The sequence below is a fragment of the Lipophrys pholis genome, assembly GCF_963383615.2.
Source record: "Lipophrys pholis genome assembly, chromosome: 9".
NCBI classification, from domain to species: domain Eukaryota; kingdom Metazoa; phylum Chordata; class Actinopteri; order Blenniiformes; family Blenniidae; genus Lipophrys; species Lipophrys pholis.
Genome location: NC_137639.1, coordinates 28,531,989 through 28,668,888, shown reverse-complemented (window position 1 = coordinate 28,668,888; position 136,900 = coordinate 28,531,989). Strand labels below are relative to the sequence as shown.

Below are 136,900 nucleotides of genomic sequence, written 5' to 3'. Positions count from 1 at the left end.
TCTTCTGTTCCCTTCCGAACGCTCTCTGCATGGCTTTGAACGCAGCTTCGTCGAACCTTGTCGTGTGCGTGCTCCTTCGCCTCACACAGAACACCTCTAACATTCCAATAACGCCGCACACGCACCTCACTATCAAACTCTTTTTCGTGCAGCCCAACAGAGTCGGAGTTCACCCGTCTTAATGGCTTCGGCAATGTGAAGGTGATTTCAGGTGGTTCGGTCTTTCCTGAGTTTTCTTACTCATTCCATGACCTTGATGGACAGACGGCGGTTGGCTCGGTTGCCGTGGTGATGGATTAGCTTCTCTCCATTGATTAAAATAAGCAAACTACGTCATAACAGCCTCTCAAATGAGATGACTCAATCAAGAAATCACTCGAGGCTCCCAGCAGGTGGTCTATTTATACACATAAACACAACATTTTGAAAACGATGTTTGTTTACATGGAAATCGCAGAAATGCTGAAAACATTGTAGTTTTTCTGTTGGGCCATTTCTGTGGGTGTAGATTTACCACAGCAGCATTGCGCAGTAGCAGCGTACCCGCCGTCTACACAGCGCTTGAGCCCGAGTTTTCGAAAAGTTCCCCCTTGTGAGCCGTTTCCAAAAAGTTGTATTTTCAGTGGCTCTGGGCACCATGGTCGTGTAAACATTCAAAATGCATCAAAGGTTTGCTTTTACATGGAATAATTGCCATGTCAGCAGTGTAGTTAATCGTATTTCTGTGCGATGCGGCTGTAAATCCTGATAAAAGCAGCTCAGGCGGTGTACGCTCCCGTGGACGGCAATCATTTTTTTGGCACAACACCGGAAACAGCATCAGCACGTGTGTGAGGTGAGTCTGACCTTCATGTTGTAAATGAAATAGCGAGCCGTGGCTGCCACACCACACAACCAGGGCCTCATTAAATGCACTCTGAAGCGGTGACAGGAGTGTGATGGATGAGGCACAATGCTCACGACCAACTCAGCTCCAAACCTCACTCCCACCACAAACTTACGATGTCCAAAAGCAGTTTTTTTTTTTTTTTTAATGGCCGCTGGACCAATAAAACAGGATTTATTGTTTGTAATATTAACACTCACATCTGCCGTTCATTAGCAATTCTACCTTATCTGTGACATGTCTGCATGTTTATAGTTTCTCTTGCTACTTTTTTCATTCATAAATCTTTCAAGAAGCGTTAACATCCAGATTATAGAGCATCTTCCTCCACTAACATCCAGATTATTGAGCATTTTCCTCCAACTAACTCATATAATTTAAACAAAAATTGTGATTATAGAACATCATCCACCAACTAACTGATATACTGTAACTTCAACCAACATCCAGATTATAGAGCATTTTCGTCCAACTAACTCATATAATTTAAGATAAAATTGTGATTATAGAACATCATCCACCAACTAACTGATAGACTGTAACTTCAACCAACATCCAGATTATAGAGCATCTTCCTCCAGTAACATCCAGATTATAGAGCATCTTCCTCCAGTAACATCCAGATTATAGAGCATCTTCCTCCACTAACACACAGATTAAAGAGCACATTCCACCACTAACATCCAGATTATAGAGCATCTTCCTCCACCAACATCCAGATTATAGAACATCTTCCTCCACCAACATCCAGATTATAGAGCATCTTCCTCCAGTAACATCCAGATTATAGAGCACCTTCCTCCACTAACATCCAGATTATAGAGCATCTTCCTCCACTAACACACAGATTAAAGAGCACATTCCACCACTAACATCCAGATTATAGAGCATCTTCCTCCACCAACATCCAGATTATAGAGCATCTTCCTCCACTAACATCTAGATTAGAGAGCATCTTCCTCCCACTAAATGATGGAACTCATCTCAAAGGTAACAAAGTGGTCATCTCTAAATATGACAGCTGGACTGTTATACAAACTGTCTTGTCAGCACATACATGGTGGCTGCAGCCACCGGGAAGCAGTCTGCTGCCGCTGCATGTTTACGGCCTCCAGAGACGCTTTCCCATTTCCAGCTGGACGTGCGACCACGTGAAAATAACTGACACTTACAGACACACAAGCAGCATATGAAGGGAAAGCTACAGAAAAGTTTATCCAAAGTGTGTCTGCAACACACCCGAACACAAAAAGCTGAATTATGAACAGTTTATGCTTTAAAATTGCTTTGTAGAGGCGGCGTAAACAATTAAATGTGCTTTTCTTCTTGCTTTCCGGCTCAGACCAGCCTCTACACACCTCCCACACATTTCTAACCTCTACTCTCGTGAGCTTTTTGTTCCATTCAGGATGTTCGACTGGCACAATAGACACACACACACACACACACACACACACACACACACACACACACACACACACACACACACACACACACACACACACACACACACACACACACACACACACACTAACACTTACATTCATGTACGCACAGAGCATCTGTCGGCTTCCCAAGCCCCCTAATAAAGACACGCAAAGGCCTTTGGCCTTCCATGCACGCAAAGATCTTGACACTTTTGTGAGTCTTAGTAATTCAACTATCTACAATTTGATGAGAGTAAAGTCTGAGGGAAGTCGTCGAGGTGTCGGAGGAATGATCACGTTCCGTTAAAGTGGTGAAGATTAGATCACTTCAGAAGTTTTCATGACAAATATTGGTCACAAGTCCGAGTTCTCAAGTGAAAACGCAAAACTTTTTTCACGTTTTTGGCGTCTGTTTACATGAAAATGGGGCTCAGAGACGCTCAAAAGACACATTTTTGAAAACCCATTTACTACGGCTGAGGTGTGCATCCACAGACGTGGAGCTTGAGCGTTTTCAGAAAGCTCCACGTCGGAGCGCTGTTTTCCAACAGTTGTGTTTTCAGTTTTCCACGCCATGAAAGTTTTGCATTTTCACTCATTTTCTTTGTCGCGTAAACGGGATTTGAAGATAACGCAACGGAAAAATTGGAGAAGTTTCAAGACAATAGTGTGCCAGATTGAGGTCAATTCAAGTTTTAGAAGGTTTGCGATATTTTCTTCTGGACAGGTAGAAATTTCAAGTTTCAGACTCAAATTTGACCAACTGGTGGGTCACAAACCATTTCCAGAGCCCTCCCACGGTTAAAAAGGAAATGTTATTATAAGAATCTGTATAACGTCGTCTATTCAGACGCCTTAATGACATGTTTGAAACTTTATCTAAGTAGAGATCAATTATATTTCATGCTTGCGTACTTTTTAAAAATATAGAGTTGGATTTAATCTGGCAAAAAAAAAAATTATTTCCTCTTTAAGTGTGATATCATACCGGACTAACTCAGGTTCAAACCGCAAACCCTCTTTGAATTCAAGTTTTCTTCGTTTGGATCCTGGATCTCACATCCAGGCCAGATAAGAAACATTACTCTGAACTTTCAGAAACGTCTAGACGCCATGACTGCAAAAAAAAAAAAAAAAAAATCAAATAGTTTCCCACACGGATAGAAATACGACAACAATACACAACACCCTCAGCTGATAAACAGCCCGGGACGGAGTCTCAGATGAGGCCCTCAGAGCCGACACCCTTTTGTAACGTCACCCCCCCCCCGCCTTTTTAGACGGCTGAGACGGGTTAAACAGCGGCATTGTGGTGGATCCTTCCCAGGGTGGCGGGTGGGGGAAGGTCTACGTGCTTTCTTTAAATAAATAGACGAGGAGGGGGTAAGAGGGCATTTCAGCCCTCACAAGGTAAAAGAAAAGATTTCTTTTTTGTTTTTAATACAGAAAGGGAAACAGCAGTAGGCAGCCTACAATAAATACAAAAAAACAGCAGCAACAGTGATTATCACTCTCTTGATTCCTATCACACACACACACACACACACACACACACACTGGAAGCTGGCTCATGGATGCACATGCTCACACACACACACATAGTGACACCAATAGAGGCTCCTCTGACTTGAAACGAGTGAAGCCAGAAGCAGCAGCGGACTCCATGGCAACAAGTGGGCATTACGTTACCAACAGGGAGAAGTGGAGCGGGGTGTGTGGGGTGTGTGGGGTGTGTGGGGTGTGTGTGTGTGCTACACACACACTGATTGAGCACCATGCGTGACAAACAGGGTCAGGAAATCAGTTATAAAGTAATGCTTCTGCAGCATTTATGTTCTCGTGATTCTCTTGTATAGGAGGGCGGTAGTAAATCATATTGGAAAGAGACGAGTCATTTTTGAGACTTCGCTATATTGTGCAGCAGCAAACATGGTCAGCAATGGCATATTGTTGAATTTTTAAAACTTACATTTGGTTTGTTTGATTAGGTTTTTTTTCTGGTCCTCCAGTGTTATTCAGCTGCACATCCAGCTTATAGAGCGGTATGCAAACCAGAGTTTTCTAGTGACCTTTTCAGTTCAGTGGCCACAAACGCTCCAACTTCGTCTTGACCGCTGAAAAATAATGTCAAATAACCTTTAGATTTAAAAAGGGAAACTTGAAGGTTTTTCGTCATTGTGGTGCAGATTATAATGATGATGTCTGTGATTACATGAAACTACACAAGCTTTGAGACTACACACACACACACACACACACACACACACACACACACACACACACACACACACACACACACACACACACACACACACACACACACACACACACACACACACACACACACACACACACACATTCAGTAATTGAGAGTCAAACAGTAACATCCACCAAACGAGCCCAGAAACATGCAGTGAAAGGACATATTAACATATTAACCCTGTGTTCGCATCTGGATGTTTTTCATGTCTGATGACCTTTTGAAGATGTGCTCTCTCTCTCTCTCTCTCTCTCTCTCTCTCTCTCTCTCTCTCTCTCTCTCTCTCTCTCTCTCTCTCTCTCTCTCTCTCTCCTCGTGCTCCGTTTCACTCTCACTTATCTGCTGCTGGCAACGATTTTGTGCATCTTCAGACAGAGGGCGTTGTCGCCATGGAAACCCATTCTGAGGCAACAGTTTAAGGCAGACGAGAGCCAAACTCGATGACCTCCTGCTTCCACTGCCTTCACACTCACACGTACACCCACTAACACGCACACACATTCACACACAAACACACACACACAGGAACACAGGAACACAAACACACACACACAGGAACACAGGAACACAAACACACACACACAAACAGGAACACACGTATATATTTATACAGATACAGACATGCCCATTTTCTCTTACACACACACGAGCAACGCAAATGTATGCATTCACACATGCTGATAAGACGCAACACATCCTCGCACACACACAAAGCGAGCAACACGCAGTAGCAGATTCGCAAAAATATCCGCTCACACACTCACAAACACACTGTCGAATGCATGCACACTCGTAACCGAGTTACAAATGCAATCACACATGAATACACACAAATTAACACACGCACGAAGACACGCACGTAAAAAACACACAGTAGCAGATTATTTTCACCCGTGCACACGCTCACGCTCACATACTCACACACAAACACGTGAATGCACAAATATTAACATCTACAAAGACACATTCAAGCAAAACATGGTAGCACATACTCAAAATTACACAATCGTACATGTGTGTATGTACACGCACGCACGCACGCACGCACGCACGCACGCACGCACACACGCACGCACACACACACACACACACACACGATTAAGTGACTCTTATGCAGCTTTACTGTCATCTAGTAATAAACTGTCGACCATCAGAGCATTACTGCTCTCAACTCTACTTTAGCTTCAACTTTGTACCCGGAGATCTCCAGCCACCCTAATCCTCTCCCGCACAGCTGTCCACATGTCGCTTACGTTTCTCTAATCACACACACACACACACACACACACACACACACACACACACACACACACACACACACACACACACACACACACACACACACACACACACACACACACACACACACACACACACACACACACACACACACGCGTGCGTTGTTTTTAATTGAACATCTCGGTATTTGTGTAGATTACAAAGTCCTCTCGTAAAATTTAAGGGTTACTATGAATTTCATATGAGTGTTTGTATCACGACTGAGCTGATCTGCCTGTGGTGAGGAAACCATGTGGAATCTAAATTCTGGGGAGTGTTTCTTTCTTATTCATACTTTTGGTTTATTGCTTTAATTCAGTCCTGATGGACTCATTAGTATTTTTACATTTTTAATGAACGCCATAAAGGAAAAAGTCCAACCAAATAGTTTCTCGGTTTTCCATTGAGCATCTCTTGACCCTTCAGATGAGGACATCATGGCACTTGAAACGTTGTAAAAGGGGCTTAAGATGGAATCTGTTCCATTGCCATCATTAATATTTCAATTGTGAAGTTTGAAACTGCTCAGTATCTTTAATGCCAAACATATAGTGGCGTGAAATGATAATCCAAAAGAGCGACGGTTATATAATGCTGGAATACTCTAGTAGACTACTGTGGGTGGAAATTGACCTGAATTACTTTCTTTTATTTTACAATTTCATGTGAAATGCAAAACACTCTTTCTCTTCAGCTGGACTTCAAAATGGATAAATGCTCACAGGGGTGTGTCGTATGTGAGGAGGGTAACAAATGAGACGGAGCAGGGAGAGGAGAAGGAAACAGAGAACATGGAGACGACGTGTGAAGATTTTATTTGGTGTGTGTGTGTGTGTGTGTGTGTGTGTGTGTGTGTGTGTGTGTGTGTGTGTGTGTGTGTGTGTGTGTGGTGTTCAGAGGCAAACAGAGGGAGTTGGGATTCATCAGCCACTCCTGATTGGTTGCCGATGTGGTGGAATGATGGTGTTGGGATCCTGAAGTGGCTGCTGTGATTGGATAGTCGTGCATGAAGGAGGCATGCACGCTCAAACACACACACACACACACACACACACACACACACACACACACACACACACACACACACACAAACACACACACACACACACACACACACACACACACACACACACACACACACACACACACACACACACACACACACACACACACACACAGTCATGCATGCATGCATGTATGCTCCACATAAACATGTGAAAAATCAGTAATGAGCACAAAATGTACAAAGTTTGATTCACATGCAGATGGAAGGAGCTAGAATGACACATGGAGGAGCGACCAGAAAACTGCACCAGCTCTGTACGTGCTCACATGAGCCATGAGCACACAGTGGGCTTTACAAAGCTGGGATTGAAAGCAAACGAAACGAGGAGGAAAGTGCACGGCTGGGGGGAGGGGGGGCGGTGGGGGGGTGGGGTAAGAGAGCATTTCTTACTCTCCAACCCCCCCCCACCCAAAAGTCTAAATGAATCACTCTGGCACTGTCTAGTTTACTAATGAGGCTCTGAGGAATGCTGCTGATCAGAACAGGACCCTCTGGCTTCTTTTCTAATGGAAATCTGGCGATGCTTTACTGTCGACAGCAGCGTAACTCCTTCCCCTGTTCCCCCTCCGCCCCGCCTGCAGCTCCACCAGCAAGTGAATGAGTGAGTGACATGGCTGGTTTGGCAGCAGGGCATCGAGATGGCAGCCTCTTCAGAGGGGCTCGACGTGACCCAACTGGTCCCTCGGACTGTAGTAACATGATGATGATGATGATGATGATGATGATGTTGTTGTCATCCACGTTAATCACTTTAACTTCTGGTCAAACATGAAGCTCAAGAGAACAAGTCACCCGGCAAGGCAACCTTGAAAAGTGTAAAAATGAGACACATTAACTGCAGTTTTTCAAGAAAAGTAGCCGCAGTTGCCCCCCCCCCCCCCCCCCCCTCCCCAACACACACACACACACACACACACACACACACACACACACACACACACACACACACACACACACACACACACACACACTCACACACTCTCTTACCCTATTCGCTGCACATCCATAAACTCTTGAACACGTACTAAATTACCACGTAACGAATGCCGAGGATGAACAGGTGTTAACCGTATATGTTTGGAGCCATCGTATCACTTCAGCCACTCCAGCGGGGGAAGTCGTCTTTGTGTTTAAGATCATTATATCATCTTAAGTGAAGTTCAAAACCTCTAAGCATCGTTACATGACAAGTGATTTAAAAAGTGAACAGGGTGATGGGAAGAGCAGTATTGTGCTCAGTATGTTTCCCGGGCGCTCTGGGTTGTGCAGCAAACGGAGTCATACCACTGATGACCTGTGAGGGCAGTGTTGAGCAGCATAGCTTGTGAGGCCAACCGAAGGAACAAGAAAGACAACAGAAGTAAGGATCTCTACGAGGAATTCAAACAATTCAACAATTGTCTAGTAGGGCCAAGAAAACAATGCAGAGTACAAAACACGACCCGAAAGAGAATTTCTGAAGTTCAAACCCTGATTCTTATGCTTTGTTGCTGCTTCTCAATAACCCGTCTGCTCCCGCTCTGCAAGGTGACCATTGACCTGGAGCTCCACCTCAACAAGAGGGCCAAGCTGAAGCCTTCCGGAGGATCCGTGGCCCACTACGACGTTTACCTCTACAAGGTCCCCAAAACCAGACCCACGGTCCTGAACGGGCCGAGCGCCAGGACTGCCAACGGCCGCGGCAGAGCCACGGGCCGAGTCCTGCGCTGGAAGGACGACCTGTACCCGCCGTCGCCTCCGTGTTCAGTGTGCAGCCCTGTCTGCGGCCGGGCGCCACCGGCCTCCAGGCCGTGGTCGCTCAAACACTGCGCGCTCTGATGAACTGCTGCTCGTGTCTCTGGACGCGTGCGATGCAGCCAGTTGGACTCATTGAGGGAAACTTTCTTTTCTAGTGGATTCCGCTGCTCTTACAGGCTCATGTTGTTAAATGGGAGCATTTTAGTGTCCGGGACTAATATGAAGTAGATGGCAGATTACGCTTCCGTAAAGGGGAACTGCTGTGTTTCCCTGGCATCTGAAACAAACTTCCAGAAGGTGAATGACTGTGAGTCGCTGATAAGAACTAAATGCTTCTGAAATAGAAGGAAATTGAATTTCAATTATTGTCATTCCTTCATATTCTGTCAAAAAAAGACTCATGAGTCTTACACGTGACTGATCCAATGTGTGTATCATCTTTATGATCCACATGTTTAAATTTATTGCTGCTCTGGAGCTTCCTGTGTGCGACTGGACTGCATATTTTCATAGATTTTTCAAACGTATTTATTGTTTCTTCGATTGAAAATCCCCTAACCACAAATATGTCTTCGGTAGGTTCCATGTAACTTTGTTGTAAGTACAAAGCGATTTTTTTAAAATCTATTTTTATTCATTCATTTCTGAAATGAAATTCTGTGCAAAAAAAAAGTAATTAATAACAAACAAGAGAAACAAACATAATGAACAATAACAAAAAAGAGACACTCCAAATGAGTAATCGAGAGATCATTTGACACACACTCCAATTTGTCAATATGTCAAATTGTCAAAAAAAACAACCAGAAAAGTTATATTTCAAACAAGAAGCAATATTAAATACAAGACAAATGAGTTTTTTTCATGTATGTCAGAAAAATAAACATAAAATGGATTCAACGACGCAAACTCTGATTCAACCTCTTTTATATTCATGTTTATCTATTATTACATTTTTATTGTTCCGTTTCAGACGCCGACCTTTTGCTTGCGGGAAATTCAACACAAAACTTTTCTTTTTGAGGCTGTATGACTGTGAGATAAACCTCTCTCTGCTGCTTCTGCTGCTGCTGCTGCTGCTGCTTCTGCTGCTGCTGCTGCTGCTGCTTCTGCTTCTTACTGGAAAACTTGAAATAAAACACTCGTGAAAAAGTAGAGACGCACCGATAGGACTTTATTTCTTTAAAAGGACGAGTAAAAGACCCAAACGGAAAACCAATTCAAAACACAAGAAGGTTTATGTCAGTTTAAGTTAATTCATTTAACAAATGTCAAATATCTGAAATAACCAGCATAAATTTCATTCGTATTATTATTATTGTTATATTATGTTTACTGTAGCTGTAGATTACTGTTAGGGTCATGTTGTATCAGGCTCAATTAAGAGAGCAGGTGTGAACAAAGGAGTCACCGGCTGCCTTCTACAGGCTTAGAAAAACACTAGTTTCAGACTTTAATTCACAATTGATCTAGTGAAGGCCAGTTATGTTTTTCTGTGGCTGCCAATCCTCCTTCATAAACCACATTTGAAACCAAATTCAAGTGCAATGTTTCTCCAAAGAATATAACAAAATGTATTATATAGTAGAAATGGGGAAACATCTACATTATGAGTAATTAAGCTCAATTTACAGCCAATAAGTCAGCTCCTTCATCAAATTAGCATTAGCAGATATTATATTTTGGTCCACAGTGAAAGAGGGTGACGATCAACATTTCCCATCACTTCTATAATTGTCTGATTTAGAGTTATTCAGTTAATGTTTTTGTATTTGTATGGAGGTTTGTCACCAACATAGCTTTTTGCTTCATTGGGATCAACTGATGCAGCTTTTAATTCTATATTTCAAACGGTACAACCTACAATACGAGTTAAAACTAAAATGCTGATCTTGTGGCCTCATTCAAGTTTGAATATTTACCTGATGCAAGCAACATTGTGTTTCATCTGAGAATTTTACAGCTGCTGTGTGTTTAGAGTTTTTATCAAAATAAGCAACGCTCCCTTAACTATTGAGAGTGACACACTGCCACCTGCTGGACTGTAAAATCAGTCCCCGATTCTCCACCTCCCATTTTACTCCTGTGTGTTTTACTCAGTTGTTCAGTATCAACCATGAGTGTAAGATGGATGACTTGTATGTGCCACACTCCTTTTGATAATGCTCTATAGGCTTTGCTTTTGAACACACACACTTACCTTGTGCAGATGGATTTCAACATGTTTCGGTTGATTGTATTGTCAACATTTCAGGTTATGAATACCAACCATCCATCATCCGTACCGCTTTAAATAACCTCGGGTGATGGAGGGATGGAGCTGATAGACATTCAGGTCAAAGTCTGGGGCAGGTCACCAGATAAATATCATCAATTTACATCAAAAAATGCAGTTTTGGTTGTGGTAAGAAACTGTAATACTGGAAGGAAGACCAGCGTACACACAGGGACAACATGCAGATTCCACAAAGAAAAGCCTGAACTGAGATTTATCAATGTACCACTGTGGAGGTCATGAATTCACAACTGTCCTCCCCAATTATTTTTTTTTACAGCCAATATAAGTAGTTTTATGACATATTTTAGAAAATATTTTAGAATTCCAGCATTTTGATTAAACTTTACATTTCCCCATAGTGTCATTTCTTCAGTGAGTCTTTGTTTTTTCTGTTAAATCCATATTCTTTACACAAAATAATTACAGTGGCAGGTAATGCAAAATATGTACTTTACTAATGTAGATTTTTCTTTTAAGTATTTGTGTATTACCTAAAGTTTTCTTCTCCTTACATTTTTCAAACTGGCTCGTTCCTCGTCTTAACCTCCACGATTCAGAGTTACGGTCAAAGGGTCAAAGCAGTAACAGTTATCCACAGTGAAGCTGCAGTTGTTGACAAAACAAAGAGTGATCCAGTAACACTGATAATGGGGAATGTCAACACTTTTCTTTTTCTGTTAAAAACAATTCCATCCTAAATACAGAAATTAAATGTAATTCAAAGTATTTTATATAGTGTATTCAGGTTTTTTTATTTTTATTAATGACAAAAAAGGTTCTTAATAACCTGGCCTGTGTTAAAATTTACAAGATGAATTATGATATGTGTCGTTGCGAGTGATTTAACCGATGTACGCACACACACATAGTCAAATTACAATAACAAGAGATTCAATCTGTGCGTGTGGCTATGTGCATACATGTATGTGGAGCTCACTTTTATCACTACTACTATCCCCACCAAAAGAAGGCTCAAAATGCCTTGAATATGCATTGTTTATTAATGTTTTTGTTTTTCTTAAAATTACATATATAATTTGAATACCTCATATTGTTCTTGAATGTACTTCAGAGCCAGAACTTCTCTACCCAAACACTTAACTTGGTACTTTTATTTATACCAAATTACTTATTTAATATGTTTGGGTGATGCTGAGCACTTTTGCCAGCCCTGGTTTTTATTAATATAAATATGTTATTCATGTAAACTACAGGTAAGGTCACTTTTTACTGGCAAACAGTTCTTCCATGCGTATATTAGACATTGTTCCCTCTGGGATTAACAAAGTCTATTCTATTCTATTCTATTCTATTCTATTCTATTCTATTCTATTCTATTCTATTCTATTCTATTCTGCCCCTACACTGTAATGGGACCCTAGCTGCTGATTCCGCACCCCACCGCGGGTGGCGCTGCAGGCAAAAAATATACAGAGGGAACGTCGAAGAAGCAGCCATGCGTTTGTAAAGATCGTCTATAAAAATGATGTCACTACAATCACTCTTTTACAACATTGCACACAATCTTGTTGAATAGTAGTTTCCGCTCCGAAAAAAAAAAACCTCAGAGTGAGATGTCTTGTTTTGTTGAAATCCATTTGTAGATCGCTGCATGCTGGTTAGCCGTCCGCAGAGGGAATGGCCTGAAAAAAACACATTATTTTTAGCTTTATATTTAATTTAAGATATCAAAAGTGTCTTCGGTTGAAGTAGCCTGCTTCACAGCGTTCAATTAGCTTCTCATAACGAGCCCAACCCGTGTTATTTAGCAATAATTAGCCATGTTTACAGAGCTGAACAGCATATTAAACTCCTCTCCTGACAGCGTCACACAGGTGAGTGTTTACTGTGTTCAACCCAGGTTATACACTATATGTATGTAATATACGTCCAGCACTTCTCCGAACGTTTTGACCCACAGGGAGAGTTTATCCTGCTGTCAGACAGACAGAGCGATGCTTCTTTCCTCATCCATCACTTCCTCTCTTTCTATCTCCGAGGTCAGTCCTAAAACCTGCCAATCACAACATATTCGATGTCTGTGTATCAGCTGGTGATTATCTGCTTCTTTCTCTCTGTTTCAGCTCGATGTAAAGTGTGTTTCCTGGGTCTGGTGCAGTCCTTCAGTCACTACAGTGCAGTCAGCCAGAGACTGGTGGGTGCTCATACTGAATGTTTTCATGTTTAATGTCAACAGTAAGGGTTCCTAAGAGGAGAAATATATTAGTTATTTCTAACATGTTATGATATGTGTGTTTGCAGGGTGTGAGCCTAACACAGGCCAAGGAGAAAGGCCAGCTGGTATTCTTTGAAGGACTAAAGGAGTCCCTGTCTATTTTCATTCCTCAAGAGGGAAACGCAGAAAGTCAGGCCATGGACTTCCTCAGGTCCGGTCACATCGATTTACTTTGCTTACTTTATACATATATACAATTATATGTTTATGTAGTTTTTTCCAGTTTGAAACGGGTGCTTAAGAACATTTCAGTGCACATTATACAGTGTATAATTGTGTTTGTGACAAATAAAGGTTTTGATTCTTGATAATAAAAGTATTTTTTATCCGTTTTCCCTCAGGGATCCTGCTGTCGGCCTGCGGAGCCTCTACGACTTCATCCTCGCCAGTGTGAAGAGCCCTGACAGTACGCTGGAGGGGGCGGAGGAGTGGGGACCCCCCATGCTGCTGGTGGACGACCTCAGCGTGTTGTTGAGTTTGGGGGTCAGTGCGGGAGCCGCGCTGGACTTCAGCCACTACTGCAAAGCCGCAATCTGCTCCCAGCTGCAGGTCAGACACGGGAAGGACTCTCCGTCCTCGTAATCTCTATATTGCCGTGAACCAACCACGGACGCCTGCTGCCTTGCAGGGGAACCTGGTGATGCTGGTTCGCTGCAGCGGGGAAGAGGAGGAAGAGGAAGGCGACGGCGAAGGCTCCGAGTGGCTCCTGAAAGGTTTGACGCACCAGTGTAGCCTCGCTCTTCATGTTGAGGGTCTGCCAACGGGTTACTGCAGAGATATACATGGACAGGTGAGTGCATGCTCGTGCTGCAGTGTTTTTAATACTCTATTCTTCCAAAATACACAATTCAAAGATCACATAATGACTCTTAATATGATCACTGAATCTGCCAGGTTTATTTTTTTTTTCATTTAAAAAAAATTATGAGGCCCCAGACCTCAATTAATTCTATAGAGTTGATAAGAATAGTACCGTCACTTCATAAAGGACTGAATTCATACAACAAACGCACAATTAAAAGTGTTCAAGCAAAATGGAAGAACGAGCTTCAATTAGAAATTACAGATGAAGATTAATTCAACATGTGAGAGACACACCACTTCACCACCAACTCACCAGTTCTCCAGGAAGAATCTGGTTCTTTATTAACGCAGTTACATTTTCAACACGTCTGCTGCGGTGGATCATTCTGATGTTTTTGGAAATGTCAGAGTGTAAGTTATCACATTTTAATTTAGAAAAAAAAAAACAACACGGTAAGAAAATTTAGAAAATGTCCATTGCTTTTATTGTGGCGTGCATTTAATTCATTCATGACACAAAACTACTACCTTCAAGTATTTACATCCAAAGCGTCATTTATTTAGAAATAAACATTGAAAAAATGCTATTTAGAAGTTTTAAAATAGAGAAGATATGGGCTTGTTGAACGTAAAGAGCCGATCTGCAGTACACACAAAGGTAAGGTCAGCAGAACAACTGGAGGTTCGTCAGGCTAAAGATAAAGATGAATCCATCAAAAAGAAAAAAAGGGTCCAAAGAGAGTCGGATAGTAAATGGCTTTATTAAAACAATGGACAGAATCAGAGCTCAATTCATCTTTTGTGGTGAAAAAACAACTCCTTCAACTTTAAAAAATAAACGTGTTGTGTGTTTTTTTTTTTTTGTTGTTCTGGTTTTACTGTATGATGGTAAAAATTACAGACGAGCGTGACGCAGGTGAATTTCCGTCCTGCAGGTGGAGGTGTGTTGGAGGAGGAGGCGGGGCGATGGGCAGCACACCCAGAGAAAACTCTTTCAGTACAAAGTCCACGACAAAGGAGCTTCTTTCTTCGCTCGTGGGACTTCCAGCGCCGTTCTCTAGCCCCCCCCACCCCCACCCCCCCCCCCCCCCCACACACACACAGGTTTCAGATCTGTGACTCAATGAGCTTTGAATAAAGATTTTTTACTTTTTCTCCATATTAAAGCTCAGTAATCCTGTGCATTGTCCTTATTTCTACCAGTTTTATAAGCAAAATGTTAAGGTTAAGGTTTTTTGTTTTGTTTTTCTAAAGTTTGTAACTATAACAAATACAAATGACAATGACATTTTTTTTTTGTGAGAATAGTATAATAAAATAAAATATTAACTGGACCAGGGAAGCAGAGGCATCAATAGATTACCAGTAAATGCTAAAAGATGTCAATAAAGTACCATTAATAGTAGAACAAACATCAATAACATTTAAAAGTTATAAAGTACCTGTAAGGGTATAAATGAAATTAATTATTAATTATTACTCTTGAAACAGTATAAATAAAGTTCTAGTAATAGTGAAAAAGTATTGACGCAAAGTACCACTTGTTGACATACTGATATTGTGCGCCGGTGTGATTGCACCCAGTGTCCACTGGGTATCGCTGTTTCTCCGCCGGCCGGCCGCAGGGTGAGAGGTCGGAGTGGAGAGGTCTCTTCTGGGATTTGACAACCGGCGGTGTGTTGAGACGCTTCTCCAGCATGTCTGCATCATATGGGAGCCTTGCATAAGCTTTACTTCAGCAGATTCACACGGAATAAAAGGGAATAACGCCGCAGCGTCACGTCGCTTCAATCCCAGGGAACCACAGCGCCAACATTTGGAGGATATCTCGAGTTTGTCCAGGTTAGTGTGCGAAAAAGTTGAGCTCCTTTAGCATTTAGCAGCTCTGCGATATTCAGCTGGTGGAAATTGCACCTGCATTTAATGTCTTTCGTGTCCTCGGTTATACCTACACGGGCTCGTTTGTCACTTTTACCTGATTACACGTCGTATTTAAATCCCAAACTCTCCTTCGCCACATTGTGCCACACAGCGGCGTGCTAATATAGCACGCAGAAGCTAACTGTAGCATCACTTTAGTATTCGGCGTTGCTATTTACAGAAAGCGACTCTGGCAACTTTATTCGCTCGCGTTTGTCGGTTTCAACGTGTGCACGTATGTTTCCCATCCCGGACACTTTTAATAAAACCAATTTCGACGCCTCCTCGATTCATTTGTTTGGGCTAACGAAGCCAGCGGACTTAGCATGTAGCCTGGTGGCGATTTAACTTCTATATTCACAGGAAAACTAAAATGCTTTAAGACGATCTTTTAAGACTATCTTACTACGTGTGTGTGTGTTCGTAGCGGCTGTTGTGTTCTTCATTATTGTGGCTTTTTTTTTCCAAAGAAGCACGTTGATACCCTCCAGTCAACGTTAGCATGCTTACAATGAACATGTTTGTTATTAGTGTTTGTACAGCTTAGAAAATAGGATTTGCTAAAGTTTTAAACTCTGCTCGAGTTGTGGTTTGCGTTGGAAGCTTTTCGGGTATTGAAATGAGCACTTTGTGGTTAAACCTGCTTAATTGGTGGCAGTAACGTGGGCTAGCTGTAGCATGTTGGCAGCTGAGTCTTAAAATGAAATTCAGCTGTTGAAACGATTCACACAAGGCTGAAGAGGGTTGTGTCTTACTTAATGTGGATGTTGGGTTTGATTAACAGTTAAGAAGGATTTTTCTTCATGTAGATGTTCTGTGCTTCTCGCAGATCCCACAAACTGCTTCAGTGGTCAGTGATGTAATCTGTATGAAAGTAATGGATTTCTCCAGTCTTGGATATCTGAACTCCTCTGATCTGCCAGGGTATTTGTTCATTATGTCCTGTTGGTTTTCGTGGTGAGAGCTGCTTTGGGGACACTGTGCAGATCATCCCTGCCTCTGCCTCTGTGCTGGTCTCCTTCCTGGCAGGTGATGCTGTTGCCACATGGTTGCATCAGCTTCATCTCCCCTGCATGTGTCAACAGTCTGGAGAAGCTCTGTGTCACCATTTCACTCGGTTTCTATCAATTCAAGACAGTAAATACAGGTGGAATGCAGAAGTAGAGGCTTCATTCAACTTTAAATGTGTATCATTGGCGTCTCTGTTAATTACTGACTAAAATCAAGCTTCTGTAAGGCCCCATTGTCGTCCTCTATTTCATCAGGATGACAGAAAATCGATTGCAGGGGACCCGCTCCTTGTTACGGTCTGTTATTAAATTTCTGTTACTGATTGACAGGGTGTTTTTCCTGTTTTGTCATCAGCTGTGGTTGTAAAAGCCGCTGCACAGCCACGTTGAGCTTCTACCTGCATTTTAGACTATTGATCTTCAGTGATCGGAGGCTCGAGCTTCAACGGGATGTATCACTGAAGTGTGATGCAGCTATGCTATGAAGACTGGACTCAGCCTAAAGCCCCGTGTTGCGGATACTTTTCTGTTTTTTCATGCAAACTTATTCATGAATATATCACATGATACACAAACCAACTCATTATGCGACAGGAATTTGTAAACCCTGCCGATGCCTTCAAGTTGGGAATTTTATTAAGTGTTGAAAAGAGGTAAGCTTGTGCAAAAATCTACAAATTCCAAGTGCAGTGACTTAGTGTAACAGTATTTGTGAAGCTGATCTGTAAACTTGCAGCTCAGGATCATTGTAAGAATCTGCAGGCTGATTTCTTTTATTTTTATTTTATACTAAAAAAAAACCTTTATTTAGGTCAATGTAAGGCGGCTCCTTGAAATTGAATCATTTGTTTCTCATGGGGTTTATTCCTGCTTTCGTTATTCTTTCTGTACGATGCTGCAAAGACTGATTAAACTGCGTTAAACAATGGTTGCATGCACTGGGCATTCATGCCCTGCCAATTCAGACGTATTAATTTAAATGCAATGGAAAGTGCAAAAACTGACTTTAAAAAAATCAGACAGAGCGTTTCTATTTGGAGGGTCAAATGTCATGTATGCATTTATTGCAAATTCTATCATTATTGCAATGCTAAACAATATTACTGTGGAGCTCTAATTGTCAGGAATTAATTACAGACTAAAATAATCTGGTCATGTCTCTCGTTGTGCAGAGAAATGGTTTTGATATAGGCGAACATAGAATGATGAGGCTTTATTTCAGTATTTTAGTTAATTTGTGAATTTAATGCAATTGGTCCAACTTATTAATATACAGTTCTGTCATTTCTTATTTGCGGGGCATGATTTCACCATGATAACCTAATTTATGGCACAAGTTGATAATGCTGTAATGATAAATGTATGATTTCATTGCATAATTTCCATTTCTTACGGACACAAGTTGTCAAACTGTGATGGAGGATCACTTGTGGAAGTGTTATATATTTCCTGTACTTGACCGTACAGAAGAGGATTGCTGTTCTCCTGCCAGTTTGATACAGACTCACTTGTATATTGTGAAGTTTTGGAAGTTGACGTGTATGTGTGAGAGAAAGCGGTGTGTCTTTGTGTCGGGAGTGGCCACGGGCCCTGAGCCCTGCTGGTTGAGTTTCCGATCAGCTCAATCCGGGATTAGTTCCCTGACGGAGATGCTGCTGAGCCTTTACCAAATCAGGCCTTCCAGTGTCACTCACGTAACCTCCGTGGCGGGCAGCGGACTGGACGCACCGCGGAGGAGACATGGAGAGTGAGAGTTTCCCCTGGCGACCGGGACCTGACGGCAGGATCTCTCTCCTTCTGCAAAAAGACTTCAAAACCCTCTTTTAACCTCCGCACGGCCCATTGTGCAAGCTGGCTGCAGGGCGCCGCGGTGTTTACCGTTCAGAATATTTATACCAGCAGATCAAGAGACTCCTGAGGCGACTACCTCCCCGGGAATGTTTCCGCTGCTCCCGGGGGGACGAGCCGAGCAGTTGCACACGCAGCTTGAGTCGAGGAGGGAGCGCTGCGTTTCCCACAGGGCACAGATTAGACTAAAAAAAACCTGCGCCGCTCGAGTGAGGGAGATAAACCGCTCTCCCATCAGCAGGTACGGGCAATAACACAAGTCTTGTGTGGCTGACGTTTCAAGACGTAGATGGGGAAAACCATCTGTAGACGGAGCTGCAGCGTGTGCAGGAAAAGCCAGTTAAATATTGGGAAAATAAAAAAAGCGGCGCAGATCGAAACACTGGATGATCTGCCCTGAACCTGTGGGCTGAGTAAACAGAGCACAGCTGAGATTGGACCGCAGAGTCAACGGCACGTTACTGACTTTGTTTGAAATGAGGGGAAGAAAGATTTGACGTGATTCTGGATTTAGCCAGATTCTCAGCACAGAACCCGTTTGTGGATCTAGTTTAGTGAAAGTGTTTGTTATGAGATTGATAAATTATGCTTTCGTGAAGCGTGCATTCAAAATGACAGAATGTTAAATTGGAAAGAACAATGCAATTAATCACGATTGATGCTGTGTGATTAATTAAAGTAACAGTCCTAATTATTTCATAAATGGTAGCAACAAAGCAGAAGCAAAATATTTAGAAGAAAATGACTCAAAACAACATAGTCAACAAACTCTGCTGGTGTGAATTAGTAAATAAAGGCCAAGAGAAAGGTCACTGTTATTTAAAAAAAAAAAAACATCTCGAAGCATGAAAATATTAATATAAACACTTGATGTTAATCGTGAGCCACGTCTATCGCAAAATTCAACAAAATTATTGCATATTGGATTTTCAGTGTGAATAGTTTTATCTGTTCTTTTTATTCATGCTCTCCTCACAATCACTGTCTTCATTCATTTCACAATTATTATTCAGTTATGTTTATTTGAGCTTTTAACAGCTTCTCTGTTAAGGATACTCGTACTCAACACTGAGCCACTCGTCTCAAAAATAAAAAAAAAGTTACGACGAAAAGTCAAAATTTATGTGCACAAATTGGAGTTAGAGTTAAACGTCGACCCTGAAAGTATTTCGTTTTAGTAATTGGCTTTTGAAGCCTTTCTTCACAATCTTTCCAGACAATATATTGAGGATTTAATCATTATCGCCAAAACCATTTTGCAAAAAACACTGACTGTACTGCAATAAATCATGCAGTGCTTTTTGACAGAAAAGGGCCATTAATAGATCAATTCATACATTTTGTGGTATTGACCGATAAACTGAATCCATTCATAGCCTTAATTATTTCATGTGTATATGTCACACATCCCATTAAAGCCTCAAAACATTCACCTTGTAGGAAAGTTCAGTAGAAGCAGATCTTGTGAGGTAATTGCACTAATCCTCCCAGACCGGGGCGGCATCACAGCGCCTCTGGCAAACAATGTCAAATTGGCTTGTGCTTACTGCTCGCCACATTTTCATTTACCAACTGAGACTATCATGAAACAACAATTAGAAATCACAATACAAATTGTTTTCTGTCGTTACCAAAGCTACAGTTATAGTGTAGATTGTTGCCTTATAGATGCAAATAAAACTATAAAGAACTGGCATATATATATATAATGTATATATATATGTAAGTATATGTCATATTACTTCCTCCGAAAAATGTTGATTTCATCTTAAAAATTTTGATAGTTTTTGATTTTAATGGCCGTTTTCCTAAGACGAGCAATTTCAGCATCACATCTCTGGCTTTTCTTCAGTCGTGTCTGACAATCTGCAGGATGGATTGATTAATTGATCGCTGGATTAAATGATTGGTGGACGTTCTGGAAATAGTTTCTAACAGTTTGGAATAACAGTGTAAGTGTACTGAAGCTGCTGGTCGAGGCTGATCAAAGTCTGCTGAACATTCAGCTGCGGGCGGCTCATCGGCATCACTAATGAGGAAACAGGACAACATTGTTCAGCTGGTTTTCAGCGCCGGAAGATGAAACGCTTGTGCAGGAAAATAAACAGCCAAAGGCGAGGACTCCTGATAGTTTACTTTTCTTAGAAAATGTCTCCTGGTTAAGAAATATTTAGCCTATGTTATCAGTTAATTGAGCGTGTGTTCCAGAGAATAGTGGACGTAATGAACTACAACTACTCGGATTACTGTGTTATAGCATTTTGAAATAAATTGCATTTTTTTTCAAGTTCATAATTGCACATAATCTTACACTTTTCTGCTACTGTTTATGCCTGCTTTGTGAATATCAAATGTTTTGATCAGCATTTTTTTTTTTTTTTAACCCAAAAAGTTCCGAAGGGCCCGTCTACACGTGGTGAATAGTTCTTCTTCACATGTGCAAGTAGATGGACAAAAACAACAATGGCGGCCTGCAGAGCGTCATGACTCCCAGTTCAGATTCCCAGAATGGGGTTCAATCATAGGTACGTCTCTACAGGAGATTTAAGTATGACATTTGGTATCTTCTCTTGGATATGCAGCTTTCTTTCGGTTGGAACTATTTAATTGTTCTCGTGTCTCTTTTTCTCTTTCGACCTTATTCAAATAAGCTCACTTTTGTTTTAGTGACATGTTTTTTTAGCTTACGAGCTCATCTAGTCGGCTTGAAAAATGTGAGCGTGTGAGGCGTGGTCGTCTCAGGAATATAAATGAAAATAAAATGACTTTAAGTAAGTTATTTTGTTTGTAGCTCAATATAAAATGAGTTACAGCTTGGTTGCATGATAAATACTGAACTAATTAGTAATGTTGGGTGTAATTATGTGATTTCCTAAATGTTAATGTCTTTGACTTGTTGTTTTATTTTTATGCTTTTGACTTCCGTTTCCATGAGATCTGAAATAATTGGGGCTTCCAAGTGTTTTTTTTTTCAATTAATTACTTGAGTGGTTTTTAACAGTACCTTCACTTGTAATTGAGTACAATTTAACCAGTAGTTTCACTTGAGTACAAATTTTCAGTACTTGTTCCACCTCCAGTATTTCCTGAGCGCCAGTAACTCTTGGTGCCAGTAGGTACCCTTACTAATGCTGTGGTTAGACGCTGTTACAAATCCTGTCCTCTGTCCTTTCTTACCCAAATGGAGCCTCACATACTGAGCTATAGGGAAAGAGCTTGTTTTTCCTCTGGTGTGACCAGCTTCTCTTCAGTCACACTCCTCCCCTGGATGTTTTCGTCAGTGGGGAATCTTTCCACACCTTTTTGGCTGCTGAATGAACCGTGTGTTTAAGTGGCGTCTGGCATGTGACCACAGTTTGAGTTGGCCGGGAGAGGAAAACACACCGTGCAGTTAGTCAGCGCCATGTGTGCCAGCACTTAGAGTATGTAGGTAATTAGGCTTCGTTGGTCAAAGTCGAGGTCTTGTGTGTTTGTTTGTTTGTTTGTTTGTTTGAGGACATGTACTGCAGAGGCCTGTACTATGAAGCGGGCTTAACATACCCAAGCTTTCCCTCCATTATCCGGGTCGACAAAGCCACACATACACAGTCCTTGATAAACGGCACCGTAATTTCCGGACTATAAGCCGCTACTTCTCTCACACACTTTGAACCCTGCGGCTTAAACAATAATGCAGATAAATTATGAATTTTTACGGTTAACTGGCTTCATGCCACCAATACATGGGTGATGTGTTTAGGTGCATCACGTAACTCAAACCTTTATTTTTTTATTTGGTTGGTGTGGCTGATGTTCAGGCGCGCTCACTAGTCAGCTGGTTATCAACTCAGTAATTCAACCCAGGCTTTTCCCAACGGGGCCAGTGCAGCGTTCACATAAAAGGGGCGGAGTTTTCAGAGTCTGACCAATCACAAACCCTGCAGCTCACGTGATGAAGACGCAGACGATTATTCTCCAAAAATGTGAAGAATTCAAACGTCATTCAAACCGAAAGCAACACTGTTGCCGCGACGAATGTGAGGAAGGAACGCTGGCACAAAATTCACGACTCTGTTAATGCATAACCTCGTAACATAAAATATTGATTAATCGAACAATAAAAACCTACAGCACCGTGATCACTCAATTTCACTTTGTAACAGCATAGACGTTTCGGGCACGTCTCAGTGCTCGTTCTTTAGTTTATATTTTTCATTGACTTCCTTTGAGCCCCCTTCTTTTTCAAGTATTTGTTGTTGAGAACTGGACCAGCATGGTCCACCAGATTTTGACTTGATTTTATTTTTTTCCCCCATAATAAAAAAGGAATTAAAATAGATCCAAACCATCATTTGTACTGATCATACTCTGTAAAAATAACAGTATTCAGAGCTTCAAGACTTAATTTTGCCATATGAGTGAAAACAGAAAAACGTTCGTTGTGCCTTGGGTGTTTGTTTCCATGACAGTAGTGCTCCATGAACTGAAAACACAACTTTTTCACAACGCTCTGTCTTCGTGTAAATGGAAGAAAACGTAACTTTTTTGAAGCGCACATACAGTATGCACAGTTGTGGTAAATGGTTCTGCTAATGCGTTAGCAGATGGACAAAAATAATGTTTTGGCTCCAGACTGTCATGACTCCCCCTGGGGACAGTTTTGGGTCAACAATTAGACTTGCAGGCATATTTTTTAGATTGTGGGCGTAAATTACAAAGTACACATCCACCTTGTTTCCTGCAGCCCGATCTGAATGTTTCCTCCTCGGCGATGTCGCCTGTTCAACCTAGATTGATAACAGCTCTATCGTAAATTATACCATTTCAAAGTGCATCATGAAACTTGAATTTAAAGTATCGAGTGATGTCGATAAGAACGAGTTGTCAACTTGACACCTCTACAGACTCCTGTAGAAACTACAGTTGGGATGATCTCAAGCAAAACTCAACGTTGTACCACTGTAAAGGCAGTTTTATTGCAGAGCTGTTCTACTGGATGACAGTAGATTGTCCATATACTCCTGTTAAAGTGTCCGCAATACAGTGACCTTGAATTTTTACGGCGACCAAACACATGACATCCTATTGCAGGCTATGAGAAGTTCTGCGTCTTGAAAAATGGTTAAAATGCCAAACCAACGAAGAAGAACAAACTGTTAATTGTCCATTCAACAAAATAAACCATTGTGCATTGACAAAACTCTTGAAGTTGACAAAATCATATGATTGATTCATTCTTTGGCTTCATTTTAAAGCAAACAATTCATAAATGTTAGGATTTTTATTTTCCGTCTGTGGATTACACCATTGTAACCCCTTGGAGGTTGTCAAGTTTCATCAGATGAATCAATTGTAGTTTTCTGACTTTCTATAGTCCTATGATAAATTACAAGTCTGAATGAAGCTTGCTGTGGGCTAAGATGCAGATACAATATGTGATTTCAGCAGTTTCGGACTCTTACCTTTAATATTAGCTTGAAATCGGTGGTCTTATGTAATACAGTGAGAGGGGGTTATTGACTGCTGTTGTCTGAAAGATTGAGATGATCTTCTGAAAGTGTCATAAATTTCAAACACTGTCTCACTGCACCGCACTTCCACTTCGAGCTACAGTGTCTAACAAACGGTAAAGAGTACAGCAGAGATGACAATCATAGCAACAACAAAACAATAGTTGGCAAGTTCCCAGGAAGGCAAAATGCTGGACCATGTCCACGCTCTCTGTGTACTTCTACCCTGGACTTTTTCCCTGAACATAACTGCCTTTAGAAGAACGGCTCAGTTTCAGGTTTGTTTAGTTTATCTTCTGGAGCTTTGTGGCCTTACATAGATGACGTACAAGATAACGTTATGTTTGCATTCTGCATTACGCCAGTTGATGGAAAAACAACAAAAGTGCAGTTTAATTTACTGTTGTTTATGTGGCACAGTGTATCAGGGAATACATTTACAAGATTGTTAAAAAGCTTTCAATAAAGTCATTCCACTTTGGTTTCACCACTGAGTTGTTAGTAGGTGTTTTTGAAGTTTTACACACTGACATTGGTTTTGGGGGATCTTCTTCTCTCCCAGATCCCTGGATGCGCCGCGACGCCCTGTCCTCGGCCGCCCTGTGCTTCCCAATGGCCGGGAGTTGACCACACTCGCCAAGATGACGCTGCGCGAGCAGCTGAGAGAGAAGATCTCGGCGGCGTTCTACCGCCACGGGCTGCTGTGTGCTTCCTACCCAGTGCCCATCATCCTCTTCACCTCCGCCAGCATCCTCACCTGCTGGTAGGTTACCCTGCCATTTGGTTTGTATGTTCACTGTGTGAGGAACGGTTTGAGAACATCTGTAGAAAAGCAGTTTGGTGATAATGGAAAAACATTTATGCAGGAATAAGTGACACTGGTCAACACAATGTGATAAATTTCAAACACATGCAGCCTGATTTCATCTTGGTAAAATAGTGCCATAATAACCTTTTACATTTAAACTAAGCAGGTTCTTAAGTTTCTCTTTTAGAGTATAAAGAGATGAGGGGGAGATGAAAATGTCCATATTTTCACAAGACCAAACAATTGGTACCGAAAATGACTATAAAGTGGACCTTAAGTTAGTAGAAGTTGTGTTAAGCCTGAATACATCGTGGTTGTTTTTAGAGCGTTTTCTGTTTTTAAACGAGGAAACCACTCTTGACTAAAGTTTTTATTTAGCTGACAGATAAAGTCTTTCACTGCAGGTCACGAGCTCAACAATTTCTCTTTCTTAAAACTTTCCAAAAAAAACCTTTTTCCATTATTTGGAGGCAGTAAAGTCGGCAGCCTTTGAACGTCACTTCAAACACCTAATTATAGAAATTATCCTTAAATGTTACCTAATTTCCATACAGTTTGATGCTATGAATGCCTCTCTGTGAATGCCGAACGTGCACCGTTGTCCCATAGTAAAGTTTTCACAAGTATTAGTTTTTTTTAAACCCTGCTTTTGGGAGTGGCTGTCTGGGTAGGCTTCACACACGTTCACCTCCACCGTGGTTTAAAATATGCCGAACAAACTAGTTCTGCTAGTTTTGTCATTGCAAAACTTGATCTTTTCTGTGTGTCTTAACCACCAGAGCAGATGAGTTAAAGTTCTCCTTAACCTCTTTACTTTAAGATTGATTTTATTTTGAATTTTTTTCCATGGTCGAATCATTGTCAAAACATCTCGGTAAATTTCTGGTGAATTTTTTTCTTTTCAGTTGTGCTGAGAAAGTCTCAGTAGTTTATGAAATTCCTATATGAAAAACAATCTAGGAGCTAAGTGAAAGTGCTGAAGGAGCAAGTGAAAAACTGATTTAATGTTCTTTTTAACAACTGCACATCTTAAAACCGGCTCACAGTTCTTTATTTTGAGCATAGCTCACTTTTGAGAAGGCGCCCTTGTGTTCGACTGAATGAACTTTGGCTATAGAGCACAGAGGAGACGAGTAACTGGTTGGACTGGCCATCTGCACACACAGAGGCCCCCCCGCTGACATTCACTTAACACATGCACTTATCTACTCCTACTAAAGAGAGGACGTAGGTCAGAGAGTTGGCCGGGCTTCATCTGAAAACTTGTAAAACAATCTCGACAATGTCCAACACATGCATGCACCTGCTGCGTGCTGTCCTTGTTGCACCTTTCAGCGGGTCGGGGGGGGAGGCGAACTGCTGCCCCAGGGGGGAGCCAGAGAAAAAAAGCCTGACGCCGGCGATGTTAAAGGCAGGATTGGAGCAAAGGGCTGTGAGAAAGTGGCCATGTGAGATGCCTGTCCCTCCATCTGCCTCCCAGGAAGGGGGCCACCGCCAAACAAAAGAGGCCTTTGTGGAGATACAGTGACCTCGGAGAGTGGGGGAGGCAGGGGGGAGGCCTGGAGGGAGGGAAGTGGGGGACCGAGTGAAAAGAGAGGAGCCAGTCTTATTTCCAACAAAACTCTTCTAAATGTAATAATGCTATTTTTCTTACAAGTCATGTGTGAAGGTTGATTACCCGGGTAGTTATTTGCACATCTCCTCTTTATACTCTATGATAATGCTCCAATGCATAACTGGTAAAAACAAAGCAATTGTAAAGGTGGAACTTTTCGAAAATGCTCCGACACTGTCTGTGTCTGTGTAGATGATGGAAGCGTTTCTACTGCACATGCTCCTCACTGCCGTGGTAAATAGTTCTTCTGCACATGTGCGAGTAGATGAACAATAGCAGCAATGTTTGCCTCTGTTGTGTCCTGACTCCCAGTCCAGATTCTCCTGGGACTTGGTAATTTTGTAGTTGACAGTCACCGTGATAACAATTCCAACTTTATTGTCTGTCCATACGAATGTCCGTGTACTCACCAATTTTTAAAGCAGATTGTTCTGTGCGTCTGTTTTCATGGAATCAGGCATCCTTTTTAAAAAGTTGCTGTGTAAACAGGGTCTGAGTCTGGTTCTGCAGAAAGTTTCCTCCTCTGAGTCTGGCTCTACAGATTTCTTCCCGTTAAAAGGGAGTTTTTCCTTTCCGCCATCGCCACCTCTTGCTCATGTGGATTAGTTGGGTTTTTCTGTGTTGTATTTGGTTCTATAAAAATAAAATTGAGTTAAATCTGTGGATACCTTTTTAATGAGTAATGCTTTGGTTTCGAAAGTCTCCTGTAGGTCTTGTTTGTATTTGTCGGCGTTTCGACGCGTTATTTCATGACGAGTAAGCAGAGGGAAAGTGTACCCCTCATCAGGTCAATACAGTAAATCTTTGTGAGCTACATCCTGTCCATGTCTCCGTCCTCCCCTCAAACCTCACTCTGCTATTTATTGAGGGTTGCCCAACCATTCTAAAGCAAACTCACTCCCTCCACAACTCACGAGTGAGCGCTTCGGTGCTTTCAGAGGGAGCTTGTTCCACATGAATCCTCCCATTTCCAGGAGAAACAAGGTGTGGGTCTCTCCAGGTAGTACGAAGGGTTTATTCTGGGAAGAAAAGCCAGAGGAGCTGATTTCACCTCCCCAGAGGAGTTGCAACACAAACCACACAGATAATCCTACAAACTGAGGCTCTTTTCTTGATCTCAACACATATTTCTCTCTGCTTTCTGAGTCATTATAGTAATCTAAAATAACGGTTTAACACACTTTTCCCTGGATTTGTTTACATTTTATATCTTTAGAATCATTGGAACGTGGTGCAGTGAGTGAGAGTTTCTTTATCCAGGTTATCTGTCTTTTCTTCAATGATGCTTATATTTTAATGTTACAAATGTGTGAGGAGCTGAAAAATGCTGACTGTGACCAAGTACCAAGCTCTCTTTCCCTGCTTTCGCTTAAGTTCATTTTAAGAAGTTTTACAAACATCATAAATGGTCTCTTGAGTTGTAGCCACGAGAGCAATCCACATGTCAACTCTTGTCAGCAGCTGTAGTTGAGAGGTGAAAGGGTTAAGTACAGCTTCGATAACGGAAAGGACAAGATATCCTTTGACATGTTTCCAGAAAAGTTCAGATATGTTGATAACCTTGTCCCTTCTCTCTTGTGTCTCTCTGTCCCAGTTATCCGTTATTGAGGCTTCCCCTGCCCGGGACGGGTCCCGTGGAGTTCACCACAGGGGTGCGGGACTACAGCGTCCCTTCCCATGAGCCTCAGGGAGACCTCGGAGAGCGTCCAGACTGGGTAGGAGATGCACGCATTCCCCTAATTTCACAGTGTTGTATATATTCTTTCATGTGCATTGATCCGTCAACATCCAGAGCTGCTATTTAAAGCTAAGTGAGTAATTTTATCGTTGAATCCAACAAAAACAGAGTTTGAGCTGGTCCTCTGACATACAAACATGGTGGCTCATAAATAATGAAACAGAGGGTGAACACAAAGCAGTGACTCTTTTTCCTGTCAGCCGCAGTTTTAATTTACACTGAGCCTTTCAGGCAGAGCAACTAGAGCCTCAACGGGATTTAGGTCACGTTTTCACCGTGTGAGCTCTGATATTAAACGTAGCGAGAGGCAGTAGTGGTAGGACGTCTTCTTTATTACTCCCTTTACCAGTTTATTAAGTGTTTATGTGTTGGCTGTGCTGCAGTACCGGGGTCCTCCGGTCGCCTACATCCAGCAGGTGTTGGTGAAGGCGGCGGTGTCTCCGTGGGACAGCAGCCTGGTGCCGGTGGACGTGTTTCGGTCACCGCTGGGTCGAGTCTTTACCCTGCTGGAGGAGATACGCAACCACGTCCACTCTGACAAGTAAAGACATACAGTGGCCGCTCCTTCCGGTGATAACATGGTCTATCATCTAAAGTCAAACAAGCATCACCACAATGAAACATTAAAATTAATACTATTGTGATGTTAAATCCTACAACGAGCTCCAACACACTGCATCATAAGATGTTAACAGTTTCACAATGTAGGGTGGGATCAGTCCCCGGCTTTAAAAATGATCTTAATCTTAAAATCATTGAAGAGAGGTTAAAATTTCAGATTTTTTTTTTTTTTATTATCAGGGAGAAGCCTAACCGCCACATTCTTCATTATATTAGAAATATCGCTTGTCCGCAAGTCACACGATAATCAAATAGAATTTTGATGATGTCAGTGTTTGGAGTGTTTTTAATTCGAACTGTATAAAACAAAACAAAAAAACCTGCTAAGCTTTGCATGTTACTTTGGTTTGAAGAACATTTGGAAACCTCTCAAAACCCACAAAACCTTCTTTGTCAAATACTTCTTACAAAACATCTTTGTCTTTTTCCTGAAACACATTTTCCGGAAGGTTAATGTGAAAGAAGAGCTAGTTTGACTTGGGAAACAAATATACTCTCCTTGAATAGTGAGGGGAATAAAGTGACCTCCAAACAGCAGCCAGTCGTACTCTACAAGGTTTTCTGCTTGACAGCTGTGATGCACCAAGCACACGGTTTCTTCACTTGGTGCCTCTCTGCGTCTCCGGCCTCTTCTCCTCCTGACCTTTTCTCCTCCCGTCGTGCCTCCGGTCTCGTCAGGTCTGGCGTTCGCAGTCTGGAGACGCTGTGTCTCCAGGTGACGGACCTGTTTCCAGGGCTACGCCGGATGCAGTCGGTGCTGCCGGAGCACGGCTGCCTACTCGTCTCTCCCGGAAACTACTGGCAGAACCAGCGCGAGCTGTTCGACTCGGACTCTGACATCCTGAAGACCATTCAGAAGCATGAACCCAAGGGCCTGCACACCTCGGCCACGCTGCGAGGTATCCAGCAGTAAGATTCCCCGGAGATTAGCAGCCGCTGTGGCGTGCTGTTGCAGAAATGTACTCCTGTCACTTTCAGCTTTAAGAATCAGTCTTCATTTGATCAGGAAACGCAACTCAAATGTGCTTGATAACAGTTTTAATGAATTATATCTGCAAATCTACATAGCCAAACGGATATGCCTTGAGTGTATTTATTTGAGTAGACATGCATGCACACAAAACACATACAACTATCCAGAACAGTGATATTAAACATAGATGCCTTCATCAAATACGTCCGTAAAAAGAGTTAAAATAAGAAGAAAACAACCCAATTCAAGAAGATATAAATCTTTTTTAAAGCATACAGACATATTAAATATCAGCGTATATAAAACAATGTATGTCTAATACTAATGGTAAAAACCATAGAGGGGTAAAAAAATAATACATTGTGATGGAGAAAAAAAGCATAAAAACTACAAGATTTGAATCACAAAGTCAAACTGAAGAGGGGAATTTAAAGTTTATGTTTAAGATTATTAACATCATCCGTGTGTCTCCTCCTGAAGGTTGTTCCAGCTGTTTGGAGCGTCCCAATACAAATGAAGGTTAGACGTGACTGGAGAAATTTAGTTTAGATTTTGGCGTTTTACTTATTGTCAAGTCATCTTTGTGAGTCCAAACAGATTTTGAAAGTCAACCTGCATTTCTTTCAAGAACTTTCTGCATTTATCGACACATTTGTGAACGAATCCTGGCTGGTTTGGTGGTTTATTTCCGAGCATATATATCATATATATATATATATATATACATGATATATAATGTTCTTTGAACTTGGCCAGAAATAAACACATTTCTCAGAGTTTAAGAGCCACAGGCAACATGCTGTAGTTATAGTTGTTTTTTTTAATCCAAGATCTATCCTGCTTACTCATTAGTGTAAGCCAGCCAAAGAGAATCACACAGTTTGATTCAGATTTAAAGCAACAACAGCCTCTAAACAACAAAAACATAAAGAAATGACTCAACTCAGAGCAGTTTTCTCCTTTACAAAGTTTCCAATGCAACAGGACAAAGTGATGCTCACCGCAAAGCACATTGATCTACTACTACTAGGTCTAATTTACAAATAAATACATTGAAAAGATGTTGATCTTGCAACTGAATCGAGTTAAAACAAGCTTGAGATGGAATTAAAAGGCTGAGCTGTGTGGGTGGCAGAGACGAGGAAAACGGTTTAAAAGATTTTTTGTAGATTGCAGCAGCAATTTAGTGTTTTACATTGTAAACTATCCAAATGAAGAGGATCCAATTACCGGATTCCTTCTGCTGCACAGCTGTCGTGTAGCAAGGTTGACTTAAGTGCACCTCACACACACACACACACACACACACACACACACACACACACACACACACACACACACACACACACACACACACACACACACACACACACACACACACACACACACACACACACACACACACACACACACACACACTGACGAGATAATAGACATGGAAATTCCAAATCCCTCAGTTCGACCTGTAATTTTCTGGTTCCATGAATCTGATCAGGAGATGATTAAGTCCTCCCTGACATGTGTGTATTTAAAGAGACTAGCAGTGTAAGAATTGATGTGATTCTCCTCTAAATCCAACCAGCGGGTTCGAAGCAGCTGGAGTAACTGTAGTGAATGCAGGATTAGTCGTATCCGCAAACTAAGCAGCTTTCACGTTAACACAGTACAAGCGTTCTCATTCTGTGGGCAGTTTTGTTCAAACTTTACCCACTGACACAGTGAACCAGCTGCCTTCCGCTGGCTCAGCGTTTCACTTCACCTTCCAGCTCAGGTGTTTGAAGGGTGGGAAGCCAGAGGGTGATGGAGTCGAGCTGAGGGATGACCACTGATTGTCTGAGACGTTGCACATCACACAAAGCATCGACGCACATGAGCTGCTAACACACGTTTTTTTTTTCTTCTTCTCTGTTTGCTACTAAGCTGAAATCTTGACTCACCTGGTAATCGTGTGTGTTTCAGACCTGCTGTTTGGCGTCCCTGGAAAGCACACAGGAGTCAGTCACTACAACAGGAAGAGAGTCGTGACGTACACGATCACCGTGGTGCTGTCCAGCTACGACGCCAGGTGAGTCTCCTCTGCAAGTGAACGATTAATGGAGCAGGTTTTAGAAATGACTCAGAATAAGTATTATCCCCCCTTTTTTTTCACGTTGTTGTATATGAATACAGCTATCCATTTTTTTTTTTGTGTGTATCTTGATGAAGAAAGATGAGGTTTTCTGTTTTACTGTTTAATTATATTAAAATGTGTGTCCTTTGCAGTCAATTCTGGAATGTGTTCAGGAGGTACTGACACTATAAACAATCAGTTTATATTTACCCTTTATGAGGCAAATAATCACATCTGGTCACTTCTGGCTTGATTAAAATAAACTGTGATGAGTTTTTAACTCGTAATAATAATTTTGCATGACATGAACCCCATGTGGTGATTATGTTGGTTGAAGGCTGTTTATTGTGAAATGCAATGTGACTTGGTAAGTTTTACACCTTCCAACTGGTTTCTATTACACATAATTAGGCAAAGCAAGTTTATTTTTGTAGCACTGTTCATACACAAGGCAAAGAAATACATAAAATTACAGGAAAGTCATAGCAATAAAGCAAGATGGAAAAAAATATAGATGCATTTAAAAGACAAAAGGCGACTAAATGGGAGGACAAATGGTGTAGAATTTCAAATGACGCAAATAAGAATTAATTTAGCAAACTGAAAAATGTGATTAAAAAGGAGTAGTGTATTAAAATCATAACAAATCTGCCGTGTACAATGTTTTGAAGCCTGATTTAAATGAGCCGACAGTTTGAGCGGATCGCAGGTGTTCAATTAACACATAACATCATTTAACTGACACGCATTATTAAATAAACATTTATTGTTTTTTTTTTCTAATTGAACCCACAAGTTTAACAAAAAGCTTCATGCACACTGCCGGTTCTGAGAACAATTTACATGTGAAAGCATGAAAATGAGAGACCTTGAGCTAATACTTAGTATTTCCACTTTCTCAACTACACTCGTGACAAATCGATTTAAAAATAGTTTCACTTTCTACATATTTATTTTCTTGATTTCCTTTCAGAAATTAGCGGGATAAAATAAATTCTTATAAAAGGCCAGTCCTGCCTCTCAATGAGAGTCATTCTCATTTTAAACTTATTCCCGTGGATTAAACTGATCTTAAAGTAACTTGCGTCCAGGTTGAGTTTGAAATGCTACGAGTTCGTCCGTGTTCCCTAGTCGTACATGTTCGTTGAGGGGGAGGACGGTCTTACGTGACGATGGTTTGTGACGATTGTGGCGAACTCGATTGTCCGTCCAGGTTCCTGAACAGCCTGCGGGCTCGCCTGAAGCACCTTCACCCCTCGGCCAACTGCAGCCTGAGAGACGACCACATGGTCCACGTCCACTTCAAAGAGGAGATCGGCATCGCCGAGCTCATCCCCCTCGTCACCACCTACATCATCCTCTTCGCCTACATCTACTTCTCCACACGTGAGTCCTCCTCGACCGCCAGGACCGTCACCCATTTCCACCTCGCTCCGGTTAATACTTCACCGGCGCCAAAGTCAGACTGATGCCTGTTGGGCCTTTGTGTGCACACGTGTGTCTGTGTGCCAAGGTTGTTCCTGTCTGGTGCGGGGATTATCCTCACGCGGGAACATTGCACACTGCTGTAAGAATGCTCAACATTCGCTCGCTGAACTAAGGCACTTCAAGGACTCGCGATGGATATTCACACTCCCGCTGAGAAGTTGACTCGCGTTTGGCATCGTGTTTCAAAGACCGTTTTAAATCAAGCTGCAAGAATTAATATTTATTTAGATTTTTTTTGTAAGGTATTGCAGTATAATTAAGTTTCTTGATTTACCCCAAAACATTAAACCTACAATTTTGATTGAATGTTTTTCAAGAAAATATGGTTCCATTTGTGTTTTGGCATAACGATCAGATACGCTAACTTATTCACTTCAAACTAAAAGCAGCACATTGTCTGCAGTGTGCAGATTTACAGAAGGAAGAACTGAAAAGCACATTTCTTTAAATGAATATCGTTTTTGTACTGTGGTTACAAAAACCCTAAACTTTAAGATGCAAGTCCGCACAGTAAAATGTTAATAGAAATTTGACTATTGTTCTGTGTTGATTTTATTATTGTATTTTCGTAACACTAAATTCACCTAAACAGATTACTACAATCAGTTGTACAATATGTTATGTATGTGATGAGTTACAACAATAAAATGTAAAAATCCGCTTCTTAAGTCATGGATTTGTTTTGTGAAGCAAACATCTAAAATCATGTTTCTTGTGGTTAATATCTGCATCAGATGTGATTCACCTCCTCCTGCGCTTCCCTCCGTGCAGGTAAGATCGACATGGTGAAGTCCAAGTGGGGCCTGGCGCTGGCTGCAGTGGTCACCGTCCTCAGCTCTCTGCTCATGTCCGTGGGACTCTGCACCCTGTTTGGATTGACGCCAACGCTCAACGGAGGGTAGGAGCACCCGCCGTCTCTCACACATGCTTGGTGTTCACCTGTTTTTGGTTTACTGAAAACACAAACTTCAAGTTAAGGATATTGTTTCAATCTTTTAAAGTTACTCTACCAGAATTTTTTTTATTTAAATTTTTTTTCAAAATATACTTCCCATAAAAGGAATAACTTCTGCAAACGAAAACAAGACCATCACCACTCGCTTTGATTCATTTACAATTAGTTGCCTAAATCGATCACTCCAAACCCGATATGTTTACAAACAAACCAGAATTTGTAGCCATCAATCTGTGTTTATGTTTTTCTGACTGACATCATCTTGGGAAAACCTGCCGTAAGGGTTTCTGGGATGGCAAAGATGGCGTCGCGTCAGCTGAAGCAAAAATATCAACATTTGACCGATTCGGCCCGAAAAAAGCCCGACTTTTTCAAAGACACAGTTTTCAAGTCACGAGAATAAGTTTTAAATGTGGAACCGACCATTGATCATTTTCCCAGTGCAAATCGCGATCGAGTGTACAGTGCAGTGATCTTGTGCACACAATGCCTCGGGAATCTTCAGACGTTTCCGTGATGGGAGGATGTCAACAAACCCGGGGATATTCTGAAAAATGTAAAAGCTGGAAATACGTGTTTGTACGGGTGTAAAGAGAAATCTCCTTTTAGAAAGGTCAACAACTAAAACTGGGTCTTATAGTTTTCATTTTTCCCGTGTGGATTCTGGTAGATTAACTTTAATATGTGAATAAAATAGAAATAATTAATCCCAGAGGGACTTTTTTGTTTTTGTTTTTTTACAGCGCTTCTCCACATAGTCGTAAATATTTATAGTGGGTAGTATGAAGTATCAAAAACATGTTAAATGTGTGAATAGAATGTTTAGAAGTTGTACATATTCAAGGTGATTCGTAGGAAAGACAAATAGTCCACTGGCTTCAGCCCGTTCCTGTTCTTGGTCGGTTAAAGTCAACAGTATTTGTGTTTTCTATGTGTTGACATATGACCAAATGTAAAGCAAATTCATTCATTCAGAATATAATTGTAAATATCAGTATATACATATTAAAACTCGACAGTTTGGAATTCTCTTTACGTGTCTTATAAATTATATTAAACAACCTTCCTAATTATTGAATCAGGTTCAATGACTAATTTTTCCGGTAGTCATTGATACTATTACTATTGATTTTGTTGAGTTGGTGAGTCGTGTAGTGCTTAGTTTCAGTCTGTGGGTCTTTTTTTCCCCCCGATCAGAACAAACGGTTAAATGCTTGTTTGTACCTGCAGTTATATCTGTCCGTGCGTTCCCAAGCGATTATTCGGAGCAGGTGTGTCCTCGGGTCGCAATCAAATATTCACTGTTGGTGTTTGTCGTCCTTGACGTTCTTTATCTGTTGCCTTCAAAGAAAGACGAGGACAGATGGCTCGCTTACAAGCACGCATGCTCGATATCTGTCCTTCTCTCTTCATCTACATTGAGTTTACTTGGATCTGTGTTAATATTTACATTAGGAAGGGGAAGAAAAGTGGGTTATCGAGGGGCCTGATAAGAAGTCTGAATTGGGAGGAAGTGGGTGGGTGTTATTTTAAGAGGGCGTAGATGTGTGGATGTTGACGTTAGGCGGTCGTCCAATCAGCCGAGGATTACTAGAAAGCAGACATCATGGCGTGACAGTGGCCCACTGTTGTCCAACCACTGGCTACGATCCACGCAGGTCCAATGTGGGCCGTGCTTCCATCAAGTCAGCATGTCTGAACTATGAATACAAGCGTCACGTTCCGCTTAGTCATGACTGCCAACGTGCACGGGGTCATCCAGATAGCGGCTGCGGTGGCCCTTTGTGTGCGTGTTTATTATGCGCAGCGTTAACGGGTGCGTCTGATGTAACGCGCAGAGCCGGTGACTCCTCCGTGACCCAGTTCCACCCTGACATCGGCAGCTCAAGCTTATCCGCGCCCGTAAATGAATCTGACTTGGCAGATTTGTCCAGCGAGGGAAACGCCTACTGTTGACGAGTATCTTTGACCATGGCTGAGCACTGGTTTATTTTAGCGGCTCCGCTGAAAAGAAAACCACCGAAACCTTTCAAGTCTTCGGAAATTTCTTGAGATAAATAACCGACAATACGACTTAATGAAACGAGTGCTTTTTGAAAACATTTCCCAAATGCTCTTGGCCTTAGCGAATGCTCATGGCCATAGCGAATAATTCTGCACGTGCTCAGTAGAACAATGTTTTCCTCCAGGGTGTCATGACTCAAAGTCCATTTTCTCCTGGGCTTGGTAGTTTTATTTTGACAGTCACCGTAATAGCAATCCAACTTGGTCGTCTGTCCACTAGAATGTCCGTGTTCTGTCATTGTTAATGCTTGGAGCATTTTGTTTTCTGTGCATAGGTGTGTGGTTTCATTGCATAAACAACCGACAGCACCCACTAGTGGCCCCTCATGAAAACATGGTTCTCAGTGTTTCTGCCGTTTCCGTGCGTTTTCACCTGAAACGTTGTCGTATAAACGGGTGTCTTTTTTCTCACTTCAGTTCATTTCCCTTGAGGTTGTTTCTCCGTTTTTTTTCTCTCCCTACAGTGAGATCTTCCCTTACCTGGTGGTGGTCATCGGCCTGGAGAACGTCCTCGTCCTCACAAAGTCGGTGGTTTCTACTCCCGTCGACCTGGAGGTCAAACTTCGCATCGCTCAAGGTCGGTTCACAGCAGGGGGCAGCACACACTCCCCCCCCCCCCCCCAAATGTGGGACTTATTTAAAGATTGTTTACTTACACAACGGGAGAACAAAGACGCCCCGGAGCGTCTGAAGAATGCGAACGCCAAAGCTACACAGACACGATTGTTATCTCCACGCACAAGGCAGCCTGATGTGATGTGGACTTCATGTCCTCGGACAACCCGAGCTCTTCTGACAAGCTGGGACAAATGACCTTGTGCTTAAGATTTAAACACGTCAATCTTCTCAAAGGAAGCGTTGTGAATCGATTGATATCTCTCCAAAAAAAACACTTTTTTTTTAATACACAATTTGTGAATTCACAAATTGTGAATTCACAAATTCACAATTTGTGAATTTGTAATTAATGCACAATCAGCAAATTACATAATGCACAGAAATACTGTGGTCACCTGCTGAAACCCTCCGCCACAACTTTCAACTTTTCAAAGCATACATTTAACTTATTTAATCAACCATTTGAAAACTTTTTAAAGACTCTTAATAGTCAATAATCGTTAATGTTTAGTTTTTTTCCCATTGCTGGCTGCAGTAGTTATAGCCGCTGGAAGTGGAAATGTAGGAAGAGGAGGGTCGTCGTGTCAATTTTGAACATTTTTAATTCATTAAACAGAAAATTTTCAAACAACAACAACGTAATAATTTCACCAACCCTATACTGAACTGAACTGAAAGAAAAAATCATTCTTTATTAATCCCCTTAGGGTTTTACTGTATTTCGCACGTGAACCTTTAATTACAATTGGTGAATTAATTATATTGACTTGATTCATAATTTAGACTATTAATAAAGTGAAAATACTGAGGAGTATTTAAAGTTGTGTTTTGGAGAAACTGAGATGTACTTTCACTGTTATGCTGTAATAAAACATGTAAATACTTTTATTCTGCATATATATTGGGATGGCTTGTCTTCATTATCCTCGGAGTCCGGAGGAAATTAAATCTTTTTAATTTGTTAGAATCATCGAGCCGGATTACTTCACAGGTCAGGAAATAAAGGAAATAACCTCCAGACGGAGAGATTAAACTAATCAAGTACCGCAGTAAAGCAGGAAAATCTTTTTTTTTTTTTTTTATTTGAAAATGAGATGGTTCTACGTACTTCACAGTTTCATTTAATCCACCGTCAGTTTAATTTGCATGGAATAAAAAGGTCACAAATTGAGAAGAAATTAAACTTAAAACTTAGAAGAAGAAAAAAGTTAAAGGTTGTTATGGCACTATTTTGCCACTGGAGATGAAAATGTTCTGCATGTGGCCCCTGAACTATAATGATTTTTGACACTCCCGCCTTAATATATATTCCTGCTTATACAGAATTTCAGTTTTTACCCCGATGGGTCTGGAGCTTTTTCAGTGTTGCTGAGGTGATCCAATATTTACCCAGTGGTGTCTATTGAGGACACATTGGATCAGAACGTCCAGGAATGAAAAGTACAATTGAATTATTTGGTGCCTGTAGGTGCGACTGTGTGTGAAACTCTTTCTCTGATAGACTGTTGACCGGTTCACTCATCGCCGTCTCGCTTCGGTTTGAGCCTCCCGGCTCCACAGACGGACACAATTTAGATCTTTATGGTGATGAGTGATGTTTCTGGTTGTTTACCACCTTCTTCAGAGCGTTACCTTTTGGTTAGCTGTTAAATTACGACCTGATTTAATAGATTTCTTACTTGATAAGCACTAAAAACTGACATTTTCCTCTCCAGGCCTCAGTAATGAGAGCTGGTCTATCATGAAGAACATGGCTACTGAGCTTTGCATCATCCTCATTGGGTATTTCACTCTGGTGCCAGCGATCCAGGTAAACTAAATGCAGTTTAATTTGCTAATTTAATATTCTGAAACTAAGTAAAGTATATGCCGACATGCCTCATATATTTGTGTCTTTGTCTTGCTGAAACTGCTCATAATCATTAAGAATACGGGAGAACCGATTTGTTGTTTTATTCCTTTCGAGCTTTGCAACATCTGAGCTGGTTTCCTCTTCCTGCAGGAGTTTTGTCTTTTCGCTGTCGTGGGCCTCGTGTCCGACTTCTTCCTGCAGATGTTTTTCTTCACCACTGTACTGTCCATAGACATCAGGCGCATGGAGGTGAGACGCTCACGCACGCACAGTTTCCTCAGCAGTACATACATACAGCACCTCTCGAAGGTCAGGTAGCAATCACACACACACACACACACACACACACACACACACACACACACACACACACACACACACACACACACACACACACACACACACACACACACACACACACACACACACACACACACACACACACACACACACACACACACACACACACACACACACACACACACACACACACACACACACAATGTCACGTAGTTTTTAGATTATGGTTTTCCTCACACAAGCCCTTCTTAGTTAAAACCTCTTACAGTTGCACTGCTCGTTCTTTTTCTTTTCACACATGTTCCACAGACGTTTCCTCATGTTTAGCTCATGTTTCGCCTGATCCCCGCTAAGCATTAACGTCCTGAATATTACATCGACACCGAAATGGGGCCCGTGAACCTTTTTAATCCAAAGAATATCATAACAGTGCAGATTATTAAAAGTAGTTCAATTTATAACTGTTGGGAAAACAGAATGTTCAATCGCAACACGTTAAAGCGACGGCTTCAAATCAATATTAATTATGATCTTGATAAATTAATACATTTGGCAAATTAATCGTTGATGCTTGCTTGTTGTTTTCAGTAATGACTTGATTGATAAACTGAGGAAACGGGGGACATTAATTTTAAGTTTAAACGTACGTGTTACTGCCCCTTATCTCAAAGTACTATTAAAAATATGATTATAGTACTGCTCTCGTCATTATGATATTAATTGAGTGTTTTCAATAGAGCATGATAATAATAACTGATTTATTAGTTCACACATTTTCTCATAATGTTGATAGAAAAGTAGTAATTGCTTCACTCGCATCATTTATCATTAATTCACCTTCAATTTTGCGAAGAAAAAAAAAAAAAGAATTTTTTAAAAGTGCAAATAAACTGAAATGGCTTCCGTGCTCAGCTCGCCGACCTGAACCGCCGCCTGCCTTCCGAAGCGGGTCTCCCTCCGTCTAAACCGGGCCCCCTGCGTCCACGGGAGGCCCCCCCTCCCCCGCGGCCCTCCCCCCACACCATCACCCTGCAGACCCCGGCCTTCAGGACGCTGCGGCTCCCCAAGAGGCTGCGGGTCGTCTACTTCCTGGCTCGCACGCGTCTGGCTCAGCGCATCATCATGGTGAGACAGTTTTACATGAGTCATATCACTTAACTTCATTTTAAAGATGACCTGTATGGTGGGTGAAGATGCAAATGGGAAAAAAATAAAAACAACCTTTAACCTTTACATTTCAATTGACCAGATTTACTAACTTCTGCATTTCTTCCTCTTAATCGTAAAACTAAGAATGATGAGCTGATTTAACTGCTGCTGGACTTTTAGGTTCGAAAAACTTATACACAATTTGTGGGAATTATAAAAATGTAAATTTATACGCATACGCCTAATCCACATAAAATGTTAATTCAGAGTGCTGCAAATAACACACATTGAAGCACTCAGTTAAATGTGGGAAATATGTACATAGATTAGACATTTTAGCCAATATAGACATTTTAATATATATAAAACCTGAAATATATGTAATTCTCAATCTAATACAATAGGGTACAATAATGTTTATTGTACAAGAATTGATGTTTCGAATGTATTTGTTCCATTTTCCAGGTCGGCACAGTTATCTGGATCGGCATCCTTGTTTACACCGACCCAGCTGGAATCCGCACCTACCTGGCCGCGCAGGTATCTGAGCAAAGCCCCCTGGGAGACCCCGGGGGAGCCGTCCTGCCCGCCCACCTCGGCGTGGCCCCGGTTTTTCGTGGCGGGGATCCCACCAGCACGCTGAGTATCCCCCCGGCGCCGGATCCGACCCCGTTACCCGAGAACCAGTCACAGGGACACCACGACCCGGCCAGGGCGGAGCCTCTACCCCAGGCCCCGCCTGCCGTACCGCAGATCAGCTGGGGGGCCGTGGACGAGGAGGGCTGGAGGCGGTTGTCCTTCAGACACTGGCCGTCGCTCTTCAGCTACTACAACATCACTCTAGCAAAGAGGTGAGTGCAGGAAATAAATAAATAAATAAAATTAAAAAAAGACGGACTCCGGTCTGATCATCCCCCTCTGTCCCTTTCTGTCCATCTTCAGGTACATCAGCATCTTGCCCGTCATTCCTGTCACTGTCCACCTGAGCCCCCAGGAGGCCATCGAGACGCGGCACCCGCAGGACACCCGACACCCTCCACCAACCATCCCCAAGATTCCTGCTGATTTACAGACTGACCTCACGCTCTACAAGTCAGTACTGACGACACGCGTACAGATTAGCATCGGCTGTTTTCGATTGTTTCAAGTGGAAAATCACATTTTAATAATGGAGGCAGATATTGTGCTGCTTCATACTTCAGATTAGTGAAACGGATCTTGGCCCAAAAACAGCTTCTAATGAGATTTAAGCCCTTCCAAAATTTTTTTTTAAATCTAAATACAAATATTACTTTTATGTTAATAAAACAAATCATCTGCCCAAAACAAACATTTTTACAATATGAAAATGGGGAAAAAGTAGTAGTAGTTATATTAACCATATAATCATCTGCGTACTGATTTAAGACTCCGTTTACACGGCAAGGTTTCAAGTGAAAACGTGGCGGGGTTTTTTTGCGTTTTCCTTTTCAGAAAAAGTTTTGTGTTTACACGGCAAAGTTTTGAAAACGATGTCCGATTTCACGTAAACGACAGAAACACTGAAAACAATGTAGAGCCGCTAGTTTCTTCTTGTAATGAAACGGACATCGTTTTCAAAACGTCGACGTGTGAACGGCAAACTTAACTTCACTTGAGACATGATCAAGTAAACTGGGCCGGTGTTTTGTATATTTCTACAAACCAATAATTGAGTAAGGTTTAATCGGGTAGTGTCAAGATTAATAAGGGATTAATTCATCCAAAGCTGGTGAGGTCTATCCATCTATTGGATTATATGTGTTTCACATGTTGCTGACTTGCAAATTGTCAGACAGAATAAATCAAACTTTGTCACATTAATTAAGCTCTGTTTTAACAATTGTGATAAAAAAAAAAAAAACCCGCTGTGTGTCATGATATATAAAAGTAATAAGGGTCTAAATCAGTGTAAATGTTCCTGGCTGCCTGTGTGGAGACGAGCGGTCCAGGTTTTAGTGGCCACACAACACATTCGCCAGTCAGTCGACACACGTGCTGTTTGGAAACACGCTGGACTGAAACACAGTGGCTCAGGCAGAAAACAGTAAAAGCTGTGGAAGGACCTTGGCCTTTGCTTTTCCACCAGCGTGTCATTGAACTGATTGGACACTGGTAGATCCTTCCTGACGGTCTCAAGTAGAGCTCGTTTTCAAGGTTGTGTGTGATCAAGGCCACGGAGATCTCGCTCTCTGCCGAGTGGCGGTACAATCTTCAGATTATTGCCTCTTTTGAAAGAGAGCAGCAGCAGAATTCTCAAGTGTTCGACTTCAAGCATCACTCGATAGATTTCAATCTTATCTGAGTCAAAAGTCAAAACGGAGAAATGCAACAAAGGTTGGGTTTTTTTCTGCTTAAGCAGAAAGTTTTTTCAGAGAGAACGAGCCTGACGAACTGGTTTCTTTCAACCTCTGACAGGCAGTTGATAATCCAGGGGGAAAACGTAACTGACGTTACACCTGGCCACTCCTTTCAAAGGCTTCACGCTGCAGTTAATAGTCCAGTTCAGCAGAAATACACCAAACGATGGTTAATCTGTCAAAATGTTTTTTGAAAAGTTATGTTTGTATGCTCAAACAGTGTATACATTTTGAATTTATCAACGGACTTTATTCTTTTCTACCTCTACAATTGTGACTTTAGAAGCACGCAAAGCTTGAAAAATGGGAAACAAACTTCTTTACTTCGAAGAATTTTTAACTCCACACACACATCTGTGATGAGGAAAAATAAACACATACCCCCGGTACATTAGGGGCAAAAGAAAGAAAACATGGTTGATAATAGTGTTTATAATTGAATAGGATATAATAGAAAGTGCTTTAATGATCCCAGAGGGAAATTCCTCAAATTGAGTCGCGTTGGCAGGTCTTCATATTTAAGCTTCCATCTGTCGTCAATCCTTTTGTCTGTACTTGTTCAATTTTCTGCAGAACTAGAAAAATCTCTCCTCCTCCTCTTCCTCCTCCTCCTCCTCACAAACTATTTAAAACTTTGTGCAGTTTTTGATTTCTCAAAATAGAACATTGCTTCTACATCAGGGGTGTCCAACACAAAGCCCGTCGGCCGAAATCGGTCCGCAGGAGGCTCCAATCCGGTCAGACTACCAAGAAAATTGAACAAAGAAAACATTCATTATTTTTCACAAGAGGACGAGACCCAAGCTGAGGTATGCTGCGATGAAAGCTCACCGCCCTGTTTCTATCAAACTGGCCTCAAAGCCACGCCGTCAGGGTGAGTTTAGAAAGAAAATGCAGAATGCAAAAGTTATAGAAGTGACATTTCACTGTATTTTGCTCTAGAAGGTTTAATTAAAATTGGCCTCTATGTTGAGATTGTAAGTTTTGGTAGTAATTGTTTTGGTTATTGTTTTTTTTTTTAGTATAAAGGTTTTCATCACGCTGCGAAAGCAGAAGAGAAACCGTGTTGAGGTAAAACGAGTGTCTGAATGCGTCTCGGTCATTTTCTTCCTTCTGGACGACGTGGCGCCTCGTGGTGTAAAGCACCGTGTTGTCGAGTTGTTGTCTTCATCTTTAGACGGCAGATATGGAGGATATCAGCTGGAGCAGGGTCACGGTCAGGACCCTCGCAGCGCGGAGGGTGGGGGCAACAAGAAGGTCGCTGTGACAGAGGGGGACGGAGCTGGAGTCCGTCTGTTTCAACACACTGGGGGAGTCCCACGCAAGTTTAAACAAACCGTTTTTAGCTTCAGGAGAATAAGCTCTGTACTGTCCCTCTATAATGGTGAAGAGCTCAAGGCAGCAGAAATTCCTCGTAAATAGAAGAATGTAAAGCCACCGGAGAAACAGACCTACACAAAGTTTGACGTCTCGACTCCTGCAAACTAATTGACGGGTTGTAAGGCGGTCACATGGTCTTTAGGCCATGAACATGACTCCTTTCACACGCCAGACACCCTCTAAGTATCTGTTACATTTTGTCCCCACAAGTTAGTGAATGACTTCTTTCTTCACTGAACAATTTCCAAGTTTGCTTTTCAGTAAACTTCTGCTGTCCAAGGTTTCTCTTGAACATCTAAGAAGCCTCAGTTGGTAATTCCCAACTTAAATATCCAACGTGACTAAAATGTAAACAGTGTTTGATTTACCTGGTTTGACAGAATGAGTACCATAATGTCTCGCTCATTTTAGTCTAGTCAGGCCACTAAAAACGATTCGGATGTCAAAATATATATGTGTGTACCATCTCGGACCACTAGATGTCACTGTATGACGAAAAGTCAATATCATATTGCAACTAAACTTTGTTCTTCTTATGAGTCATATAAATGTTTTTCTTCTGCATGACAAAGTGTTTTGTCTGATGTGACTTGTGAAAGTCTAAATCTGCTGTCCGCTCTCTGGATGAAGGGAGAAAATCTGGAGCAGAGCAGTTTCATCTTGGGTGGGCCGGACTGGCAAAATAAAAGCAATAATAACCTTTAAATCTAAACTTTGTTGTGCAGAATATACGTAATGATAATGTCTACTTCAGAAAATTGCTACAATCTCAACTTAAATTCAGTTTTAATGAAACATTTTGGAGCCAAACACAGTGAAATGTACTAAAAACAATCTTTACTATTTGCTTGGCGATTTGGTCGGATTGGAGCCTCTTGCTGGTCATTCTGATTCTTATGTTTAACATCCGTCACGACTTCGCCCTGCAGCCACCCTCCAGTCCCAACAGCACTTTCAGTTCTGCCATGTTTGTGACCTTTTTGTTCAATGCAAATCAAACCGACGGTGGATGAAACATTTACATAAGAACAGATTTTCACTGTGGCGCTGGATTAATTTAATCTCTGCATCTGAAGGTTATTTTCCTCATTTCCTGACCTGTGAAGTCGTCCGGCTCGATGAGTCTTAACAAATTAAAAAGCTCTCTTTTATTTCCTCCAAACTCTTGACGACATTGAAGACTAATTATCTCAATCTTCACGCTCAGTAAATTATTTGCTTGGTTTCTTACAGCACAACAGTGAAAAAAACAAACATTTTTACATCTCAGTTTAAAATACTCTTCAGTGTTTTTACTTTATTCATAAACTAAATTATGCATCAAGTCAATATTAGTAGATCTATAAATGTTGTATAATAACTATAATCTTTGCTGTTTCAATATATTACATTTTGCTCGACTTACAAATAAGCAGACTTCATTTGTTTATTTGTCTAATCTGATCTTTACTGGAGCACAAACAATATTGTTTATCAGTTTGTTGCAATCAGACCTTGATCTGTTTGCACAGCAGGAACCTAAAATAAATATTACAGTAAATAAGATTTCAGATGAGGGTTTGTTTTGTTTTGCTTTTCAAACACTGAAGTAAATATAACCTGACGATGATGAAGGGATTCGAGTTAAAAACGTGTCGGGGAAACAAAAAAAAAGAAGAAAAAGCGTTTTGTTTAGTTGGTTCGTCACACATCAATGCGATTCTGAACATTTTGCACCGTGAAGAGAACAAAGAGTTCCGACGTGAATCAAACCGGCGACGGGAACAAACTTCACACCATCGGATCGCTCACAGCTGATTTCATCTCCAAGTGGTTCTAATCTAGATTTTCTGTGAGACGGGTTGAAAACAAAACAAGCATGGATGCTGGCCAAACGGGTCCGTTTGCATTGAAGTAATTTATACTTGGATTTCTTTAATCTCTTATAATACTTTCTTGATGACATTTAATTCATTTGTACTAGGTTTAAGTGTTACAAGTGGATTGTTGATTTTTAGAAACACAAAAGAATTAGTGTTGAAAACATTGCGAGGATAAAAAGAAACCCGTCGGAAAGAAAAAGCGGGAGAACCGAGAGAGTTGGGTTAGAATGTGGCTCCGTTGAAGAAATGGACCAAATTAAAGCAGAACGCATCTTTTGTGGTGCGATTCGTCAAATCATCACAAAAACATTCTCACTCGGATGCTTGTAAATGACTCCTGTTCATTTTTACTGGAGGCGCAGTGAGTTCAAATAAAGAGGCGGCGCTTTAGTGTTTTTACAAAATGTTTGACGCAACGCGTCGTTTGTAGAAACTAAAACTTCCCGTAGGAAGAACGACGAGACTGGTCATGGATCACCGGTGGTGTCGCCTCTGCACAAGTTGTTCTTGGTGTTTCCTGCGTGTGTTGATGCGTCAGGGTGGAGGAGAGACGTTAACAAATTCTCTTAAATCCGACGCAAACTGGGTTTGTTTTAAACGTTTAAATCAACAAATCTGTAGCGGTCGCTTTACTGGAGTTGGTTTGGTAGAAAGTGGAGTGTGTCGTCGTCGTCGTCGTCCCCCCCCCCCCCCCCCCCCCCCCCCCCGAGCGCTCACACCCCCGTGACTCATCTTCACATTAACTCCAAATTCCTCAGCGGATTGTTGAGCAAGCAGATGTGTTGCGTCACACTTATGTCAGGTATGTTTACGGGCTTTTCTTTGTTTCCGGAGCGACGGTGAATATTTGTCATACGCAGCGTATTTACTCAACTCCGTGGAAAGACTGGATGCCGGTGACTCGGGTTTTTCAGTTCGAGGAGACGGCTGCAGAAATTAGCGCAGAATGTTAAATGCGGTGTTCTTGCATTCCGCGGCGCCGCTGCAGAAAGTAGTACCTGCAAACCTGCTGCGCCGCGCTGCGCCGCGCTGCGCCGCGCTGCGCCGCGCTGCGCCGCGCCCTGTGGTTCATTCCAGAGCAGCAGCAGAGCGGCTCTGGTGGATGTCGCCATCTAGAGTCTGCAAATCTCAAAGAAAGCATCTTTGTTTTATTTTTAAACTCTTGTTCTCTCTCTCTCCTGCTCCAGGGTCGCCGCTCTGGGCCTGGCTGCAGGCGTCCTGCTGGTTCTTCTGCTCTTCTGTCTCTACCGGGTCCTCTGCCCTCGGAACTACGGACAGAACGGCGTGGCTCACGGGCGGCGGCGCCGAGGCGACCTGCCCTGCGACGACTACGGCTACTCGCCACCCGTCAGCGAGATCTCCCCGCTGCTGCTGAGGGGCCACAGTATGGTACGCACGCTGCGAGAGAACCGCCGGTGTAATGCGGCGCCGTTCTGATGTTTCTTGCTCTAGAGCGGCGCAGAACGGATCTGCTTCTGGACATTCAGATATTTAGAGATGGGATTCATATGTAGAAATACAGGCAACTTCACGGTAAAGGGTTGAACATCAAGACTTGCGATGTAAATTAAAGAAGAGAATTAAAACAGTGAATCTTGATCCCCATTGTTGGGGGGGGTGTTGGTTCAAATCCCTGTTCGTAGCATCAAGTGCCTCAAGCATGAAAGCTAAAGTTGCGTTCAGCCAAATAGGCCTCGTTCACACTGCAGCGACCCACTTCAGATATTTTTTACTCACTGACTCACATCCGAGCTGTTTTGTGGCCGTGCTGAAAGCTTCGTTCCAATTTTTCTCACACCAGACCCGAGGCCTCGGTCACATGTGCGGCCAATACGGGTATTTTTCTACACGTGACCGTTTCGTTTTCGACGTGTGACTGACGTCACGGAGAAGCGCCGGAGGAAGCGGCTCCGCCAAAATGTTAAAAGCTGCTTTCTTTTATTCTCCTTCTTCTCTCCCTCATGTTGTCTAGTGTTTGTCGCTCGTATTTAACAAACACTTGAAAATGAATCTACACGCTGACCAGCGTTGCCAGATATGGCGGGTATCCCCCAGTTGGGGAGCCAATTTTAACCTTGTTTATTTCATACATTTGTGTGTTTATGGCGTGTTCTTTAGTACACATATAATAGTTTTAGGGTTTTCACACGATTCCTACGCAGGCTGAGGTTTGTGTGTTTTACCTCGTTTGAGCTGGAAACTGAGTCACATCTGGCAACCCTGATGCTGACCGGCGTGCTCAGCGCGACTTCACGCCCGACAACATCCGATCGCATTCCCAAGGCAGGTCGCGTTTGACTATGATCCCGGCAAAAAAAAATATCAGAATTGAGCATCAAGACCTGCGGAGTGGGCGGAGCCAGGAAGACGCCTCAATGGGTGGAAGAGGTCAAAAGCCGCGGTGCTGATAGGAAATGATTAATTTCACACCGGAGCGATGTTAAACACCCCCTCTGTAACTCTGCCGTCTCGTTGACGCTGCCTCTCGCCGTGTTTTTTTCCTCCTGCAGGACATCGAGTGTTTAGCCAGTGACGGGATGCTGCTGGCGAGCTGCTGCCTCGCCGGACAGATTCGAGTTTGGGACGCTCAGACCGGCGACTGTCTGACCGTCATCCCAAACCAAGGGTGAGCCGGTCGCAGCAGAAACTCTTTTAAAGCCGTCGTGATGGTCAAGATCTTTCACTGTTTTCAACCACGAGTTAGTTTGGTTTACAAACTGTGTCAAAATAAAACATGTTTTAGTTTCTTAAGGTTCATAAAAGAAATATTACTTTTCTTTTTTCTTCAGAGACGAAAACATTTAAACATCAAACATCCCAAATTTAAATTCAGGCCACCGCAATTAATATAAAATGAACCGTCAACATGGTCTTTATCTTCACATATTCAGCTTTAGTTTCTTCTTCCTGTTAATTGTCCAGGTTTTTAATCATTCAAACTTAAATTTGATAAAAACTTAAATAGAACTTTTCATTGATCGATACAGTGATGAGACAAGAATGTGAAAACGTAATTGTTTTTTAAGTGAACTTTGAATCATCAATAAAAGTACAAATATTTACTTTCAAAGACGCGGAATAAGAAGTTAATGGAAACTGGCGTTCGAAACAGATTAAAAAAAGGTAAATTAATAAAAGGGTAAGATGATAAATTTAAAAAAAACGGATAAAATTATATTGAAAAAGTGACCTAATAGAAAAATATTGTAATTAAAGAAAATCAATAAATGTAAAAGGTTAAACATTTTTATTTTTCTGAATGTGGATTTTATATAGATTTTTTAATCTAATTTTCTTAAGAACTTTGTGTGTATAATGCACACATATTGTATATGTACTAGTGCTGTCAATCGATTAACTGATTAATTGCCGAATTTTCTTTAATTAATTGCGACATTTTTCTGAATGGATATTTACTTAGGGAAAACCACAGAATTAATGTCGACTCAACACACACAGACTATATTTAAATTCAAAGACTATTTTAAAAACGTCTTTTTAGCTTTGTGTGAAACGGTTTCTCTCCCAGATCAGCAAAATAGTCAAAACATAAACAAATGAATAAACATCTAATATAAGTCTGAGTTTTGTTAGAGTGCAACCTGCTGTGTTGCTGCAGAATTAATTCTGTGGTCGATAAATTTCCAAAGTGAAACTTATGACGGCCTTAATATGATTCCACTGGGTTTTATTCTGCTCTGTTGTCACGGCGATGCGCCCAGAGACGCTGCACATGCTGCTTCAGTAAGGGAGTAAAAAAACAAAAACAAAACCTTGTAAACTAAATTAAATGTTTCAAATCAATGAATCAGATTAACGTGTTTTTCTTTTGACGGCACTAACATGTACACATCCTCACATGTTGTGACATTAAACGGAGAATAAATGTTACTTGAATTAAAATCATAAATAGTCTGTGTCTCTTAAAGTTCTCAGCGTTTCTAAATAACTGAAATGTGTCATAACAGTGGAAAATCAGCGAGACGGTAACTTTGTTCAGTGTTGGTATTTATCATGGTTGTTCCCACATTCCTACTTCACATCGTCTCGTCCTGAACTTTGCAGTCGTGTTTGTTTCTCCGCCGCCTCAGACCGTTTCCTGTTTCCTGTTTCCTGTCCAGGCTCCGGCGCAGCAGCAGCAGTGGCTGCTGGGAGCAGCGGGACGGCTGGGACGCGTTCAGCGGCGGCGCCGACTCGGAGTGCCTCGGCCCCGACTGCCGGGACGCCGGCGGCGACGGATTGTCGGACGACGAGGGCCGCCCGCTGAGGCGGCGCGCCGCGCCGGCCCGGCCCACCCTCTTCACCGACCAGCCCGACCTCACGCCGCTCATCGACACCAACTTCACCTCGCAGCCCGCCGCCCACATCCCCGCCCCCCCCGCGGCGGGCTTCGACTTCGGGGACCTGGTGGAGCGCGCCTACAAGGAGCACGAGCCGCCCTCGCCCTCGCCCTCGCCCTACTCGTCCCCGTCCCCCGCCTCCTCCTCGCCGCCCTCGGCCGCCTACCTCCAGAGGCGGCCCAGCTTCGGGGACGCGGTGGCGCCCTTCATCCCGGACAGAGCGCCCACCGCCGGGGGTCACGCCACGGCGGACTTCGAGAGCTCGGTGTGGGCCATGGAGCTGAGGGGGAACCTGATCGCCGCGGGGAGGAGCAGCGGGAAGCTGGAGGTGAGGGGCGGAGCAAACCTGGTGGAGGCGACACACTTCAGACGTCTGAAACAGAAACACTAGTGAAGTCAGTGAGAAGGTTCCAAACACCAGCACACTTTAGAAAACCCTGAACCCTTCACGACGGCAGAGATGAGGAAGTTTGGTTGGAGGCGGTTTGTGGCTCCAGTGTCTCATGCTGTGGATGTTTGCTTCCAGCTGTGGGACGCGGTGGAAGGATCGTTGCGCTGCAGTAACGAAGACGGCGTCTCTGGAATCACAGCTCTGGCTTTCCTCAACAACAGGTCGGCTGTTACTCTGGTCAAATGATGAATTCTTGGTTTTTATTCTTGATTTAAACTACCAAGTTAACTACTACTAGGTTACCGAGTTAACTTAACTACTAAGCTACTTGCTTTTCCACCTGATTCACATGTTGACGTATGAGAGACACATTTATGACACAACAACAAATCAGGATTGAAGTAAAAATGTAAACATTAGAGTTGAAATATCAAGGAGATAATTTGAGCTGACCCCCCCCCCCCCCCCCCCGAAACATCTCAACCTTGTAACTGTAATGTTTTTATTTACATCTTTTAGTGAATTTACCACAGTGACGTAAACTTTTAAACCAGGGGAGTCGAACATGAGGCCGTGGACCAACACCTGGCCAAAAGTTGAAATATTAAAGAAAAATTATATTTATAAAAATACCCATAATGCAACAGCTACAGGAGAGGTTTTTTTTTGGACCGTTTCACTATTTTGCACCAGAAGGTTTCAATAAAATCGGCTTTATGTTGAGATTGGAGACATTTTTTTGTAGTAATTGTAAAAATAAAAACTTTCGCACCACAACAAAGAATAAGTGAAAATTGAAAGGTTATTTTGGAAACGTTTTATCGGTCCAACTCACTCAACAGGGACATGTTGCGGGATTCAACCCCTGAACATGGATTTGACACGTTTGAACAGCAATGAAATAATAAAAATCAGGATTAATTTAACAGAATGGGGAAAGAAAATGGAACGAACATACCTGATGGACAAAAAATCAAGAACGAATGTTAGAAAAGAAAAGAGCACTGTTCTATAAATAGTAACATCCTCTGCCCGAGTGTCTTTAAGTCCATTGTTTCTAACCGTTCCTCCTGCTGCAGGATCGTCGCGGCTCGGCTGAACGGCTCGTTGGATTTCTTCACGGTGGAGATAAACAAACCCCTGGGCCTGCTGCAGTACCGAGGTGAGCGTCTCCCGACAGTATTGACGATTCCTGCGCAGGGCGAGCGGTGCTCTGACCCTCCGTCCTCCTGCAGGCGCTCCCAGCCGAGCCAGCGTTCCCCCGTCGCCGTGCTACAGCAGCGAGGACGTCATCAGCTGCCAGCTGACGCGCTCGGTGCAGTGCGCCCACCACAAGCCCATCACGGTGCTGCGGGCCGCCGCCGGCAGGGTGGTGACCGGCAGCCAGGACCACACCGTCCGGGTAAACACACCGACAACACACACACACACACACATTAGATTATCTGCCTCCAGGTGTCGAATCTAAAAACCAGATTAAATCTCTCACACGTGGAAAACAGATTTTCTTCTAATAATAAATGAAATGTTTGTTTGTTTGTTTGTTTGTTTGTCCAGGTTTATCGTCTGGAGGACTCGTGCTGCCTCTTCACTCTGCAGGGCCACTCTGGAGGAATCACAGCCATCTACATCGACCAGGTTTTGACTTCTTCTGTTAAAATACACAAGATCCTCCAGAGCCGCCGTCCTGCTGTGGAACGTTGTTGTTTATCGTTGGAAAGTAAATAAAATAAGATCATGATGAACAGAGCAAAAGTAAAACTCCCGATGACCCCGTTCTTCCCCAGTCGATGGGTCTGGCGAGCGGCGGGCAGGACGGCGCCATCTGCCTGTGGGACGTCCTGACTGGAAGTCGCGTCAGCCACGTCTATGGTCACCGCGGCGACGTGACCTCGCTGGTCTGCACAACGTCCTGCGTGATCAGCTCCGGACTGGACGACCTGATCTGTGTGTGGGACCGAAGCACCGGGATCAAACTGTACAGCATACAGCAGGTGACACACACACACACACACACACACACACACACACACACACACACACACACACACACACACACACACACACACACACACACACACACACACACACACACACACACACACACACACACACACACACACACACACACACACACACACACACACACACACACACACGTGTGTTGCCATGGAGGTGGGATGCAGGAAAAATGTTATTATTATTATTTTTTTTTTTAAAGTCACTGTAAAGTTGTGGCTCACGTTGACCTCTGACCTCTGACCCTGCAGGAGCTGGGCTGCGGGGCCAGTCTGGGCGTGATCTCGGAGTCTCTGCTGGTGACCGGCGGTCAGGGCTGCGTCTCCTTCTGGGACCTGAACTTCGGCGACCTGCTGCAGACGGTGTACCTGGGCCAGAGCAGCGACGGGCAGGGCGTGCGGCAGCTGCTGGTGCTCGACAACGCCGCCATCGTGTGCGACTTCGGCAGCGAGCTGAGCCTGGTGTACGTCCCGTCGGTGCTGGAGAAGCTGGACTGAACGTTTTTTAAAACCAGGACGACGAGGAACAACCCCCCCCCCCCCTCCCCTCCCCCGACCGCCGGTCTGGACGCTTCCTCTTCTTCCTCCCGGTTTGTGCGTCTCCTGTGTGTTTGTTTTTTGCCCTCTATGCTGCTGACCGGGGGCGGGGCTTCACTGTGACCCCGCCCACCCAGAGAGGAGGATCAAACAGACTTCTTGGTTGAAATATTCCTGCTGCGCCGTGAAGCGCAGCCACGCTGAGCGAGGTGTGAGTGAAGGTGTGAATGTGTGGATGAATCGCGGCTCTTTTTATGACAAACACTGCTGAGAACAACGATGAAGTGATGGAGTGTGTGAGAGAGAGACTCGATAACGATTACTGTATAAAGTGAACCCCCCCCGAGGGGGGGATGTTTTTATATGTATAAATCTTATTTATTAGTTTTGTTGAATAACAGTTTCCTTCTGAACGGCTAATCGCAGATTCTAACAAAGTGACGCTCTGACGGTGAATTCTAACGTCGGGATGTTTGTTGGTGAAGTTCAGGAGCGTTTTTTTTTTTTTTCCCTCCTTTGATCTTCTCCGCGTCGCGTTTACATCGGTTACTTAAAATGTGACCTTCAGAGATTTATTATCAAAAAATCGTTTACGGCTTCGTTTTTCACTTTTTTTGAGGGGGGGGGGCAAGAATTGACGACAAAACTCAGAATAAGCTGGACGTTATTGTTCTTTCTTTCTGCGGTCATTGAAATGCTGCTGATTCTAACTGAGCAGGAGTTAATCTAAAAGCCCGAAACACTTTGGTAATGAAACAAATGGTTCTTTTGAAATGAGATTTAATAATAATTCTGTCTGATGAGTTTAATTAAAAAAATCATGTCTGTTCAAGTTGATAAAATATTACAAACTGGACCCCAATGTTAAATTAAAGGCAGAAACAAGCAGCATTTCCTTGGTTTTTTTTAACCTGCTGTCACTTTTTCAGTTTAATGATTGAGACCAAATAAACGGAATTAAAAACATTTCTTACTGTATCTTTTAAGAAACTTTTCGGTAATGCCACTTCTCAGCTCTGGGTGGCAGCAGTGAGTCACGGTTATGAACTTCTCACTGCACCACCTTGTGGCACCATTTGGTATTACAGCACTTCACTTTGCTCGACATTTAATAAAATAAAATGTAAAAATTAACTACAAGAGGCAAATGTTTGTGTTGGAAGAAACAAAAAAAAAAATCCATAATTTTTTAACACGTTGTCCAAAATAAATTTTGTGATTAAAGTTAAAAAAAAAAAAAAGGAACTTTTTTTTTTTTTTTGTTTAACATGGAAGCCATAATAATAAATGTTTTGTATAAAGATTGTAGAAATAACTGACAAAACGGTGAAATCCAGTCGAAGGAGTGAAAGACCTCTAATCCAGCAGGATGAGATAATCTGGAAAAACTAAATAGAAATTTAAGACTACAGTGGGGATTAGAAATGTCAATCGGAGCGTCTAATAGATAATAAATTAACTATAATGTGTAAAATGCACTTTAACGCTCAAAGTTACTGGATTTCTTTGACCCAAACGAGGGATTTTTAATCCAGATTAACCCTGGATTTGAATGAGAGCAGCCAATCAGGTTACATCCGGTGAATTGAACAGGAAGCTCGTCTGTGCCTGATCTTCACCTCCTCCAGAATGTTCCAGACTTTCCTCCCCGACTGACACCAACAACATCCTGAATGTATTTTTCTATTTTTCTTCCCCCGAGTCTCCGTTTACTGAATGTAGCGTCCGACACCCGGGAACCCGTCGCGGTTTGGCCGCGCCGACCCGCTGCACTGTCGTTAACCTTCCTCTTGGCGGCGCCGCCACCGCCGCACTTTGGTACGCGACCCGCGACCACGCTGGAGTTGAGGTCGCCGCTCCCGCTACTCCTGGGATTAACAAACAAAAGCAATCCGTCAGCTTAACGTCAGTATTTTTGATCGGAAACGTCCCGACCGAGCCGGAGCGACGTCCTCAACGTCGGTGGTCGTCGTTTTGTCGGGTTTTTTTTTTTTTGTGTGTGTGTTTGTTTTATTGAAACTGGAAACGTGTGAAAGGTGTAGAATTTTCTTTTTTTTTTTTTACTTTTGTTTTTCTATAAATGTGAATTCATGTTAAAAAGTCGGACATTTTGAGAAAAAACTTAAATGAATCACTGGTTATAATTTTGATATAATCTTGTCAATTGATTAAAATGTTCTAAAAAAAAAAAAAAAAATGAATAAAGTTTTTCAGTTTCAGCAGCGCTGGCTTGACAGTCACATTTTTCTTTTTTTTACAATTTGCACCGTAAATTTGACTCGTTTCTTCCTGCTGCGACGGGGAATCGAACCGGAGTCCTTCGCACTCTTTGGCTCACATTTACATTTTACAAACTACAGAACAGTAATTAGTGTCGTCGCGTTAAACTCCCCACATATTCAGTCTATATAAAGCTCGTCCCTGACCACAGGGGGGCGCTGTTGCAGTCAAATATGAAGCTGATTTCTGAATTCTCGCCCTCTGGTGAGAAAAGTCGTCAGGTTTATGACGTTAAAGTCACATTCATACCATAAAGTTTAGCATGAAACATTTTTCACTCCCAATACTAAACTGACGTGGTTTATTTATATTTTATGGCTGTAAATTGTTTCATGTGCAACAAACATTTTGTTCATTTAAACGTTTTAACCCAACATGGACGTTTCTGTTGAATTTAAGAACAAGCTGCTTTACGCCGCCGAAAAGGTGCAACAACAACTTCCGCTGTTATTTGCATATTTAAAAACCTCGTGTTTCAACCGACGTGAGTGTAGCTTTAACTTGATCATTCGCACTCAAGACAACTTAAATCGTATAAAACAGACAAACGCAGCACGTTTGGATTCGGGTCTGAATTATCGTCTCTGAAATGTAAATAAAAAAATCTATAGATGAGAAAAGTGGGCGTGTCCACATGTCTGCTTTCTGTCTCTACTGTGATTCTGACGGCCAGATGAGCTGAATGTTTCCCAACATGTCCGACTTCACTGAAGCGTGCGTGTGCGTGTGTCCATCCCAATTTTTTTTTCTTTTGTTCTTCCATCCTGTTGCTCCGTGTGTCACCTCAGACAGAAACGAAACGGGAACATTTTCCAAGCAGCTGCGTCACAAATGCGACGTGTTTAAAGGTAGAGCGTAAATCCTCCGATCGGCTCCCTCTAGTGGCTGGGTGCGATCAACGCAGGCTGTAGTAACTTATTTACTATTTTGTAACACAGGAAAAAAAAAAGAAACTGCAACGACTTTGTACTAATTTTCAAATAAAGAGGCTTTGATACCACAAGTCGTCAGTCTACTGGATTTATTTATTCTTTTTTTTAGTGATTAGTGAGTCTCCAGACGGACATTTTCAGTTTTTTCTTGGAATAATCTAACTTTATTTAAGATATTTACAGTGTTACAAAGAAAAGAGGATCGACGTGCTGATTTGTTAGAACGAGTCGAGTTTCGATCACCTGGAGGAGTGCATGCTGGGAGTTTTCCATCCGTCACGTAGAAAAATAAAAACGGAGAGCAGACGAGTGCATAGTGATGTGATGGAGGAGGAGGAAACTGCCACCAGGCACGTCGTGGTGATCGTGGTTTCTATGGAAACGGCGCTCGCTCACTGCTTGTTGAGGCTCCAGAGGGGGTCGAGGCTGCTGAGGGGGTCGTCGTCGGCGCCGCCGCCTCCGCCGCCGTCCCCCCCGCGGGTCCCGTGCAGACCCTGGCCCTCCGCCGGCTGCAGGAAGCTCTGCTTGGTGACGCGCTGCTTGCCCCGCCCGCCGCCCTCCATGGAGAACGCCTCGGGGGCCAGCGAGGCCAGCAGCTCCAGGGCGGAGGCGGCGGGGGGCGGGCTCACGCTCGGCGGCGGCGTGGAGGGGGGCGCGGCGACGGCGGCAACGGCAACGTCCACGCCATTTGGTGGCGGGGGGGAATGTGGCGGGCTGAATGAGGGCGGCGGCTCCTGGAAGTCCGCCGGGGGCTCTGCGGACGGCGGCGTGACGGCGAGCTGCTGCTGCTGCTCCTCCGGGCCACCGGGGGCGCCGGCCTCCATGGCGGGGTCGGTGGCGCTGGGCGGCCGGATGCTGAGCTTGGCGATGGTGGCCTGGATGGAGCTGATGGGCATGTCGCCGCCCAGGACCAGGTCCTGCTGGGACTCCTGGCGGGAATACGGCTGCAGAGAAACACAACGTCAAATCAAATCTAAACGTTTGTTTCCTCGACTGAACAGAAGCTTTTTGTTTTTCTTTTCTTCTTCTCCTCCTCCTCCTCCTCCTCAAGGAGGACAAAACGTTACAAATCAGTCTCCGGCGGAGAGCGAGACACAAACACTAAACTACACAACGATCTACGTCACCGACGTTCCCGAAGGCAACCGGAGCCGAAATCAACATTTTTACCTCGGTGAGAATCTGTAAACTATCGTCCTGGAAGTTTTCTGCCGCACGGCGGTCGGCGAACTCCTCGCGCTGCACGACATCGGACAAAGAAGAGCGTTGGACTTTAACCGTTACGGTGTGAAGACACTGAGCTTCGCCAGCAGGTTGGTCACATTTTAGAATTCCAGCAAGAATATAGAATATAACGGTAGAAAATACATTAATACTCAATAAACACAAAGGAATATATTGTCATAGAATATTAATTTAAATATTGCCACATATGTTTTGTATTAAAAATGTAATTGATAACATTTAAATAGTAAATTATTAATTGTAAAAGTTATTAATTATAAAGGTTCTTGTTCAATATTAATATTATATATATATATATGATGTGCATGGATAAACTGTATATATAAAACTTGTGTATAGTATATATTGAATGTATATTGTAAAAATAGTAATATTAGTTTAAAAAACATTTTTGGGATGTTTTCTCTTTTTATACTTTTTCTTGTTTGTTTTTTTTCTTGTTTTTGTAACTAATCTTGTCTGGTTAGTTGTTTTCGTTTTATTAGTTTATTAGTTTTTTTATTAGTTTGTTGTCGTTTTTGTTTTCTTATCTAAAAAAGTGTGACATTAATGATGGGGTAGGTGTGTATAAGCTTTGGATAATTAAGTGTTTTTATTTTTCTAAAGACTGCCAAAATAAACAAAAATAAAATAAAATTTAAAAAAATTTATGTCGACAGGAAGAAAAAGAAATCACATAAATGAAGTGATTTCTTTAACATTAAAAGTGTGTTCTGGGTCGTGTTCAGACTTTCATACAGTAAAAGGTTTCTGCTCGTTTCCTGAAGAAAAAAACACAATTAGGAGGCAAAAAAACAAAAAAAAACCCTTTGTGCGCTTCAGGAAAAGTCGACATTTTTGTTTTTTCACAGAGAGACCGTCTATCCCTCCCTCATCACTTTCTCTTAGATATAAAATCCCATTAAATCACTTCATTCTGACTACACAGGGTTGCTTACATGTGACTTTACACAGGATTTCCTTGACTAATAAGAATATTTAAATAAGCAGCCCGGGCTCCCTGTCCTTCGTACTCGATGAACTTCTGTGACAGAACAAGGCTGCCGGCTGCTACCGTCTCTTCTAGTCCTGATACTGCGAACTGACTGTTTATGAGCTAAATTCTGTCCTGAAGCATCTTTTCATCACTTCATTAAACCGCCTGATGCATTTTGTAGAAGCAGTGACACGCTGGCATGTGGACGGACGGACTTTTGATTTTCGACTTTTTCTGAAGTGCATGAAGGTTGTTTTGGGTTTTTTTTTAAGCCTCCAATTTATTTTTTTTATTTCTTCAGTGGGTCTAAAACTCCTCCGTACCTGCAGCAACATCCTGCCTCTTTAAGAGAGTTTTAGTGTTTTTCCTGTTAAACCGCAGCTTCAGGTGGGATTCTACTCTGATGAGTCTGTTTGTGTGTTGAAGTGTCGCACCTTGGCGGCGGCGGCGGCGGCGGCGGCGGCGTTCCTGCTGCCGGGGGTCGAGACGCCGTGCCGCTGCAGGACCTGCTCGGCGTGCTTCAGCACCGCCTCGTAGCAGAACTTCAGGTGCAGCTGGAGACGCGCCAGATACAAGTCGAGATTGAAGAAAAGAAATTTAAATAAATAATCATCTGGGGAAAAAAAAAGCTTCTGACGAGCGTCAGCGGAAGCGTGGAACCGACCTTCTCCTGCAGCATGTTCTTCCTCTGCTGCCTCATCTTCTTCACCAGCAGGGGGAGCTCCGGGATGCCGTTTCCCGCCTCCAGCTCCTGCAGGGCGGCGTACAGCAGGCAGAAGGCGCCGGTGCGTCCCACGCCCGAGCTGCAACGCGAGAAGGTTACAATTATTCAAGTGAACCTAAAAACACCAACAACTCACGTTTTACTGGAGTTTTATCATTTAAAAAAAAAAAAAAAAAAAAAAAAAAGGACGTCAGAAGAATCCCACCGACCTGCAGTGAACCACCACTGGGGGGTGCAGCGGCCTCTGGTGCAGGTAGTGACCATGGACCTCCTGGATGAAGCGCAGCAGGTTGCTCTTGCTGTCAGGAAGCCCCCTGTAGGGAGACGAGACGCCGTTTACCTCTGAGGTCTCTGTGGGGGTCAAAAGGTCGGGGGGGGGGTTAAAGGACTCACAGCTCGGGCCACGAGGTGAACTGCAGGTGGACCACGGTGCGCTTCAGGCTCTGGTCTCGGTACTGCAGGCTGATCATGCGCTCCACGTGCGTGGGCGTGATCTTCTGCGTGGTGAGGCCGAGCGTGATGGGACCCTGGGCGAGCTGCTGGCCGCGCTCGGTGGGGAAGTACCGCAGGACTTTACCCTGAGACGGAGAGACAAAACGAGACGCTCACTGAACCCGTCTCACTGGAAGACTTCGGGCCAGACCCTCAAGACGTCGTCACCATTTGTTTTCTGGTTTTGGAAAATAGGTGCATCAGAAAGTCTTTCAAAGGAAACAAAAAACATTCTTTAAGATGGAGACCAGTGATACCAGGAATACCTCAAATAAAATAAAATATTACTCAGCTATATTACTGAGCTCCGTTTTCATACTTTCTGATTTTAATTTATTTTATTATAGATAGATAGATAGATAGATTCAAACAAAACTTAAATAGATAAGTAAATTCTGAGTCAGTAATACTTATTTTCCAATTCCAATGCTGGACAGATAACAAATAATGTAATAGCGAAATGTTCAAATGAATGTCTATGTTGTAAAAATTGTTTGAAAAAAAAAAAAGACTAAATGCAAAACTATTCAATTTACATTAACAGTGTAAGAAGCGGTGGAAAAAAATTCATCGGTCAAAAATTAAAGTACCAAGAGTTTTTAGATGTAACATAGTTAGTGGTGACCACCAGAGGGCCCCCAAGAGCAGGGAGATAAAAAATTTTTTTTTATTAAATTAAATGAATAAAGTGGTTTAACTCTTCAAAAAGAAAGAAATTTTATTCTACAAATAAGTTTATCAATATTATTATTATTATTTATTCATCGCCGACTTCCTGACGGACTGAAGCGTCGATGTGGAAAAAGTAATTTGAGTTCAGTTGATCAGCGTTTGGCTTCCTTCTCCACCTTTGACCTCGTCAGCGCCGACAACCCGCCGTACCTTCTCCAGCTCCTGCTCCGACACCAGCATGACGACCAGCGACACCTTCTGCTCGTACACCATCAGCCAGAAGTCGGCCGCCGTGCCGGTGAGCGGCGCCTGCGTGGCGATGAGCCGCGGGCAGTACGGCGACAGCTCCTCCACGAAGCTGGCGTTGATGTAGTCGTCCTTCCCCGAGCGCAGCACCACGCGGTTCAGGTCGTAGGGCATGACGTCCTGGTGGCGGTTCTTCATGGTGTAGCAGCGGGCGATGGCGATGGAGAGCTGGCGGGCGTCCTTCTCCTGCTGCTCCTGCAGCTCCTTCCAGCGGGCGTCCAGCACCGACAGCCCGCCCTCCAGCTCCGACGGCTGCTCCAGCGAGTCCACCTGAGCCCGGAACTGGCCCAGGGCGCCGTGGAGGCGGGCCACTCGCTCCGGCGCCTGGTACGGGTCGCCCTGGATCACCAGGACGCCCTGGGAGCTCTTCTTGCGACGCTCGCCGTCCTGCGGGAGACAAAACTTTCAGAATCACCAAAGAACGTCGCCTCCGTGTTGAAATGTGAAAATCTCATCGAACTCAACAGATCTACTCTCGTTTCGTTGATGAGTTTCACACTAGAAGCTGGATTTTTACCCTTTCATCAGTTAGATGACCAGTAAAAATCTATTTCAATGCAAAAGATACTTAAAAAAACTGCTAATGCATTAATAAACTGCATCGAGGTAAAATCTGATATTCAGATTATCAGTTTTTATTTGTTTTGTTCCACAAACAAGAAAACTTGTAAAGTAACTCCGGGACAGCCACTTCTAAAGTACTGACAGAAAACATCAAATAAAAACCACCATCTGCTCGCCTCGCTCAGTCGTTAAAAGTCAGAAACGGATTCAAAACGATGGAAATTTACCGAAGCTAAAGAGCTAAAGGCTAACCCGACCTGATTGGTTGGTTTGATGAGACTTTAAATCAGGACGCAGCCAAACAAACATAATGACACACATCAATAAACTGGAAATCAATGAATAATTCATGACTTACACATCAAATAAACCTGTATTTCATTTCGAAATGGTCACGTTTTTACCATTAATAAGAAATATCAAATCAATTTGAATGACGAGAAGCGATAAACCTCAGAAAGTCGAAACTGCTAAACTATTAAATATTTATTTTATATAATTTTTTTTAATTAATTTTTTTCACATTTGTATTAAATGTGTCTCAGTTTAGAATTAGTAAGTTTTGACTTATCAAGGTTTTCCAATAATAAAAAAAAATATATCCTTTTCAGTGGAAATAGTCGTCTTGTGGTTTCACACTGAATTTTATATTATTTTAATTTGTCTCCGTTACACTAAAACACATTTAGTAATAGAAATGTGTTTCACCAAACTAAAAGTTTTTTCTGCACATTAGTTTTTGTACAAGGCTTTTATTTTTTATCAGAAAGAATTCTAGTTATTTTTAGTAACACGAATGTTTCAGAAACCAAGTCCGGTTGAGCTCAGCAGCACAGGAGCATTGTGGGTAATGATTCAGGACCAACTGAAATTATGACCAAAAATAAGGTAAAAGAAAGAGTAACATGCCAAACATATTATATATCATGTTTATTTCTTATATGGCTTATCGTACTGAACATGCAAGACAGAAAAACGAATTCCAAGAACAAAGTTTTTATCCCGATTTCACAAAAAGTTTCAATATTTATCAATTTTTAAGTTTTTAAAATGAAAAATAGAAACTCGGGAGACTCACACAACAAACTATGAAGAAAACAAAAAAAAAAACAGCATGAATGTGACAAAAGTGTCAAAACTAGCTTTAGGTCAGACGCCAAAATCAGACAGAATCGATGTGTGAAAACAAAGTTAGTGCAAAGAAGTACAAGTCGGTACTTCTGATCAACGGTTCCTCCTCCAGTCTGGTGTTCCTGCAGTTCCTGCAGTTCCTCCCACTGGATCACTGCTCTTCGCTCTAAAGCCACATCACTTACATTCATTTGGAAATTAGAGCTTCTATTAAAAGTCACATCATGAGTTTGATCACGAGCTTCAGAGGAAACCGTTTCCAGACGGGAGCCGACGGTTCACTTCAGAGAACCGGCTCAAAGAGTCGACCGGTTCCCTACTGACTCGTCACCAGTTGGAGGCGACGTCTCAGGGAACGGTGACGGTAACGGTGTTGCTCCTCCTACATTTGCCGTCGCTGGAGGGATCGTGAGCAGAAAATAGCCGCAGTCAGTGAATCAGAGAGAGTGAGTCAGTGAGTCAGAGAGTCACAGTAGGAGAGTAAGAGTTAGTGAGTCGGAGAGTCAAAGAGAGAGAGTGAGTCAGAGAGTCGGATGGTGCATCCAAATCGTCCCTCATATCTCCTTTCCTATGCACCTTTCCTTAACCCTGTGACGTCATCCAAGGGGTTCAGGAGAAGTGGATAGGAAAGGAGATAGGAGGGACTCTCTGGAAGCACCCAAAGAGTCAGTGAGTCAGTGGACCTGAGGAGAGAGTGTGGAGATCCAGCAGCCTGCTGGAGTCGTTCGGCTGTGACGGGAGAATCCGTCTCTTCTGGTTTTATTAACGTTAGAAGATAACCACCGGATTTTTGGGGAATTCGTTATTCTTAAACGTCAAAGTAAAATTCTGACTTTTTCCTTCTTCTACACGACAACGTTTCAAGTGAAGGCGCATCGTTTCTGCGTTTTCGTTTCAGAAAAGTTTCACGTTTACACGGCAACAGCACTGGAAAAAATGTAGGGCCTGGTCGGTAATATCCACCAACATGCGTTGGTGGATATTACAGTATATTATGCAACTTTGTTCAGGTAATAAGTTTACAACTTTGTTTCTGGAAATATTCAAATTCTCAAAGTGTTGCACTCTAACATATAAGTCTGGGTTTTGTTATATTATCTGTTTGTGGATGTAGGAAAGACGTTTGTTTCTTTATATATTTGCTGAACTTGGAGAGACACAGCATTGACTCAAAGCTAAAAGAAAGTTATAAAAATAGTCGTTGAATTTAAATATAGTTTGTGTGTGTAGAGTCTAGATTAATTCCATTGTTTGATTAATATAAATGCATTACAAGCTTCAGTCTTAAGGCGGCAAACAAAATTTGGTTATTTTAATTAATTACAGAAAATTGTGCGATTAATAGAACATTTTTTTCATCGACTGACAGCACTACTATAAACAGTAAGAAGACATGGACATTCTACTGGACGAACGACCAAGTTGGTGACTGTCAAAATAAAATAGGAGAATATGGACTGGGAGTCATGACACTCTGGATGAAACATTATTATTGTGCGTCAACTGAGCATGTGCAGAAGAAGCAGCGTTTCCTTCATTTTTAAAGAGTTTTTTAAAAAAGTTGTATTTTCAGCGGCTCCGAGCGCCGTTGTCGTGTAAACAGAAACGTAAACATGGAACAAAGAACCTCCCCGACAGATGATTTCACGTTAGTTATTATATCGCTCTGCGTTAAAATTAAATGACGTCACCGGAACCGGTTGGTCTTACCTGCGGGTCGGCCTTGGTGGGCTGCAGCACGTTGGTGGGGGCCTTGGGCCCCCCCGGCTGGCTCTCGGGGCTGGAGGACAGCAGGTCGTCGGTGCTGGAGTTCTGTCGCTGGAACAGCGATGTGGAGGGGGAGACGGCAGAGGGGGAGGGGAGAGAGGGCGGGGCCACTGCCCCCGGGGTAGGGGCCGGTGTGGGTCTCTGCTGCGGGGGGTTCAGACCCAACGAGCTGGGACCCGGGGAGGGGGATGGAGACGGGGAAGGCGAGGGGGATGGGGGGATGGAGCTGGGGGGCTGGGGGACCGGGGGCCCGCCCGGAGAGGGCTGGATCATGTGCTGAGCAGGAGGTGCGTGGGGGCCGACAGCAGGGGGCTGCTGCGGGGCACTTGGTGGTACGTTTGGTCCTGGAGGGGGGGGGGTACATGGTGGAAGGCTGCGGGTGGGCCAGAGGAAGAGGAGCCTGAGGTTGCTGGGTCGCAGCTGGCTGAGGAGCCAAAGGCTGCTGAGGCATCATGGGAGCCCCCCCGGGGTAGCAGACCGTACCGGAGTGGGGGGGCTGGGACTGACCGGGCATCCGCATGGGCTGCTGGGGCATATTTGGTATCGGAGGCTGCCCGGGGTGGGGGTGGTGCTGTGGGGGTAGGGGATTAGGAGGCATTTGGGGCATGGGAGCCCTCGGCAGATGGACCTGAGGCCCCGGGACCAGATGAGGCTGAGAGGCGGGGGGCATCTGGGGGTGCATGGGGGGGTGCATGGGCTGGCTCGTAGGGGGCATGTAGTTCTGTGAGATCGGGGGCATTGTCTGACTTGTGGGGGGCATCTGTGGTCTGGGACCCCCCGGGATCTGCATCTGTGGGTGGGGGGGCATCTGCTGGGCCCCGGGGGGCATCGACATCTGCTGCTGCTGAGGCAACATGTGCTGATGGGGGAGTCGGGGGGGCATCTGCTGGCTCGGGTGGGGAAGGTAGGGCTGGGAGACGGAGGGCGCCGGCTGAGAGGTGGGGGCTGTCTGTGGATGTGCAGTCTGGGGGGGCATGTGAACCTGAGGTGGTCTTGGCATCATGTGAGGATGCTGCGGGGGTGCGTACCCCTGGGGGGGCTGGTACCCGGGAGGCATCTGAGGCTGGAAGCCGTTATGTTGATGCGGCTGCATCTGACCGGGGAATGGCTGCTGATACTGAGGAGGACCACCGGGCTGGGGGGGCAGGTAGCCGTGTGGGTAGGCCTGCTGGGTCTGCAGGGGGGGGTGTGGGCTGGGAATGGGCCGAGGTCCCGGCTGGTACCCCTGAGGGAGGGGCTGTGGATACTGCTGTGGATGTTTGGGATGCTGTGGCTGCGGAGCCGGCGTCTGACCCTGCAGGGGAACACCGGGCGGGGGCAGGTAGTGGGCATACGTCCCCAGCTGAGGGGGCACGTTGTAGCCCGTGGAGGCGGGGTGTTGTGGGGTGGGGGTGTAACTGGGGATGGGGGCATTGATGCTGTCCACCGTTGTGGTGGCGGGCCGTACTGGAGCTGGGGCCACAGGGCCCATTTGGGGCACTTGAGGAGCGGGGGGGCGATAACCGGGCACCATCGCCTGGGTGGGCATCTGTGGAGGCCTCTGTGGAGCCATCTGAGGGAGGGGGCCACGTGGGAGGGGCCCAGAGGTGGGGAACTGAGCGATCCGTGCCAGCAGTTCCGGGGGGGGCAGATTAGCGGGAAAGCGGGGCAGAGCGGCGCCCGGCGCTCCAGGCCAGGGCAGAGAGGAGTTGCCCCCTAGGGCCGCAGCAGGCGGAATGAATGCCTCGGGGCCGGGCAGGCGAGCCGCTGAGGGGGCCAGCGAGGGGAGGTCCGGGGGGAGACTGCGGAGGTCCTCGGGAAGGTCACCCCCCAGGGCCAGGATGGCCGCACTGAGCTGGGCCAGTTCTGGATCGTCAAAGTTGGGAATGGAAGAGTCGGCGTCAGGGCCTTTGGTCTTCAGGGACGGCTTTGCCGCCGTCGGCCGCGCCGGAGGTTTCTTCTGGGTCTCTCTGGAGACGGACATCAAAGGAACCAGTTAATCTTGTTACAGCCGGAGCGAAATATATAATACTTTTCAAATAGACTTCAAAAGGTATAAAAATGTCTTCCTTACTTTTCCAGGATGGGTTTGCGTTCCTCCTCCCTGGTCTGACACAACGTCTTTGCTCTCTCCAGCAGTCGGGACGCTTTCGCCTCCAGGTCGTCGTAAAACTCTTTCCCCTCCTGCGACTTCTTCATCAGGTCCTCGTAGGCTTCGTACGAGCCGACCAGGCCCTGCACGGTGCCGTTCCACTGCTGCTCCGTCTGGCTCAGGCTCTTCCTGACGGAGGCGTACTGAACGTTGGCCTCGGTCAGGGCCTTCAGGATGTTCTCCTGCGCCGCCAGGTTCTGGTCGATGTACACCTTCACCTGCTCGTACTTCTTTAGTTGCTCCTCAAATATGCGCTGGGAGGACGGAGGAGAGTTTAGACAGCTGGCCAGCCACATTCAGGCTAGAGACGCTGCAGATCATAGTGCATTTACAATCTGATATATTTGTTGAATAAATGTGTGTTTTTCAGTTTCTATACTAGTCTGGATAAAATTGCAGTCTAGTCCAGCGAGAAATTAAACATAGGAAAAGTCCCCATGAGTCTCGTCCATTAATAAAATCTGAGGACCTGAGCTCAGTAAAACTTGGTGTTCAGAATCAAAGCCCAAAGATGATGTTAATTTTATTACCATCAGTCCTCCACTTCAAAACCAATTAACAGTATTTCTTGCCGAGCGTTGTACTTAAGGGGCTCCCTTTTACGGGCAGATACCTTCATGTCGGCTCGCTCGCTGGTGACGAGGGTGGAGGTGATGTCATCCTGCTGGATGAGGTCCCGGAGCTGCTTTTCCAGAGAGCTTCTCTGCTCTCGCATCTCCTGCACCTTCCCCAGGATTCGCTTCATACACTGCAGGCCGGCCACCTCGTCTGCAGACACAGGGACACCGCAAGTTTACATCCAAACAGTCTGATGAACACAAGAGTCTTGAGTTTTAGCTGCATATCATGAATATTTCACAACACTAACTGAGCATCGATTTTATTATAATTCTGTAGGAACAACCCAAACTCGTCTTCCTGCACATTAACATAACAGACACTGACTCGATATGGAAAATCAACACATAATTGCTGACAATTTTGTGGCTAAAATGTGATTTAATTAATTATATGAAGAGAAGAAGCAGATATTCTTCCATTTTCAGACCGTTTTAACAAACACCCCCCCCTCACCCTCGTTGAGCTGAGGCCGTGGCAGCGCGTCACGGAGGTTGTCCAGCGGCCCCCCCAACAGACGCAGGTTGCTGATGTGCAGGTTCATGGCCCGGTGCAGCTCCGTGTTGGTGAAGCTGGCCTTCTCGTGAGCCTCCATGTACTTCTCCAGGTCTCTGCGGATCTCGGCCAGAGCCTGGGCCTGTGCGGCCGGGTGCAGCTCGCCTGTGGCGCCGCCGCCGCCCTCCTGGACGGCTCGCTCGCCGGCTTCATCGGCTTCCAGCACGTCTCTGATCTCCCTCAGCGAAGACTCCACGTCGGTGAAGACGCCCGACAGCACTGCACAGGCGAGGGAGAGGTTACTTAAACAGAGACGTACGGCCCAGCGCAGCTCAGAAAACTAAACCTTTACAGAAGCTCAGGAGCTGTTTTCACTTCCTGTTCTCTGTCTTTAGGCGGCTCACTTCAAGAGTCCTCACAGCAGATAAATTCAATCCATCCTATCCTAACATCTTCCTCCTGTACTGTTACACCAATATCTCAATGTCCTCCTTACATCCACAAACAAGCACAAATTAAAAAACAATTTTCACTCGCGGTCTTAAACTAATGTGAATACCTTTATTTAATTTAATAGGATTGAAATATGTACATAATTGGTCTCAGGTGTCTCTTCACAGTACAGGATACCAAATTGTTTATGGCTTCAGTTAGTTATCTGCACCTACTGACTGCAGGCTTTTATTATTGCACATTAATTGCAATTAAAAAAGCATGTTCAGAAATAATTGTGGCATTTTCTCGGCTATTTGATCACTGAAGTGATGTTAAAACGAGACGAAACCACAAGCAGTGTCTGCAGAATCAAGTTGATTAGTTTGAGTGCAGATTTACTTCTGCCACCATGAATATAATGCTGTGATTCATTAGCATTATCAAGCATTATTGCATGTAATTTCACATATACTTACAAAATGTGGCATATCCTTGCTCATGGACCCACAATATTGACCCATTAAAAGATAAGAAAGCCTCGGTAAAACGAGGCTCCCTCTGCTCCACTCGAAGCAGCACCACTGTGTTTCGGTGTGTCTGAGGATAATAAAGCTGCTCACCCTGCATGGACTGGATGAGGCTCTTCACGGTGTCGGGTCGGACGCTGAGAGCCGCACACTTCTCCATCAGGACCGGAGGGATGTGGCTGTACATGTCCAAGTTGTCGACGGACTCCGGCTCCAAACCCAGAGAGTCCATGAACTGCCTGCAGGAGGAAGAGCAGTGGGAAGGGTCACGTGCTGCTGGAACAAATCCTGACAGAGGACCGATTCTGACTTGTGGAATCATAAAAGGGATCAATTAAGGCTTTTCAATAAAAGTCACTGTCCGATTGTTTCACAAGGGATTGCACTGCATTAGTGAGTAGTTCTATGTTGTCCAATAATGTGTATTGAAAGGTTATGACGCTACCCTCACACTGGTCCAGTCCACGCAAGGTAAGATTGGTTTGTATGTGGCTGCTGAACAGAAACTACTTCAACAAACTCTAATAAGTACTCACTCCAGTGTTTCATTCTTGCCGTCAATCTTGGCCATGACGTCTCTGAGCAGCTTGGCTTTCTCCTCACTGACAGAAAAACACAAGCATGAACACGAGTATGTAAAAACACTTGATTACTGTGTGAAAGTCTGACTGAACGCACTGTTTTTTTTTTTTATCTTTACCTGTAGAGAGAAGAAGCTTCGTGAGCGGCCATGGGCACGAGTTTACAGAACAGGTCGGGTCCGGTGACGGAGGGGTCGGTGGGGTTGACGGGCAGAGCTTTCACCAGCGGGGCGCCTGAGAGGGGGGTGAGACGGCTTCTGTCATGATGCAACAGCAGAGCTCAACACGAGCTCTGAACACAGCCGCACAGATCAGAACTGCAGTTACGGCCTCGTGCACGCGACATAATTTTCGTGTTTTCCTTCCAGAAAGGTTTTGTGTTTACACAGCTAGGGTTTAAAAACAATGTCTGTTTCCACGGAAACAGTAGAAACTCTGTAAACGGTGTCTCCCGTCACCTTTGACCGAGGCCAGAGTCTCCAGAGAGGGGACCGTCTCGTGGTAGATGAAGTCGTTGTCCTTCTTGGCTGAATTAAACCTGCAGATGAAAAGCAAACATGTATTTCTAAAGACGTTCATCCAGGGTTAAAAAACAAACAAAAACTAAAATAATGAAACAAATAATCAAACCAGACTAAACTGTTACAGCGAAAGCTCAACTCACTTTCCACCGATAACGTCCATGGTGAACCTCAGGGCGTCCTGCACGCTGTCGGGTTGACCCTGGTGGGTAAAGACCAAACATGATGCATTCAGGTTTCGTCGAACACAAACACAGATTACTGTGAGGCTGACGAGGATTTCTGGGAGGTTAAAGAGAAAAACTCCACCTTGGCTAACTTGACAGCTTCATTGAGTTTGTCCAACGAGCTTTGCAGGTAAGCCAACTGTGGGAAACAGAAAAAAAACCACATCATCATGAACAATGTGACTTCAGAAACGTGATCACGCTGGAGATGCAAAGATAAAGCACTTTTACAGAGAACAAGTACTTTGATTTGGGTATTTGCTGATTCAGATTTTCTATTTGATCCTTTTGGCTTCACTGCAACACGTTTTTTCTGTTACTGAGCTGAACATTCACTTTGTTGTTCACACTTAACTGAGCCTGCGATCAGAGAACAGAAGACCGGATCAACCACCTGAGCTGATAATGAGCGGCGAGAACACACGTGATACAACTGCTTCTGCTTTCATTTTGAAAGTGGCGGATTTATTCTTTATCCCAGCGCAAGTTTTTCCTGCTTCCGCATCTTCACTGCGTTTGATGACAGAGCAAAACAAATTATACATTTTTAAAAGGAAAGTTTTTAATTAAGTTTTTTTTTTTTATTCTATCCAACCTTTTTTTAATATAGATGTTGTGTGTACTAAGTGTTCTCCTTTTTTTTTTATTTTTTTATTATTTGAGTATTTTATTCAGCATGATTTTATTTTTTTAGGAAAATGCTTGGTGGTTTCACACTATATATTTTCTTAGGCTTTTAATTTGATCAGCTATTTCAGAATTTAAGTTTGTTATTATCTGCGTCGATATCTTTATGTACTGATCAAGTGTGTGTTTTTGATGACAATTTTAATTACAAGCGATGTCTGGACAGATTATTACACAGGTGATTCTGACTTCTATATAATTATCATTATCTTCATTATGAAGCACTTTCTCTACCAAATGAATGAACGAAGGACTTTTAGTTTCTTTGTTCTTGTGCAGCATCGTGACCTGAAGCTTCTCATTAGATAAATGTTAGTTTCTTTTATTGAATAAATAAATAAGATTGATAGATCATCAAACTTAAAGATGCCTTACAGTTTAAAAAAATTGATCAGAAACAATCAGAACATGTAATACAAATGTGATAATATCTTTAAAAAAGTAATGCATAGACTGTTATTATACTTAATGAGTAGAATCTTAGGAGAGGTCCACTGTTGCTCATTTGTATATTAATATTGCACACATTATTAAAACCTGCATTTAACATTTCCTCAGTGATTCATCCAGGAGTTTTTATTATGTTCCTACCCGCTCTCCGTACTTCTGCTGCTCCTCGGCTTGTTTCCCCATGTGAAGCTGTGGGAAAGTAAAAGATGATGTTTGTGTGTACCTCTGACTAATTACACACCCACACACACACACATACACACACAAGTCCAGACACGCACTGAATTAGCACAGAAAACACACTCACATGTGCAATAGCAGCAAAGTAGTAGATCTTCATCTGGACCAGCTTCTTCCAGTCTTTCTGGATCTTTCCCAGCATGGAGGCCGTCTCAGAGTTCTCCAGAGCCCTACAGGCGTCTTTATAATAATCCACCACCTGCAGCACAACAGCTATTAGTTTTCAAACACGGTTTTAATTATTGATTTCAACACTTATTAAATGGATTTACTGGCAGGGAGCCAAACCTGAGCGCTGATACGAGCCACCAGGAAGCTCTTCCTATTGTCCAACATGGATTTCTCAAGAAGACACTCCTGTGCCTGGCCCTGGGAAGAAGAAGAAGAAGATGGATGATAACGTTTTCTGCATGCATGCATATTTATACTGATCAACCATTACATTCCATTATAATGTGTTTTAGGAGACTTTTTCTGCAGCAGTTTGAGTCACGTTAAAACACGACTGTTAGGCTGAATTTGACAAGTCACCATTTCACCACTTTTGAAAGACAACACCTCACAGGAGCTCCAATATGATCATCAATATTCATTCAAATTCCCAAACCTCGAACACGGGAGGGTTAAACACATTTTAATTCAGCAAACAGCCGAAGTTCATCTTGAGTGGGCCGGAAAACAGTGAATTAGCGCCATAATAACCTTTTAATTTAAATGGTAAAGCTTTTCTTTGATGTGGCACAGAGCATACGTGATGAAAATGTCAAGATTTTCACAAAACCAAGCAAATACTACAGCAAATGACAACCATCTCAACATAAAGCAATTTTTAAAGAAACTGTCTGGTGCAAAAATACAATGAAAAGTCCCAAAAACCAATTCTCCTACAGCTGTTGCATTATGTGTGTTTTAACAAACTGGGTCCAGCAGCATGTCTTTGAGGCTAGTTTGATGTCGAGCTTTCATGACAGCGTCAATGATATCTCAGCTCGGGTCGGACATGAAGAAAATGTTTTAATTTTGTTACCATTTGCTTGGTGGGTTGGCGGACCGGATTAGAGACTCTTGCACGCCGGTTTTGGCCCACGGGCCCTATGTTTGACACCCCTGCGCTAACACATCAACTTTGAAGACAAACTGTTCACTGTTGCTGCCAATTCGTCTCACGTCACTTGTCAGTGGTCATAATGTTCCGGCTGGTGGGTGGACCGCCTACCAGCATGAGGTTGATGTTGAGGTTGAGGATCTGATGGCTCATGTCCACACTGAAGCTGTGGCTGAAATGGTCTCTCAGGTAGGCGAACGCCCCCGCAGAGCACTGGAAATGAGTGCAGGACACCTTCATCCCCTGGGAGAGAGCGTCGGGAGTTAGAAGGGTAAGAGTGTGTGTGTGTGTGTGTGTGTGTGTGTGTGTGTGTGTGTGTGTGTGTGTGTGTGTGTGTGTGTGTGTGTGTGTGTGTGTGTGTGTGTGTGTGTGTGTGTTTATTCTGTCAGCGTGTGCCACACCTCCTCAGACACCCTGTTATCCATGGCTCCCAACATGGAGTGCAGCGCTCCTGCAGAGAGTCCGTGTTAGAAATGTAGTTAGAAGCATCACACACAGGCTGACGATCTGTTTTTCTACAACTCGCATTGTTTAGATTTTTTTTTTAAATCATTATTTGTGGCTTTAAATCATTTCTTTGTTTATTTGTTTACTCGAGATGAGCTGCTCATTTCATTGTTTTATTAAAGCACATTTAGGAGCGAAAGAAAACGACAGAAAGCTATAACACATAAACAGCCTCTACATTAAATGTTGGGCTAATCTTGTTTCTTATAGTAATACGAGAACTAAACAACAAAAAAGTCTTTAAAAAATGTAAACAAGCTATAAAAGATAATGATTTTCTTATGAATATTTTAGAGATTTTTAAAGAAGGGAAAGAAGAGCTTCTTCCCTTAAAGATCTTAAACTCTATAACATTAAGTTAAATTGACTTTTAATAAAGTAAATCTCATAATAGTTTTACACTGTATTGATTCCTTTTCATCGTCACTTCTTTTCGAGAAAGAAATGCCCACGCCAGACTTCAAAAGGTTCTGGTTTAGTTCTTAATGGACTCCTAACTGCTGGGATCGAGTCATAGACAGATTCAGGCAATATTAATTTGCTGAAATTTGTAATTCTATCAATTTAACGGTAATGGCCTGGTTTAAAACAAATGCAAACAAATTGATTTACTCACCGAGATTATAGAGGATGCACGCCTGCTCATAGCTGATATCATCGTGTGTGACGGTTTTTCCAGAGAAGATTTCGGTCCTAAACAAGAGTATTAAAGAGCAAAAGTCAATAAGTGACGACATCATGGGTGAAAGAAATCACTCATCAGTTCTCAGCCAGTCTTAAATCTAGCTTCATTATCTTTGGCACTTTCGAGACACGAGCTAAAGTTTAATAATGAGACACATGTAGAAGCTCAACCCGGGCCATTGGAAAGTTTCTGAATTTTAAAACCCAAAGCTTCTGAGAGGCTGCTCATGTAACAGACCTGATGCCACTTGATCTTATTAGTTGTTTTTGTTTATTTTTCCTGACTTTTGTTTCCCCTGTTCCACCTTTCCTGAAGCCCCGTTTACACGACGACTTTTCAAGTGAAATCGCACACATTTTGAGTTGGATTGTTATTATGGTGACTGTCAACTCTAAAACCAAGGAGTCACCACACTCTAGAGGCTGCCATATTTGTTATTGTCCGTCAACTGAGCATGTGCAAAAGAACTATTTACTATAGCCGTAGAGCGCAGGACCAGTGGCAGTTTCCCACGTTTCCATGGAGACGGACTCGCGTTTTCAAAAAGTGACACCGTTTTCAATGACTGAGAACAAAAGTCTTCCGTTTTCACTTGAAAACATTATGTGGTGTTGCTGCCATCAAGTACAAAATGAGCTAAAACGATTGATTTTCTTACATTTTAATATAAAACATTAGAAAATAACTGCATTGTGTCTTCTTTTTTTTTTTTACCCATTTAATAATATTTTTCCAACTAGAATTGTAATCCTGCCATTGCTATCATGTAAATCAAACAGGACCATGACTTGGCGTTGAGAGACGGATTGTTTCCCTGCATCGTTACCAGGAGATGGGCACGGCGGCCTCCTGGCCGACTCCCATGGGCACTCGGCTCTGGAGGTAGTGCAGCTGGCCGAAGTACTTCCTCAGCGTGCTGCAGCCCTCGAAGTCCCTCGTCACGTTCACCGCACTCTGCCAAACAAAACCAATCGCCTGTTTATTAATCCCCTGCATCGATACAATCCCTACCGATCGCCCTGAAACGAGCCGTTTCCCCACGACAGATTATCAATTAATCCGCCATTTCGTCACATGTTCATTCATTTTCTAACACTCTGATGATATACAGCATTGTGTTAATGTATGTTTGAAAGAAATGCTACCAATCAATCATAAAACACCAACAAAGAGATGTTTTGCTACAGATTTACTGCAGATTACAATAATCCCAATTATAAAGCTGAAGTCTGCGATGATAATCTTCATTTATGGACATTTCATGACAGAATGCAGTTTAAAGTGATCCAGAGAGAAAATAGATACATTACAACACAAGCATACACATATTTAAACAAATATTAACAATGGGATGAATATAAATTATGAATGATGAATAATCAATTATTGTTGAGCATTGCAATAATGATATAATCTAAATCCATGTTAATATCTTAGTGCTTTCAGATTCAGATCTTCCCTCCAATTTATACCATTTGTGTTTTTGTTTTCCATCCGAGGCGCGTCTGTAATTCCCACCAGCAGCGTTTTAGACAGAACAGTTAGTCCACTTTGTTGTTTTTGGTCATTTTTCCTTGATGTTTGTGATTGGGTTGGCCAGGTGAGAAATAATTCTACGTGAAATGCTTGAAATTAGTTCATTAACATTAGTTTTCTTTCACATTTACAATTCGGCCAGTCTGACTGAGCAGAGCATGACGGCACAGTGCCTGTTGACATTATTTACTGGCGTTTTGCAGTCTTCTGTGATTTTAATATTACCCATGGTGATAATGCGATGACAATAAATTCACAATATAGCCCAAATTAGGACACTGTAAACGAGCAAAAAGCAATAAAATTGGTCAAATAATGAGCCAGGATGCCACACTGGCTCCAGTGGAGGATGTCACAGTAAGATGAGTGAAACTTAAACATGTTGCCCAGCTTGTAAAGCAGGATACATTTTTATTAAAGTAGATTTCTTAGATAGATGAAGGCAAATTAGGAGTGGTGAAAGAAGATCTGTTTACTTCTGAAAGATGCTTTAGACTAACATCCTGCAGAATTCCCTTAAAAAAACAACTTGATATGTAAAGATGGGATGTTTTCATTTTAACTCCTTGATTGGTGAGAAACTAACAACACAATATGCTTTAAATAACCAAACTTATTGAGACTAAAACAATCAAAAGGGCAGAAAATAGATAATCTTACACAACAAAGGCACACAAAGAGCCACAGAAACTTATTTCTCCATCTTGTAGGAATGTTTTGGTTTTCCCTCAAAGTTCTGAACTCTATGAGGATCTGGGAGCTCCCCGACTAAACTAGTCTCGTGAACGCGGGAGCTCTGAAAGTTATTTCGGCACCTCGTACAAGGTAGAAGGTTCGGGAAAAAAACCTCTGTATGATGTCCTAACAGCACTGAGGTTTTTACACATCAGATATATAAAAAGCAATCAGCGTCCTCGGTGGACTTTCTTACACGATGCATCAGATTTAGAAACGTCTCGCAGTAAAAGAGGTAAATCGCAGCCTCAGATGAAAACATTGAACGGCGCCCACCTGCCGCAGAGTCTCCAGCTTCTTCATCTGCTCGTTGTAGTTGTCCGGATTCTCCCCATAATTCTTTAAGATGAACTGGAGAAGAAAAAGCAGCAGCAAGTAGGTGAACATAAGAATTAAACCATTTAGTGCTTCTATGAACGATATAAAGCTTCGGCTTTGACATCAGCATCACATTTAACATGTTTTTGACGATCACTTCAGCTGCAGCGGATTAATCTCCGAGTTAATCTAGAGCCACTGAGAATCTTCTATTGTACCCCTCCACAACCTTTCCTGTCCTCGACGGCGACGACTATAATAAGCATCAAGCAGTTGAACGTTGGGTCAGGAGGCAGACGAGCCTGCACTCTTCTATCAAGCTGTACCTCTGGTTGACTTTATAATTTAATCATGGAAGCAGGACGAACACGTGGCTGCTGGGAAGATCCACAAAGGCACAGCAACAGCAGAGACACTGTCCTGTCCTTTAACCTCCACAAAACCACATTGCTGCTACACTTCCTTAAGTTATTTGAGCGATCATCAACATCGTTTCACACTGTGGCCGGGATTAAAGTGACTCAGGAGGGCAAAGACCTCTACATGGGTCTGGTTCAGGAAGAAGTTAGAAAATGGGTCATGAGATAAAGATGACGAGGTAAAATCCAACAGGTAGTCACAAGGCTGATGTTTGCACAGGAGACCATGGGATCAATTTAACTGTGTTTCTGCAGCTCACAATGTTGGGCTGAACGGAGCGAGAATACTTCCGGGTAGACTCCCGTTCTGAAATATCAAGTGCGGCAGCCATCTTGGATGAGGAAATGCTTTTGCTAAAATATTCATAAGTCATTTTTCCCCCTCAATGCATTTTTCACACAATTTGGTTTCTCACAAACGGCAAAACCAGAGTTTCCATCCCAGATGATTTTGTAATTTAAAAATGCATATTTTTTTCTCAGGAGATTTGATGCACCGGAGGTGAAAAGTCAGCTTGTTCAGTCCGTCTGTCTGTCTCCGCCGTAGCTCGTCTGATTTCACACAATGATATCAGATAAATCATTAAACTGACTTAACAAGTTTTGATGAGGTAAAGTCGAAGTGGAAAGACTGCACTGCGTATGACAAGCAGTGTTTTATTACATTCACTCAAATCTGAGAATCTGGGTAGTTTTAAGGTACTTGTGCTTTAAATACAACATGTGTGTTGTCTGTCTGCTATTTCACTGATGTTTAATCTACTTGTTTGCCTTAAGTAGCCCAAATACCATAATTTGAGTAAATGGTGCTTTTATAAATACTCCTAATATATTTCTCATTCAAGAAAATAATTGGAGACTGTCACGATGGGGAGAGAATCACATAAATCAAGACAAGCAGCTTTCTTGACTGAAAGCATCTTCAAACATGATCATCACATTGTGGATTCACTAAAGTTTTTGACATCGACTTTTTTCTTTAATCAATACATTTTAATAGAATCTTCAAACTGTTGAGCAGGCACATATTTGGCGTCAATCCAAATGTTCTTTTATTCTTAATGAGGAAGCAAGAAATAAAAACATGGGGATTCTTCTTTTAAACCGACTCATCAAAACAATAATCAACATTGATATTGAAAATAATCTTCAGTTGCTGCCCTATTTGAAATAATGACGTTTGGATCATTACTACTTGAAAAATACAAACATGTCTTATACAGAGCAAGAATGGTAAATTAAGAAAGTGACATGATTAGTTTTGTTTGCTCCTTTTTTTGGGGATCATGTGACACGCATTTGATTCAAGCACAAGTTTTACTTAGGATGCCTTTCCTGTCAATTCATTTTCTGTCAAATGTAATACTTTCTGTGCTTATACTAGTCACCATTTAGACCTGTATACATACATATTTCTTCTATTCCATTTATTCTGTTTGTTCTACTCTGTGTGAAGCAACGCTACAAAGAATTTCCCAATCGAATGTATACAGTATTTCTATAATATTATATTTCCCTTCAAATATTGATCTTTAACTGATTTAATGGCACTCAGTAGTTATTCTAGATTTTCCATGTGGCTTCCTGCATACAATCTATTACAACCCTCGTCTGTAGTAACTCCTCATCATATTGTTATGTCATAATAATATTATAAGATATATAAATTGAAGGTTATTGCTTCTGTTTTGCTCAATCCAGATGTTTTTTTCCCCCCTCATAGCTTGGGTGCAATATAAATACTTAATAAATCAAACAATTCTGCATTTATTGTCTGTCGTTAATCTCCATGTATAGATGTGTATTTATGACAACATTACTTGATATTTTGCATTTCGTTATGGGTCCGTCACCTGCTTCAACTTCAGATAAGGTCATTTCACATTTGTATGTTGCTTTCTTTTGTGAATAAGCTCCAAAGTAAACGTGATGTGGCTGTTAAAGGTGGATGTTTTCTACTTTGGCCGCTCGCACTCAGGTGCATGTGACAATGAGATCACTGTTGTTGTCATGTAGCCTGACTGGGCCAGGAGGAGGCTGCCTCGTTATCTTTTAACCGACATGCTGACTAACTTTGCCGTTGGGAGTTTTATGTCTTCATTTCAAGGCAGTTAACCACTTTGCCGAGAGCTAATTAGGAACTTGCAGTTAATTATTATCGGCAGCGAGCTAACGTTAGCAAGCAAAAGGCGGTGGTCTGAGCTAGCTTCCCAGCTACACCTTCTGGAAGATTCTCCTCAGCGCGACAGACAGCGGCAGATAACAGGCTCTGGATGCGGCGGCGAACGCCGACGCCTCGGTTAAAGTTATCCCTCCGTCCATAATCCGCGTCGGTCTGACTTTCGACCTCAGCCCTGTTGCTCCACTCCCCGCCCCGCTCACCTGCCTCACGGCCGGGTTGAACGGGAACTCCCCAGCCTCCTTCAGATCCAGCCAGATCATCGGCATGCGGGGGACCGCCTCCATCGCGGCCGTGTCCGCCGGTGAAGTGTTTAAATCCCGCTGTTAGTTTTTTCTTTCACGCTTTTCCTGAAGATATTCTTCCTCCAAACAACTGTGTCATGTATCCATACACCCTCCAACCGGAAACTGGCGGCTTGCGTGACGTAGGCCTCCTATACGTGCCGCTAGGGATTCTGGGAAATGTCGTTTATGAGGGACAAATTGCGGAAGCTAAGAAAGACACAATACAATATATCTCGATTCTAAACATGTAATTTGGTTTAATCATTTCATTAACTTTATTGAAGTCAAGAATAGGGTGTTCAACATGCGGCTCTGGACCCATATGTGACCCTTCATCTCATCTGCAGCGGCTCCCTGAAGGTTTCATTAAAAAAAAAAAGACCGAAGCGCATTTTAATTCCTTTTTCATTTCATTTGCATTCCCCATTATTAAAAAAAAGTCTAATCTCCAGGATAAAACAACTAAAGAAGGTAATATCACTAAAAACAGGCAGAATAGATGAAATTGATTAAAAAAAGCTCAAATAGATAAAACGACTCAAAAACATAATCTATGACAAATTGTAAAATAATAATAATTAATTAATTAATTAAGAAATTAGTAAAGAAATTGATTACATTTGTTCAGAGAGCTTTTTATGAAAATAAATAAATAAATAATGAAAAAGAAGTCAAAGGAAAATGGAGAAAAATAAAGAAAAGCACAAAAAATCAAAAAAGAAAAAGAAAAGAAATCTATGAAAGAAATATCTCAAAACTATCTATCTATCTATCTATCTATCTATCTATCTATCTATCTATCTATCTATGGTCCTTTGCAATGACTTTGTGGGATCTATAGAAACGATAAAATGTACTGTCATGACATGATGATCACATAAACGGAGACTTTCACACATCATACATGGAGCCAATAATGCTTTAGTAACAGATTCCCCAAACACTTCCAGCAGGCGAGTTTATTAGAGGAAATAACTGAAACAACAGGATTCAATCAGGATAAATTCATGCAGATTTTTTTTTAATAATTTTTATTAAACTCGACTCTTTGTTTCTTCTCCCTTCCTGCAGGTGTCACTGGTGTATTTGAACAGCTGCTGCTTGAGGGGATAAATTCTTCTCCATCCATCACAGACTGTGAGAGAGAGAGAGAGAGAGAGAGAGAGAGAGAGAGAGAGAGAGAGAGAGAGAGAGAGAGAGAGATTGTCATGGGTTCATTATGGAATAATCTTCTGGCTAATCCGTATTCAGATGAGTGCGAACACTCCTCTGCTGCCACAAAACATTGATTGTCATCTCTTTGTGTCATGTTGGGTTTTGTCAACATGCGGTGCAGGCAGCGTGCCAGCAGGGCTGGATTATCACATTGACATGGAGAGATGATAGAAAGAAAGAAAGAAAGAAAGAAAGAAAGAAAGATGGAATGACAGTTATAAAGTAGCTCACTACATGATGACACTGAATTGATCCATACATAAAGACCTCATCCCAGCACATTTTAAAAGTAGTTTTGCTGGTATTTAACACAGGGATTTACAAATTAACCATGGATTCTAATTCAAACCACATTTAGTCGATTATTTGACACATGGGAGCAGAAAAACTGGGATTACAGTCCGTGAAATATTCAAACCACCTCATGTTTAGTCTACAATCAATACTCAGGCTGAAGGAAGTATATAGCTTCACATTATTAACAATATTAAAATCAGAATGAAAATCAGGTGAAGTCACAACAGTTTTTAATTTTTTTAAAGAAGGAAAAAAAGTTCATTGATCGTTTTAGACTGTGATGAGCTGGTTTCTTTAGATTACTAATTAATCACTGTCCATTAATCCATCTGAAAGCGCTTTGTTATCAAGCTTTGGGTCGAAGAAGGCAGTTTATACGCAATCCATTACAAACACAGATAAACTCACGTATACATCTATAAAGTCATTGATTAATTAAAATGTGATTGGATGAAGGAATCAGTGTACTAAGAAGAAAAAACTGCATGTAAGCACAGGAAGTACATGAAAACTAACCATCATGTGGCTTATTAGTAATATTTATTTATATTTTTTGCCATTAATGCATCAATGTAAATGGACTACCAGTATATAAAATGTAGTAAAATATACACTTCAGCATTTTACACAAGTACAAAGTGTCAAAACTTTATTCAAATTAGGATTTTTTTCCCCCAGTTAATTCATCTGAAACGGGCCAAAATCTAAGTCCGTGCATATATAGGGTGTAATTAACTCTCTCTTTACATTAAAATGATAAGAATTAGCTCTTATTTTAAATAATTTATTTAAAGTATGAGCATACATTAAAAAAAAAATGCACACGCGCTTCCTCTGACTCTAATTTTCATACCTATATATAACATTCATTCATAATTTACTGCTCACGAGCCCACTCTACAACACTAATGCACTTTTATTACATTTTCTCTTCCCTTTCATGCTTCCTCATGCAACCTGTATCTCCTGGAACACGAGATTAGTGCTGTAAAATTCAATCACCCTTCTGGTGAAGTCCTGTCTCTAAACGGTGTCGCGTTAAAAAATGTAGTACGAGGGAGAGGCAGGAGAGGCAGGAGAGACACGCACACTGGCATGATGTCTGCGTTTGACCGAAAGTGGAAAAAGAGATGATTTCATCTTTTTTTTTTTACTTTCGAAACACACAGAATCTATCCATCCATCTATCTTCTGTACTACATATTATCTCCAAAAGCTTATATCAGTGCCTTCAGTGATATGGAGCTAATTTGTCTTCATTTCTCTACATAAAGCCGACTTGTGTGAATGAAATTGATAATAATTTAGATTTCCATTACTCCGGCGTCAACATTGGTAGATTAGCTGTCACGTTTGCGGCGGCGTATGACACAGAGCTGGAAAGGTCCGCGTCGGTGACAGAGTCTTACATCATGTCGCGCTCGTAATTACCCGGGAAAGCAAATGTGAGAAGTTTCTCTGAGGGTGCCGTTTAATCTGACATGATGTGAGCTCAGAGTGGAGGGTGGTGGGTGTTATGTCATAAGCTGACAGATTTTACTACAGAGAGGGAGTAACTCAACATCACAGTCTTTGACAGAAGAAGCGTGGACTTGAAAAAAATCACCAAGAACTTCTATAACGACGTACCACAAGTCTGCTGCTCCAGATTTGGGTTCAATTCACAGCTTCTCTTTTCACGGTCTTTATCCGCATGCGTGTAATTTTCTCTGGTCAAGTTGTAGGTATGCACCAACACCGATACCGATACCAAGTATTGGCTCCGATACTGCACAGAGTACTCCCCTTGACGAGTATTACATGACGTCATGTGCCAGAAACAGGCAGACCAGAGAGGACGAGCGATGTCCGCGGTTTGGAGGTTGTTAAATATCAATGAGAATAACAACAGTAAGACCGACTGTAAATGATGTTCTCGCAAAGTGCCAAGAGGAGGGTTTAAAGCTACGTCCTGCAAAACCAGCAACTTGGGGCACGTTTACGTGGCAACAATTTCAAGTGACAGTGCTAACATTTCCGGTGTCTGTTTACACAACAACGGTGCTCGGCGCCACTGAAAACGCAAGTTTTTGGAAATGGTTCTCAATGCGGGAACTTTCCAAAAACACCACGTCATCGTGTAAAGGGGCGAAAACGACGACTTTCTGACAACGCTTGGGCTTTTTCATCTCCGTGCAGATGCCTATAGTTGTTGGACAATAACAACAAAGTTTGCGTCCAGATTGTCATGGCTCCCAGTCCATATTCTGCCGGGGACTTGGTGGTTTTATTCTTAATTTTTTTAATGAAAAAATGCAAAAAATTATGCATTTTCACTTGAAATGTTGTGTGGTCGGGGGCCTCAATCACCAGAGACATTGGGACCAGCAGTGTTAGTCCGATGTCGCTCATTAGGTTAACTGCTCATTTTGCTCCGAGCCGTGCTACATGCTACATGCTAAAGACTTTCAGGGCTCACACACCAGCGAAGCAAAAGGATTAAAGTATGACTGATACACTCATTAACAGCGACCTGCAGCGTCTGGGAGTACACAGTGTGCTCGGTCTGCAGTGCGTAGCTAAACGCTATGTACGGACTTGTGCATATTGTAGATGCAGTAGTGGCCTTCAAGGCTGTTGGAATTGGTTCGTGGCAATGTATAGCCTTTACGGATCGTTTGCTTATAGAATAGAAATTAGGCTTGATGGTATTTAACAAGTACTCATATTGGTACTCGGTATTAGTTAGTAGAAAGAGATGAGTACCACTTGAACCCATCTTTTTATAAGTGGTAATGGTACATTTATGGTACGTTGGGTTTTTTTTTTCCCAGAGAACAGAAACATGTAATGGAAGTTCATTGGTCACTCTCAATTGACCATAAGTGTGTGTTTGTGTCTCTTTTCTCCCTGTGATGGACCAATGGTGACGTCTAAAGAGGTTTTTGTCAGCTGGGATTGGCTCCGGGCCCCAGTGACCCCTGAGTGGGATGAAGCAGAAGATGGACAGATATGTTCCAAAGGCCAATACAATACTGTGACCATACGGGGTTTTTACTGGTGCAAGAAGCCACTTGAAGACATCTGCAATTATGTTATAGTTGGTTTGAAAATCCAAAGACTTCAAGTCTTCTCCTGGAGAAAGAGCAGGTACCGATTTTCGACCCCAGGGAAGGGAGCATTTTCAGTTTCTACAAAATCTTCTATAATGTGTTAAGCGTCGAACAATTTGTTGGAAAGACATGAGTTCAAATTTCCTGGGTTTGAGTTAAAACTACATGGATTTCTAACAGAATGTTGTAAAGTTTGAAAGAAGAGGGAGTTTCTGGGCTGCGCTTTACATGCGAGAGTAGCCCGAGGCGAGGCCAGTGATGCACCAATGATCTGGCTGCGTGTTACATTTATTTTAAAGCATTCTGTTTTAAACCGTCTCTCAAGGGTCCGACTTCATTGAAGTGCAGCGTATAACCGCGCTGCTCTTGAAATGCTCCTCAGCTGTGATCAAGTCCTCCGCGGTATCCGGGGCCGACGCAGCAGAAGCCTAAAAGTCTGGAAAATTAGTGTGGATGTGCGAGAATTGAGGTTCTGACCTAAGGATGACTGAGATTCACTTTAACGCACTTCGGTGACCACTTGAGAGTTTCCCCTCGAGGAATTCATATGGGCTTCACAGCATTGATGGTGTCAAGTCAAGTCAGTCTTATTTATAGTCCAATATCACAAAGCCACAAATTAGCCTCTGGGGGCTCAGCAATCTGTGCAGCACATAACACTCTCGATCTTTATAGCTGCAAATCAGACAAAGAAAAATGGTCAGGAAAATCCCATTTTGTGCCCAAAGACATACAATAGATGTTGTTTGCACAGGAAAGTAACACATTACTGCAGTATAGCAGTTTCACGTGAGGTAAACTTGTATTAAAACAATGAAAAATCATCTGGGATCACACGTGATAGTTGCTTTACACCACCTTGTCATATTCAGGGTTGTGGTAGCAGAAGCTGATAATTGCCCTGACTGATGGCAGGATACACCCGGGACAGGGCAAATACAGAGAGGCAATCACATAATCTCATGATTTATGGGCAACTTAAGATCACTAGTTATCCTGTCATGTATGTTTTGGGACTTTGAGAGGAAACCCACTCATGCACATGGGGAACATGCAAAAACTGGCTCGCAAACCACCAAGAAAACCATCAAGATTTCAAAGAAAACATCGATTTTTGAACAGTTTTCTTAACAGATCCGGACACGACAACACGGAGACTTGAGCTGAGATATCGGTGATGCTGCCATGGAATCTAGCAACCTTGCGGCTATCAAACTAGCTTTAAAGCTAGAAAATATAGGCATTTTCAACATGCAAAACTTTAGAAGCTAAAATTTGAGGGTTATTATTTGACTGGTCTGGTCCACTCAACGTGAAAATAGACTGTATGTGAGCTCAAATTAATTTCATACCCCTGCTCTAATCCAAAATCTACTTCTCTAACCTCCAGCCCTCCACTGCCTAAATATAATTTGTTAAAGGTCCTAAACACCCTCATGTGTTTGTAGCTTTCAGAATATCATCCAAATCAGCCACAGACTGTTTTCAACCACGTACTCTCAGCATAACAGCTTCTGATGCAAGACAATGTAAAACATTGTGGTTTTTCATCACATTCTTGGTTTCAACTTTCAAGCTCGGGCCTAAAGTGCAGTGAAATCATTTTCTTAGCTCTGAATCATGGAAAAACGCACTTGCCCGATGATTCAAACGAGAGCAACTAAAGCTGGACTCTTTTCAACATTGTCACATTGTGTTCATCGATTTTCAGCTCTCTATCTCTTTTGGCTAAATTCTTATTATAATTATTTTTTAAATTTTTTTTAGTCTCACCATAGGAGGGCGATGTGTCTCTGCTCTTAGCTGCAGCTACTTCAGCTCCAGAGACATGCTGAGGATGACGGCGCTGCGCCGGGTTCGCTCAGCACGACCGCAGGGAGGTGGTCGAGCTCCCGCTGAGGAGGGGGGGGGGGGGGAGACATTCCCTGCCTGGGCAAGTTCGACAAGACAGATGCCAGAGAGGCTGAGATGATGATGCTGCTGCTACAGGTGGATGGATGGAGAGTGTGGGTGGGGAGAGATAGAGACATAGTGGGGGGAGGAGAGAGAGAAAGAGAGCGAGAGAGAGAGGTACATTCAGGTGGAGTTGAGAAAAACAAAGAGGTGAAGACCATAAATGAGATGTGAGGACTCAGAAAGACAGATAGAGGGTACCGAGACGAAGAAGGGTAAAGACAGATATAAATAGGGATGCGAGAAGACAAAAGGACGTGATGGGGATGAGGAGAAAAAAATAAGGAGTGTGAATTGGGAGGAGAGTCTAACGAGGCCGACTAGGAGAGATGTGAGGACATGAGGGGGAAGAGAAAGGGTGAGGCGGGCAGGGAGGAGGACGGAGAAGCAGAGACAAATCAAGTTAAGTCATCTGTGCTTCTGCTGGCATTTCAAACACAAATAGGCAGAAAATGACCAAGCACATTTGAGCTGAGGCAGGTAGGAACGAAGAGAGAGAGAGAGAGAGAGACAGAGAGACAGAGAGAGAGATGGACAGATACATGAGGGCCGGGAAGACGTGGAGACGGATAAATGAGAGGCTTCTGAGCGAGGAGGGAGGGAGATGGACAGAGATTACGAGGACAGCACAAATAGAAAGGAGGGGAGGAGGAGAAGGGCAAGAGGGGAAAAAAAAAAGAAGAAAAACCAGAGGAAGCAGAAAAGTCAAAAGAGAAACAGGAAACAAGACTGTGAGATTGCCGGCGTTGACGTGTCTGCATGGCCCCTCTTGTGATTTCCAAAATACGTTTGATGTTTTTTAAGTGCGCCGAGCGCGGACTCCGACTGGTGTTGCTATGGTTTCAGTGGCCGTGCTGCCTCTCGCTGACAGGGAGCCATGTTACCAACAGTTTCCTACCAAAACGCCCACATTTAAACACGCCGGCTCACACAAAACCCCATTACTCAAACAATTAAGATAAAAATAACTTGGTTTGTTGTTGGTGTGAAAGCTGTGAATGCACGTGGATGAAAGCTTTACATAACGGAGGTTTGTGGAACCCTGCAGGTGTTATGTGGGAGGTTTGTGTGTTCGATAACCTCTTTAAGTCAGCAGATAGTCGGGCCTTGAGCCGAGGCTGCTGGCTGACCTATGAAAGATACATGAAGTGCTTCACTGATGCATATTTATGACACACAACCGTGATACCCAGTTATGTCTGATCACATTTCTTCTTAAATTGTTGCTCGCCCATTGGACTAAGACATGAACTCACAACCAGTGATGGAATTAATCAGATTTGCTTAGGAATGGGAAGGATTTACTCCCCTTTTGGACCTAATTAGATAAATGCTTAGAGGGTGTTACATTCAATAAAAAAATTTTAACAAAAAATCTGCAATAACAAACATTATGATCCACTTCAATAGCTCCATAAATACAAGTGGGAGACCAATCAATAATCTATGGATTATAACAGAATAGTGAGTGCAGAATGTAAGAAGTAACTCGTCCACAAACGGCTTAACTGAGGCCAGAAATGCAGCATTGAAGCCGAGACACAGCAGAAAACATCCGCTCCGAACTCCTGCTGAGCTCGTTTGTCTCGGGAGCTGAAAGATGACTGGCTGGATCCAGTCTGTGACCGTCAATGGTGATGGTCTCCTTGAATCCTACAGGTGGACGGGAGTCAAAGCTCAGACATCTGACCTGGAACAACAGAGAGAGAGAGAAAGAGAAGCATACACACGACTGGCATGTAACAGAGGGATAAAATGTATTTCACCTTTTTTATCTTAAAAAAACCCCAAAACATATATGGTTATTTACATGTAGAAAAAAATATTCAATTATAGAGTTTTGATGTACACTACCAATTCCCTAAGTTTTATGCAAAATGGTTTTATAATACCCTGTAATATTTCATTTCATTTATTAATTTATTTGAATGGGACAGTGTATATTGATGAACAGACAACCATTGCTGTAAATATGCCAGTTTCAGCTCAGAGTTAATTAGCACATGTTAAATTTAAAAATGCCTTTGCACTAAAAAGTAGCAGGTTTGGTTAACAAATTTTCTTTAAATGTATAGCATTTAATTCATTTCTGTCACAAAACGACCACATTTAAGCATCTGTATTAAAAGTTTAGCATTTATTTGAAAAATATATATATAAAAAACTATTTAATTTTGTAATATACACAAACATAAGCTTGCAAACTCAGCAGTGGCAGAAAAAAATGACAAGCGCGTCATGCTAAAGAGAAAGATGAATCAGAGTTAACATGGAATATAACTTCATAGAATCCAAGGACACAATTGTACAGGCTGTGGTGGGGTTATCTGAGTTTACAATGGTAAGATATATATATATATATATATATATATATATATATATATATATATATATATATATATATATATATATATATATATATATATATATATATATATATATATATATATATATATATATATATATATATATATCTATTAACCAAACCAAAAATGTTGGGAACCGCAGACTTAAATGACTTATATGATCATAATGTTTTGGCTGATCAGTGTGCATTGTGAATGTTAGCACCAGGCCACAGTTATACGCTGATGATGTGTTAATACTGTTTATTAGCACATCATCAGCGTATAGATGTATATTTCATTGAGCTGAAAGCTGCCGGTCCGTGCCTCGCCGCTCTCCCTGCTGGATTTCAGGAGTTACATATCAGCTTATAGCACAGCCTTGTGCCTTTTACACAAACACCCACTCCAGCCAGAAGAGTGGACTGCTCAGCTGAGGTCAGAGTTGGAGAGGGATGAATCATCGTAAGTGCAGCATCGCACCACCGTGTTCTTCCTGTCGACGGTCCGCTGCCCTGCGGCATCCCGGCTGAGAAAAACCACAAACACGTCTGGGGGCGGCATGTTTTTGTTGAAGGTGATTGTTGAATCACAATACGGGGCCATAAAACCGAGGGGGGGGGGGGGCGTCTGCAGAACTGACAACGTTCCCATTCTCTTGCCAAGTGAGTCCAGATTGAATGTCTCCACCTTCGAATGGAATGAAAACACACACCATTACTGTAAAACACACTAAAATGAACTGTGTCATTACATTTCATCCACCACTAGACGAACCACTTGCTCTGGTTTGAAAATGGGCCGTTTCAGAGGAGAAAAGAACATCGCACCATCAGGGAAATGATTTCATTCAATTACTAAGAGCCAATTCAGTTTTTATAGGCAATGATATCAACCAAAGATGAGCGTATTATTCAGTGGTTTTCTCTTCGTATAAGACCTTGATTCTCCTTTCAGGTGGATTTAAATAAGTTTGAATGGAAATAGAAAACTGCTGGTCTGTCCCTGGCTGACACAGTGGCGGAGAGTTTGGCACCGTAACCTCACAGATAGAATACCTGGGTTTAGAATGTGGGTAAGGACATTTCTGTGTGGAGTTTCCTCAAGGTCTTCTTCCCACAAGACGTGTGTAAGATGAGAAGTGGTTTGCACTCCTGCCTCACAGGAAGAGTATCTCTGGTTCAGTTGCAGACTTTTCTATGTGGAGTTTGCTGTGTTTTTCTCAAATATGCATTTGAGTTTGTATGGTTGTCTGTCTTCGTGAAGACGGAAGTCAGCAAAAAAGTCAGCCGCTTTAAAGCACTACCTTGAAAAATATTTGTTTTCCACAGTACAAGTGTTGGACTCTCAGACTTGTTAAAAAGTTATTCAAAAGTGAGATATTGGACATTTCAAGCAGAGCCAAGAATGGGGCATACTGTACTACGGCTGAGAATCTGCACAGTCATCATTTTGATATTTACCTGCAAAGGGACTCACACCATGCACTGATTATCAGACAGTTCTGAAGAGAATACCAAGCAATTTTATTTATTATCTTGTGGGCCTATGATGAAACAGAAATTCAAACTTCAGCTCCATCTCCAACATTCTTTCTCCAATAGATCCATTATCACTCGTCAGCATACGTTCAAAACCATCTCAGCTTGGATTCCTGTCTTTGTCTTTGCTAAGTCTTAGCTGTCACGGTTCTCATTTCCAGAACAAAAGCATGTGTTTTCCATTTAGAACACGATTAATAAACTACAGCAGAATGCATGCAGCATGTGTGATCCATAGATCAGACTACGTTGTCCATGTTTGGTCCAGGAAAAAAAATCCAAGGGAAATGAGTTGAAAGACCACAGCAGGTCCATGATGCACATGCAACAGTCAGCTATGCTTAGATGCACCAACACAGGACTAAAAATACAGATATTAAGTGATGATAACAATCTTGAGAAACAGGAGATGGGTGTGTGTGTGTGTGTGTGTGTGTGTGTGTGTGTGTGTGTGTGTGTGTGTGTGTGTGTGTGTGTGCTGGGGGTCTGATTTCTGCAGGTGAGTGAAAAAGAAACATCAGGTAAAAAGGTTTCCTCAGGGGAGATATAATCATATCTGACAACAAACAGAACCCGGGTGCAACCGAACGGCACAATCTGTAACAGTGACAAACTGATTGGTAGTTGGAAAACAACACATCAACATTGTTACAGCAGAAATCAAAAGATAAGTAAGTGAAAATATTTGAAGCAATGGGCTGGAGTTCGAGAAAGTACAGGGAAATACATTGATGTCTGTTTTGCACTCGCACAATTCTCACTCCTGCTACGATAACAGAATAGAAAATGTTGATATGCACAGTCTGACTCTGTCTCTCTATCTCTGAAGATATAGATATATTTTTCTCCAACTTCCATGGTTATGTAACTCTCCGGTCTGTCTGGTGTTTGTCAGAGGACATCGTGTCTGTTCAGCGGGTGGAAACAATCCTTTACCATGAGGTGGGAAAAGCTTCGTCACCATAGCGATGGGCTCATCATCATCCTGCAGAGGGAAACTTACAGCACCGGTTCTATATTTCTGAGTACAGATCAGGACCTACGAAGGGAGAATACACACACATGAGCTGACATTTTTCTCTCTTAGAAATAACCACGCACGCAATAAACAATTAGGCCATATGACCATCTATTACAGACTTTGACCCATTGAACCATTTTATTGGGGGGAGAATCTGGGAGAGACAGAGGCAATGAAACTGCAGTAAAATCATCCACTAATGCTTCCTCAACCTTAAGGTGACATTGCATTAAAGTCAGAATTGAGGACGAAATATTGACGATTTGTCTGCTTCGGCACACCAAGTTCCAAAAGCAAGTCACCGTTATGGTGAGAGACTTTTTGTCAGTTCCATTTTTAATCATTTTTTTTTGAAAATGTTTTGATGAGCCTTGTTATTCAAATGGGAAACTGGAAAAGATTCAACTAGTACGTAATGTTGAATATTAAATAAGTAAGTAAGTAAGTAAGTAAAGTTTATTTATAAACTGCTTTTCATCGACATAATCACAAAGTGCTGTACATAAAATGGCACCATTAACACAACTTAGGAACAATGTCATTAAATAAAAACAAATTAATTTAACCAAAAGCTTTCCTAAATAAAAGGAGTAGGGCCACAGCATGTCGGCAATGTACTGAGGAGCCTCACTATGCAACGCCCGGGTAAAAAAAGGTAACTCTACACATTTTTGCATTTTATATAGAGTATTATGCAAATCAGGATCTTCCAATCTAGTTGTGGGATAACAAGCAGACCAAAGTCGTGCAACAATGGCAATAAAAGGGTTGTAAACTTCTTGATGGTGCTTCATTGCATTTTAATGCGGTCCATTGAGACAACACTTGATCGGAGAGAAGCCATGGTGGCAAAGTGGATCCAAATTCCTTCAGTTGATCAAAGCACAATGGCAGGAAAAAAAACTGTCTGCACACAGCAGCAGCATTTTTCATTTTAGACTTAGCGGGTGAGATATCATACGGCGAATAGTCATCCGATCAGAAATAGACTTTCAATATCCCCGGAACTTCAGGAAAGTTTCTGTGATTGAACTGCAGCTTCAGGCCGTTCACACGCATAAACTGGTGCGTGCTTTTCAATCGCTATCAGGTAGCACTGCCTTCACATTCCCTCGCGTCCTTTTCATTGGCGTGGCTGTTAATCGATGCGTCCAGTCGAGTGCAGTTCACGTTGCTGGTTTCATGTGGGACAACGTTTCTAATCCAAACGTCGATGAAATATTCTTGGAAAAGGGAAATGTGCAAGCGTATATCAATAACGTCCAAGAAATGTGAACTTTACCTTCATGAATGGAAGCATTGCAGTACAGTTTGTCTATTTAATTTGAAAATGGATTTCTTGTTGATTTCCTGTGGCTGCAATCCAAGCTCCCAGTGGTCAGAGGGAATTACAGATCCAGGATAGGCTTCATGTAAAGGGCACATACACACAAACATGCACGGGACATGAGACGTGGGATGAAGCCAGAGCACGTAGAGACACAACACACAAGGGAGAACATGCAAACTCCACACAGGATAGATAGGACAATAGAATCTAATCTCCCGTATTAATACAATAAGGCTAATTTAAGAGACGACACAGCTCAGCGACTGAATATTAAATAAACAGTTGGTCTAACACCTAATCTAATCTTTATTTTAATTTTTAATTACCTGATGTAAGTCTTAAGTAATGTTTATTTACGTAGTATTTCTGACTTCCTCGAGAGATGAGAGGCCCCTGCCTGAGATGTGTCGGGCGGAAGGTGTGCCTCTGCAGAGCTGCACTGTACGGACAAAGATAATCACGAAGCAATTTACTGTAAGAGCACTTCGTCTCCTCTTATCCAGAGGCACCCGTAGTGAGCAGATCGCAACCTCCTGTTGGACTCCAGGGCAAGTTGACAGAACGCACAGCAGGTGGCCCATGGTCCTTATCATTTCTGGGGAATCAAATCTATTCCATGTATTCTGCTGGAAACGCTAAACTTTGGTTGCGTTTGGGGAGTCTGTTTACGCGACGACGTTGCTCGGAGCCACTGAAAACACAACTTTCTGAAAACGCTCAGGCTCAGTCTCAGTGCAGACGGGGGTAACGATGCGTCTGCACATGTTGCACCACGGTCCTAGTATTTAGTTCTTCTGCGCACGTACGAGAAGCTGGACGAGAACAACAGCACCCACTAGTGGCACAATACGAGAACGACATTGTTTCTGCCATTGCCGTGTAAACGGACATTGTTTTCAAAACTTTGCAGCGTAAATACAAAACATCTCCTGGAAAAAAAAAAACACCATTCAGTAATTTCCCCCCAGGAAAAGCCGTTTATAACATGAGGTCCATTTACTCAGAGGAATCCAGAAGACTGTTTGCTGTTTGATTTGGAGCCAAAACACAATTAGTTAAGTTGCTGACAGCTATTTTTCTCTGCTGAAGAAATGTGCCGTGGTGAGTGATGACAATTAGTGCTTTTCTTTCTATTATTCGTTCTGCTACTCTGCTCACTGTTGAATCACTGAGAGGTGTTTAAACTTGAGGGAAAACTGAATTTTTGAGTTAAAACGTCTTCAAAGACGTGAGAGAATGCCTCATTAGAGTAGGAGAACGTTAAAAGATTAATTCGAGTCATCAGAGTGCAATTTGTAGAAGATAAAAGAAGAAAAATATGGAGGATGTTTCTGATGGTGGGAGGGAGAAGTGAATTTATCATTTGGCATTTCTGCGTGTCTTACTGTGAACATCACCAAACCTCCCTGGATAAAAGAATATCAGATTTTATTGGGGGTCTTAAGTCTTATTGTCAGAGGTCAGGGCAACACTGAGCGGGGCAATGGACAGACTGGACATGTCCAAAACAAGCCACTTTAGGTCAACACAGAGGAGATACCCTGGAGAAGAAACGATGATACAAGTGAATCAATCACAGCTAAGAAAAGTAACCCATCGTCTCTCATTCATTCGGCTTTTTAGGTTTTTTTTTCAGATTTATCTGTTCTTCATTGAATCACTCCACGGAAAATGCATGAAGACAAACACGGAACGATTTCCAGAAGATTGTTCGAAACAAAAGATTTCCGTTTTCACTTGAAAACATTGGCTTTAGTGAATCAGTCCTTCACGGTGGCAGAGTACACTCTGTACAAACACAGATATTCACACACTCGTTAATTCTTCTTAGAAGAAATAGTGATGGGTAAAAAAAAAGGACAAGAAGAGTACAGCAACTACTATATGTTCAAAAAGCATGTATCTGTAGTGAAGGTAATTTCAAGAGTTCGACGAATTAAAATAAACTATAATGCAAAATTATTAGTGTCACAGGTAAGACAACAATAAATGTCATAAAAGCTTCTAACTCCACACCTGAGCACAGATTTCTACTTGTCTGGGGATCCCAAATGCCGTTAACAATAATGGATTTTATTCTGGCTTGTATTGAAAAATAAACGGATTTCACTCACATAAACTGATTTCACTGCTGCTGCTGTCTCATAGCGCTTTATGCTGTCAGTCACATTCCCTTCCTCACAGACCAGCGGCGCTCTGTCTCCATTGGAAGCAGTTTGGGCTCCAGGACTCGTGGACGGGATTGAGCCAGGATGAAACCAACAACCTTGGGATTGAAGGATGACCTGACTCACCAGCTGATCCACACAAGCCCCCAAGTCCAGCAATTAACTGAGGATGGCTGTGAGATGAAAGCGAGTGTGGCTCACGCTGATGCCAACTATCTGATATAAGCAGTGTGATAGTGCGGCACAGAGGTGTCAAACATAAGGCCCACGGGCTTGATTTATTTCATGCATTCATCCATTCATGGAAACAGTTGCTATGTTCCACCACCTGGAGAACACTTTGGAAAAGATGGAGGATCGAAACACCAGCCTTGGTGATTCCAATGCGACCTGCTCTGTCAGTCAATAGGCATGTTTAATGTAAATTTTAAGTCCCTCCAGCCCTTAAGGAGCTAATTTCTGCTGCTCTGATAATCCGCTCACCATCTCCTGGGAGTCCTCCATCATTATGAAAGTGTATTCCAATAACTGACAACTCTCTGTTTATCGTCATTCCAGGCACAAAATAAGAAAGAAGGAAGCATACCTCCTCCAGCTTGATTTGATAATGAGATTTTTTTTTTTATGTGAATGTAGTCGTACAGTAGAAGCAGCTTCTATTATTTCACCTTTAGGTCATTTTTGTCTCAAAATATGATTTTCCAACGTGCGAGGAAAACAATGACATTATAGAATAATTGAGTTTAATAAGGTTGTTTTGTAACTAATTCATTTCTTTCCCCCCCTTTTATTCTGTGTTTATGTGCGTAAAGGTTTCCACCTCATAAGTTATTTGCAAGTGAAATTTATGTAAATTGTTTTTTGCACTGCAGCCAGTGGAAGCGTTTATCCTCCCAGCTGCCTGAGCGAATCTCTCCAGTGGTCACCAGTAATGACTGTCATTATACTGGGCAGCTCCCGGTCGCCAACAGTCGTGGAAAAAAACAAAAAAACAAAAAACCCTGTCGCACTCAGCTGTGTTTGAGCGCAGCCCTCGAGATGTGGGCATGAAATGGCTCAGTGAGAGCGAGGGCTGCTGTTCACTGTGCGGTGTGTTCCTGAGCAGCTGTCCCCCCCCCCCACCCCCCTCGGATGTTCTTTGAGAACTAAAGCAGATTGCGGCTGACACGTATCTGGCAGACCAGCTCCAGACTTTAACAAGACGTGGGAGACGGGATCACATCTCCTCACACTGGCTGCTGGTGCTTTCCCAACCAATCCCAAATTTCAGCCTTGAAAGCGCTTTATGGCTCGGATCCTTACAATGTTAAAGAGCTCTGAAGGCTGTGTGAGCGCTCGCGCTGCCTGAAATCACCTGGTAGGGGCCCTCAGGCTTTCCCAGAGAGACAACACCTCATCTGTCAGAGCCCTGAGGCTCCAATCGACCTGCCTGAGGAGATCAGCTGCTCACTGTCATTTTTAGAATCACTAGGCCCTCCCTTTGACCCTTACACAATTAGGCAGCTCTGGCACATGGCACCAAGGGAGAAAGAACTTGCTCCTCTTTCAAGGATCTGTGGGTGGAGCCAGTCAAGCTCACACAGACACAGCAGGGTCTGAATGCAACACCTATGATTTAATGTACAAATGGCTGGAAATGGCAGTAAAACTTCTAAACTTAAATTGTATCATATCACCCTTTAATAAATTGTATTAAGCCTAATTCATAAAAGAAGAGTATGCATTGTCGCAAGCCGCCTGCGCACAGCCTCTGCATTGACACGACCCACACCTCCAACAGTCTTAAAGGCTCCAGATGACTGCTACGTCCACAGGCTCCAACAGATTGTACCAGTTTGACAATCTAACAAGTTCACAGCTAGGTATCACTGTACGACACAAATCTAATACATTTTGAAATTAAGTTTTCTGTGTGCAGATTGCACAATGAAAAACGCGAACTGAATCGCAGCCTGATTCCACAAGAATACCGCCTCATATATATATAAAAACTGAATTCTCGCTGTTCTGGCATTTATGCGTTTCGAAAGAAATCTTAAAAAAAGAAGGAGGAGAATATAGACGTGGTCTCACAGTAAGACGTAAGACTGCCGATTTAGAGTCAAGACCAGATTGCCACATTGCCTCGTATGAATGGGTATGAATGGGTGTGAATGGTGCATGAATGTTGGTGGTGGTGCAAAATGGCAGCCATGCCTCTTTCAGCATGCCCCAGGGCAGCTATGGCTACAACGTAGCTTACCATCACTGGTGGGACTGGTGTGAAAGAATAATGGTCTCTGTATGTGCTTTGAGTCAGTGCGATATATAAATCCAAGCCATTATTATTAAGACCGAAGACTTCGCTACGATTCTTCCACGATTGTTATCTTTCATACGAACTATCTTTCTCCTCCTCTTGATATTTTGGCAAAACATAATTTAGACTCCCTCTTACTTTTGTCTTTCTCATTAATATTTAAGAATCTCCAAACCGTGGACATCATTCGTCCTCTCCTGTGTACTTCCGGATGATGTTGCTGAGTACTCCGTTCAGTATCGGACCCAGTATCGGTATCGGTGCATCCCAAGGTTTTACTCTTTTACTTCTGGCGTGTGCCTTTGTCGGGTGTCTTTGACAGAATCTCTTTTTGTAATCCATTAGAGTTGCAATCCACTATGTCTTGCACTTTAATGGTGTCTGTTCCAGTCAGATGTTATTTCTGCTCTTGGCTGTCCTCAGCAGTGCGGGGATGTCTGACTGTCCAGCACTGATATATCAAAGTACCTATTGGATGGACTGTCATTATGTTTTGTACCAATATTCATGTTTCCAGGTCAATGAATCCGTCTGACTTTGGCGACGCCCAGACTTTTCCTTCAGGGCCTCACTGACATTTATGCTTTTTAATTTGAGTAACACTTTGGTGCCTGACCAAACACACTTAAAACTAATGATATACTGGTCAGTGACAACTAATGGTCCGTGCCAACAGTATCGTTGTTCAGTTATTCTCGTTGATCAGACAGTCATAAAAATAGAAGCAGCTCTACTGCCAACTTGTTAAAGCTGGTCACTAGACTGACCAGCAAAATCACCAGACAGATCAGCAAAACCACCCTGCAGTATGTTGTGGAGTAACATAATTAAATACTTATTCTTAGTGGACAAACGCTTATCACCATGCTGGTAAAGCAACATCAATAATGGCATCATGGTGCTGGAACTGCATTTGTATCGACACCAGCATTAATGATGAGAATGCTAGTGATGGACCAGGAGCATTAAAGAATATATTGGCAGGACATGGTAGTGGACTAGCAACAACAACAATGCTGATGGATCAGGAGCATTAAATATTATATCAGTAGGACCGCATAATTTAAGGTTATGGTGGTGGACTGGCACCATTAATAACCATTGTGGTGAATCTGCAGTACTAATGACTATGGTAGTGGATTAAAAATATTAATAACAATACTATGCTACTACATAAAATACTACAATGTTGATGGACCAACGTAACGGACGACTATAGTAGTAGACCAGCAGCATTAATGATGCCATGGTGATGGACCTGGAGCATTAAACATCATGGTAATAGAGCAGCAGAATTGATGACTATAGTAGTAGACCGGCAAGACATCAACGCATTAATGAGTATGCTAATGAACTGCATCAGTAATTATTAAACTATTGAACCAGCTTATTAATGACTATGGTAGTGGTTAAGTATACTAGTGGACCAGCAGCATCAATATCTATGGAAGTGAACCAGTAGCACGGATACCTGTCGTAGTGGACCAGCAACATTGTTGGCTATGCTAGTGGACTCCCATCATTAGTAACTATGGTAGTGGACAATCAGAATAAATTACTTTAGTAATGGACAACCAGAATTAGTGACTGTGGTAGAGGACCATCATAATTAAGGACTATGGTAATGGACAATTGAAATGAATTACTATGGTAATGGGCAAGCAGCACAAACGTGTATGCTTTTGGACAAACTCATCAATGACTTCAAGTGGAACACCTGGATTGCCACCATTAATAACACCATAATAGCAGTGGACCATCATTATCCCCACCCTCATTTTTTGCTAATGGTCCAGACTGGGAGGTTTATGTTATTTACATCAACAGAGAATCATCTGTGACCAATACTCTTTGTCTTTAGTGGCGAGTTTGTCAGATTGCTGGTCAGCAGGTTGCTGGTTGCCCTGCTGTGGTACCTTCTGCTGTCGACAGGTTTTCATGGCCCTTTTTAACCAGTTCTCACTTCGAGAGGGAACGAGTCAGTATTGAGGAGGCACAATAATGTCTTAATGCTACTCAGCATTTGAGTCTTCAAAGACAAGAAGGGAACTGTAATCCATGATGTAGCTGGTGGATATTGTGCACGCTCAAAGCTGAAGGAGTCCATGGATGGGTGCCAGAGGCAACACATTTCTGAAGTAAACATTTCTTATTTCCTTCTAATAAAAAAAACAAAAACCCACCAGAACAGAAAGAGAAAAAAAGCCTGTTTGTTGGAGCTGAATGTTGCAGGCAAATCTTTTTTTTCAGCTCATCTGTTGTAAGCTGGCTAGAAGTGATTATTCCCATGGCCAACATGAGGACAAACACACAGGTAGATCTCGTGTTCAGCTTCGCATCTTTCATGGCCGCCAGTGTTTTAGCGCCGCAGTGTCACAGTGTCACAGTGTTGCTAGAAACACTGAGGACTCTTTCTATTTTTGACTGTTTTCTCTGTTTTCTCATCCACCAGTTGCCTGTTGTTCCCTTTGAACAGAAAAGCGCTTCGGTAGGAGAGTAAACAGACAGGAGTCCCTCACCGGCTCCACTCTGCAAACACAAGCTTTCAGAGAGTCAGAAACGAGGCCGCGAGGCTTTGCAGTGATGGAAATACTAACCTCACCTCGGGTCACTTCTACCGCAGTTTTTCCCCCAACATTGCAATATTCTGTATTGTGACACGTTGTTTTCCTCCACATATAGAAAACTAATTCAATACCTTGGCCTTGAAAATAAATCATCATCACCTTTTTGTTCACCTCTCATTGTTGTGTTGTGTCCAACACTGCAGTCTACTATTTCCTATATTTTCATTTATTCACTTGGTTGTGTTTAAAGTCAGAGTTAGAGTCATTCGTTTTTGTGTGTTTTAGTTTTTTAAATCTTATTTTGTGATAATTCTCAGGCTTGCATAGAGTGTCAGCTTTTCTTTTTAAACTGGCCAGCTATTATTTCACAACAGACAGAAAAAACAAGCACAAAGCGTCACATTCAAGGTACACAGAGCCGTCAAACTAAAGCCTTGTTTACACGACAACAAAAATGAGTGAAAACGGTGACATTTCAATGGGTTTGAAGCAATTTGTTTACACGTAAACAAAGCTACAAGTCCCCGGAAACGATAATAACTGTAATACTTCAGCCAAACTTTGTGGAAAAGCCTCTAAAACAAACATCCAGTCAGTGTTTGTTTTATAGAAAAGAGTCATAAGGACAATCAGTGAGGAAAAAAAAAATCCAACGGTCCAACAATCCCATTATTCATTCAGTTAAAATTGTTAAAATTTTATGATATAGTAGATTATAGTATTCTGCAAATTATGAATAAAGCTCATAAACAAACTTTAACAGATTTGCAAAACAGAGTAAGTAACTATAAATGATAAGGAACAGAGAACTTCATTAAACCAATATGTCGGACCAAATTAATGTAACGTTGCATTTCTATTAAAGGGGTGAAGTTGTGGGACAATCTAGGCAAGGAATCAAAAGAATCAAACTCCTATGCAAGATTCCAAAACTTAATTCAAACCAGCATATTGTGTAAATCCAAAGACATGAAGTAACAGACGTATTGCTTCACCATGGTAGAAAAACTCTGATCTAAGTGAGAGCGAGAGTCATTGTGTGTGTTTGTTGTGTGTTTATAATTGATAGTGAGAAATGAAGGGGCAGATTATATAAATTCATTCTTCATTCTGTTTCCTTTAATTCATAACTAAGAATTTTTTGTATTGTTTCGTATTTTGTCTTTTCTTTTGTCAGTGAATGAAATAAAGTAAACTAAGTCATTCATGCCATTCGTTGTTGTTGTTGTTGTTGTTGTTGTTGTGTTTTTGTCAAGGATTCTGCCTGGCCAGCATGGCTTCACGCTTCTCATTACACTGCCACCTAGAGGTTTGGCCTGTAGCTCATATTAGCGCTTAACCAGGCTTTTAGGTGGGTTCGTGTAAAATAAACTTTTCTTGAAAACGATCTGGTGTGAACACTATTATTTTTGAAAACGTTTTTGTAAATACTTTACGTGTGAACGTGGAATAAATCCATGCAGCATATCTGAGCATGTGTGAACCTCTTGATGGGAAGTAGACCAAAATATATCTTTGTTTGAATAATGCAGGCGAGCTCGTCTGTTCTGCCACCGTTCCCTAAAACCTTTGGAGAGACAAGAGACGGACGGTTGTAAAAGTCAGCTGCTCTCCAGAATTAAAGGAATCACTGCAAAATCAATTATGCATTATCAGTGACCCCCCTCGCCCCCCCATCCTGTTGCACAACCGTTCACATTCACACAAGGGAAGACAATCTCTTCCAACCTGTTCAGAGAGCATTAAATTAACTGGAGGCTGAACAGTGAAACGGGCCGGTGTGGAACAGAATAACTTTGGGAAAACAATTCAATTATTAGCATCTTTACTTTAATATGAGTCATGTTGCATAAAGCAGGACTGCGATATCGATCCGTAATGGCTCACATTCCCAGCCGCTGTGCTGACTTGCTGTGTAAGGTTTTGTTTGGATTGGATTACGATCGTTGTTTGGCGACGTGCTAATGAGATTTCAGAGACAGAAAATGATGGCTTTCACCCTGTAATGATTTGCTTCTATTTTGAGTATCGCCCATAACAATCAAAATTTCACATTCCTCGAGCGACGCTGAAAACAATTGCTATTTCTGGAGAGGCAGAGGCTTCATGAGGACTGAGAACTTTAATATGTTTAACTATTTAGAAATGAGGCTGGCAGCTATAACGTGAAACAACAAACAGATCATGTGAAAGCGCAGTGAAGCTACTCTTTACTCACGGTAAACAATGTATAAAATCCTTCTTTTAACTTATGAAGTTCTTAACAACCAGGCTCCGTCAAATCTGAAAGAGCCGTTAGTCCCATGTACCTCTGCAGAACATTTGGTTCTCAGAATGCTGCCCCCTGGAGGTTCCGAAGTTTTCCACAAGTAGAATGTGAGAGAGAGCTTAAAGCTTTCAGGCTCGTCTCATGTGGGACCAGTTTCTGTTAGCAGGACACAGTCTCTACTTTTAAGGTTAGGTTTAAGACTTTTCTATTAAATAAAGCTTTCAGTTAGAGCTGGTTCAGGCCTCTCAGGACTATTTTCTAGTGAAGCTGCTGTAGGTTTAGACAGCTGGAGGACCAACACTGAGCTTCTCTCCTTTCTCACTCGCCACGTCTCTCTCAAGATTGCGTCTCTACTGTAGTCTGTGCTCTCTGTGGTTCTACAGAAACTCTCCATCTCCCAGTCTGGTTCTGCAGGTTTCTTCCTGTTAAAAGCTTGTTTTTTTTTTTCGTCTCCTCTACTTGGGCATTTGGAATTGTTGTTTTTTTTCTGTCAGAGTGCTTTGAGATGACTGTGTTATATTTGGTGCTATAGACAAGAAGGAGGAGTCCTCCAGTTGACATTTTTTAAAAATGTATTTGGCACAGCTGCTGGACATTAGTGGGGTGAGACGCACAGACAGAGACATTTGGGGGATGTGGACGCGAGGCTTGTTCCCATCAATGGTATAATTTTCCATAGTGAGTTTCAACCAACATAGAGAACAACAGCAACCTGAACAACAGCAGTTATATAACAGAAATAAACATGAGCTGTCTTCACAATAAGAGAAAAAAAAAGATTGAGAATCAGCCAGAGAGAAGAGAAGAAATAATAAGTAAACAACAATAGCATCTCGCTCAAGCTGATGGACATGGAGTCTGAGCCTTTAGATATGACTTTAGGTGTCAGTTATTCTGCTCATTTGTTTTCTTTCCCACTGTGTGATAATCTGTCTTCCTCCTCCTGCTGCTGAACATTTCCCAGCTTCTGTGTGAAGAGCTGATTCACTTTTAGATTCGCCTTCACATTAGCAGACACAATAAAGCCGGCATGACGTCCACGTCACTGTTTTTGACTTTTAAAAAGTGAATAAACCGTGAACGGCGTCAGTGCGCTCGAGGGTTGCCTCTTACATAATGAGCCAAAAAAAAAAAGCCCCGACTGCACATTTCTCCTGTGTGATCGGCTCCTCATTTAACATTCTGATCCGCTTCGGCTACCCTGGCCTTCCGTGAAAGTGAATAAAGAAATAATAACCTGTGGATGTGTGATATCAGCAGAATTATTAAGTAACACAACAGACGCTCGCGTCTGGCCGGATGGTAACCGAGCGTTGATGAGAGGGATGATGCCGGTTCCTCGACGTGCTGCGCGGCAGATTATTGCGCATCAACATATTGGGTGTCGCCGTCAGAGAGAAGATTGTTATTCTGCATGGCCTCCTGGAGGGTCTCGGCTCAAAGAGCAGGCTGGGCCTGGAAACGACTGTGTGTGTGTGTGTGTGTGTGTGTGTGTGTGTGGCAAGACAAAGTGTCTAGGTTCACAGAAAACCAATCGAGACACCTGCCGGCTACCACTGGCAGCCACTGATAAAATAGGAGAAAGGAATGTGTGGCGCCTGCGGCGTGTCGAGTCGCCTTCAAGACAGCAGGAAGGAAGGGGAGACCTGCTGTGTCGGGAATAAGGCGTTATGGAGTAACATATTACCGCTGCATCACCACTGACCGAAAGCAACCGAGCACCATTATAGAAATGACAGATTCAGTAACTCAAGCATCAATCGGCTCATTACTTTTGTCATACATGGAACCCGTTAAAGAGCCGCCGAGCTTCATTCTCTGGTTATTTTGTGAAAATAGTGACAGGCGTGCAGAGCTGCTGTGTCTCCGTTGTGCAGATTAGCTTGAGTTCACGCGACGTTTCAGGTCAAAACGCATCGTTTTCGTTTCAGAAGAAATTCTGTGTTTTCACTGCAACGTTTTGAAAATGATATCCGTTTACGTGGAAGCGGCATAAAGGCTGAAAATGACCTCGGCCATGTGTCGGCAGGGAACATTGCGCTATAAACATCACCAATAGGAGCACATGGGACATTCTAGTGGACAGACGACAAAGTTGGATTGTTATTACGGTGACTGTCAAAATATAAGTACGAAGTCCCAGGAGAATCTGAAGGCATGACACTACGGAGGAAACATTGTTCTTATTGTTCATCTACTGAGCATGTGCAGAAGAACTGCAGCTGTGGTGTGTGCATCCACGGCAGCAGCGTTTTCAAATAGTTCAACTTTCAGTGACTCCGAGTCACCGTTGTCACGTCAATGGAAGCCCAAGGGTTTTCCTTTTTTCACTTGAAAACACCATGTGAGCGGGGCCGCGGCTTTCAGAGCATTAGATTTCAGTCATTAATGTGATCCATGCAGTTCTGCTAATGTACCCACGCAACATTACAGGGACATGGATGCACATCATGTACACAATGCAAGTGTACATTCTTATTAAGTGACGGTTGTAACAGATTACAGTAAGAACCAATTTTATTAACTGGTGAAGTAACAAGTGTCCTTTTTAAGGAAGTAATTTGTCGGTTTCGTCACGCCTCTTTGTCTCTTTGCTTCGACTGTCCTGCCGCTCTCACCTCAGGACCGAATTAAAAAAAAAACACATGAAAAAAGGCAGTTCAGTTCACTTTTATTAGAAAAAAGAAAACGGTGGCTCCGGGCGGGAAAACAGTTTGAAACAAACCCCAAAAAATAAAAATAAATAAAAATGCTTCAGTACAGACGGGAAAAATAGCTGCTTGAGCAACTGACCCACAGCTACAACATCAGGATTAAAGCACTTCACCATTTATCATGCACGGAGAGGAGACTCGGAAACACATGCGATTTAATTTTTTTTTCATATTCTGGAGGGAGAAAAAAAAAATGGTTTTGGGGGATAAAAAGAAAAAGAATCCAAAGCACACCACCTCGGCACAACACCGCAACATCTGCGTTAGGTAGGAAAAGGCCACAGCAGATCACAAGAACGCCACATGTCGTCAAAAGGGTCACAGTTCACTCGCCATCCCGGCAGGAACAAGGTCAGGAAACATGTTTTTTGTTTTTTACGATTTTCTTCATGTTGTATGACATCTCTGTGAAGTGCAAAGACACCGTCACGCCAGTATTTCCAGTGTCTCCACTACCTACGATACTGTAAACAATCTACACTATAAGGCGCACAGTTGAAAAAGTTGCCCAACGAAAGAGCCACGGAATCAGTTTGTAAAGGGTTTGATGAGAAGAGCGACGTCTTCGTCACCAACTCTCTGCAGATCGGTATACCAACTGTCAATACGCCGTCTGCAGGCAGTAAAATGCTGTTCAGGTTTCTTTAAAAGGGCACTACACGAAAAAACAAAAACAAACTACATTTAAAGACGAAAGTATGAACCCATTTTCCTTCTTTTCCCTAAAACATCGATCTCGGAAAGTTTTGCTTCTTTTTTTTTCTTCAAATGAGGCACACGGTACAGCACAGTAAACTTTTTTTTTTTCCTCAACAACTTTTTTTTTTTGGGTTGTTGACATCTAAAGACACCAAGCGCCACTTCCATCATTACAAGGATTGATTTTTTTTATTTATTTTTTTAAACCACACATGACAGTTAGCGACTCGCTGCTGGCATCTTCACCCCGAAAACCTTTCCTGGACTTTAAAGGGAGCTTTTCCGCCTCCGTTTCCCTCGTGATGATTAGTAATCCCGCTTCACCGAATATCACACACAGACATAAGGCATCAAATTCCTCTTGTGAGTCACACGAACGCTCATGTCTAAGACCAAAAACAAAAGACGTCAATGATTCACACTGAAAATTTGCTCTTTTTTTTTTTTTTTAACTGCTTCCAACACTGATTGTCTACATTATTGATAAAATCTAAGGATGTAAGTAAACATGATAAGATGTAAACACTGTTAATACCCGATACACTTCCACACATGAGATGGAGGTGGAGCGAGGTCGTCCACAGGAGAACTGATGGTGGGGGGGCGTAGGGGGGGGGTATGTGATCCTCGACTCGGCTCCGATGCATCGTTTCAACCAGGGCCATGTTAGTTTGTGGTGTAAGCAATAATCTTCATAGTGTTCTGTTATATTTTTTTGTTGTTGTTGTTATTTGGCAGGGAGAAGCTGTTAAACTCTGATTTGACGACAGAAAGCCGTCAGATTTCCTTTCGGACTTTCTGAAAGCTGTTTTCTTTCTCTCCGGGTGATTCAGCAGTCATTTCTCCCCCCACCCTCTCCCCCTCAGACGATGCGGTAATCGAATGTGTCCTTCTCGGTGTGGTCAGTCCAGTTGGACGAGGGCATGCTGCGGTATGGGTCCAGCAGGATGCGGAAGCAGCGCACGATGAGCAGCGCCAGGAAGATGAAGAGCAGCAGCACGAAGACGAAGGCGGCCTTCTGCTCCAGCGTCAGGTGCGACGGCACATGATGGCCGCCGCCCGACGAGGACAGCGTGCTGCTGAACAGGCCCTCAGCCATCCTGGGCATGTCCATGCTTGATCGTCACGGCTCCAGCTCTTTGTCCGGTGCTCAAAGATTTCCGAAGGGAAGAAGGTCTCAGTGGTCGACACCTGCGAGGGAGAACAAAAGACGTGACTACAGAGTGCAAGTCGAGAGAGAAATTCGGTTTGGCGCTCAAGAAATGACGTTAGAAACGTTTACACGACGTTTTGGCCGTCAGTTTTACACGCCAACGGAGCTCAGAGCCACTGAAAACGCTGCGACTGCACATGTGCGCCACAGTAAACAGTAGTGCTTGTTCAGTGTTTGTGTGAAACAAAAACGCAAAAAGAAGATGCATTTTCACATTCAATTTTTTTATCCCACATAAACAGCGTCACCAAAACAGTATTTAGTCACCACTGAAACATTCCACGAGTCCGACCTTTTTACTTGAGAAACTGATTCACATCTTTTGTGTTTATCTGACTGGACTGTTCTAGTGGACTGTGATGTTTTACTCGCTGGATTACACAATCGACGAACAACAACACGTTTTTCAACGGCACTATACTGGCGCATTGCTTTATGGATCATCTTCATACATCCCTGACTGCTGATAGAAAATATTCCAAACCAAACCTTCCGATCGGCTAATGCAGCTTTATTAAATGTTCCCTTCATGAAACACAGAAAGAAAAGCTGTTTTCTGTTTCTATGTACAGAAAATGTCAATTCTCCAGTGCTTTGCACTTGTGAGGCATCATCTGTTACCAGGTTTAAAAAGCAGCTTAAAATGCTTTTATTTGGACAAACAGTCTCTTGGAATGTATTATTTTTGTATTCCACTTGAATTTAATGTTATTGTTTTTATTACATTTATTTTAAATTCTGATTCTTGTCTATTTTCTAACCTTATTTGTTTTGGTCTGTTTTTAAAGTTTTTTCTCTTCCAATATTGAACAGATTTTCTTTTTATAATTTTTTTTATATATTTCTTTGTTTTTGTGAAGCATTTTTCCACAATAAACATCCACTTGGCCAAGGTATGTTACGTGTGTGACTGGTTGAACAGCAAGTCGACCTGGGAGTTAAAGAAATGAAGCCATAGTGACATATGATATTCACTTTTTTGGTTTGTTAAACTTTTGCAGCTGGAGGTAAATGTACTGAATGTTTAAATATCTGAAACTGGTGCTAAGGAGAGATCATGATATCCTAATATGCATTTCTATTTTGTGACCAATTTAATTTGGTGGAAAACTCGTGACAATGGCTCTTTTGGTCAAACAATTTGCAGACCTCTGTGCTGGACCAAACCGATAATGTAATAATGGCCAATAAGGTGAAAACGGAGACCACTTCAGATGTAATAAACCCTGTCATTACAGTCATTTTCATTTGACGGCAGATTTCCCAGTGACACCCCGAGGGCCGGTCAAACAGAGCTGAAGGGACCCAGACCTTAAGACGCTCATGGCATCATAGAGGGCATCAGAGTTACACCGATCAACTCCATTGGGATAACCGTCTTATAGACGGAGCAAGCAGGAGATCAAACCCACCATATTTCATCTGGAAGACGAACAACTGAGCCACAAGATTAGGAAACATCAATGACAATACCTCTTTAAACTCGCACAACTCGAAAACAATATGCGACAGTCCTGAAGGAAGCGAGTATATTTTTGGTCGTCCAGGAGAAAAGCCAGCTTCGTGAGCAAACAGGACTCGGGGGATTCCGCCGGCATTGAATTCGTCGCTGACGGGGATTGAATTAGCACTTCGGAGTCGCAGTTACACAATATTCATTGGAGACAGAGCAGCTCTGGAGATAGATAAGTCCGTGGCTTCATTAAAACCATATCCTATTATTCTGAAATTTCTCCCCCTGCCTCGACTCAATTACATTCATCTGCATCTGCGATTTAAACTCAGCGGAAAGTATTTGTTGGAGACATTGTCATGCTTGAGGAAAATGAATTTTCTCCTCAGACAAGGTTACAGGGTTGTAAATGGGTTTACTGCAGCCTGATGGAGGACGGATTAGCAACCAGCTGCCGCGGGGTCCCAAAGCTGTCGGGGCCCAAAAAAAAAAAAAACAACAACAGTTTGTCAGGTCATTTAACATTAATTCGATTTAGAAATACAAATCAGGAACGTCTGACATTAACTGTTCATCTGAGGGCGAATCGTCGTCCTGCGTCAGTGTGCAAACTGGAGATATTTCATGGAAATGCTGCTAATTTCTAAACTATCTCATTGATTTGTGCTTCAAGGACGAAGCTTGAGTCAATCAAACTAAAAAAGAAAAGGAAAAAAAAAAAGGAAATTTCTCTATTAACTTCCCCAGTACAACCATTGAACGCTGAGATTTTCTCCGACCGCCGTAAACGTGGATTGATTTCATTCATGTGGGAGAAGCGCTGAACAAATCTGCTATTTTCTCCTGTTTGAGGAAAGTTTCTGGAAACTTGCAGAGCCTGGCACTTTTATGAAACTGCTGAGCTTCTTTTCTCTGCTCAGAGATGAAAACACGTGTATAAATATATATTCATGGGCCATTTTCAGGGATTAACGATTTTCAGTCTCAACGAAATGGGGCGAGTGTGACGTCTACGTGGACATTTGGATCTTTGTGTGGAAATGTACACTTCACTCATCATTTCATATAGTTACGTCTTAAACATGAAACTGATTTATATGGAAATGTGTTGCTTATCACAACACCCAAAATACATAACAATCCCATTTAAATCCACATATGTGTGTGTGCAGACCACGTAAAGGAGGCGTTTGTAAAACTCAAACCACATTGTGCTTTTTTAAAATATTTACTCAAGTTTTTAAATAAAGTCTGCAGTTGTGTCAACAAGTGATTTATAATTTCTATAAATTATTACATTTGTTTGTTTTAATTGATCAACTAAAACCCATGACGTTTCAAATTAAAATGCCTTCTTTTGGCAGTTTTGTTTCAGAAAAATCTTGCGTTTGAAAATGATGTTCGTTTCCATGGCAACTGCAGAAACGCTGAAAAATATGTTAATATGTCAAGCCACTGGTGGGTGCTGTTGTTTCTTTTTGTCATGAAAGCACAGATACATGCAGCAGAGAACATTAAGATGTAAACATTAACGATGGGAGAACACGGACATCCTAGTGGACAGACGACCAAGTTGGATTGTTATTGCGGTGACTGTCAAAATAAAAGTACCAAGTCCAGGAGAATATGGACGGGGAGTAACAATACTCTGGAGGAAACATTGTTTATCTGCTGAGCGTGTGCAGTAGAACTACTTATTCCAGCTGTGGCGTGTATGTACACTAGTAGTGTTTCCGCCATCGACACGGAGCTTTTTTCCAGAAGTTCCAACTCGCAAGCAGTTTTCAAAAAGTTGTGCTTCCAGTGGCTCCGAGCACAGTTGTTGCCTAAACGGACGCCAAAAGCATAACGAATGTTTTCCATTTTCACTTAAAAAGGTTGTCATGTAAACGGGGTATAATTAAAAAGTGTTATACAAATAAAGTTATTATCATAGTTTTACTTTCCTTCTTGTTGCTTTCCCCCCTGAGGTACTGCGGCGTCCCCAGCGGGATTTCTGCAACTCACTTAAAAACCACTGGCGTGAAACAAACTAATTATGTAAATCAGGTTTGTAACGCCTGTGTGTAAATGTGTGTAACTTGGGGGGGAAAGAAAGTTTGTGTTTAATGGATCTTTTAGTCTGAACCACTTCCTGTTACAAAATGTGTCTTTTACAACCTCAGAATAATCAGAATGTTTCTGTAGTGCTTCAAAAGAATTCACACATTAATGATTCACTCTCTACACCTCACAACCAACACCTACAGTAACAGCTCTAACATCTGCTGTGAAGCATCTGTGGACCTCTTGTCACGCTGAAGTATTCTTGTTATATTTTGTTCTTTAGCACCGTGGGAAGAGAATCTCTCATTTTCATTGGATATCAAAGGCTTTCTATTCTATTCTATCCTATTCCAGTATAGACCTGCCTCAAGTGATCGCCTTACACTTTGTTAAATGTACATTCATAGTATATAAAAAATCTGCCGCTGCTCTCAGCAATTACTGAGAGCGACTTTGTTATAATCAGTTTCCACCTAAAGTTGATCACACTCATGTTAATGATGTATATGAGGCTGCATTTCTTCTTTAAGTCGTAGATTTCAGTCGTATTGGACATGTTGCAAGTCTGTTGCAGCCAATAATTAAACATTGGCCAATAATGTAATACTGATAATTATTTAAAATTGTAATAGAGCCAACAGCACAATAACATAATGACAATAACATAATAGAATAGTTTTAAATCCTTTCCAGCAAATATGTATCCTAAATAAATGAATATGAATATGAGACTAAATCTATATTTTAATAGGAAAACTCACGATAGATAGATAGATAGATAGATAGATAGATAGATAGATAGATAGATAGATAGATAGAATGTGGGATTAAAAACAACAATCTAACTTGGGTGAATCTCAAACCACAGATTTACAAAGACTTTAAGATTATTCTAATCAAAACGTATCAGAGTAGTTGAGTGGATTACATCAAGATTAAATTACTGAAAGGTCAGAAAGTGTGCAGAGTTTTATATTAAAGTATCTGCACTTGACTCTGATTTTCTTATTTTAGATTTAGATTCTACATTCAAATACAAGAACTAAATGTCAACGTCAGAATGGACAATAAATATATATAATTTTTATATATATTAGGGGACGTTTATCTAATTTTCTAATAGAAAGGATGTCTGAACCCTCTCCCCTGATCTCCAGTCATTTCCTCCTGCGATTAAATTCCCTCAGAAATATAGAAACAGACTCTAAACTCAATGAACGGGAGAATAACTCACACAGATCTATTTGTACATCCATCAGATGTGAAAAGACAAAAAACAAAACAAAAAGATGTCACTAGACAGAAAGGAAAATAGATGCGGACGACAGCGTCTTATTGAATGTGACATTGGCGACAGGGAGAAGTGGAAAGACACGTCAGAAACAACACGCTGCCTCCGAGTAACACTTCACAGCTTACACCTTTCAACATTGAACATGTTCAATCATATGTCTATTTTTACTTTTCTTTTTTAAATCAAGAGTCCGCTCTTCTCTTGAAGTGAAGAATATCATCTCCGCAGGCCACGACCGTGGAATCGCTCATTAAGTAACACAGAAGACAGGCTGTAAGATGATTTTCCGTGTCTAGACTCTAACCTTGTCGCCTCCATAAATTATACAATGAGCCGAGAACAACAAAGACGGGGCAGCGAGTATAAATGATGAAGGTTTTGGTGAAGTTTTTCAACCAAAATGTGCAGGAAGCCACTCGGTGCAGCGAGTGGTCATCTAGTACGCCGAATTGGAAGAGGGAGACAGTTGGTTTGTCCGTTGAACAGACAAAGCCAGAGGTAAATCGATCAATACATGACGAGCCAGAAGGACTGTTCACTGTTTGATGTCGATTCTCCTGCTGAGCAAACTCTTGTTGAATTATTGGTGAGAAGCCGCCTCAGAATAAGTCTTTTTTCTTCTCGCCGCAGGAGCCTTGGATCCGGTATCACTCAGATATCGATGATTGTTGTGCACGTGGGAGGGACACTTCTTTTCAGCGTTTTGATTTTTTCTTTTCCAACTCGACAAACATGACTCTGTATGCGCCGTGTGATATATTGGCTTGTTTGTATTTAGGATTGAATTTGAAGAATCACTCCAAACCCCATTTTCAGATTGTAGGAGACTAAGAAAAACTAAAATGTTGCACCAGAAAGTATTGATAAACTTGGATTTATGTTGAGATTGTCGTAATTTTTATATTTTAATTGTTTAGTTTTGTGAAAATAAAGACATTTTCAAACTGTAAGGTTTAAATTTAATGATCATGAATCTTTGGCAATTTCTGCTTTGGCTTCTTTTCTCAATAATTTTAAGGGACTTTGAATTGCCTTGTCTAAATTATGTTATATAAAGAATATTGTCTTGCTGCTTTCAGGGTAATACACTGCTGCTGGACATTCCTGTAACTGCAACAACAACAACAACGTCTTGTTTTTTTTGGTGATTCTAGTTTCCATGATATAAAGTAACCATGTATTTGAAAATATTGTAGCTGTCAGTATTTTATAAGGTAGTTATTTAATGGGGATTCCTTTATAGTGCATTTTTGTTGAGGATTATAATTCAGAAGTTTCATTTAATTGAAACATGTATTATTTGTTATTTTCTTTAGAGCGGATGCGACATACATTGGCATCAGGATAAATCTACATCTGAGATCACCGTCATCTCGAAGCACGAATACGTCAACGTCATCTGCATACGTGTTCAACTTTGATAAATAACTACGAGGCTCATGTCTGGGTTAAAAATCTTCATTCAAGCCCCTTCCTGTTTTTCATGCTACAATACTGAAAAATAAATCAAATAAAATAATCAAATCAGCTGAATTCAATGCTTTATGATCATTTCTTTTTTTTTTATTTCAACCTAACCAATGTGAGACTATGACTTTGGTTAGTTTTTGGTCACAGGAGACGGGCGCCAGCTGTGATTTCCGATTATGCAATCAGCTAATGAAACCGATTCTGTTTTTTGCTTCCTGGTTTATCGTCCCCAAAGTGAAGTAATTAACCTTACGGCTGCACCGGATCACCAGCTGTGGCTCCGCCGTTCGAGTCCGGACTATTGTGCTTTATGTCTTTACTCAAAACATAAAAATGTTAAGTTTAATTAAGATCCCGTGGGGAGAGAAAAAATGGACGTAGCTCCTGATACATGTAATCTCTCAGATTTAAGCACTGTGTGCAACCACGCTCCCTGAATTCACACAGTTCGATTGAGGAATCAGCAAACCTTTACACTGGAATCAGCCACTCCCACCACCAAATATAATTGTTTGTCAAAGCATGTTTAATCTTCAAAATGAAGATAGCACAGCAGACGAGTCTGTCTGCATGAGATTAAACGCTATTTTCCTTGGAGACTTCTTTTTTTGGCCTCGTCTGTGCTTTTCTTCAGGCTGATTCCAGAAACTAAACATTAACAACCTGCTTATTCGCTCGATTAGATCACAGCGGAGAAGGCAACCAGAGGTCAAAGGTAACATGTTTTTCAGGTATTTTGCACTTTAAGTTCTAACTTTTCCCTCATACATGATAAAACAACAGTATGTTAATCTTCATGTTTGACCCCTTTGTGCGTACAGCATTACATTGCATGTTTGATTAATGTAAATATTATGCTAAAGATGCAACTTTATAATCACAGCAGGTTTCAGGAACAATGCAGTTCAAAGTGCTTTACATTAACAAACGTCTGGCAGACGGCGGCAATGAAAGCAATGAGAAAAGTGAATGAAGACAGAAACGTACGAGCGTCAAAATGAAACACAACTTAAAGCCTGTGGGCCAAAACCGGCCGACAAGAGGCTCCAATTCAGCCAAACCACCAAGAAAATGCAAAATATATGAAAGAAAACGCAGATTTCTTTGGACATTTCACTGTTTTTTGCACCAGAAGGATTCATTAAAATTGCCTCCATGATGAGGTTGTTGTAATTGTTTTGTTTTTGTCGAAATAGATATTTTCATCACGTGTACTCTGCGGTACGACAAAGAAAAATGTCCATTTAAAGGTTATTGTCCATCTACTCGCACATGTGCAGGAGAACTACTACAGCCGTGGTGAGCACGAGCAGGAGCAGCGTTTCAGAAAAATCTCGTTTTACCACGTTTCCATGGCGACGGAGTTGGAGTGTTTTCAAAAAGTTCCACCTTGGAAGCAGTTTTCAAAAAAATGTGCATTTTGAGTGACTCTGAGCGACGCTGTCATGTAACCGAACCCCCAAAAACACAGCTGAAGTGTAAATGCCTCCTTGTTTGTAAATATTAAAACTAAAAAATACGTTTTTTGACGAGTTAATCAAACATTGTCAAGCGTATGCATCAATTCTGACAACTGATTTGATGGTGAGTTTGACATTCATGATGGGAATCTTGACGATTGAAGCGCATTCTGGAAAACTTTTCAACCTGCCAGCATGTAACCACAGATTAGATCTAATTAATTCCTCATGAGATCAAATTAGATTCTGACTCTTTATCCATAAATCCATTCTCGGCATACTACTTCCATATTTCTCCGCCTACGTTAGGGAAGAAATATGCCCTTGTACTTTCTAAATTATTCTGTTTATCATTATATGTAATATTACTTAACTTTGTATTTTAACTCTTGGAAAAGAGAAGTATCAGTGAGATTATTTGTTTTCATAAAGGTCAAAACAAAATGATTGTGGTGACTGATCTCATCAGTGCCGTGTTTTCTTCAATGAATCTTTCAAACAAGAAAGCGTCACATTGATGAAACCAGACTTTAACAGCATCAGCAGTGACCTTGTAAATCATTTTAGTTAAAAAGTTATAATTACTAATATGATTGCCCCAATTAAAAGTCACCATAGAGGGATGCCAAGGCTAAATGCTAAAAAAAAATAAAAGTGTGTAGAATGTGTAGACAGGCAAAACACAGACTAGAAGAGTCTTTATAGCTATAATATTAAAAGATGTTGTAATTTTTAAAAAAAAATCCAGAATTTTCTGGTTTTGTGCAAAGATATGTACTTTTCTGCATAAAACAAATGGAAACAGTTGGAGTCTCTATCATTAAAAGCTTATTATGCTATAATTTCAAAGCCCCAGCCCACTCGATCAATTCAGTGAGTATATAGCCTCTGTACTATAATGAGACTGACACTCCGGCTCTAACCAGTCATTAGAGGGTTTTTTTTTTTCCTTTTCTCTGACATTATTAGCAAATCATTCATTTTGCGTGAAGAGTATGTGCATAACCCGAACTCTGCTCTCATTTGGGTGGTGTCCTTTAGTTGCGCTCCCGCAAGCGTGACGAGCCGTCACAGAGACTGACAATCACTTGGGAGGGGTGTCGAATGTGTTATGGGAAGACTTGAACTGACAAGACGCGGAGAGGAGCTGTCTCTTTCTGCTGAAAATGTACTAAAAAATAAATAAAATAAACATGTGTAGGCAACTCTCAGGAGAGAGACAGTGAGCGCGGGCTTCGGCCCCGCCTGGCTGATCAGCCGCCTGTAATCCATCACACTTAAAAGTCAAAAAGAAAAAAGATATTTCACAGGCGTGATTCATTGCCCCGGCTGTGAAGGATGATAAGAAAAGGAGCCGTTTTTCTTTTGTCTGCTGGTCTTTCTGTCAGCGTTTAATGTCAAATCATAATCTTATCGTCCTGTCCTCCAATGACACGACGAGGTTACAGAGCATTAGCACTTTCAGACCACAGACCTCTCTGCTATTCGTTACCAGCTTATGTAACGCACTTCAAAGACTCCCGGCAATTTACATCAGCTCCGCGACGCACGGGCACGGCTATGCCGCTAAGCGCTCGCAGTTCGGAGCTCTTCTTGACAGTTTCTCCACGGAGATACGCTAAACGGTTAAGCTTCTGACGACAGCTTTTTTTTTTTTTTTTTTTTTAAAGAGCTGTCACAAGAAAGTTAGACTATCTGTAAATACACTGAACCACAAATCACAGGTGGGTGTGGAAACCCCCTGCCTTGGAAATATTTTTTTTTAAGTGTACTTTGCAATGTACCATTTGAGAAAACTGCAGTATAGAACTGGTAGTATTGAAGGAACACGACGCATTTGGGAGTGTTTAAATAAAGTTAGAAAACGGTATGGATCAAGTCTGTCGCAGTCTCACTTCCTGTTTACGTGATAAAAAATTTTTAAAAAAGCGTCTTTTTTTGTGTTTTCGTTTCAGAAGAGTTTCACGTTTACTCGGGAATATTTTGAAAACGGTGTCCGTGTACACAGAAACGGCAGAAATGCTGAAAACTATGCAGTTTCCATGTCGGGCCACTAGTGGGTGCTGCTGTTTGTTTTTGTAATGAAACCACTCACACATGCGCAGAGAACAATACGCTATAAACATTAACATTGGGAGAACACGGACATTTCGGTGACTTTCAAAATAAAACTACCAAGTCTCAGGAGAATATGGACTGGGAGTCTTGACACTAAGAAGGAAAACCTTGTTTATCTACTGAGCATGTGCAGAAGAGCTATTCACTACGGCCGTGGCGCATCACCGATAGCAGCGTTTCAGAAAAGTCGCATTTTTCCCGTATCCACGGAGACGGGAGTGTTTTAAAAAAAATGTCCACCTTAGAAGCAGTTTTTAAAAGTTGCATTTTCGGGATCCCCAAAAATACAACAACAGTTTTCACACTGCAGAAGATTTATTTCTGTTCAAATCGACATTCTGTTTGAATGTAGTTTTTTTTTTTTTTTTTTAATCTCCTGTCTTCGTCTTATTGTCCAAGTGGGATTTGTGACTTTCTTTTCTTTTATTATATAACTGACCGCCTTGTTATGACAATCATGTAATTTGTGAAGTTGAACAGCAGTTTTTTTGGAGCTTTAAAATTCTTGCATAATAAGCACCCAAAACAAAAAAGAGTTCAACGTTTTCACTTCAAAACGTTGTGTTTCATCTGACGAACGACCTATTCCCATATCTACAAGTGGAATCACTCAATACAAAACATGTTAAATCGAAGTAAAATACCTGTTCTGAGCGTTTGAACAGCAGGTTGCCTGAACACTGGAGGAGTATTACACCTAATCCGGTGGCATTACGCTGCAGGGGAGTAACGGATCTCATTGCATCTCTTAAATGCTACGACAGGTCAAACCTCCCAGAAGAGGGATGACTTTTCAAAAGCTGCGCCTGAGAAGGGGAAGTTCTTATACCTGCACTACATCGGCAGGTCTCATTCACAAATATGACAAGACGCTTTTAGTCTTCCCCGATGCAGAGAACCTTTTTTTAATGAAGAGCCTTTTAGCAGACGATGTAAGTTTATTGTATTCCACTATAAAAAGGGAATTTCAGTCTTGTTCTTTTATTAATTGATTGCTCCTTTTTCCATCATCATCTTCATCCTTCTATCTTTTATTCATTTTATTCTTGGTAATTCCCAATGAAACGTGTTTTTTTTTTTGTTCCAAGGTTTGATTGTTTGACCGATCTTGTATTTGTCCCACAATGTGTCATTGCTGCAGCAGTGAGAGGACAGTAATACAAATAATACAAATAATACAAATAATAATAATGAATATTAAAAACAGTAACGATAATTTAGAAAGAAGACAGCGATGACAGTGTTTTACGATAACGTTGGCAGTGACTGGACTGAAAGTGTTAATCGTAAATAAATAAATAATGTAGATTTCACCCAGAACAGTATTGGACAGGGAGAACATGCAAACTGCACACAGACACGCCCTGAACCCAAAGAACAAATGGTGCGATTGCAAGTTCCCTATATCTGGTTTAGAGTCCAATATGTGGTGCAGGAGGAAGAGGCTTGACACTCAAATGGGACAAACCAATCAATCAACAGACCGACCGATCGGCTGATGAAATTAGTCGACCTTTGAGAGATATTCACACTGGACTTATTAAAATTAGTTCTTCGTTAACAGGCTGTATCTGCATTGATCCACGCATCTGCAGGACGACCGACATGAAGCAGGGAGCGCTACGTTCCTTAAGCCGTATATCACAGTTTTCCTCCAGAATACTGATTCCACATGTAGCAGACAAACTTACACCTAATTAATTAAGCTCCCAACCACATTGAAAGAAAAATTCTCACTGGACTGCAGTTAATGAGTTTCCAAAACATTCGCGGCCACAGGAACTCGCCAAATGCGTGGATTGAATTTTGAACTAAACAGTTGCAGGCCTTTTTTTTTTTTTTTTTGCTTTTTCCATACGCGGCAGGGAAAAACCCGTCTCGTAACCTTTTCATGTTCAGTGTTAGAAAACTGCAAGAAATGAGAAATGAGCCTCCAGCAGCGTGTCCGTGTTGTCTTCATCCCCACCCAGCAGCTTCACGTGATCACTGAGAACTCGTCCTCATGTGCTGCGGAACGTCCAGACTTCGGTACAAAATGCGGACGTCATCTGCATGCCGTACAAATCTCAGGCGGCAGGATTCCTCCGCCATTTATGTTAAATATTCGGTGTGACTCGATGAGAAAATGTTTGCCAATTTGTGTATTTTTTCTCATTTCTGAGTTTCCTTCCACCGATAACAACCGGGGATTTCCACGGTCGGTCACGACTGAGTGAAAACGACGACTTGACTGGTACCGAACCAAACACACCAGTTACGATGATTGTAAAGTGTGTTAAGTTATTTTGGTTGGACTGTACGACGTCTGCAGCAGCTGCTGCGTCGAGGAGAACAGATGAAACTGTGTGACGCTCCCAGAATAAAACTGACAAACAAGTCAGGTTGGCAAGGAAATCGAGCCAAATTTAGAAGTGAAGCCAGTTGTACTGAAATGTTGATGCAACCTGCAGGCTCCGTGTGTGTGTGCGTGTGTGTGTGTGTGTGTGTGTGTGTGTGTGTGTGTGTGTGTGGTGATTATGACTAATGGAGATTTCAAAAGGCATCAGAGGATAACTAATTAAACGGTTAAGGGGACTCATTGGACTCTTATTTTTCAACACGCTGCCAATCATTGGACAGTTTAAGTGTATTATTAAATCACTATGTAAAATGAATGAAGTGAGACCACTGGTGATACGTGAATATGCTTTTTCTTTTCTTTTTTTTTTAAATAATGACTCTTAATGTGCATTTTTATATTTTTCTTGGAACTTTCCATGTACATTTTGAATGATTCTTGTAAAAAATAACAATTCAACTTTTAAAAACATGATTTTTTTTCTCTTTCCTGTAAACAGTTTATTTTTTTTAAATATAGAAAGGATGAACAGGTTGTTTTTTTTCTATTAAAAGTTGCACATTCTAAATGAAAAGCAGTTAAAAACACAAAATGTTAATACATTAAATGCTCAGATCAACATATAAATCTCCTCCAGGATTATAAATATGAACGCAATCCATCCCTAAATGCGACAGACTTGCTCATGTGAGAATGTGAGGGGATTTCCTTCTTTGTCTGTCTTTCTTTTTTGCAGGGTTCATCCAAAAGGCGTCAAACTGTGATCAAAAGGTGGACACACCCGCAGACTCAACGCACAAAGATGAGCCGCCATTTACGTGAAACTATCAAATTCTCCATATATTAAACATGTGAGTGGAGAAAAAAAAAAACAACTGCAGGTTTCCTGAGCCGGTTGAAGACATGTAACCCCTAGCTGGACTCCTTCCTCTCTACACACGTGGATAAATTTAAAAAAAAAAAAAAAAAAAATGCGTGTTTTTAAATTTTTCATTTTTTTTTTTTTTTTTAACTGCGCCTCCGGTGCGTCTGCGGACACCTTTCACACCTTCCCCACGCGCCGTGGTGCGTTTTGCACGGAGGGTGCGGGGAAGGTGAATGCGGTGCGATGTGATCCAGCTGGAAGTGACTATAAACACTAACCTGTTGTTGTCAGGAGGAGGGGAAGCTCCGGGATCTCCGTCAGCGGCGGTTCTCCATCCCGCTGGATCCGACGACGCGGAGCTGATTTCCAGACTCTCAAATAAAAAAAATAACAAAAAAACAACACCGCGTCTTTTTTCGTGCAGACCGCAGGGCTCCTCACCTCACGAGAGGAAACAAGAACCTTGGCTGTGGTAGATTTGGGTTGGGTTTTTTTTGCCCCTGTCTTGGCTGACTGAGCCGGCAGACCTCACCCTCTGCCGCGCGCTTGTTTTCTCTCGCTGCTCTTCCCGCAGACTCACAGGAGAGGATGTGAGGATGTAGTGGCGCCCGTCGCTCCTGGCAACCTGTTGCCATAGCAATCCTCCAGGTACATCATGGCTCGCAAACGGATGAGGGAAAGGTGTGGTCCCCCTCACATAGCATCACTTATATATATATATATATATATATATATATATATATATATATATATATAAAAAAAATATATATATATATATATTTGCTATTTATTTATTTACTTTTTTTTCTTTCCGCAGAATTGTGCATTTTTATGACTTATTCCAAAGAATGAAGTTAGATTGGATTTTTACACAATAACTGTTTCGTGCTTGTTTGCCTCATCTTTTCATTTTGATTTTCCATTTGTACAATATAACTTCATCTAGTTTCATTGTTGACATGTCCATCAACTGTTTTCTAACCAAATCATATTCTGTTTCCCCGAATGACTGCTGTGGTGTTCAACGTGGAATTCCATTCTGGATCGGGCCCTGACAAATGTGCACAAAACACAAGGAAATGAAACAGAATTTTACATAATTGAATCAAATTATTAATTATAGCCCCACTTCAATTGAAAATGTATATTTAAATAAAATCAGCTATGTTCAGAGCCGCCAGAATACTCTCACATGCTTGATATTTTCCCAGGTGGTGTATTGCAAAACGTTTGAGAACCACTGGACTAAGTCATATTTCGTCTGTTTTAATACGTGTTTATTTCTGATTCATTTTAGATTATGTGAATATCAACACATAAAATTGCTAAAATCGTGGCGTCCCCCCCCCAAAAGTGAATAAAAGGTATTTATTTCAAATGGACGTGTGGTTCCTCGGGCTAACAGTGGAAAGCAGTGGATTGTGGTCTTCTTCTGGTCTCAGCAGGTGAAACCAGCACCTTCTCAGTCACCACCACAAAAAAACACAAGACATGTTTGGAATGATCAGCATAAACAGATCTGATCCATCTTTATTTCAGAATAAAGCACTTTAAAAAAAAAATTAAAAAATGAAGTGAACCAAAGTGTTGTACACAGAGTAAATACCACATCAAATCTTTAAAATATCAGAGGAGAAACTTGTGCTGGAGGTTTAGGGATGTGTTTTAGTGTGATGGACATGAACGGCAAAGACGTGAGCCTTTTCTTGTTGTTCTTGTTTTTGAGTCTCTACCTGACAGACACAAATCCCCTCAGAGATCAGGGAGGAAGTGTGGGTCCGTGGAGGGGTCAGGGAGTGACTGTGCAGAGCACTTTGAAGAAATCTGAAGGTTACATAACACACACAGCCACCCCTCTCCGGACCACTGTCCAACTGCTGTACACCGTCTCCACCTGGCGGACATCCGGGGGGACTGCAGGTGGAAACACTCAAAGGAAATCTCAAGAACCTCAAATCACCTAAAACTCTTATCAGTAATGAGATTTTCTTTTTCGCCCCCTTCGGATTTGCCAGGAGTTTGTAAGAGCAGAACAATGGACCTGAGTGAATACGTCTGCAGCAGATGAAGAGAATGTCAATTGGAGGATTTGGGACTTCTTAAATAAAGCTTTAAACCCCTTCTTAATCTCCTTTATAATGTGGATCTTTTTATGCAAACTCAGATTGGCTTAATGCATGTCCACTGAGGCCATTTGGGAGTTAAACCCTTCCAAACTCAAAAACAGAAGTAACAGTTGGCCCTTAAAACAGAACAAACGAGCACACATCCAATTAGAAACAAGGCGTTCTCACTCAATTGATCCATTAATTCCTACTTCCTTACATGTTTTTACCAGCTATAACTGCAGAGAGCATAAAGCCAGTTGCACCAAAAGGAAGTGAAAAGGTAAACTAAATGACACAGAATCACAGAATTTAGATTCACCAGTTCCACTAACAAGCAAGTCTGCGGATTAAGAGAAGAAGCTCGAGGACCTGGAGGAAACCAATATATGCTGATTGAAGGCGAGCGGAATCAAACCCAGTGACAAAGCAAACCATCAAATTACAAGATGAGTCACGTCAGAGCATCGGGCACAATCACAACGAGATCTTTTTAGAAACTAGAAGGAAATCCAGCGATTCAGACCAAAGGTTTTTTTGGGGCAAAATTAAAAAAAAACAAAAAAAAACAAAACTCCAGCAGGATTGAACTCAGAGGTGAAGTGTCAGCTGCTTCGACCAGCAGCGATGAGACGAGAAAACAACAACAGACACGAGGCAGAACAGCAGCAGCGATTAAATCAGAAACACCTGCAGGCAGGTACAGGTGAAAGAAAAACACAAACGACAGCGGAGAGAAAACGCTAAGTTCCTCAGTTAATATAGCAATTCTACAGGAAACAACGATTTCCGTCTCTAAAAACCTCCTGCATTTTTACACAACTAGACACTTCTAAAGAAGGAAATCAAAGTGTTTGAACCACTTCTGCTGTGCATGCTGGTTTCATGTGACTGGGAATATGTGAATATATAGATGTTTTCATAACGCCACAACAGAGAAAAACTCAAAAGTTTAAATTAAAAAGGTTATTATGGCACTTATTGTCCACTCAAGATGACCTTGTTCTGTTTGCTGAACTAAAATGAGCTTCACATCCCTGTTTTAGATTGAGCAGTACTTGAATTAAATATACCAGCTTAAATTGGTATAAACTGGTTATTTAGTTATAATTTTCTTTTTAAATCTTTAATCACAAAATTTGATCGATAACTCTCTGTATTGATTCCATTTTTCTTTTATAGATTTTATGAATTAAACTGGCATAAATGCAAATCTTTGATTCTAAATAACTCCAGTTATTCTCGTAATTTGCTTTAAAGAAGTCGTGTTGATTAAACTTGTGAATTTGATCCGTGATTGCATTTCGTTTGTGCAATCATTTTTATTGTACGACTTTCCAAGCACTCAAAACAAACGGTGTGATTGTTACGATGAGCACGCGTCAGGACTGGACACCGACCCGACGCGGTTCTAAGCCCTTGAAAGAACCTTGATGGAAAAAGCCAAAGTCGCCTTTCCTTTGTTTCCACTTCTGCTAAGATCAGCTCACATCCAGCGGCTCCGGCGTCAGCAAACTTCTTATTCATGTCTTGACATCTTGGCATTTTCCAAAATGTCAACTGTTGAATCCATAATTATTCAGATGAGAGCAGACTGCGCTGAAAATCAAATACATTTCTTGTTAACCCATAAATATCCGTACCTCTGGAACGATACCACATGACTAGGGAAGGTTTTTTTTAATGCTATGATGAGGATTATTTTGTTCCTACACTACAGAAACAAAGAGCTGCTGATCATCTGGGATCTGCTGTTGAGACTTAATACACCAGACTTTGGACAAAACGCCGTCAACACAAGAGTTGTTTGCTCTGCTGCTCATCCAACAAATGCATGCTCCTTACAAATGTGTCACGTGCTAAAAGAGACTCTCCAGTGGTGTAATATTTATTACCAAGAACCATTGTTACAACACAGAAATAATGTACCAAATACAAATGTGGGCAACTTAGATTTCTCTAAAATATAATAGTGATCATGTTTTATGTAACAATGCAATTTCTACATCCACTTTTATATCTCACCTAAAAACATATTAATTCAAATACAATTTTCTGCTAGCGGCTGTATTCAGCTTTTTCCAATAACCTTTGTATAGTTTTAAATTGTCTTTTTAATTTGTTTCTGCCTTTTGGAGACGATACTTATCATCCTAATCCTTAATGAAACTAACTTTCAGTTGCAGTCCTCACTGTATTGTATTGTACAGCCTTCCTGAGTGAAACCTGCAGATATGTTGTGTCAACAAAGAGCTCTTCTAATTAAACTCTTCTATCCTGCAGTTTTGCCTCTGACTTTTGGTTTATGTGATGGAGCGGCTCCATCAGCAACGGGGCAACAACACGCGCACGCGCTCGCCCGCACTCCGCCCTGCTGTTACGCAGGCAGCGGAGACCCGCGGTCAGTGAACGCGCAGTGACACCCGAACGCACACACACACACACATACACACCCTGCGTGGCAGACGGCACACCACGATACACACCACACTCATTTCCTCATTCCCCCTCCGTATTTCGCATGACATCATTCACTGAATTCATCTTTCGTTCCCCACCTGTTAGTATAGTCAGCCAGGGGTGCACACTTGGACTGGCTAAAACACACACACACACACACACACACACACACACACACACACACACACACACACACACACACACACACACACACACACACACACACACACACACACACACACACACACACACACACACACACACACACACACACACACACTTACCGGTGACATGACGCCGCGGAGCTGGTGACAGGCAAGACGGGGGTGGAGTTAACCCCCGGGTTTATAACGAAGCCAGAGCGGGACTTTAGGGTCATGTGATCGTTTGGTGTTTGGTTTAACTATTACTTTTTGTTTACAAAAGGAATTATTACATGACTTTATTTGGAAAATGTTTTTGTTCATTTTATTAGAAAAATGAAGTGTCCTAAAAGTAGGATGTGATTATTATTTGTGTTATGAAATTATGATTGGTGAAGATGACTCAATCACACCCCTGGGAGGGGCGTAACAGTATAAAAGCAGTGGGCAAAGCTGCAGACGGGAGTCATTCCTTGAAGTTGCACTGTAGAGCAACACGACTCAGAATAGAACTGTTTTTTTTTTTTTTCAAACCCACCCAGCTAAAGGAAGAGCTGGGATAAGGTTATGTTTTTCTGTTCTAATTGTAAATATTATTCTCACTGTAAATATCGAGCACCGGCACTGTTTGGGGACAATAAAAGGAAAAAGTCGACTTGCCATTTGGAATTGCAGTGGTTGTTCTTTGAACAGGAGCGAACCCCGCCACAGTTTAATACACAAACACCGGTGTAACCAAAAAAAAAAAAACTTGATCCCCGTCGTCTGAACATCAGATATTCTCTGGGTTTTTATCTTTCTCAGATACATTGGCTTCGGCGAACGCAGAAGATTGCACTCACCTTAATTTGCAAACTTATTGCCACTTTATCAGCCCTGGAAGAAACACACTGCCAAAAACCTGCAGCCAAAACCTGCAGCCAAAACCTGCAGCCAAAAAGCTGCAGCGTGACGCCCTGCCAGCGCCGGGCTCCGACCTGCCCGTCACCATTTCATTCCTCTCAGCACCTCATCCGACCGCTAGTCCATGTAAATGCGACCCGGCTGGTTAAAGAAGGATGTGAATCCCGGGCAGGAAGCCTGTTAGCGTTCGACCCTCGGATGCCAGATGTTGATCCAAACACACAATGATGGCAAACCTGATGTCTTCAAACAGATTCACGTGGTGTTTTCACTCAATTTGGTTGCAAAATTTAGGCTCCCGTTTGCACGTTTTCAACTGGAAACACGTCCGTTTCGGGGTTTTTGTTATGCCCAACGCAGAAAACAGTGTAGTTTTCATGTTGGGCCACTAGTGGGAGCTGTTGGTTGTTTTTTTTTTTCTCTATTAAAACAACACACACCTGCAGCAGAGAACAATACGCTATAAACAATAACAATGGGAGAACACCAACATTCCAGTGGACAGACGAACAAGCTGGATTGTTATTACGGTGACTGTCAAAATAAAAGTACCAAGTGCCAGGAGAACATGTACCGGGAGTCGTGATGACACGATGGAGGCAGACATTGTTGTTATTGTCCAGCTCCTTGCGAATGTGCATAATAAATACTTCGGTGTGCATGTGCAGTAGCAGCGATCCGGGAGAGTATTGTCATACCAGTACACGTTACTTGTAATGGTACGAAATCACAGACTGGAGGCCCGGTCCACATAAATAAGTAACCAATAAAAGAGAATAGAATAGAATAGAATAGAATAGAATAGAATAGAATAGAATAGGCTCACTAAAAAACTGGATATGCAGTGTTTACATAGAGTCGAGGAATTTTCTAAAACTTGCCCTGACCTGTTTTAAAACCTTCCACCTTGGCAGCTGCTCTCATAAAATTACAGTATCAGTGACTCTGAGCGTCGTTGTTGCGTCACCAGACCCCAAAACGCTACGAAAGTTTTGCATTTTCACTTGAAATCCTCGCGTAAACGGGGCCTTAGCCATGCATAATACAGACACACTATCAACGGGCTCCTATGTATTATCACAAAGTCTCATTTTTAAAACACCAGTTAAGTGACGCATCAGAGTTGTGGTCGGCCTCCAGTCGATGTCGAGAGGCTGAGCGCAGTTCATTGGGGAGCTGATTCATCTCTGGGAAAAGAGAATGGGAAGCGTGACACGGAGACGTGGCGCTGAGAACACGCACACGCTTGACTGTGACGTGACCAACGGATCAGAAAGTAAATCATGAAAAGTGGCTGATGTGAGCTCTGCTGTGGTTCAATTCAGCCCCGCTTTAACTTCAACTGTAAGTTCAATCCAATGTGTGTTTTTAATATTAGTATTTGTATGTCCATGGGGATTTATATTACTTTAGAGAAATATTTGTATTTTTTTTTTTTTTGATTTTTAAGCTCGTACTGCTTCTAGAAAACATTGAATGTAATAAGAAATAAATTAGATAAGAAACAACAGTCACCATATATGTTGGCTTGATCACACACATAAACTGAGATTTGATTTTGTCCTTGTGGTTTCATATTATGTCATTTCAAATTTTAAAATATTAAAATATTCTATAGAATCAGATGGTATAGTTTTAATTTACTGGAGTAACATGAAACTTTTTTTTTTTAAATGTTTGAGATGTTTTGATTTATGCTGTGAAAGAAGAAAAACAAATACTGTTCAATAATGATCTATTTTTTCACCACACATCTGTACATAAGACAAAGTCAATACTTTACATTGTTCCGCCTCTCATGTCGCTGTCATGAGATATAAAATTGAAGTTATGGTCACGGGGAACTGAAAACTACCTGAAACTAACATTTAATGTAAAGCAGTTGAACAGTCAAACTAAACAAACGGTAACATGTTGAGCAAAGTTGACGAGGCACTAGTGAACCTTCGCAGACGTCAAGTTTCTGCAGGAATAAATTTCATTAAAAATAAATAAATAAATAAACTTTTTATGTTGAGTTTTTCCCAAAAAAGAAAAAAAAGAGTAATTTGACCAGATGATCTGAGCAACAAAGTTATATAACCTTTTTTAAAAAAGCATGTGGGACACTGGACTCCCGGGGGGGGGGGGGGGGGGACACCCGGCCGTCTCTTCTGTGGACTGATGACAGGATTCCTGGGGGGCCTGTGCTCCTCCCACCAGCTTTCATCTCGGCTCACAGGATCTCAAATAAAAACTTCAACTGAAGCCTGCGACCGTGTGGGGAAAACATGTCGGACGTGCACGCTTTGCAAACTTTCCTAATGCTTAAAGTTTCCTGTGAGCGAGCCGGCGCCCCAGCCGGCCATCAGCGCCACTAAAAGCACAGCTCGGGGTCTTATTGATTTCCTCGCTCCGCTTCCAGGCCTTTTCCCACTGACGGGCTACTTCGCCCGACACCTTTTCTCCCTCGGCGGCTCGTCTTCATTGCGACAGTGTGAACTCGGTGGCACGTCTCCCTCCACACCCGGCATTAATTAATAGCTTTGTGCTTCCTTCAGCTCATCTGTTTCCTCCGACTAATTGCGAGCAGAGGCATCTTCACTAATCCAATTTGGAGTCTTGAATAATGTTCAGGAGAGTCTCGGGCCTTATTGGGCTTTTCGTGGGAACCTGTAGGTATAGCGGCTGCTGTGTGGGCATTTTCATTCACCTGATCAGAAGATCCTCTTTTCTTCTGTAGTTATCTCAACTTCCAGGTTTATGCTGACTAAATTCTCTCTCTCTCTCTCTCTCTCTCTCTCTCTCTCTCTCTCTCTCTCTCTCTCTCTCTCTCTCTCTCTCTCTCTCTCTCTCTCTCTCTCTCTCTCTCTCTCTCTCTCTCTCTCTCTCTCTCTCAGCTATCGATTGCATATTTCTGCTGAGCATGCATTTTTTTTCTCATTGAAAACTTCAAGATGAAGCATTCCTACAACACCTGCCGACTGCAAGCTTGTGAAATACTTCCCGTCATCGGTCGGTGAGAGGTATCATAACTATTATTTTTTTTAATCATGGTCATTTTTGTTCTCAGTTACACATCAGTTCCACTTAGATAAAACCCCGGATGTTATGATTGTGTGAAGTTACTGTAGATTCCCTGGAGTGGATGTTTTCATTCTGCACGAGTGATTCTAACCAGAGGGGCCCGACCCCCCCCCCCCCCCCCCCCCCCCCCCTAAAAGATTTATGTTTTAAAAATAGGTGAGTCAGCATTATAATTCATGTTCTGTCGCAAAACGACCAAGTTTAAGCGTTCATTAAAAGTTTAAGCAAAACACAGCGGCACGTCAGGCCGAGGAGAGAGACGAACAGGGCAACAACGAAAAGAGAGTAACAAAGAACGTGGCTTCAGAGAACCAATGCACGGTGATGAATAAGTGATTATGTTGTTGACATGTTTATATATCTTGAAAGGTGTCGTCAAAGCTGAAGTACGTACACTCAACTTTTTTTTTTTCTTCTTTTCACGCTCTCCTCTGCTTTCTCGTGTGGAATCGTCGGGTTTTCCTCAGTGAATGTGCCTTGAAGTGGCTGCGTTGTATTATATATTATGTAATAATAATAATAATAATAATAATAATAATAATAATAATAATAATTTTTTTTAATGAGGACCACCACGGAAATATGTCTTATTCATGACTTTTTTGCGTCATCCTCTGGTTTTTTACACGTCATCAAAATAGTTAATATATATTTGTATGTTTAATCTCTCTATGCATTTATAAAAAATCTATATAAATTCATTCATTCATTCGCTGATACCAACAACAGATAAACTAAGTACTACCTTTAAGACTCTTTAATATGAATACTTAAGAGTAGAAATGCAGTTTCAAGCTGAAGCTGTTTTTGTTTTTTTTTTGCAATAATTCTGAAGCTCAGACTCACAGGAGCTTTGTGCACTGGCAGTCCGTGGCCACGTGGTGTCACTGTGCAGCCACGAATCTCCAGAAGCTCCAGCTGACATCTTTTAACTGAGCATCTGAGGAGTTAATGGCTGTGTTCGCACACAGTTTGGATGGGAGTCTGGGGGTGGTCGGTACACAGTTGTTGGTGCTGCACGGTGACGGGTGCTGGCTGGATGAACAAGCGTTTAATTTACTAAAGTGACGTCTGGAAGAATTGTGGGCACTAGAGAAAATCAACTAGCTGCTGTATCCAAAGTCCTTCAGGTTCGGTGCTTTGTGGGGACACTTCCTGACATTTTCACTTATTTTTTTGTCATTATTATTACCTTAACCCAGCCATAACCTTTAAGATTAAATGTGTAAATCTTACCATCATACCTGAACCCTAAAACAAAGGAAATACAAAAAAAAACTAAAAACAAGGGACGTCTCTTAAAGTGGAAAAATTGTCCTCACAACAATAGCCACACACACACACACACACACACACACACACACACACACACACACACACACACACACACACACACACACACACACACACACACACACACACACACACACACACACACACACACACACACACACACACACACACACACACAGCTATTGTATTTTTGGGATATTACATCATTTCTGACTTCTGCCCTTGTGAGTACAAATCACTGTACAGGCTCTTCAGCTCCCTGTAGCTCAGCTCATAAAATGGCTCGCTGCTTTTGTCTTCATTTGTTGTTTATTGTGCAAAAGAAAGGCATCAGAAGCCTTTTTTCAAAGACCGCGATCGGTCCACGGCCACTTGGAGGCTAATTAGCTGGATTAACTAACCCTCTGATTGCCACAACAAGGTTTTGTGGTGTCGTATCATTTGAATTAATGAGGCAAGTTGATTAGAAACCTGAACTGATGAAATTGGTGTGAAAAGGGGTTGATTCTCTCGCCGCCGAGCGGTGAATATGCCTCGTTTCCTGTCAGTGTTGACTGTCTGCTGGGTGGCTCACCTTAATTCAGTTTCAGTGATTTCCTCAGAATCAGAATTGTTTGTTGTTTCATATATGTAGAAAAAGAAACTATAAAAATCAGATTTTTTTTTTTCAAGCTGTCTGAAGAATTAAAGTCTTGTGACGTTTAGATTTACATAACTGATTTCATGCCAGTCTGACGAGGAAGTCCGTTGTAAAGAACTGAAAAGTGCCATTAAAATATTCTTCTAGAAAAACCACAGTGAAAGGTTACTGTGTTTAGAAGCATGTAAATAGTCTGAAAAATGAGCGCATTCACCTTGAATATTGAGCGACAATAATCCTAAAACTCCATCTTCCATCAATCCATCCACCTTTAATAAGGTTTTATCTGACTAAAGTAGAGGTGTCAAACATAAGGCCCGTGGTCCAAAATCGTCCTGCAAGAGGCTCCAATCTGGCCAAATCACCAAGTAAATTTAAAAAATGTCAAAGGAAACATTGATTTCATAATAATAGTGGACCCGACACGACACGACACGACACGACACGACACGGAGACCCGAGCTCAGATATCGATGATGCTGCCATGATAGATAACAAACCAGCATTGACCTAAAAGCCGTGCTGTTAGGTTGAGTTTGTAAAAACACCCTGTAGCACCGCATTATGTAATAACGGTGCAATATGTAATAATGTAATACATTTTCAACGCATTTTGTAATAACTGTTGCAATATGTAACAAGCTATTACAGAATGCGGCAGATTATTACAAAATGCAGCGTTATTACATATTGAGTTGAACATTTATTACATTATTACATATTGTACCGTTATTACATAATGCTGCATTGGCTTTATGTCGAGATTGTAGTCATTTTCAGTCGTAATTGTTTGGTTTAGTGAAAATATTGACATTTTCATTACCTATACTTTACACCGCAACAGTGAAAAACTTCTGCGTTTAAACTGAAAAGGTTAATTTGGCACTATTTTAACGGTCCGGCAATCGCAAGATGAAATTGGGCCGTATGTGACACCTAAATTGAAATGTGTTTGACATCCCTGGAATAAAGGCTGTGAGGTCCATCACGGGGCCATCCAATCCAATCCAATCCAGTCCAGTCCAGTCCAATCCAATCCAATCCAATCCAATCCAATCCAATCCAATCCAATCCAGTCCAGTCCAGTCCAATCCAATCCAGTCCAGTCCAGTCCAGTCCAGTCCAGTCCAGTCCAATCCAATCCAATCCAGTCCAGTCCAATCCGATCCAGTCCAGTCCAGTCCAGTCCAGTCCAGTCCAATCCGATCCAGTCCAATCACACACACTCATATTCAAAGTTTGGGTCACCAATTAGCATCAAATGCATTTCTGGATGTACGCTCAAATAGCGAGAACACGCAAAGTTTGCACCGAAAACCCCCTAGAGAGCCTAATTGTTCATCTAATGTCGCTCGTATTTAATGATTCGTACATCAAAATAGTCATAACATGTGTGATGTCAAACTACGTCCTCTCAAAGTCATTTAGAAGGATTCACATACATGTGGAGGAGTTTGGATTTCAATGAAGCCAAATAATATTTTGGTATTGCACACATTAGTTGAATTTGTAAAAATGATCTTAACAACCTTTAACATTGCAGAGCAGTGATCATGTGCATTTCCTCTGCTTCCTCACAGATGAGATTAATGCACTAATGTGAAAGTCCGCTCCTACATCACAGCTCCTCAGATAATGGCTCATATCAAGTCTTTTCTGATCTATTTTATTTTAATGTACAGCCATTTATACTTAATATATTACGCTTTTGCCAAAGTTCTGCCGCTGCATTATAAGTTTTAATCTGGATGACCTTTATCGTAAAGCAGCTTTTGACTTTTTATCTGCTTAATGTTATTTATCAACTTTGGCGTGTAATGTAGATGAAGTTCAAGAGAGCTTTTTGAATGAAAGTAGTTGACTAATGTTGTGAGGTAGAAGAACCTGGAATGAGGAGGCAAAAAAATTAAAATATAAAAACCCCACAACCATTTGATGATCATTTACATTGAAGTAGTGGTTTAGCTCTGAAGCTTCACAGTTAGAAAACCCCCAGTTCAGTTTCAGGTATTCGGTCTCGTGAGGGAGTGGATGAATGGACGGATGGACGAATAGACAGGCGGTCAGATGAAAGCATATGGGCGGGTGATGGATGAGTGTGTAGGTGGGCGGGTACACAGACAAGAAGTCAGGTCTGATGGTTGAGGGTTGAAGGCCTCTTCATACTCCATAAGAACAACATGAAGGTTCGGCAGTGCGGGGTCCTGCCGAACAAAATGACGTCATTTCCTTCTTCCAGCTCCCTCTGGCCGAAGAAATTTGTTTGGGCTGTGCCAACCGTCCTGGTCGAACTGTGTAGGAGCCGCACTGCCGAAACTTCTGCACTGCCGTGTGCTGCGCATGCGTGTTGCAGTTCGCTCATGACTATCAGTGATATTTTAATCATATTTAGCTCGTAACATCGCTACTGTACGAGCGCCGCAGCTCGTTAAAATGTCAGAGTTTTATTACTGAAAAAGTTCAGAGAAATGTATTTCTGAAAGCACTGGAGGCGATAAATAAACTGTGCAGTTGAAAAGTTTAAACGCCGCGTCACAGACGTGTGGCTGCTGCGAGGGGGCGTGGTCTGCGAGTTCGGCAGCTTCTTATTGGAGTATGACCAGTCCTGCCGAAAAAGCCTTTTTTTCAGCAGCTGGCTGACGTCACTGCCGAATTTTCTTCATGTTCTTATGGTTTCAAAAAGGGAGTATGCAGGGGCCTTTAGGGTTGGAATAAGAATATGCAAGCGGATGGTCAGTCGATGGATGGATGAACAGATTCCTGACTGAGTGGGTATGCAGATGGGGGACAGACGAATAGATAAAACTCTTTGTGTTCATTACACAAGATTATTGAGATGAATTTTAAACAGGAGCATTGGCCAGAGGAGGTTACTCTTTGGTGTATCAAGGTTGATGTTTGACTAGAACAACAAATGAGTCAGTTGTCTCTTCACATAACGTATGTGCAAGAGTGACACCGTCTGTTTCTTTAAAGACAGAACATGCTGTACATTGACTTAAGCTCAAAAAAAAAAAAAAAAAAAAATGCAACCCAGCTGCTCGTTCTTTGAACATGCTCCAACACCCACGTATGATAGATGCATGATTCATATATGAAGCACGGCTGCTGATTCATCAAACTCAAAAACAAATAGGTGGCGAAGGCAGAAATCAATGAGGTGGATCTTTGGCATCAATCCTGTGGAAGCGCTCGTGGCTTCTGTTTCCTCCTCACACATGTGCACACATTATACATGACCCCAACCGCATTTAGGGTGACAGAGACTAAACACCGCCTGCACAGAGAAATCTACATTCCTCAAAACTGTCATCTCTTCAATCTCACCCCGACAGTAATGATCCTGAGACGCCGCCATTTTGAGAGATGCAATTTACAGAAAAAAAAATGAGATTGACGAGGAGAAGGAACGTCTTGCAGCGAAGGGCGGGAAGGAAAAAGAAAGAAAGGGGGAATGAGTGGGGGCTCGTGTTTGAATCATTAGTTCGATGGAAGCACCACTGTTCCAGGACTAATTGAGTATCAGCAGGAGCCCCGGCCCGGTCGGCCACAAAGCTGCTGCCGTCAGCATGAACAGGTGGGCGGCTTCGAGAGGCCACGTTGGCAAAAAGGAAGGCATACAGCGTTCCCCGACGCTTACAGAGACGCTGCTTTGAAGGCTTCGGTGGACAAACAGGTGGAGGATATCAAAGACCACTGAGACCGTGATAAGAAAGGACCCAGCATGTGTGCCTGATGTAAAAATTCTGCAATATTCATCTGCTCAATCCCTTATTCCATTTTACCCAACTGATGCTGATTCGGAGGTGAAGGGCAAAAGGCAGGATACAAACTGGACAGGTCAACCGTTCATCACAGGACAAACGCAGAGTCATCGGTTGACCTAAAGAAGCTTTAGAACCGTAAGAACTCACTTCACACAGGAAGCTGAGAAATCAAGCTGGGAGCTTGGAAGACCTGCGTTCAGATGGATGGATGGATGGATGGATGGATGGATGGATGGATGGATGGATGGACAGACATGTGTTCAGGTAGATGGATGGGTGGTGAGGTGGATGGATGATTGAATGGACAGAGGGTCTGATAGACAGCCTGAAGAGCAGGTGGGTGGATGGAAGGATGGACAGATGGATGGATGATGAATGCATGAAAGCGCATAGGAATGTGATGGATGGATGGATGGATGGATGGATGGATGGATGGATGGGTACAGGGTCAGATGAATAGATGGTTCATGGAAAAAAGTTAGATTAAAGTTTGGGTAAAAAGAGTAAATCAGCTTTATTTTTCTTCAAAATAATTTCAAAACTTCAAAAAGTGCGAAGCTGGAAAGAACCTGCAGCCTGTCCACCATGGAACATTTTGAATTATTTATCAATTTAGTGAACTTTTTATTTTATGAAACTGTAAACCTGTAAAGGCAAACACGCCGACACCAACTTCAGGTCAACATTACATTACTGTCACCATTTATTATATATACACAGTATTATACTGAGTATACAATACAATATACAGTATACAATGATTTAAAAACTGAATACAGTGTGGAAATTAAGACAAGTTGCCTTTACAAAAGATGCTATTGTGCCAACATTTAACCTTTACAAATATAAACTTCTAATAGCAGTACTATTTCTCTTCATATGGACCTCAAAAGCTGTAAATACCTAAATTCCAAATTAATTTGGATTTAATAGGCAGTTTGGAAATAAATTAAAGATGATAACTTTTCATGCAGGAAATACGTGTTTGTCTGAGTGTAATGGCAAATTTCCTTCACAAAGGTTTTGACGGCATATTAGAGATGTAGATTTATTCTTACAGATTTTAGATTCTTCCCATGGGGATTCTGGTTGAGTTTCTTTAAATGAGGCTCCCAAACCGGTAACGTACTCATCACAAAGCTGGAGTACTCTCCACTACACCACTGTAACACGCTCACAACATAGAAAGTGATCACTCTTGTCTGTGGCTTTAATCTCCGACGCCAAACACCGGGCTTTGCTACGAGGAGCCAACGATCCCGCCTCGGTTTTCTCTTTGCCGTCGTCACCATCTGAAGTTAATTCGGTGTCGGGGCTTTTTGTTGCTCTCTCTGGGATGCAGATGACATATTTCTGCCTGACATGCAAGTCACATAAACAATTAGCTTATGACCTGCAGAGTAATCAGCTCCGCCACCAAACGCTCAGGAGAGGCTGAATACTGAAAGGGAAAATCTTCTTCCTGCCGGAGGGAAGGCAACTCAAACTGCCCTCTAATCTTCGCTCACTGATTAGAGGAGGAATTGAGAGTAAATTGATGAGTTTACAGAAGCAGCATGTAGTCGAGAAGAAGAGTGTGATTGCAAAGGAAGAAGTTTCAAATGTAATTTAAGGTTGTGACTTTAATATTTCATAAGAGGATCTGAGACGACTTTACGATCTGGTTATTTATTATAAAAAATACAATAACACATCAGCGTTTTTTTTTTTCCCCCCTTGTTAAAATATGTGGTGTTAATACATTTCAGAAACTTATCAGCTTAGTATTTACTTTCTGTTTCGGCCTCAGCCGTGAATTTAGACTCAGGACAACGCAGCTAGTAGATGAAAATCCAATGCCACACAATCAGCGCCTCATTGATTGCAAGTTAAAGTCCATTCAAGGTCACTTTGAATGGATTTTTACAGAGGTGTGCGTACAGCTCAAAGTCAAATTCAGTTACCCTCCAAATCCTTCCAAGGCCTCAGCAAGATGAAGCAAAACTTTGTTTAGAGGTAAACTCCATCAAATCCCACTCTGTGTCTCTTCTGCTGATCATTACCGACTCATTTTCACTATCGGATTTTATTTTTCTGCCTTGACGGAGCTCAGAATTCTGCATTTTAGCCCAAAAGGAGGAACTTCTTTTAAACTTGGCTCCACCTTTATCTTCAGTTCATTGCCTTCCAAGTCGGAGAAACAGCTCAATGTCAGAAATTAACTGCTTGTGCCCATAAATCCTTTTCATTTTCTGAATTTATTCAGGATTATCTTCTTAATCTCTTGCTCTTGTATCAAGCCACACTTGAATTATTCTGTTAGCATGCAGAGACTCAATCTGACGGAAACCTTTATGACCAAACGAGACATTTAAGCCTCTTTCTACCACCTTCAATTTCTCTGGAGCCACAAAACACGTTCAAGCCTTTAAAATGAGGATGACACACCTCATAAAGTTCTCCTTTTTTCTCTCTCTACAAATACCGTATTTAATTTGAATTAATCTTATTAGATTTGTACCCGTTTCTGGTTCTCGTAGCCATTTTTAGATGATTTTACTTTTTGAACCTTTTTTACAGGATTTAACAATTTATCAGTTTTGGTTGTGTTTATTTTTTTTCTCTTGTAGTGGTTTACAGTTTTTGTCGTTATTTTTGCTGTGTCGGTTTTGCAGCTGTTTTGACTGTTGGACATACTCCCTTCTTTCCTTTTCTAGTGATTTAGTTTTGGTTTTTTTAAAGACTCAAAAATGGCTTTGAAGGAACAATTAGACATTGTAAAGATAAAAAACTTGTTAAATTGGATGAAAATACAATTTTTCAATGCCTTTATTTTTTATTTATTTCGCCTTTTAACCTTTAAAAGCTATTTTTATAAGTTAAGAAATCTTATAATTGCTTTAATGCTCCCTCTAACCTTTTGTAATAAACTTTAGTGTGCAAATGAAATATAAGGATGATTTTTTTTAAGGGAAAGTACATTTTTGTTAAAGCTTCAAGGAGCCACTACAGAGTGGCTAAAAAGTCACAAGTGGCTCCACAGCCACAAGGATGCAGACCTCTGGTGTAGTGGTTGGCTCTCTGGCCTCACAGTAAGAAGATCCTCTGGCCCGAAAAAGTTCCGATTTGGGAGACATTTTTAAAAAGTTGCAACTTCAGTGGATCCGAGCAACGCTGTTGTGTAACTGACCTCGTTTGTTTTCTCGGGGAACTTTCGGTGTCTTTCAATAAACAACAGACGTCAGTTGATGGCTTTGATTGCCCATAGGTGTGGACACCGAAGCCTTTTCCTTGTGATGGACTCTTGAGCTTTCTTTGGTGAACCATACGTTCACCCATACTCAGCTGGGACTGGCACACCACGATCCTCAGAGCACTTCGACCCTTTATCCTTGGATAAAGCAGATTTAAGAGGAACTCCTACAGGCTGAGAATGAGCAGCTATGTTGTATAAATATGGCGGCACTGACCAAAGACAGGAAGCCGAACTGGAGTTTGGCACAGACCAGGATGTTGAGGTTGTTTTTCTTACTGGGATCGAGCAGGTAGACAAGATTAATAATGAGAAC

General features: G+C 42.0%; 4 protein-coding genes across 4 annotated transcripts; 2 read left to right on the top strand and 2 right to left on the bottom strand.

Moving 5' to 3' along the window:
• The first annotated feature begins 12,503 nt into the window (after positions 1–12,503).
• elp6 (elongator acetyltransferase complex subunit 6) lies at positions 12,504–15,152 on the top strand. The gene is made up of 7 exons (XM_080472104.1): positions 12,504–12,767; positions 12,854–12,932; positions 13,017–13,087; positions 13,195–13,319; positions 13,510–13,717; positions 13,797–13,958; positions 14,908–15,152. Exons 1-7 carry the CDS (start codon positions 12,714–12,716, stop codon positions 15,031–15,033), a joined length of 825 nt encoding a protein of 274 aa, XP_080328230.1. The 5' UTR covers positions 12,504–12,713; the 3' UTR covers positions 15,034–15,152.
• Positions 15,153–15,690: 538 nt separating this feature from the next.
• Positions 15,691–53,437, top strand: scap (SREBF chaperone). The gene is made up of 23 exons (XM_080471134.1): positions 15,691–15,814; positions 24,802–25,002; positions 28,257–28,377; positions 28,784–28,941; positions 29,700–29,920; positions 31,954–32,059; positions 33,318–33,490; positions 34,364–34,490; positions 37,076–37,188; positions 38,945–39,039; positions 39,232–39,330; positions 40,294–40,506; positions 40,996–41,381; positions 41,473–41,622; positions 47,338–47,539; positions 48,661–48,776; positions 50,272–50,818; positions 51,017–51,102; positions 51,961–52,043; positions 52,117–52,283; positions 52,439–52,519; positions 52,669–52,875; positions 53,152–53,437. The coding sequence occupies exons 2-23, from the start codon at positions 24,881–24,883 to the stop codon at positions 53,395–53,397; spliced, it is 3,819 nt and encodes a 1,272-aa protein (XP_080327260.1). The 5' UTR covers positions 15,691–15,814; positions 24,802–24,880; the 3' UTR covers positions 53,398–53,437.
• A 3,284-nt stretch (positions 53,438–56,721) lies between these two features.
• Positions 56,722–79,308, bottom strand: LOC308114336 (tyrosine-protein phosphatase non-receptor type 23-like). The gene is given in 26 exon segments (XM_080471133.1): positions 56,722–57,592; positions 59,304–59,423; positions 59,534–59,672; positions 59,803–59,907; positions 59,987–60,171; positions 60,968–61,450; positions 64,469–64,864; positions 64,866–66,474; positions 66,579–66,910; positions 67,270–67,424; positions 67,731–68,048; positions 68,825–68,970; positions 69,268–69,333; positions 69,432–69,546; positions 69,771–69,850; positions 69,977–70,035; positions 70,143–70,199; positions 71,339–71,386; positions 71,505–71,636; positions 71,726–71,806; positions 72,654–72,785; positions 72,944–72,993; positions 73,666–73,742; positions 74,561–74,688; positions 76,282–76,356; positions 79,125–79,308. Coding segments are annotated over 26 exon segments (5,724 nt in total). The 5' UTR covers positions 79,209–79,308; the 3' UTR covers positions 56,722–57,040.
• Positions 79,309–103,960: 24,652 nt separating this feature from the next.
• Positions 103,961–119,551, bottom strand: LOC308114238 (cortexin-3). Its single transcript, XM_080470947.1, has 2 exons — positions 119,254–119,551; positions 103,961–105,909 (listed from the first exon to the last, which is right to left on the bottom strand). Exon 2 carries the CDS (start codon positions 105,830–105,832, stop codon positions 105,581–105,583), a length of 252 nt encoding a protein of 83 aa, XP_080327073.1. The 5' UTR covers positions 105,833–105,909; positions 119,254–119,551; the 3' UTR covers positions 103,961–105,580.
• Positions 119,552–136,900: the final 17,349 nt, after the last annotated feature.

Bases quoted from the DNA above. Each gene is read 5' to 3' on its own strand.
- elp6 (XM_080472104.1), top strand. From the start codon at position 12,714: ATGTTTACAGAGCTGAACAGCATATTAAACTCCTCTCCTGACAGCGTC. The intron at 13,088-13,194 runs GTGGGTGCTCAT...GTGTGTTTGCAG, and splicing joins GTGCAGTCAGCCAGAGACTG to GGTGTGAGCCTAACACAGGC. The intron at 13,959-14,907 runs GTGAGTGCATGC...TCCGTCCTGCAG, and splicing joins GCAGAGATATACATGGACAG to GTGGAGGTGTGTTGGAGGAG.
- scap (XM_080471134.1), top strand. From the start codon at position 24,881: ATGACGCTGCGCGAGCAGCTGAGAGAGAAGATCTCGGCGGCGTTCTAC. The intron at 32,060-33,317 runs GTGAGTCTCCTC...TTGTCCGTCCAG, and splicing joins CTGTCCAGCTACGACGCCAG to GTTCCTGAACAGCCTGCGGG. The intron at 52,876-53,151 runs GTGACACACACA...CTGACCCTGCAG, and splicing joins AACTGTACAGCATACAGCAG to GAGCTGGGCTGCGGGGCCAG.
- LOC308114238 (XM_080470947.1), bottom strand. From the start codon at position 105,832: ATGGACATGCCCAGGATGGCTGAGGGCCTGTTCAGCAGCACGCTGTCC.